This window comes from Drosophila subpulchrella, unplaced genomic scaffold (assembly GCF_014743375.2).
Source record: "Drosophila subpulchrella strain 33 F10 #4 breed RU33 unplaced genomic scaffold, RU_Dsub_v1.1 Primary Assembly Seq354, whole genome shotgun sequence".
In the NCBI taxonomy this organism is placed as follows: Eukaryota; Metazoa; Arthropoda; class Insecta; order Diptera; family Drosophilidae; genus Drosophila; species Drosophila subpulchrella.
In genome coordinates this window covers 684209-828387 of record NW_023665577.1, presented here as the reverse complement: position 1 = coordinate 828387, position 144179 = coordinate 684209, and the positions used below count along the sequence as shown (strand labels likewise).

General features: G+C 39.4%; 2 protein-coding genes across 7 annotated transcripts; both read left to right on the top strand.

The window, feature by feature from the left end:
* The first annotated feature begins 26232 nt into the window (after positions 1-26232).
* On the top strand, positions 26233-142342 carry LOC119561072 (homeotic protein antennapedia). Of its 6 annotated transcripts, none has more exons than XM_037874926.1 (7): positions 26233-27197; positions 58727-58818; positions 128832-129083; positions 129260-130045; positions 130677-130715; positions 130849-131062; positions 141458-142342. In XM_037874926.1, exons 4-7 carry the CDS (start codon positions 129416-129418, stop codon positions 141706-141708), a joined length of 1134 nt encoding a protein of 377 aa, XP_037730854.1. In that variant the 5' UTR covers positions 26233-27197; positions 58727-58818; positions 128832-129083; positions 129260-129415; the 3' UTR covers positions 141709-142342. The 6 variants fall into 6 exon arrangements, with proteins under 6 accessions (XP_037730854.1, XP_037730850.1, XP_037730853.1 ...); XM_037874922.1 differs by having other exon boundaries at positions 130849-131074; XM_037874925.1 differs by lacking the exon at positions 58727-58818 and having other exon boundaries at positions 130849-131074.
* LOC119561073 lies at positions 74189-74284 on the top strand. Its single transcript, XM_037874929.1, has one exon. The coding sequence runs from the start codon at positions 74189-74191 to the stop codon at positions 74282-74284; it is 96 nt and encodes a 31-aa protein (XP_037730857.1).
* Positions 142343-144179: the final 1837 nt, after the last annotated feature.

Sequence of the window (144179 nt, the reverse complement as noted above, 5' to 3'; positions counted from 1 at the left end):
GTTGGGCGCCAAATTAACGAATATCATTCAGGTAAATTTCAATTTAAAAGAGACACAACACGAGCTACAAGCTTGTTGCAAAAGTTAAATAATTTTAAAATCTGTCCACTTTCAACGCCACATAAATTTTAACTAATTGAATTAAACATTTAGCCATTGTACAAGACATCTGTGAAGGACAAGCCCAAGCTTAGTGGATTGTATGAAAGTGAAAGCCTGCCAAGGCGCTGGCAATGTGTGTGTGTGTGTTTGCCAGGGTGTGGGTGTGTGGTTGCGCTTTAATGATATCCTTATAGCCTTCTAAATTTATGGCAAAGCCGCATAAATTTAGGCGATTTTTTTCACGCTTTCACTACAAGGCACAAACCTTATCGCATTCTTATTTTAATGGATTTTTTATCTGCTTCTGCCTCTTTTGCGGCTTCTGCTGCTGATGATGTTGCCTCAGTTTCCTCGAGGACACAAGGATTCTAAGGAGGAGGTAAGTTGAGTGTGGGCCAACCGCACTGGCCAAATGGCTGCGAACATTTTTCATTTCATTTAACTGTAAGTTGGCGCAGGCAAATGGGATTTAATAAGCCAACATTTATTTTAGACATTATTGATGGCTTTTTAATTATCGAGCTTGGTATTGCTGGGGACAGAAGGTAGAGGTGGGTGGGAAGGCAAATCCTAGCCTGGTTAGTGACTCTATTAATGCGGACCTGACTACTGACTACCGCCTCCTTATGCGGCAAAACTCAAAAGGATTAAGTCAACAGCGACACACGAGGGGAGAAGGGTCAAGAGGCAGCCCGAAAAGATTCACAGCCGTCGCACAATGCAAAAGCTGCCTTTATATGCTATCCTCCCACTTCGCCTCTCCACGGTTCTTGCATTGTGCAACGATTATTCAAAATGCAAGTCACAAAGTCATGTGTGTGTGAGTCCTTTTGTGGCGGTGTGAGTGTGCGAAAATCCCTGCAGCCATGTTGGCGTCAAAATTGTGTACACCGAGAGAAATTCCCGTTATAAAAAAGCTTAGAAGTATCCGTTCAAAGTTTGTAAGAAATGAAAAACAATGATAAAGAAAATCGTTAAATTAATGGAAAATTATTAAATGGAAGTCTAACAACAATGTTTATTTATTTACATAATGCTAACAATTAATTGTAAACTAAATTGTATGTAAATGAGCTATAGCAGCTATATATAGTTATTAAAAGGATTTCGTTCATTTGTATTCACATACATATATGGAAAAAACTTGCGGTGCATTTAACGCGCGGCTTAATATATATCGAGATTATCAGAAATGTAGATATACAGGGGTGTCACTTCACTTCAGCGCTTACTCGTGTAAAATTTGATATTGAGAAATAATTATTCTTGAAAAATGAAATACTTGAAACTCTTTAAGAGAGATCAAAGCTAGATGGACACTTAAATTATTTCGAGTAAGTTTTTTTTAAAATATTCCAATTTGTATTTTCTTAGATTTCTTAAAATCGGAAAAAATCGTGTGACGTGAAGGGCAATGGGGATTCGTTGCTTTGTAAGGGAAAAATTTTTCAGTGCTGCCTTTGCTCTGGGTGTCATGCCTTTAGATTGGGATTTCGGTGGCGCGCTAGCGTTAGCTCCTACGTCCCCATTTCTCCTCGTCCAGCCGTTTACGCCGCTGTTGCCGCTGGCTGCAATTGCCGCATGTAAATTCTTAAAGTAGTACTTAGCGCTATTATTTATTATATTCCAACACTTTCAACACCTCTCAACAAGTAAACGAGTCGGGCGGTGCGGGAAGCGGATCTGGGGAGCTGGGAACAGCTCTCAGTTAGGGAGTTGGCTTTAGCTGCGAAGCTGCCTGAACTCTGCCCATTGTTGCATTCGGGTGTTGCGCTAGTGTAGTTGCAATGACGCTGCTGTTGGTGCAGTCCTCGATGTTGTTGTGCAGAAATGAAATTTATGAATATTGCATGGTAATAAAGCGAAGGATTCCATTACGACCGACTCATGAGATCCCCCTACACACAAGTGCACATATGAGCGTGGCGTGTGTGAATTGTTTGTGCTTTTGAGTCTATTAAAGACTTTATGGTTGACTCTTTGGTTAGGACTTGAAGGGACCCTTTTAAATTGTTAATACTAATGTAGCATTTCGGGTTGAAAAATATCGATATTCTTTTGTATGTATTAAATATACATATTTCATGTATAATCCTTAAACAATTTATGAAAAGTAGACAGATTTGTTTAAGAAATGAAAAATCTGTATCTTTTTAGACTGAATAAATTTTAAGAAATATATAATATATGTTAAATTAAAAGATAAATTACTCTGCAGTTTATATTTTTTATCCAGTGAGTATTTAAATTTAATTTAATTTCTTGAGTAAGCAGACGCTAATTTCTGAAATATAAAAAATTGTACATCTTAATTTAAAAATGTCTTTTAAATCATTGCATATCTAATAAAAAAATTTCCAATTTTATTAATAAGTATAGAAACTTGCTTAAACTTTTAAAAGCTTTATTAGAATTTGAAATGAAAATGAAATTAAAACAAAGAAGTCCAATATTGAAAAAGGTATCCTTCTAATTTCATTAGTATTATTACGAGTCTATCGCATAAAGCATACAAACAAGTTATCTTTTCCTCGACAATTATATTTTGTAAACCTTAATCAATTTAAACTTGTAATTTAATTTCAATTGAAATGGCGGCGGTAACCTCAAACCGTAATCCATTTCAGTGCACTCACAATGAAATTTATATAATTCAAAAAATTAAAACAATACGCCACATAAATGCTCACGGAGGCGAACTTCCCAGCTGCGATGCCATTGTCCTGCATCCTGCGGCTACCAATTCCCAGCCCCTCATCTCCGTCCCAGCCTCACAGACCGAACTCAGCCATTTCAGGCGTCTATTCAAATGTAAATTTTTCATGAGCAATGAAATGCGTTCAAATGTCAGTTGGATTTTTTGGCTCTGGCTTTGTTTTGGGAGGCGTTTGCACAAAACGAATTGCCTGCCATATCCTTCCGCGTATTAATTTTTTAACCGCATCACAGCGAAATACGAAAAAAAAATGTAAAATAGAGCCAGCACAAAATCTGAGGCAATCATAAAGTCAAGGCTGGATTGGGCGAAGCGGGATGGCATGAGCAGGATGTCGAGGACAAACAATTGGCGGCCTGTTGCCAGGGAAATGTCGAGCCAGAGTCGTTTGTAATTGTCGACGCGACCATCAACGCGCCTGAATCGCTTTTAATAATTATTAAAATTATTCTTGTTGAAATGATTATGGCGCTTGTAAGTGGCATGCCACACCCTCTTTTCGCTACTCTCCCAGCCTCAAACGAATTATGCCCAGCATAAATCTTATTTTTTGGGGTTTTCACAGTCCATGTGCCGCGTCTGATGTGGCTGTCCCTGATCGCGGTGTTATTTTCGAGGCCCTAGAATGTGGGTAGTCCTTAAAATAGAATCAGGCACTTTGGAAGCAGACAGGAAAATAGTCTATTTTAAGAGTGATTGGTCGTTTTTAATTCGGTGAGAAGTGGGGGAAACCGTTAATTTATTACATAAAGGGGTTTTTTCCGAATAAGCTGTGGAATGTCAAAGATTAATTTGTTCTATTAGGGTCCCGGCCCAGCAGCCTCAAAAACGGCTCGCACTTACTTATTTGTTCAATAAAAAAATTGGTAATTTTATATATTCTTTAGCTTTTTGTATTTTCAACAACACGTTAAAAATAAAACTAGCTTAAAAAAATATTTATTTTTTCAAGTTTACCGCGTCATTAAAAAATGTTCCAAAAAATTATTTTTGATATATTCGCGAAAAAAATGTTTATAAAATTTTGATAACTGGATTTTAATAATATCTCAAAATCCAGTAATTAATCCAGAAATAATATTTTGATAATTGGACTTTAAGATATTACCGTTTTAATACAGCAACATATAACAAAAACATTTTATTCGAAAATATCTCAAGAACGTTTCTTTGGAACATTTTTTGTGTAACATTTTCGTATACAGGTAGCCCAAAATGATCTAAAAAATGTGATTTTAAAGCTGGACTTTGGCTGTTTTTCTACATTTTTAATTTTTCTTGTTTTTTTGACAGTAGAATAAAATGTATGTACTGATTGCCTTTTTAAAAAATAATTTTCTTGTCGCACTTTTTATTCATTCCGAAATTGGTCTCAGGACTGCAGCTAAAATGTCCTTTAAAGACCCTAAGCAAGAGCAACTAGATTCGTTAAAACCAAATCGAATGGCCAACACGCACTTTGCCAATGCCCCGTTTTTGTGTCACGTTCCCCGGCAGCAGTGGCAGTTGGCAGTTGGCCGGAGAGGGAATAGGCGGCAGGATCTGTGGCGGTGGCTGTCACACACATATCCTGCACAGCTTGCGGTTCGCGCGTGTCCTGCTGCAACTAAGCCCCGGTTTTCCATTCCCCCACCCCTCCACTAATGGCACTCGCGCATCGGAAAACTTGCATCGAAGCGTTTTGTCTTCCAAATTAATTTGGTGTCCAGCAGTTCAGTGCAGTCCTTTTGTTGGTCGGCCGGATTGTCCTGGCCAGGACATGATTATGTTGAACATTTCAGCATACATCTCTAAGCCGGGCCTGCGGGTCCAATGTTGCTGACGTTTTTCGGTACACAGGCAAGGAAAGATTCATTATGTTGAAAGTCAGCAAGTAAATTCTAATGGTCATAATACGTACAGCTAGAAATACATAGTTATAGATGAGCAGCAAGCAACTAAGGATAATATGATAATTTCTATGATTTTTTTAAAGAGCATAAAATGCAACACGATTTTTTGCACTGTAGGTCCTGCCCTGCTGCTTCGTTTCAATTAAAAGTAGGGGAAAACTGCGCGAATTCCAGAGAAACTGCGAATGGAAATCGGAGAATGAATCGCCGACGCTGCTGGCTGCACTTAATGCATAAATTCTCTGCTGGACATTTTCCTGGCCATGATAAATTTTGATTATTTTGCATCGACTGTGGGTTTCGGTTGATGTTGTTGATGTAATTGATGTTGTTGGTGTAGTGCTATTTGTGTAGTTGTGTTTGATGGCACTTCTGTGGTTTATGTTAGTTGGGACTATGAGTAGTGTTTTCTGTTTTACTTAACAGTTTACTCGTTTTTTATTTTAGTAGCATTTGGTTCTTATGGTTTAAGTTACTACTATTAAGTTAGTTAGTTTAGTTACTAGTATTAAGTTGTGTGAAATTTAGATAAATTCTTTAAAAATGTTTTTAAAAATATTCTTAAATTAATCTTGCCAAAACCCTTATTATAAAGCAACAATATATAAAAACAGAGTTTCCATCTTAAACTCGCATACCAGACCTTGGCCATTCCGCAGCTGCTTCTGTCAAAATAAAAGCCAAATGCTGTCCGTTTTAAATTGTTTAAACATTACGATGCATTTGGGAATAGCCAATGTAAGGAAAAAACTTTTCCATTTCGAGAGCCAAAATAGAAAAGGAAAGGAAAGGCGGCACAAGAATGAGAATGAAGCAAAGGCGAAAGGCAAAAACGGGGCAAACATCCAATTATTTTTCGATTAGTTTCGCTATCATTCCTCAGCAACAACAATAACAACGAGATATATGTGTATCTGAAAATGAAAACGAACCCAAACACTCGCACAGACAGCGATGGGAAAACTCACCCCCACAAACCGAGGAATCGAGGGGATGCGAGGCACATTTGGTGGAACGGCTGGCAAAGCCGAATATAAATAAATAAAACATACAAAATGGAAATAAATCTAACTGAAAAGCCATAAAGCATTTTCAGCATTCGCAATTTAATATGTTCGAGGGTATTTTTCTCGCACGTAGCGAAGATGAACACCACCACCCACCCAGGGTCACCCAGCCACCCAGTCACCCAGCCACCACCGAAAAATAAAGGCACCACCACCAAATGCAAGATGGTGCCTGAAGGAACAACAGACAGAAGGATATTTGGACGGGTGGAAGGACGAAAACAGAACAGAACCGAACCGAACTGAAGAGCGGAGTGGGAAAACACGAAAGAAAAGGAAAATATTCTGGGGCGGGGTTTTCTGGGGGAGTTGAAGTCCCGGCTAAGTGTGATATATTTCCCAAGATTATATAAAATGTTTTATTTGTTCTTGTTGCCACTGTTTCTTCCCTCTTGCTTAACTTTTTTTCTTGTTTCTCATCTTCGGCAAGCAAATTGCGTGAGCCCGGCAAGCGAGTGAAAAGTGCGAAAAAAGGATATTAGGTGTATATAGCATGCACCCCACCAATCTAATACCTCCCCCGTCCCATTTTCAACCCACCGACTTTATCCCGCATCGAGCGAATGAATTATTTGTTTGGCCTCATCTAAATTCCACAAAGGATCCTTCTGTTTGCCTCACTGTTCTGCAAATTGCTGAAACTCGAAGTTTTTGGCACTTGAAGAATTGGTAAACGGGAAATATGTGTCACTCTACTGAAGACTATAGCAGACAAAGAAAGACAAAACAATTTTAAACCATCTTACTTAACTTTAATAATAACCAGATCACTTGAAATAGGTTTTGAATGTAGATATTTAAAAAGGAAAAACATGTTTAGGTTTTTATTTTTAAATTGCATATTTTAAAAAGTATTATTTATGCAAGCTATCTTTAAAAAAATTTATTTTTGTAATCTAAAGTCTAGAAATATTCAACTTAAGCCAATGTTATATGAGCCTGTTACAAGCCGAACAAGTACCAACAAAATATTTTTCCACATTTTTGATTTGCCTGAAACATTTTGTTAAATATATGTTTAATATATGTAAATATATTAAATAAACAAATTATTACTCAATTATGTTTCCTTCAATCATAAATTAAAGATCTATAAGTGTAAGCTAAACTAAACAAATTTTTGAGTTTTTAAAATATATTTGTAAGTTAAACAAAGAAGTTCATGTTTATTAAGTTTAGATAGTAGGGCACTTCTTTCAAATATGGTCCTCACTGTGCACCATCTGTCAGTGGAGGTCAGTCTGGATCAGGCCTAGGCCTCTCCTCGTGCCACTCACCATAGATGAGGACTAAGATAAATCGTAACTTGGAGCACCAGATGTGCCCAAGTAGAATTTTTAAGTGGCCAGGACTCATCAACCTCCCATCCATTTCTTTGCCTTTCCATCGCCCTCCCTCCTGCTTTCCAGTAAATTAGCGAGCATCTTTAATGTTACCGTTTTCACTTTGACGCCGCCATGGATTCTGGATTCATGGCTGGTGATGATGTTGCCAATGGCAGAAAATAACAACCATTTTTCCTACTTTATGCCAACTTAAGTGGGTGACAGCTGAGCGGGTGAAATGGTCGGTGGGCGGTGGGGGGTGGGCTGGTCGAGGGTCTGAAGATGAATGTGCCGCAGCTCTATAAATATGTATGGGATGCTATATATTAAAACCGACTCGACTCCGTCTCCATCTCCGACATCTCCACTCGCACAGAGCAAAAACTAATTTCGAAAAATGCCAAAAGAAAACGCAGCAAAATGAAAATAAAAGAAAAACAACAACAGGGTAGAGTTTGGGGGGACTGAAACAAGAAAAGGACATTTGTGCTGCCTGTGCGACTTTGCAGGCTGGAGGAGGTGTGAGGAGCGCCTTTTCCGGGGGGTTCGCCAGGGAAGGAATGTGGTGGAGCTCCCAGGCACCGAGGCGGACTGACAGCCCAGCCTGGCTCCGTGTCCGTGTCCGGATCCGTGTCCGTATCCGTGTCCGGGTCGCAAGCTGCTGCTCCTGCTATTGCCGCTGCCTTCGTTCTAGTCTTCCCATTCGGGCGGCACTGAGAACAATGATCCTAAATTCTTGAAGACTGTGTTGTAAATAATACAAAAATCGTATTAAAACGTGAAAAATAATATTTATATTTAAGTTTTTTATAATTTTTGGAAAACAAATATAATGAAAGCTAAATTACGAATTGTCATGTTATTTCATTGAATTAAATACCGCCGTCTAGAACAATTTAAAGACTTCATAACTTAAATTTTGCGTAAAAAATATACATTTTTTAAAAACCTTTTGCTACTTGCTCTACCTACTTATTTACTTTCAAAGGATTACCTGTCCTGTTGATACATTGTATTCATTTTCAAAAAATATTCAATTTACTTCAATCCATATAAGTAGATTTAGAAATTCCATTTTGCTTTATGTTTAAGGAGCTACAAAAAAAACGTGCTACGAAAAATGTTGGAATATACCTATAATGAAAGTTAAATTACTAATTGCCATGTTAATAAATTGATTAATAATAATTTAATTTAATTGATTTAATTGATTAATATTTAATAAAAGATTAATATTGTAATAACATACAATTTGCTACCTACTTTCTTTCTTTCAGAGGATTCACTGACCTTTTGAAAGATTGTATTTATTTTTAAAAAATATTTCGTTTACTTGAATCTTTATTAGTAGATTAATAAAATATATATTGTTTTTTAAGGTGATAAAAAATGGGAAATTAAACCTTTTTTTAGCGAAAATGTCAAATAAAAATGTTTTTTTAAAGTTTTTAGTTTTAGACCGTAGCATTCGTAGTTTTATTTTATTTCAAACTCCTTTATAATCTCTAATAGAGCCATATTTTCGCAGTGTACCACCTCATACCCACCCCCTCCTGGTCTGTGGGTACACGAGGGTAATATAACACAACAAAATGCAATAAAGCATTTTGTGGCAACTTGAAGATGCGAGCAGCAGATGCTGATTAAAGGTGTGCGGTTCGGGAAAAGTGGAGGGAAGGTGGCTGGGTGGGTGGTGGCTTGAGGGATGGGGTTTTTTGGGTTGCCTGGGCACACAGCCACAGACCCACACTCAGGATAGTAGAGAAAACTCATTTGCCGCTTCAACTTAAGTTGTGAACGGGGGGAAAATGGAAGGGATGGATATAGAGGGCTGCGGGGAAACCACCTCCCAAGGGGGCGGGGCATGGGGGCGGGTTTTTGCTCATTTAAATTGCGTGTGCATTTGCCGGGCACTTCACACTTGAATACGAAAGCAGATAAAGTAATGCCGGGAGCAACGAATGGAAGTAATTGGGTGCTGCCCATAATGAATGTACTTAGAGGGAACTCGAACTCTTCTCCGGTCCTCAATCCGTTTCAAGACTATTGCATAATTGGCTGTGAGCATAGGGATTGGGTTGCGGGTAGTTCACTACGGAACATACGGTTAATGGATATCGTCACACCGCAAAAGGAGTAAAGTGAATCGGGTATACTGTTGAAGGATAACTGATTTTTGACTTTATAAGACGAAGTAAGAACGCTATTTGTCACATCGTGTTTGACTTTTTCAGTTAAGATTAATTTTATACACTAAATATTATCTTGTTACTCAACAAATTTCTTAGAAAGAATATCTTAAAACATTTTTTTTTAGATTAATTTTGAATAAACAAGGTAGAACAATTCTTCTAAATTAGATTTCCCAGAATAATTTCAGTGTTTCTAAGTAACTCGACCGTATTCCTGATCTCTTCCTTGTCAACAATTGCAATGCTGTTTGGGGGAACTAATTTGTATGTAGGGCCTCGCCTTCAATTGGAGGTGCAATAAAAAGAATCGAATTCGTGTTTCTGCCGCCGACTGCCATATTAATACAGCCCAAAGCTGAGGGATATAGGTACATATAGCTATAGCGAAAGCGATGCAGATCGTGATTCGAATTGCCAATTGGATGGGATCACACGACGAGCGGCGACAAGTGTGCAAATTGGTGCATTTGCATTTGGCCCAAACAATGGTTGCTGTTATTATTGCACCACTGCAGTTCTTGGCTAATCAAAGTGTTGTCCTCCCAACCGTCGGCCAATTTTGGCCTGCAACCGCTTTCCATATGGGGTCTACGGCTCCTCCAGTTAATGACAGTTTCGACAGTTTCGGTTTTGATTGCACAGATGGGTAGATGGATAGGTAGATTGCCAGGGGGTGGTGACTAGGCCGGCATTGTAATGTGGTTGTTGACACTAATTATAACTGGAATTGGCCGAGTCTGAGCCAAATTGCTTGGATTGCCATATGGCACGGCTGAAGAACCAAAAAGGGTAACAGTTTTGTTAGCAAGTTGAAGAAATAATTATTAATATATATACACATTAAAAATGTATAGTATTGTATATTATTATAAACTGAATAACTTAAATGTATTAATTCGCTTTTAAATTATACTTCGATCTAAGAATAAATATTTATATAATTTCTAAGTACAATTTAAAGTTATTTTCTTAATAAACAATTTGTGTTTGTAATTGCCTTGTCTCAACTATTGTTTATTTATTCCAAAACATATTTGGTAGGCTCATCGGATTTGAAATTTTATTTTTCTCTTTATTCTTAAGGAACTTAAGACCCCTTTCATCCACACCTCTGTGGGCGATGGGTTGCCAGCATTTCCACCTGCAACTCGGTCAGTTTTTCATTATTTTCATGCTGCATTTAGCTCACGTTTTAATTAAGTCGTTGTCGTTTTCGTCGTCGCCTGAGTGGAGGCACCATCGACGACGCCGGGTTCCGTTTTAACTGCAGCGAAGACAAAAACGCAGCAGAATTGCAACTGCAACTGCAGCAGAAGCAACAGCAAAGTCGTTGCAGCACGGTGCTTGGCACTTGCATGTAAATCTGCTCATCATTGTTGATGGGATATTACTACGGCACCACCCAACCGAAATCAAGCCACCCAGTCCACCCAACGAAATGAATGCGATTTGCAGTCGGGACATCTCCGAGCTGCAGTCTTTGTTGGCTTTTTATGGATTTTCACTGGAAACATCGCCTGGTGTTTGGTCAGTGTTAACACGTTTTGGTTTGGCTTTGTTTGTGTTTTTGTTGCTGCCAAATTGCACAAATGCTTAGGAATTTTTATGGTCCCTCTAGCTGTTCTGCGCACTAAGGAAAATATAGTCAACTCAAGTCTAGAGTCTAGACCTACCGCACACAACATCTTCTGCGAGCTTTGATCTTCTAGCTGAATTATATTTTATAAATAAAGATATCATCATCAGGCGAAGAGACGTTCCGCGTTCGCCGTCCAATTACTTTGGGACGTGGCCTGCCTCACTTCAAATGCTCATTTCGGGAATTAAATTCAAAAATGTATTTTGGTATCTGGGCACGTTCTGCCTATATAATGCAAATGTGCACTCGAATATGACATAACACTTTGTAAAAATTGGTGATCATGTTAAGCATTTCGGTTTGTACGGCTATAAGTTTATTAAAAAAACATCTTTAGGGCTAATAAATTTTTTCTTCTCATAATAATTTCTTAAAACTATACATTTATCTATCTCAAGAAAAGTTATTAGTTCTTTAATTATTTTTAATTTGCATTCCAAAAATCACAAAGAGTTATTAAATTTCATTAAAATCTTTCAATAGTAAAAATAGTGAACTGTTCTTTTTATAATATTTTAAATTCTAAAAAAATATTTATATATTTTATAAGAGGCTTTAAGGAATCATAAGCCGTAAATATTTTTTACGAACAATGTTTTTGTTGCTAGAAATTTATTGAACTGCACCATTTGCGGAATGCATTTGAATTGCCTAAGTCAATGGAATACGAAGCACTCTCTGCTAATTGAGGAAACCCAAAACAGAAACTCTAGATAGGCAATTGAGTATTGGCCAAAGGGAGATTTGTTTTCCCCAGTATTTTGCCTGAGGTTTGGGTACAATCAAAGTGGCAATCAGTTACAACTGCAGATTGACATCTGCCCGATTTGCATCTAGAAAGGCAGATAGAAAAGAAAGCAGGGCAGAACCCACTTGGAGAACGATTCCCGGTTGGCTCTTCAGCTCGACGCCATAAGCGATTAGGTTTTGTTGATCCCCTGGGAAAATGGAGAAAAATTTTTCGTATATCTTGGCCACTTGTTCGAGGGTGTTTTGCTATTTTCGAAATTGAGTGAAACCGATTTCCCCCAGGAGCACCACTCCCGTCCATGTTTGTTTTGCCTTATCTTACCTCAAAACTCATCGAGTTGGATTCGGAATCAAAATCAGGCAAGCGAAAACCGAAACCGCACCAAAAACGGAGCCAAACCGGAGGACCCACCCACAATCGCTGAAACGGAGAAAATGCGGTTTCGGTTACGGTTTTTCTCTGTTCCATTCTACGCCCCACCACCCTCCAGAAAATCCACAGAAAACTTGTTTTCCTCGCTGCCTATTTCGGTTTTCTTGTTTTCGTTTTTTTTATGGAAATGGAAAGAAAACTTTTCGTAGGCATTTCGTTGATTTGAGAGTTGGGAAAATCAGGGAAGAGGGATACAAGTTCCGGGGCCTTCCGCCCGAGTTTCTTGTTGTTGTTTATTTTATCATTATCATTGGCAATTTCTTTTAAGTGGTGCCAATCTTTTTTCACTTGTCCTGCCCCCAGTTCGTTGGGGATTACCCAAGGCTCTCTTCCTTTTGGTCATTGCGAGTGTGTGTGCAAATTTATTGTAGTAATTTTATTCAATCGACAAATCGGAAGTGATTTTGAATTCATTATAGTGGTGGTTGCGCAGGGGCAGGATGGACATTCATTTGGTTTGAGTCTTCAAGTCCAATGCTTTAAATGGTTTCCTTATTTATAAAACACAGTGGTTGAGGAATCAGGGGAAGGATATGCAAGTTTCATTAGCAAGAAAGAGCTTAGGGGTAAAATATGAAATATAGCGTGGTTGAAGAAATGTACATTTAAGCAAGACCTTGGACCTAATTATTTGTTATTTATTTATATTCTAAGGCAATAAATTGACAATGCACGCTTAAATATAAGTTAATATACACGATTATCTACACGATACTATCGAGACAGTCTAAATAAAACAAAGTTCGATGTGTTTTAAATATAAGATTAACCGACGATTCATTAAAAAGTACATTAATGAATATTTAGAAAAGCTATGACTTTATATATTTCTTCCATTTCATCCCCATGTTATAATTATAATCGGAGATAAAATATATTTTGAAGGATCGACAGGTAATTATACGACTTTTCTTTAAAATTTTCAAATAATAACTTAACAGTTAGTCTTCGGAAAAGTCGCACCAACCCTTTAACATCACGTTTTAATGAAGCATGAACAATTCAATAAGCTGTTATGAATTTTTATATGCCCAACAAAAGTTCGGAACTGTTTGTTACTTGGCCCAAGCCGCTCAAAGGCTAAGTCAAGACCCCGAAATGAGCGCAGTGACCTCATAAATTACACACCCTTGCACACACATCTAGGGCCATTGCAGTTCGGTTAAGTTGCAATGGCAATTTCGATGGTGGTGGTAGTGGCATTTCCCAGACACTTGCACTTTCTCCCGCCTTAATGGACAATTAACCTTGATTCCTGCAACGACGGCGTTCCGTTCCGTTTAGTTCGCCGTGACCTTGCACCACTAAATTCGGGGCAAAACACCCAACCAAGGACAATGGCAAGTGCAAATGCATCTGCAACTGCCACAATTATTGCATTTTATTGGTGCCAACTGCAATGCTGCTCCTTATGCATTATTACGCACACACGACGGCATTCGGCGCTGCGTTAATTACTCTGCCCCTGACTTTTCCACCACCTGATGATTTCTAGCCTCTCTTATTGTTTCGAAGATTTTCCCCCGATCCATCGTTTTAATGCGGTCTTAATGGATCACTCACTTTCGCTTTTCATGGTCGTGGGTTTGTCCACTTCAAGGCCGCTGCGATCTCAAATTACCTTGTGAAATACCTGAAAACGAAAAATTCAATGAGTTAATTGTTATTATTTTATTGAAAATATTTTGGAGTCTGCATTTTCACAAGGTATTCTTAATGTCAAAATATATTTAATGTAAATTAAATTAAAGAAATGGGTTTTATTCTGTTATTCGTCAAAATATATAAAATTACGATTCAAATATAACCACTTTTTTAACAGTAATATAATTTAATCCTTTAATTTGTTATAGAATAAGTATATATTTCCCATTTAACGATTTATCATACACCGTAACACGCCAAAAAAAATTTAATCTAGCCCACTTCTAATTGGACACTTTGCCGTTGATGTTAATGGTTCCGCAAAGAATGAGCTGAAGATTGAGTGCCAGCCAAGGATGAGAACTTATCACAATGCCTGTGATAAATGGATCGCCATAATGAAAAGTGTAATGATGGGCATTTATCAAAAATCGTTTGTTCTCCGCAAGATGTTCGCATATGTATCTTGTATCTTTGAATCTGCAGCGGCACAATAAAAGTATGTATATGCGGTGTGTGCAAGTATTTGATAATTTTGTGCTGTATCTTGGCCATGAACATGAATCTTTTTCAAAGGCAAGAAACAAAAAAAAAAGATAAAAAACGAGCCAAAAAAAGTCAAGCCACGTTTGAGCCTGTTCGGCGGTTGGGGGCTTTTTGGGGTACTGGGGGATCATCTTCAAGTTGGCCATAAATCTCTTGGTATATTGGTCTTTTAGGCGATATCAATGAAATTGTATCTCTTTATCCGCATTATTATAATATACGGATACGAATGCTTGGTGCCCGTTCTTTATCTGCACCCTCCGCTCAGATACTTCACCTTGTTCTCTTCGAGTTCTATTCCGCTGGCAGATACTTCACGACATTATGAGATATTATTTATATTTTGCGGCATTCTCGCCGTCTCTTCCCTGTTTAAATTCTCGCTTATGTATATTTCATTATGACTTGGATGCGGCCTGGACAATTTTCAGTTTCTGCCCCTTTTTTTATGTTTTATTTTCACTGCTGCCTTTGGACAAAAGAATTTCACGTGCGGGTGGTGCAAGATAGATTGTCTTGACTTTCAAATTTATGTGCGAAATATCTTTGATACAAGCTTGCCTTTCGAGGGGAGTCCTTCTTGGTCTGGCATCCTCAGCAGTTCCTTGTAGGAGGATTCCATTAGGCTGTCGCTGGCGGGGGTTGGTTGCCCCGCCCACTGACCCACTCGCCCACTCATTGTCGGCTGCAACAACAACCGCAGGGGCAACAACAATTGACGACACCCAGAATCACAAATCATATAGATAAGAGCACACAAAGGAATTTATTTCTATTTTGGCATTTTTTCGGGGCTCTTATTTTGCTTAGAACTTTTTCTGCGCTTATACACTTTTAAGAGGGCTTATATCATAGCTAGTTTCAAAAATTAATGGATTATATAACAAATTTTAAAACTCTATTTCTGTTAGGAAACTTATGTAGTTATATTTTCCAATTTTCATTTTTTAAAGTAATTTTCAAATAATTGGTAGGCCCTAACTTATGGTATGCTCTTGATGTACACAGAGAAGACTCTGTCGCTCTTATCTGAGTTGAAAATGTTCTTAAAAATAGAACGACATTTTTCAAGTTGAAAATGTTTTAATTTTTCTCGAATCAAGCTGAATTGGCGGAACTTACATTGTGTATCTCAACAAATTAACTATTAGTCCAGTCAGTAGTGTATACTTATCAATAAGTTGTTTAATAAACTCATTTTAACTTTTCTCTTCTCACCATTTCGTTTTAACATCGAGAACATTGATACCAAAATGTTCTTTCACGGATCTTAAGAACGAATGTTCTCAATTCAAGAACAATGTACTTGAATAAATCCCTCTGTGTATTTAACAAAAATTCTAACATTTAGTCTAATTAATTTAAAAATTCTATAATATTAAAAGGGCTGCCAAAGTTTTGTATATTTTCAATTTACTTTAAATATTTTAAATTAAAAATAATTTAAGCCCAAAGATACAAATTATTTAATAAGGACAGCTATGGCTGTCATCCCTCCCTGTAGCTTAATTTTTATAAGTAAGCCTACAGTGTACAAATAAATAAATATTTATTAAGGTAAAGGGAGTCTACTATTCGCTTTTCTTCTAAGCAGTCCATTGTTCCCCCACTGCTTGTTGTGTCCTTCTCCATCGATATTTTCGGCTATTTTCACCCCAAAGTTATTGCGTTTTAGATTCTTATTTTCCTCGGCTACTTCTTGTTCCCCAGCTATTTGTGCCGCTCTTTCAGCTTCTTGGGTCGCCTTGGGCTCTCCAGCCACGCCTGCTGGAAATCCTCAAAGGGGGCGGGGCGGGCGTTTTTTGAGGGGTTGGGCACATGGGGACGCACGCACCGGAAGCGCCGATAGCGCCATGTGTCGAGTGCGTGCGTGCGAGGCACCAGAAAAGAACAGAAAAGAAAAAAACCAAATAAAAGTTGGGGCGAAAGTGCGGGTGTTTCGGAGTGTGCGTGCGTCTCTCTGTGTGTGCGTGCATGTTAGTGGCGCCGCTGGGTGTTGCCACATCGTATTTCACCACCCCCAACACCGCCAAGGGCACCTCCCACCCACCGCCACCCCCTTTTGCACCCAACTTGTAGGCGTTCCGCCTTCTTTCATTTTAATGGCGCACACGCATTTGCTTTCGATCCCATAGATACATAAATATATCTGCATGGCTCCCTATACTACACATGTATGTGTGTATTTTGGCCGTATTTCATCTCCCTTTCTCTTTCTCCTTTGGGTCTTTAGTATTTTTATACCCGTTACTCGTAGAGTAAAAGGGTATACTAGATTCGTCGGAAAGTATGTAACAGGCAGAAGGAAGCGTTTCCGACCCCATAAAGTATATATATTCTTGATCAGGATCACTAGCCGAGTCGATCTAGCCATGTCCGTCTGTCCGTCTGTCCGTCTGTCCGTCTGTCCGTCTGTCCGTCTGTCCGTCTGTCCGTCTGTCTGTCCGGATGAACGCTGAGATCTTGGAAACTATGAGAGCTAGGCTATTGAGACTTGGCGTGCAGATTCCTGAGCTTCTTACGCAGCGCAAGTTTTTTTCAGTAGAGTGCCACGCCCACTTTTACGCCCATAAACCGCCCAAAACTGTGGCTCCTACAGTTTTGATGCTAGAATAAAAATTTTAACTGAAATGTATTGTTCTCATCAATACCTATCGATTGACTTAAAAAAAAGTTTGCCACGCCCACTTTATCGCCCACAAACCGCCCCCAAACTTCAAAAAATCGTAAGTATGAACGTGGATATCTCGGAAACTATCAAAGATATAGAATCAGGATTTCAGATTTAGATTCCGTAGCTTTGTACGCAGCGCAATTTTGATACGCGAATATGCCACGCCCACTCTAACGCCCACAAACCGCCCAAGGCTGTGGCGCCCACAATTTTCATGCTAGATACAAAATTTTAACTGAACTGTATTGGTCTCGTCAATACCTATCGATTGACCCAAAAAAAAATTTGCCACGCCCACTCTAACGCCCATAACGCTTAAATCTGTCTACCGCCGATAGGTGGCGCATTTCAATCTCGCTTTGCTGCTTGCATATCTCCATTTCCCTTTGGTCCCTTTAGCTGAGTAACGGGTATCTAATAGTCGAGGTACTCGACTATAGCGTTCTTCCTTGTTCATAATCATATCATTAGACGAGCCCAAATGGGCCTAGTTCCTTGGGTCGGCGGATTTATTTGCTGATAACTAGCTAAATAAAAATAAATAGTGAGCATTGTAAGAATGGGCTGTAGCTGGTATAAGGCCACGAATCATAGCAAACTACTGAACTAGATTTAAATGAAATGTTTTAATTTATTTTTAAACGTACTATAGGTTTAACATTATGAATACAAATATATAAATTCGATCGTTTTTTAGTACACAGAAAAAAAATTGATATGATATGATGGTCAATTTGATGAAATCCAGTATCAATTCGGCCTTGATACGGCACATATCAATTTGATATGTTCGAAATGGTAAAAAAGATATTTCGGTAATATCATTTTTACATTAAGCTGTAGCTGGTATAAGGCCACGAATCATAGCAAACTACTGAACTAGATTTAAATGAAATGTTTTAATTTATTTTTAAACGTACTATAGGCTTAATATTATGAATACAAATATATAAATTCGATCATTTTTAGTAGGAAAATTGGGATGGTATTTTTTGCGGCCTTTTAGGGGAGACATATGTCCACCGAGGGAGCTTAATCAACATTTCCTTGACATATAAACACCACGGTGTCGAGGACCCGTAGCACCACCCCCTGCAATGACAGCAATTGATGTTAGCATTAGCTTCAGCCGAGGGACAAATTATGATAAACGACCATTAAAATGTTGTCATATGTACACATGTCCCACCTTTGTCGACTGTCTCGAGATTCACATTGTTGTCGTCTACTCCGTGACTTCTGTAGACTCCGGTGTAGCCCACTGTTCTAGGGAGGGGGAGGGGGAGGGGAAGTGGTGAACGGGCGTGGTGTAACCCGAGTTTATTTATTGACTCACCTGATCGACTTGACTGATTATCCACTTGCATGCCAACCAACGGAAAATGCCCTCAAAATGCTAATTCAACCGCATTGACTTCTGACATAACATTGAAAAAATTGCAGGGACGAAAACTTGTTTCGAACGTTTTAACATTCATCTATCAGACGGTTTATAATTCACAATTTATAGTGATTTAAAATATGTCAGTTTTATCTTAAACAGCCTGTTTAATTTGTCTTACAATTACAAGTAGCCTTAGATATTTTAATGGCTGTAATAATTAACTGATTACATTTAAATGGTTATTAAATTCGAATAATATTATTTAATTTTTTGAAGAGATAATATTTGTATCATAACTAATTTGTTCCGAATTTATAAAGAAAGTGACGTTGCAATTGAAAGTTACATTTTGCTTTATTAAATCCGATTTTAAACTCTGAAAATTTAATGCTAAGACTTGAAATGGGTGTGTATTATATTCAAAAAAAAATATTATTTTCTTGAAAATGTAATGTTACACAAAGAAATATTTTTATTTTTCCCCATCCCGCACTTAAATATTACAAACCCAGTTGCCGAGTAAGGAAGGGACACTAAAAGAAGAGCTGGTTAAAGTTTAAAAACAAAGAAATGGAAGGTGAAGGTTCGCTTTCCGTTCACGTGGTGCAGGGGCTCAATATCGGGGTAGGGAAGTGCCTTTTGGCAGATGGCAAAATCGAAGCGACATGCGAAACAATTCAAAGTTTCACGTCGTAAATTTGGCGGGCAACTTCATCGATCACTTTTGGGGGGACTGCTGCTCTTGTTGTTGCCGGCACAGGTTGACTTATTTGCTGGAATTGCTCGAGGGCGAGAGCCAGGAACCGGGAATCGGGAGGTATGGGAAGGCATCAGGAGTATCGGGAGGTATCGGGGACCTGGTTTTCGAAGTCTCCCATCCAGCTGAACGGCACGCGCGCTGTCCTCTGCCAGTTGTGGCTGCAGAGGGGTTGTACCTCTTAAATATAGGATCGAAAGGTGTTTGTGTTGTTTAGGAAACTCCAATTTTTTTTATTGACAAATAAAAATACAATAGGAACATTATTTCAAAATGTTATACAAAAAATACTATTATTTTAAGATTAAATTTAATTTATAACGAAGACTTTATTTATGATTACACTTGATATATTCTTAGATCAGTGAATCATTTTAAATTGATTTGAAATTCTCAAACGATTATTTGAGTTTAGTAAACAGTAACCGATCAACAATTTGGTTGTGAGATATTGTTGAAAAAAAATCCAAAAATTTCGAATACGTACATGTTACATATACTTTTAAACCCGAGTGGGGCGAATCTATCTCCCATTTCTTTTGAGGATCCACGCATGCTAGTAAATAAAGTATTTTTTAAAATGTTTTATTGTGGGCATTTCTTTTCACCTTGTTTTGTTGTACTAATATTTATTTTAGGCGTTGATCAATCAACTAAATGGCTATAAAACTAAAAAGGTATACACAATTTAATAAATATACAACAAAATGTGGTTTTAACAGTAAACATGTTTGAAATTTTTAGTTAACGATGGATGAAATTTTATTTATATAAATATTTCTTTGATGGAACCAATAAACTTGTATATTGACTTTGGTAATTGCTAGGATGAGTTAAAACCCATATAGATGGTATTTGTTAGTCGGTAGGCGCACTTGTTATTTCAGTTGTTGCTGCAGTTTGGTGGAGCGGAACGAAGGCTTTTGGGGCGAGTTGTCTGTGGCGGCGGCATGTGAAAATACTTTCCAAGGTGAACGCCACACACAAACACCGACTCCAGCTCACGGGGGGGACGCGGAGGGAAAAGGACCCAAACGCAAGGAGACACTCGGTTCCAGCTGAGGCCGGGTCTGGCTCTGGGTCTGATCCTGTACCCGAATTGAATGATTTAGAGTCGCACAGTTGTCAAAGAGCAGCGATGCGTACGGCAGCATCCATGGGACCTTTCTTTCTCGGGGGAGGAGGAGGGGAAATGCGGAACGGGGCTATTGCCCATCCCAATTGGAATGGGTGGTGCCGGAGTGGGGCGCCAAGTATGCTTTTAAAACCGATTCATCCGTTTTCTTAATATTTATTGCCGGCACATAATTGAGTGCAACATTTTTGGGGGTCGGCATAACTTTAAAGTACCAAAGGTATTTTCACAAAAAAAATTAACTTTTCTTAATAAGTTATTAAGTCATTATTGTTAGACACATTATTAGAGACCTTATAATATTTCACATTCATTATTTTATAATTAATTTAAACGAAATAAAAAAGAACAAAATATAACTATTTTAAGTTTGAATCTTTGCTTAATGTTTTATACTTCCGTTGCTTCGTAAGGTGCATACAATTTTTTTTATCCAATATTAAGGTTTTATTGTAGAATTCATAGCTGTATAAAATGGGAACAAACTAAGTTATTTTTTGCGGCCATTAATTAAACTGCTGAATTAAGGAAAACCAGAATCAATTAATTCGCCTTAAGGTTACGGATATTTTTGTTTCCGTTTTATTTAAGTTGTATTTAATATCGTTATCCTAATTTATTTTAATTTTATACGATAAGAAAACCACATAACACGGGTATAAAAAAAACAAGGAAGAACGCTATAGTCGAGTACCTCGACTATTAGATACCCGTTACTCAGCTAAAGGGACCAAAGGGAAATGGAGATATGCAAGCAGCAAAGCGAGATTGAAATGCGCCACCTATCGGCGGTAGACAGATTTAAGCGTTATGGGCGTTAGAGTGGGCGTGGCAAATTTTTTTTTGGGTCAATCGATAGGTATTGACGAGACCAATACAGTTCAGTTAAAATTTTGTATCTAGCATGAAAATTGTGGGCGCCACAGCCTTGGGCGGTTTGTGGGCGTTAGAGTGGGCGTGGCATATTCGCGTATCAAAATTGCGCTGCGTACAAAGCTACGGAATCTAAATCTGAAATCCTGATTCTATATCTTTGATAGTTTCCGAGATATCCACGTTCATACTTACGATTTTTTGAAGTTTGGGGGCGGTTTGTGGGCGATAAAGTGGGCGTGGCAAACTTTTTTTTAAGTCAATCGATAGGTATTGATGAGAACAATACATTTCAGTTAAAATTTTTATTCTAGCATCAAAACTGTAGGAGCCACAGTTTTGGGCGGTTTATGGGCGTAAAAGTGGGCGTGGCACTCTACTGAAAAAAACTTGCGCTGCGTAAGAAGCTCAGGAATCTGCACGCCAAGTCTCAATAGCCTAGCTCTCATAGTTTCCAAGATCTCAGCGTTCATCCGGACAGACAGACGGACAGACGGACAGACGGACAGACGGACAGACGGACAGACGGACAGACGGACAGACGGACAGACGGACATGGCTAGATCGACTCGGCTAGTGATCCTGATCAAGAATATATATACTTTATGGGGTCGGAAACGCTTCCTTCTGCCTGTTACATACTTTCCGACGAATCTAGTATACCCTTTTACTCTACGAGTAACGGGTATAAACATATATTAAAAATAAAATACTTTATGTAAAAAGTTCTATGATAGGTTTTGGGTCTACATTATATAAAATTAACACCTTTTTAGAAATAAATATAAATGTATGTATAAATATATCTGTATTAACTTTAAAATTATTTGACATAGTCGACATTAAAGTAGAAGATGCCATATGGAGCTGCAACACAAATTACATACTTTAAAAATTAATGAAAAACAAGGAAGAACGCTATAGTCGAGTACCTCGACTATTAGATACCCGTTACTCAGCTAAAGGGACCAAAGGGAAATGGAGATATGCAAGCAGCAAAGCGAGATTGAAATGCGCCACCTATCGGCGGTAGACAGATTTAAGCGTTATGGGCGTTAGAGTGGGCGTGGCAAATTTTTTTTTGGGTCAATCGATAGGTATTGACGAGACCAATACAGTTCAGTTAAAATTTTGTATCTAGCATGAAAATTGTGGGCGCCACAGCCTTGGGCGGTTTGTGGGCGTTAGAGTGGGCGTGGCATATTCGCGTATCAAAATTGCGCTGCGTACAAAGCTACGGAATCTAAATCTGAAATCCTGATTCTATATCTTTGATAGTTTCCGAGATATCCACGTTCATACTTACGATTTTTTGAAGTTTGGGGGCGGTTTGTGGGCGATAAAGTGGGCGTGGCAAACTTTTTTTTAAGTCAATCGATAGGTATTGATGAGAACAATACATTTCAGTTAAAATTTTTATTCTAGCATCAAAACTGTAGGAGCCACAGTTTTGGGCGGTTTATGGGCGTAAAAGTGGGCGTGGCACTCTACTGAAAAAAACTTGCGCTGCGTAAGAAGCTCAGGAATCTGCACGCCAAGTCTCAATAGCCTAGCTCTCATAGTTTCCAAGATCTCAGCGTTCATCCGGACAGACAGACGGACAGACGGACAGACGGACAGACGGACAGACGGACAGACGGACAGACGGACATGGCTAGATCGACTCGGCTAGTGATCCTGATCAAGAATATATATACTTTATGGGGTCGGAAACGCTTCCTTCTGCCTGTTACATACTTTCCGACGAATCTAGTATACCCTTTTACTCTACGAGTAACGGGTATAAAAATGGTGATCGAATTTTTGAATTTCCAGATCATATTAAAATATTTTTAACTGAGTCTAAGATTGATATTGATGTATTTCCAAATTTCTCCCGCATTTTAACCGATAATTATTATTATTAATTCGTTATCAAAAAATGGAAAAATTAAATGGTGTCGACAAGAATGTTATATGTACGACTTGTTGGCCTAAGGGAGCTCTGTTTGATGTTTAATTCATAATTCATAACACCATTTTAGTTTTCGAGCCGAAGACCCTTTTTCATAAATAAAACATTTAATACCTTTAAATTTTAGGTAAAAATATATAAAATATAAAATAATAAACAACAAAATAATAATTAAAAAACACACAAAAAGCAACGTTTAATATCCCGAAATGTCTTTGCCGCTGGCAAACATGCAGTTTCAACTGGGATTCTCAGCGCTGTTTCGCCAAGTGAATTCTCCGCACTCAAAGAGGCGAAAATTCTCAAGCGGAGCGCTCTGCCCTGCCTACGCTGACAGCGACGCCGGCCGCGCTGCCGGCGTCCACGCCCGACGACTGCGTAAATTTATGTGAGAAATCGCAATTGAAAAAAGAGCAGCGCGGCGCGCTCACGACACACATAAAGCAAAATAATGGCACATTCGTCACACTTAACGCGGCCGCATCTGGCCGTCTCGCTCGCACCCGCCTCGCGTTCTCTCGTTCGCACTCTAGCTCTCTTCTTGCGCCGCCATCCATCTTGTGCGTTTGCCTGTATGTGTGGGCTCTCCGACAGCTGAGAATGCTTTATGAGTGTGCGTCTGTTGCGGACTCCTCCCTGTTTACGACGCTGGCAGCGGCGCCGGCAGAGGCAGCAGCAGCGAAAAGTCGGCCAACTTGTGTTGTTGCTCCCTTGGCCGCTCGACAACAGCTGTGAGAGAGCGAGAGCCACGGAGAGGGAGAGAGAGAGAGCGAACTGATGCTGGGGTGAATTGTGTGCGTGTGAGTGATGGCCTGCATGTGTGTGGCTGTGTGCGTGCGTGTGATTTGTTGTTGCCGCGTTTCGATATAAACTCGGCCATGATTGTTTTGCCGTCGGCAAGTGGATGTTTGGATGCCATACTCCCCGGTGCCATATTCCAGATTCCGGGTTCCATATTTCACGGCGGCCATCATTCTCCCGATTATCGAAATGTTGGCCGATAATGAGCCATCAAAACGACGAAATATGACGGCAATGGGTTAATCATTTTCGGGGAACGAAACTAATTTACGTTTTACCGTAGAAAACATGTAAGAACATTTAAACAAATTTAACAAAAATATTTTCTATTACGACAGCCATAATTCGTATGAAATGATGAATCAGCATTGATATAAAATTTGTTAAAACTCCTTAGACAAAAATATATTTTCTCTCTTAAATTACCAAATCCATATAGAAATTATTTTTAACATTAATTAAAAATTAACATATAGGTACACTGATATTTTTATAACCCTACGCGTCTTAACGATTTATATTAAACCGACAAATTTGGATGAGATTTAATATACTTTGCTTTACTGTTTGATATTGTTAGCTACTGGTATATTTTAAATTGAGCTATGGTCGACAGCCTAAAATAATTAGGATGACTTCTTCCAATGCAAATTTGACGATATCCAATTTATTTTGTACATTCATTTATTTGATTTGACCAGGCCCAAAACGATGACATTTAAACAGATATTTGTAGTTCCACTTCCTTACAGGATTAAATCAAAAAAATATTTTCCATTATATATAATATCTTTAAGAACTTTAAGGCATACAAAGCAAAATCTTGATGAATAAAACTTAACGTTTTAAAAAAATTAAAAAGTTTAAGTCAATTAACAATTAAGAAGTTGTTCTGCTTATGAAAAAAATGTATTCTTGAAGGAGCTTATAAATATTACTCTATATAAGTTTGTAATTAATAAAGTGCCCCTGGTAGTCAAAAGTTGTTTATGCTATTATACCTCTTAAGACCTTCTATAAACTTGGAGGCAAATATGGAAAACAGGTATTGAGCCTTATGAAGAAATAAATCCGTTAAGAAAATATTAAAAATGGGATGTTTGAAATTTGAATTACGAATTCGGCTGATTACGTAACTATAAAACCAAGTTTACTAGTATTAACTACAAGATGTTAGCTACTATAAAAAGAAAGTCTCGTGTCCTTCGTTATGGTGAGAGTAACTATTGCATGGTCTAGTTGCCGATTCGGTGGCTTGGTCAATTTGACCAATGATTTTTGGGTAAGGTCGTCTTCTACAATCATTCCCATCGACCTCAATAGCCCTTTATAAAAATGAATAAATGTGTATAATGTATCCGAGTTGATAAATAAATTCTTAATTCGGGGTCAAAATTAATGAAACCAATTTTTTCTACAGTAGACAAAGTATTTTAAAATTTTTAAAGTGTGACTTAAAAATGGCTACAGCGAAAGAATGAATCAATTCGTAACAATAGCTAACCATTTGAACAAGTTCCCTTTACGGGTTTCTATGTTTTTTTATGCCAACTATTTTATGAAATGTACAAAAACGGTCATTAGAATTAAGACCATTAAAATTATACACATTAATTTTTTCATGCCAAGCAAGTTGCATAAGAGCGACTTCTAAAATGTACTATGCTACAAAGTGTTGTGATAATAAAGGAGGAAATAAGAAGTATTATTTAGTCTGTTAAACAGTATAAAAGTATTCAAATACAAGTTTTCCAATAAATACTACCACAAACGAAAAGGATTAAAAAAAGGGAAAACATACCGTACTTATAATAAAATAAAAAGAATTCCGTCTCCAAAGTAAGAACGTAATAGTTGGTGATGCCCATAAGATCGTCAATATAGTTTGACTATAGTATGCAAATCAATGTTTGCATCGGCCTGCGAGCTCGAAAAAGGGAACTCAAGCCGGGACCTCCGGCGAATGAATGCGAGAATGTGAGGAGAATGTGGTCAGTTCTCGACTCGCAGTTTTCACTCGCTCTCTCAGTCACTCAAATGGGAACGAGAGCAGAACGGTTCTTTTCGCAAAATACTTTATGGCCAGAGCAGAGTGGCTCTGTCGCTGCCTCTGCCTCTGCCTCGGTTGCTGTCACGTCGCAGCCGCTGCCGACGTTGCGGCACATAAATAAAACGCTCTCTTTCGCTCACGAGTTTCTTATAAGACTTTATTTATATACTGCGCTGCCGCCGCCGACGAAGCGCTGCCGACGTCGCTGGATTAATAAGGAGTTCTCGCTGGGATTTTCACATGTATATGCTTTGAATTGAATGCTTTATGGGTTTAGTTTGATAGAAGTCGTAAAGAAATCAACATCACACAACAAAGCACTCGAGGACCCGTCCGTGTACCGCTGATTTAGCCCACGTGCGACTGTGTGTGTGTGTGTGCGAGAGGGATCCCCCATAAGCATAACGGTATTCGGTATTCGGTGCTCCGTATTCGGTATAGCGGCCATATCTTGGGGCTGTCGGAATCGGAACTGAACTATTCGCTCGCTCTCCGCCGTCGCGACCGCTCTCTTATCCCAATTGACAGCCCGCTAAGATCATAAAGGCCGTAAAATAATCATAACAATAATCGTAAAAAATTAGAACCGCAATCAGTCGCACATTGGCCCTCGTACGGCGCAGATCGTCATAAACCCCCATGATATTATAATAATAAACGTAATCGTTGTCGTTATCGTTATCGCATAAACACCCAACGAAAACAAAGCCAAGCACCCAGAGAAATTGTAATTGAATTTCGCGCGCGTTTCTTTTTATGATGTTCGAGTGTCTGGCCGGTGTCTGGATTGATATTCACCCACTAATTGTGCAATACTACTACAACTAATGGATCTGGGCTGACTGTGCTGCAGAGAAGAGTTCGCGTTCCAATTGATCAAGCCAAATCCTACTACCTAAGTGTTTATCTATTCTTAAATTCGTATCGTGCACCGAAAACTCGAATCTGTAGAACAACGATTTCTAGTCCCCCGCAAATCGAGCAATATCTACACACTAACAACAAACAAAAGCTAAGGCTTCCAACTCAAACCGCAACACAAATTCAACAGAAATAAAACGTAGACAGCCAAAAACAACAAACAAAAAACAAAAAATCAGAAAACGAAAAACCATAAAACGGAAAAAGAATAAGGAGAAGAAAAAGTTTCGTTTCCACTGCGGGCAAAGTTTTTATTTTGGCGCACGTGCAAGCTACCGTTAGCTGAGAAATTTAAAAAGCCGACAGGATTGAAGGATAAGCGCACGTTATTGGATTTAAAAGGTAAGTGCCAGAGCTTGACTTTTCAATTTCCCTGCCGATGCACTGAAAGGAAAAAATGATCTGAAGAAATATGGCTGAGCAAATAGATTGGGATTTTATTATATCTTTTGCTAAATGTCATACAAGTTAAATGGTTTTTTTTTAACTTATCATAAGTCTTAAGTTTTTATAATTTAAAGGAATTTTGCTTCGGGATCAGCACTGCATTTAAAATATCATTTAATGATCCGCATTTTTCTTCTTTAAAAATTTTAATTTTTACATTGGGTTATATTTTAAATGAATACTTGTCTTAAATTATTTCAAATATGTATGTATAGAGTTTTTTTAAAACAAAGATTCAGATTTTCCCAGAAAAGTTTTTTCAGATTGAAAATGAATTAATCCTTTTATATTATAATTAACTTTTGTCATTAGCTTTTAAATTTATAAAGTAAATGGAAATAAATTAACTTACAAAATGTTAACGTTTATAATTTTATTTTATGGCTTTGCATTTAAATACATATATTCTAAAAAGGATTTTTTTTTCTATTTGTAAATTGGAAAAGTGTTCTGAAAAATATTGAAAAAAATTCATCGCGCCTAGGCGTTTGAAATATTTAAAATACATTTAAAGTTTATGTTAACCCAATTCAACTCCAAAGTAATAAGTTATATTATTGGACAACATATAAAAGATAAAGATAACAAATAAAATTGATGTTAGCCTATTTAGAGTCCAAAGCTATAAGATACATTTTTGGAAAACACAATAAAGATCAAGAAATGAGTGAAAACATTTTTACCCAATCGATGGCTTTTTATTTTTCTAATTGTCAAACACAATACTTTTTATTCAATTACTAAATCCATCTTAATTGTATAAATTATACCTAAAACGGAAGGAACAAATTCCTGAAAGTGTAACAGGCAAAGCTTAAGTTTTTTGCCCGAACTCAGATTCAACACTTCATAACTCAAAGGGCGTTTTTCGGATGCTACAGCCAGGTCATCACTCATTTGGCCTGCAAACTGCAAACTGTTGACAGGCTTATTAGCCATTTGCATAAATTTGCAAAACGGGAGAGGGCTAGTGGGAGATGGGAGATGTTCGGGATTCCCCGGGAGTTGAAGCTGGAAAGCTGAAAACGGAGCTCCGAACTCAACTGGCCACGAGTAATGGGCGCTTTGAACTTGGAATTCGTTTTTGAATTATTGCACATATCCTGGGCAACATAGTTTCACTTCCGAATGGTGGGAAAGGGCGACCATTTCTCTCGCACACACACTCTCTTAAGCCCACTCACACAGTCGCACAAACAGGACACTCTCGGGTTCTCCGCATAGAAAATTTATGCGGCCATTGTTGCAGTGCATTGTCCTTGTTGTTGCTGATTTTGTTGTTGTCCTAGTTGTCTGGCCTTTGCATATTTGTCGTCCTCTCTGTCTGCCGCTCGCTACCTCTCTCTTTCTCCATTTCCCGTCCTCTCATTGCACTTGCGCCCCATCAAAGTGCAATATTAGTACTTAATTTAATAAACATTTAAAAAATGACCCCTTATTTAGCTAGTATCTCTCTGCTGATGTGTCCAATTGGCCTTAATGAACTTGGGATGGCCCTTCCTGGCGGCCCGATTATTGTTAACACATTTCCATTTGCATTTTTGCCAGCTTCGATTTTTGCGCAATCAAATAGCCGGCATCAAATGAAATTATTTTCTCATAATTTATCGATTTAATCAGCTGGAAATGTTACACAGCTGACAAAATCATAAACTCCGTTCTTGTTTGCCCTGCAAAAACTTTTATGATTTATGGCCCAGTGTCAGACACAAAAATACATCGATGCAGTGGGCAAAATTCAAATATTTATGGAAAATCCCGTACTCCATCTGAGATATTATTTTCACCTATTTTTGAATGCTTGTTCACATATCACAGAAATCTTTCGAAATGTATTATTATAAAGTCCCTTACCAAAACCATGAGTAACCACTTCCTTTTAAACGGATTCTCAATCAAGTTCACACTCATGGCAAAGCCACAAAAAGATTTATAAGTCGGCATGCGAATGGCGACAACTCTTTTGTAAAAACATTAATCACGAACTCTGAGATTCAAACGAAAGCCAAAAAACTAAGCAACAAAAGTAAACGAAATTGTTGTTAATAAAACAAATCCCACAAAAAGCTTTAACAAAAACAGCCGGCCACAAAGCAAACTTGTTTGGTTTGTATTTGAAATTAAAATTATATTTTAAGCCCCCATTGATAGATGGCGACATGAAACGGCTAATTAATCATATGCAAGCCCAGGCAAATTTAAATAAAACAAAAAACGCATAAAATAAAAACCTTAATTTCACACACATAAAATACATTCGTTGGTCTACAAAAAGCAAAAGACCAGAAACGGCATTTCAAAATAGTTCTTTTCCCTTAAGTTCGTCAAAAGCGGTTTAGTTGCCCCGGGATGGGCCCAAAGAATTTGTAGACCCCCGAGAACCTAACATTGATAAGCCGCCGGAAACGATGGAGTTTGAGTTTGTGTTTTCCTTATCGATTTCACCAAAGGGACCAAAAATTAATTTAAAAATGTTCAATTTAAACTATATAAAGAATTATTTAGTCATCAAATTCTACTGCTTTTATATAAATTTGTTAAATGGGCCATTTATTCCAGAAATATAATTTAAAATTTTTCGGAAAAAAAGTCGTGTAAGTACTTTTAGACGCTTGAGAACTTAACGTCGATAAGCCGACGGAAATATAATGGGCTTATATTTATTTTATCGCTTTTATCAAAGTGCCCACAAATTTTAATTTTAAGAAATTAAGAATCTTAAATTAATATTTCTTGTCTTTGTACTTAAATTTGTTAAATGAAAAATTTTCTACAGAAATCGACTGAAAATTTTCAGAAAATCAATAATGTAATGAACAAAATTCTCCTCATTCTTTCAAAATAAGCTTAAATGTGGCTTGCTTTTGCTGTTTAATATGTACAAATTACATTGGATTGTATTTTTTTTAAATTTTGTTGAATAAATTAAGTATCATAAGAATCATTTTATTTAAAAGAAAAATAAACTAAATTTTCAGTATTCTTTAAATTTATGATTTATAGAACAGTTGATACTTCATTTATAAAAAGAAAAAATATTAAAATTGTTTTAAATAATTTTGTTTTGCTTCTAACGCAATGCTGTATAAGAGGCATGTGTCTTACGCAGCTGCTAAAAAGAGGACAAATCAGCAGGTCCTGCAGGTCCAACAAAACACAAACCAAAACCCATTTTGTAGGGTGGCAACTTGCAGTGACTGCAGTTCGTTTTGGCCATGGTAAAAAAGGGAAGAAAGGAGAAAGACTTGCTATATTATTTTTTAGCCCAAAAGCAGTCAGCGCCTCAAACTGTTTTATATATATAATATTTTTTGTAGGTTCGTGGTAGGAAAACGGAGTCAAAAAACGGAGTGAGGGCCAGGAAATCAGGGAGGGTCCTGGGTCGGGGGCCAGAAACCCAGCGGGAAGCGCTCGCAGTGACATTGCGCCGAAGCGGGTGACAATGATTTATGGCAATGAGATACGCGACAAGGAACGCAAAAACTCAAAACTCGAAAACTAAAAAACACCACTCGCACACCAAAATCGGGAACACTCTCCGAAAGAGGCAGGAAACAAAGTGAAAATTCACGAAACTATGGGAAATTCCTAAAAACCAAACTACCTAAGCTCGCAAACACCTTCCAGAAATTCGCAAAAGAATCTCATTTTTTAATGCCCCGAGTGTCCTTGAAAAGGCAAAAACAACAAGGAAGGACCAATGCCGAGACCGAAAGTGAAAACCTGCTGATTTTTATGATACTTTTCCTTTTTGTCACTTGTCATGGGGTCGTAAAATCGAGGGTTTTCCAGCAAAAATCATACGGCCATTAGGAAGTCGAAGTCACCTGGCTGTCGGTTATGCAATCGTCATTTTGTACGGCCATAAAAATTAATATGCGTCCTTCGCAGTGGCAATTTGGTGCGCATATCTCGGCAAACGCATCTCCATAGTCCATTATCTGACTTTGAACTCGAGACGCTAAGCCGCTGGAGTCGTAGTACATGACTTTTGGCTTCATCCACGTCTCGCTGTCTGCATCCATTGTATCTGTGCCTTGAAGGTTACCTGTTTTTACAGTTTAGACCGGGCCCGGCACGGCCTTCTTCTTTTTAGATACCCAACAACGTTCTGCTCGGCACTCTCTCAAATTATTATTTATGAGTTCGCATTGTTGTCGTCGATCTGGAATCGAACCGTCCAACGATCCCTACATACATAGGTTTATTTCGCTCCACAGCCCCGAATGCAGTTCAAGATTTTTACTTTCAACTTGAAAACGAAATTCATAATAAATCAAATCATTTTTGTGTGCCCGAGATGCAGTTTCATGTTTGTCTTCTCGTTTGTGTGGATATAAATCAAAGCCGATTCTGCTTAGATTTCGGTGCATTGTGCTAAAGGATTAAGAAAAGCGGGAATCGATGGATGGCGGGAACAGGTTCTTGCAAGTGGCAAGTTATGAATTTTAATATCAAAATGTTTGAAATGATGCACGCATTATTCTTGCTTAATATATACTTTTCTATTCGAAATATTTTTAAATTTGTGTTATTTTTGATAGTCAGTATCTTAGTTTTATATATCTAATCAAATGTTAAATATGTAAAAATGGTCTTGCTTATAACTAAATTTCAAAATAAATGAATGCGTGACCTTAAGGTTTTGTAAAACCTATTCGAAGTTGGAAATTAAATTAAATTTCTTCAACAAATGTATCCCCTATTGGAATTCAACTACCCTTGGTGACCTCCGCTATTTATCAGGTCACCCACAATTTCCCATTTCTATTTATGTTATTTATCCTCTACTTCAATTATGCCCACCGTGAGAATTGTTCCACCACGTGTGCACTTCCACCATAAATCACATTCACTTCCAATATTTTCACAAACACATCACAATGGAGAAAATTTTGTGATTTATTTGTGTGAAGAAGTCAATAAGTCATAAAAAATCGAAATAAATCTTGATTTTTTTTGTCGAGTCCCTGGGCTGAGAACTCTGCGAGAGGTTGGGATTATAATAGAAAAGTCGGGCGGAACATCCTGTGCTCTAAGGAAGTGGGAGGTAAACATACATATGTGGAAAATATTTGCATATTGCAGCTGCGGGTGGCGGCGCCGTCGGTAGTCGAAGATGTCCAAACAAATATGACAAATATGAGTTTTGGAAAACTGTATTTTTTACACAACAATTAGCAACGCTCCAGATCTTCGGGTTTTTCAAACTGTTCTTAAGAGCCCCGCTACATTTCAATCCTGCAGATAGATCTGCATCTTGAATTTCAAACGCTTTATGCCGCACATACGAACTCATTGTACAAAGCAGCACGAGCTGACGGACAAAATTCGTAAAAAATGAGTCAAGAAAAGTTCGAGAAAAAATCCGAGAATTGCGAATTGTTGTCCAAAAGCTGGGCGGCAAATCCGAGTCAAACAAAGCTGAAACACATATCTACACATATACGTAATCTATATCTATGTATCTAAACTAACTAGCCATGGGCAAAAGTCTGCCTCAGTTTCGCATACAAAAAACTCTGAAAGCACCGGGCAAAAAACCACGAGAAAAAATACATGAAATAATTCGTTTTGTTGTTTGCTGCAAGCCGCAAAGCAAACTCGACAAACAACACGAAAATGTCGCAAAAAAACGAAATATATATAGAAAAAGAGAGAGAAGCACATGTAGCAAAAGAGCTGAGGAAAAAACAATGTCACACATGTCAAAGTTGTCGCAAAATGACACAAATGCGGTCCGGATTGCTCACTGACCCAAACCGCAACCCCGATCTCTTGCCACTTGGACCCCTGAAAAATCCAAGTCCGAATCCAAATCCGACTTCAACTTCAACTTCAACTCCAACTCCACGTCGCCGGTTGGCTTTTGGCGGAATCGTGTCAGCCTCGAAAAACACGAATCAACTCACTGAAAGTCGCATCGCAAAATTTCGTGGAAATTTCACAATTAAAAGGGCACACAACAGAAAAAAAATACAAAAAAATAAACCAAATAAAAAACCTTAGGAAAGAGTTAACTGGAATATCAAGCAAAACATACAGATATAAGAAATCGTGTTAGCCCAAGATCTGTTCACAATATTTGTGCTCTCCTTTTACCAAAAATTTCAATTGACAGAAAGACGGAAAGAGAAGAATAAATCAAGTTTATTAAAATCAATGTCAGGTGTGGGGATTCTTTTTGGCACTTGCATATGACTTTTGCATCATTTAAATTTGCATTTGATTATTGTTTTAAATATAAATAAAATGTTTTTAATTGTCCAAAACTGTTTTGAAATACATAAAAATACTTACTATCTAAAATACTTATGTGTTTTTGATTCAATTTATAAATGTTGTCCTTGGAAACCATTGTCTTAAGTTAATTTAATTAAAGTTGTCCCTCGTCTGTGCAACATTATTTATCATAGAAACCTTTTTTTTTGTATAATTAAAACTACGAATTTCCTAGAAATGTTTTCCTCTTTTAAGAACCGAATAGTGTACTGGTCTCATTTCTTTATATTGAACCTAAATTACTTCTTGTCTAACAATACTCTTAAATAAAATACTATTTGCATGATAAGTCCTTTAAAAGTACAAGGATCAGTTCGTTTTGTTTCAAAAACTTTTGAAATAAATCTATCTAGACCATATATTGTGTTATTGCGAACATAATTTTATAGTTTGCCTTAAAAGTTTGGAAGCTACAGAATATACAGTGATATAGCAAAGATAGTTTTCAAAAATATCGGAGAGATACTTACGTATCTAGAGATGCATTCCGAGCCCGCACATTGACAGACGCCATCCATCCCCCTAAGCGGACCTGAGTAATCAGCATCAAAAGGTGGCGGTAGAAAGAGCAGCCATAATCCCAATCTCAATCCCATTCCCATTCCCGTTTCCAATAACCGACAGCCGGCATGGCCGTCTTTTAAGGGGTGTGAGTGAGATGGGGGCGGGGGTGCGAAAGAGACGGGGCATCCACACAGCTGGTGGGTCAGAAAGAGAGGGGAAATGGCAAAGATGGTTGGAAACAACAAAAAATGATGCATTAACCTTTCGAAACTATTTCGGATACCCGAAAACCCAACCTCAGGGCGGGGGTGAAACGGAGAGATAGAAAGGGAAAGAGACAGCGAATCCGATGCCCATACAAATGCATGTGCCAAAGAAAGGAGAAGAGAGCAGCAACAGCAACAAAAATTAAGCCCATTAATCATTTTGACTTATTCCTTTCCTTTTTTCTCGTCTAAAATTAATCTTGATGCCAAAGCGTTGCCAGGCAACGGAGACCCTCACACAGATACTCCTTAAGTGCGAGTGTGTGTGTGTGCGCAGCAGAGGGAGAGGGCAAGTGTTTGGCGTGACAAAGACAGCGAGCATTGTTCGAGGATTAAAAAGGCAGCGCACTCCACAAAAAGTGATCAAAAACCAAAAAGACACAGATGCCCAAAATTCGGAGATTCGAAAAATTTCATTCTTCTCATCAATTGCATTTTACACTGCGAAAAATAAAAATCTTAAGGAATGAACAAGTTTATTTTGAATTATTAAATTTCTATTTTGAATTTCTGTATCATCATCCTTAAAAAAAACAAATCTTCAGATTTTTAAAAGGATCTGAAATATTATTTCAGTTGAAACAATACGTTTGTGAAACTTTTGAAAAAGATTGAGGTCTTCTAAACTAAACAAATAATATTGAAAACCTTATACCAAATTCTCATTCTAAAAATTTAAGAAATATTTTATTTGTGAATAATTTTTTCTGTGCAGATCCGATTAGCGATTGTGTTTTTGCACCTCATCCTCTTCTCCCAAAATCGCCGAAAAATGTGAAAAGGGAAAATAATTTAAAACAGATTAAACCGTTACGGCTGCCACTTGCACCCCACGCAGAGGGGTAGAAAAAGGGGGCCTGAGGGGTGTTTCGGTAGCCCACACATGCCCAAATATATTTGAATTCTGACCAAATGTCTTGCGAATCCGAAATGTCCTTTGTCCTTATCATCCGTGCATATGCTGCAAATTTGCCAAAGTCCCAAGTGGTCGAAGTTGGTTGCCATTCGGGTGGTTAGGTGGGGTGTGGGTGCTTCCGAGGGGTTCTTCTGGGGTTTGGTGGTGCCCTGTGAGTGGCATACTTAAGGGCGCGTCGTGGTCGTCGACATTCAGGCAGTCAGACATCCAGACAGAAAGGGAGTCCTGAGACATGGAGTGAAAACAACAGGACGGGCCATAAAACCGTTTAAATCAAACGGCAGAACAAATTGGTTTCCTTCGAGTCGAAAGCTTTATGAGGTCCTCCAGCCAAGGGCCGATACTTGGTGGATGGGATATCCGAGCTTTAAGAAAAAGGGGAGAGAAATGTTGAACGAAATTGAAGTTGATTGGCCACGGGGTGGTGGGCGAAAAATCAGGAATCGCGCTGAGATTGAGAGATTGCGAGATATTTATTGCAGAAAGTTCAGGATGATAGAATAAATTTGTAAAGTAACATTGGCTGAACAGTTGAAATGAAATAGATTTTGTGATACTAAAAATATTAGTTGAATATTTAAATAACAATTCTTCAATCATATACTTCAAGTACTTAATATTCTTACAAATAAACAATGAATCTCAAATATAAGTAAGCTGGTAACATATTCTTCAATATGAATTCCCTTTTAACGACTTAATTACGGAACTCAGAGCCTCATTTACGCCCTTAGGCTTGGTTGCTTTCAAAAGTGAGCCAGCGATTGATTAGCATGTAAATTGTCAAAGGAAGTGATAAACGATGTGCCACAGACACACAACGACTGGCTGGCTGGCAGGTCTATAAAGTAGGGTTTCCATGAAAATCTAATAAAAATTAACCTGCACACACACATACACACCACCCATTTGTGACGTGACACAGAAGATGACAAATTGTTTGGACAAACTGACTGACAGCAGCGACAGCAACGGCAGCAGCAACAACTTCATGTGGCAAGTGCACTGCAATTAGTCAAAGTGCCACCGACAACAACAACAACGCACATAATAACAAACATCACCCCACGGCCAAGACATTTTGGCTGGAGGAAGACAACAGGGGAAAAATTGCGATAAAAAAGCTATAAAAATTATGAAGAAACGCATTAGTCGTTTGGCGCAAAAAAAGCAATAAAAGTGTGATAAAAAGGAGCCTAATGCCAACACGTACCCCACGTGCGATGTGCGTCAACTTGTGGCAATTATGAAGTCCGGCGCGAAGTTGCAACGCCGCCGGCATTCGCACCCAAACATCATCCCGAGAAAAACCAGGCCCAAACCATTTGCGGTCAGGTGTCCGCCTGGCCCGACTTTGAATCAATAAACGCGATTAGAAAGCCGCCAGCCGTCAGAACTTCAGAACTCCAGAGCCTATAATAGCAAATCTACACGCAAGAAAAATCTAGGAAATTTTTAAGAATTTTCCAATCCAACCTTAACTTGAGTATCGGCTAAAACTTTTCATTTAAGAGTGGATATAAGTATAAATAAAGCGTGCACTTCGAAATATTCTCAAAATGTTTCTTTACACTAAAACCATGTCTTATTCAAGAACAAAATGTTCTCAAAATTAGATAAATGAAATCAAACAATTTTTCCAAGTGCTTGGCCAAGAACCAGACAGGGCGCTTACCTTATCGAACTTGCTGAATCGTCTGCCGGTGCATCCGCAATAAAAAACCGCTCGCACTTGCGCATTTCAACTAGCCAATTATGCAATTGGCGGCCGCACTGCAATCGCAATTGGCCAAAAGTGTCGCGTCTACGCTTCGATGGCAAATTCTGATTTCGCCGCATGCGTGGGTCACCAGCAGACCAAGTTGGCCAAGTTGAGTCTGGGTCTGGCCATTTGGTTAGCTGGCCACCGTCCAGAGATTATCAATGTTAATAAGGCAATAACAAATGGGTCTGGTGGGGTTCTCAGTTCTGGGAAGAAATTCTGTGGGAAGTGTCTACTATCGGCAATCATTTAAATCATCTATGAAATGCCGAGATTCTTCGTGGATTTTGAAAGAGTGCCAAAGGAGTAGATTGAGGTTTGGAAGCGGTTCATTGGGTTTATATATGGTATAAAACAATGTATTTAGTTAGTTAGATGAAGACTTATTTGTGGAAATATTTTAAACCATTACCAATTGCATAATGTTTATAACCAAAAATGGTTGATTGTATTACACAAGGCATGATGATTAAAAAGAACACTTACCTTAAAAAAAAGATATTGCTTTAATAACTTGATAACTTAATTATGAAACCTTTTTTTATTAAAAAAAATATATTTCAGTCATGGGGTATAATACTAAATAAGTTCTTTGGAACTACTACGTAATTGTATTAGGTTGCTAGGTTTGTAAAATTATTTCAAAAGAAGAAAATGTTGAATATCCTCTAATTCTTTACTGAACTCAAACTGCTCCACTATCCATCAAATTGCAAAAACGATGGGCAGGCGACAGAAAGAGGCAGATAAGATACAACTGCATGTGACATCGACACAAGGAGGTCCGTGCAAAGGAGGCTTCAGGTGGGGATTGCGAGGCATTTCATTCAAATGAGATATGTTCTCTGCTCTCTCTCCGTTCGGCGGTGTCGTCTCTTTCTGGGGTCTCCGGTATCTGTATCTGAGTTGATTATTCGTGTGTTTTCGCTGGCTGGCGGCCATAAATCTTGTAATCATAATAATTTGTTTCAATGTTAATGCCTTCAAAATATCTGAAAACTCAATAAATAACAAAACTACATGTTCGTGTGTGCTGTTAATGTCATACCATGAGATACTTCATATATCATTCCGTTGCAAAAAGCCAAAAAAACCAAAAACGAAAACCTGCCGCACAGTCGCTAAATTGCAGCCAGAACGGCCAGGTAGAGTTGACTGTCGTCTTAACTTCACCATACATACGTATATACTTTTTTTTTGAGGATTTTGTTCCGTATTCCTCGGCGATTTTACCTTTTGTGACGCAATGGGCCTGCAATGCAGACGGGCGTGGGGGATTTACTTGACTGCAGAACAAATTAATCCAAAATCAGCCAGCGACAAGCAACGAAAATGGAAAAAAAGATGCGAAAAAGTATCGAAAAAAGTAAAGCAAATCTTGGCAAAATGTCTTTGGCTTCGGTTTCTTCTGGCCGATTCTCTGGCTTTTTATTTCTTTATTTTTTTTAGGTGCGGCTTCAGCCGGATCTGGGGACTCCGGCCAATAACAACCCCGACGACAAGTATCTACACACTCTTGCAGGTGTCTGATATCCGATGCTTCCAATGTTGAATAACTCAATTAATTTCTGTCACCTGATTTATCACCTTTCTGCTTTGTTGCACAACAACTTTTAATTTCAATTTTATTTATTTGCATTTTTATGAATTTCACTACACTACAAAAAAGGAGGATCGACGAATCTGTAGGTGGTGATCCCCAATCACAATCCCCAATCCCATAGCCTCAAATTGAGACGTTGCATCGAACCCGTTTCCCCGGCACTTGAGAATTAATATATCCCGGCTCCACCACCCTTTTGCGTCCCACTTCAGCTGTCTGGGGAACGTGTTATTAGCTTAGTTCTTGTAATTTGCATATAGTGTGTGTGTATGTAAGGGACGCGACGAGCCCTCAATGGCTGAGCGGCTATTAAAACATTCCGCTTAACACTTCCTGCGACACAAGACAAGAACTAAAGATTATGCCAACGGCACCATGGGACGAGTGGCCTTAAAAATGCCTTAAAAAAGGAAAAATAAATAACCAGATTGACCGATTGCAAATGAAACTTTGAACTGTAGATGCAGGAATGTGTTTTGGAATAAAACATCACAAATAGTTTATCGCCCGTATTGAAATTTTTAACTGTGATTTATTAAGACCCACGGGGAAAGTCTCGCCTTTCTAGAGCCACGGGAATACTATTTTAAAGTCAATGTATGACGATTAAATAAAGTCATATCAGCAACAAAGAAAATACATTTCGAACTACAATGAAATATGGTTACTTATGGTGAAATTATTTGTTGAAACAATAAAGATAAAATAAAGCACAACGATTTGAAAGGGTTTTTTTTATTAAAGGCAGTAGGGAACAAATGGGGTTTATCCTTAGTAGAAATGGAGAAATAACTAATATAAAGGTTGAAAATATTTTAATAAATGTTTAATCAAAACTTTTTTGTCATTGTAGAGTCAGTAATGCGTTTTTCGAAATTCTATTTTTTGAAGATTTATGTTGTTATATTCCGAATATGATATACCTTTCCGATATATTTATTTATTTGAAGTAATTCCTTAAGAATTGTCCAAAAACTATCCCATTTAGGCCACTGTCTCTCAGCTTTGGGAACAACGAGTTCTACTATTTTCGCTGGCCATGTGCAGGCCACGAAACATCTTCGGCCAAGTGAAACTAGTTTCTCAATTAACCAGGCGCACACTCGCCTGCAACTTGATTGCCAGCGATCGCCACTTGATGCAGTGCATCTCCATCTGCATCTGCATCTCTGCATCTCTTGGATCTCTGCATCTGCCGGGTACATCCGTGCAATCCGTCAAGGCGTCGACTGGCGTACGCCCAGTTCTCCGATTTTGCCCCCCTCCAACGTTCCTGCTTTCCTATTTTCGATTGGCTGCGGCCCGTTGCACCGACATCGGATGTCTTGTAGGAAAAGCGGCATATTTATGGCGCGGCCATGTTATGAATACACCCAAGAGACATTTCTCTTCTTCGCACCCGGCTTAGATGCAATTCGGAAAATGGGAAAACACACGAAGATGCTGACTGAGATGGGTGCATCGGACTGAAAGCCGAAACGAAAAGGAAATCTAAAAATAGGAGGGAGTCGGCGGGCGGAAGATGTTGGGGGGGGGGGGGGGGGGGGGGGATTCTTTGGGTTGGAAAAACGCATGCAGCGTACGGGAAATTCTTGATCAACCATAAATCTTGGCACCATAGCCATCCATCTATCTCGCTTGGCGCGTTCCGCGTGCAGCGCCAAAAAGTTGTTTTCTATGTTGAATCAGTTCTATCTCCCCATTTTCCGTGGCTTTGTCTCTTTGTTGTTTTTCTACAAAATTTAATTTTTCGAAAAATAATACATTCTTCTTCGTCGTCTGGCTCTTTTGGCTTCTCTATTTGGCCGACCAGTTGTTTTTCATTAGTCGGTGAAAATGTGAAAAAGAAAAACACGTGTGTTTTCTGTACCGATGTCTAATGGGTTTTGATTAAAAACTGTTTTGGGGACTAGCATTTATTTATTGTGCTTAAAAAATCGGTTTTTAATAGAAAGATTTGTTTTTGTTATGAGCTTATTGTTACAATAGATTGAAACCTTAATGAAAAACTGATTACCCAAATATTTTCTTATTTCAATGTGTGCTTTAATTCAACCTAAATTATATAGAAAATATTCCCATCCACCATATCTTTTGCGCAAAACCTCCGCTTTAAGGTCGAAAATTAAGAACTCAAGTTCGTTTCATGTTTCGGCTCATAATTAATAAATCATGTCAGCGTCAGGCGCAAAATAAAGGGGGAGTGGAATGGGTTTTGGCGGAGAGTGCTGGGAGGCCTGGAATTAAATGTGTCAAATGCAAACACGCAGAGTCGTCGGAGCCAAGGAAAACCAAGGCAGAGAGCTAAAGCCAAGGAACCAAAGCCGGATCCTGAGTCAGAAGTCAGGATTCAGGAGGCCCGATTCTGGCAGCAGGAAATGTCAAGAGCGAAGTTAACCCAACACGAAAACAAAACGCAGTCTCGAGGCATTTTTCCCCGTTTCGGTTTCATTTTCAGTGGCAGCTAGAATTTCCATTAGCCCGATGGATTGAGTGGGTGGAGTGTTTGGGGTGCTTGGGGGTGTGGCAAACTGAGGGCTCGCACGCACCACCCACCGGGAAAATCACCAGGAAAATCGCTGCCAGAGTCGGGTTTTCGCCTTCTTTTTTAATAAATTAAATTAAAGCCGCATGAGAATCGTCTTATTTACCTGCTGAAGTCTGGGTAAATAATGCCAAAAATGTTCCAAATATGCAAATATATATATTTGGTGGGAGAATTTGTGTGAGCGGGATAGTTGCTGGGGAAGTGTGTTTTGGCAGAGGGAAATGATAAATGGCGTGGTAATATAAAAAATGGCAAAAACAGCGGGCAGTCAAATAAAACAAAAACCAAAGACAAACAACAAAAGTTGCTCACAGAAAAACATATATATATGGCCAACGGAATGAGTCCGAACAAAGAATATATATTTATATACAGCGAGCCGGCAAAAGTTTCCTTCTTTTTCCAACTTTTTTGGTCAACGCCGCGGCAGAAAGTGGAAAAAATGGGCGCCGCAAAATAAAAACAAGGAAAATAAAAGGGAAAAGAAAACCAACAAGCAGTGCAACATTTTCCATTTGGTAACCAATTTTCGGTCTAGATATTTTGGCCTTTTCCCTATCTCTGGCTATATCCCCACACTCCCCCACTCTACCGCTATCTTTACCATCCTCTTTTGTCCGTTTGTGTTACGCAATGTTTTCCCGAAAAACCTTCTTGGAAAAAAATGAGCGACACACACCCAGTGACCCTAATTTTCAGTCCTTTGAGAACCAGCAAATACCATGGCCACGGCCATATCCATCCAAGAACCAACGAACCCACCCTGAACTTTGGGTCCACCCTGATGCCCCCACTCTTTGTTTTAATTTCATTTATGGCTTCCGTTTTGCCTACTTTTCGGTGACTTTTCGCCCGAGTCCTCCGATTCAACTTTTGTGATTTTCGTCATTATTCAAATGGTGTCAGCCTAAAGTTGGGAACTTCATTTAAATTTATTTTCCTTTGAAAATTAATTTTAGTTTACAATGCGATGAGTTTTTGGGTTAGAACTTATAGGGTTTCCGAGATGAGATCTTTGTGAGGGAAATAAATTAGTTGTCTCGAGTAAAGCGTCCCCGAAGAAGTCAGTTATTCAAATAACAATGGTTATAATATTTCTGAAATAAAAACATAAACATATATATAAAAGTAGATTACTTGAATATAAAACTAATTTTTTTTGTCTGTACAGTTATCTGAAGGGTATTATCAAAGACACAAAGCGAGTTCAACGCATGAATGGGTAAATACCAAATGTTGGTTGGAGTTAGACGTTCCTTGGCCAGTCCTTCGATATGGAACCCTCCATTCCGGGCCACGCATTTAAATTGTCTGTGATAAGATACGCTGCATTTGGGCCCGATAAGTCGGGGAATGGGAATGGTAACGAGTACGAAAATGAGGACGAGGACTCAGTCAACATGCGCTTCCTTCCTGTTGTTTTCCCGGCTTTTTTCTGCTTCCCTCGTGGGCAAACAGAAGGCTCGTGCAACTGCCACGCGTTTCGCATAGTTTGGCCAACTATTCCGGGGGTTGGAGGACATCCAGCTATATCGAAGATGTCTGCGCACCAGCTCTGCGATATCTCATTTTTATAATTAAAACACTTGGGTTCAGGACATGTGCGCTGCCCTCGGCCTGCCTTCGAGCAGCATTCCGTTTGGCATTCCTCGGAAGCGCCCTACCAAAGCCAGGAGCGCCCTCTCTTTCTGGCCCCATCTGCCCGTCTCTTTCTCAGAGGGTGATATTTATCAGCTGGCAGGCGAGTGTGTGGTCCTGCTTACCCGTATCCTGGCCAACAATCTACGGCCATCTGATTGGGGGTAGTTGAACCGAACTGCAAATGTCCCGGCGGCAGTGGAGGAATAAATTCAGACTTAATGCTGAATGCGAATTGTCGATGAAATGTATAGAGAGGAAAATATATTATGTAGGAAATAAGCATACGTTTTGTCGGTTTGCAATTTAAAATTAATATCACCATCGCTGTAATGAATTTAAAAACTGTGAAGCTTAAAAAAACCATGATACTTATTTTTAAAAAAATGATTATTATTTTTATTTGCTCTAAAATCTTTAATACACACTCGATTAATATTAATATTCGATCCATAATCGTCTTAATATTGGCCCATTCTTAATTACCCATCGATTGTATTTGAATAATTGACCAACCAGACTCATAAATTAGTTAGTTCATTATTTCAGCATAAATCAATAGTTTGTTTAAAAATTATAATTAATAAATCATTGCTTTTATCTGCCCTCGTTTCAGGTGAGTTCCGTTCACAAGTATCTGCACCTAATGATTTGTCAAGCAATTATCAAAAAATATATATTTTTATATATATTTAAAAACGAATGCAAGGTGAGAAGAAAAACTTTTTGGCGACCATAAAAAAATCGGACTGTCAGAAAACTTTGCCACCAAAACTGAATTTATGAGTGCAGTTAACGGGTAAGTTTGAGGCGCCTTTGGGCCAACAGCAAAGGCAACTGGGCAGAAGCCAAAAGCCAACGCCAAACTGAACCAAACCAACTTCCAGTAAGGCCAAAGCAAACGTCAGCCGACTGGCCGAGTTTATTAATTTAAAAAGGAAATTCTCGTTTAGTCACCTTTTGATTTAAGTTCGTACAATGGCAAAGTGCAGCTGAACCGGTAAGAGGGTGCAACCAAAGCGGGAGGGCTTAAAGGGGATGAGGAAGTGGATGTTTTTAGCTTGGTTAGTGGGTTTTCCTGCCTGAAAGGGATATATGTATGTGTGCGTAAAACAAAACAGTGGAGCCCTCTAGCCAACGGGTAAATTCAATGCCCTTGCTTTGGTCATGGACAGTAGTTTAAAGGAGTACTTTAAATACATTTTTAAAGTATGATATAAATGATATGATATGATATAAGTACATTGTTCTTGAATTGAGAACATTGGTTTTTAAAAACCGTGTAAGTACATTGAACTAATAGTTTAGTTATTGAGATATACAATGTAAATAACGCCAATCTAACTTGATTAAAGCACAATAAAAACATTTTCATCTTCTCTGTGTAAAATGCGAGTTGTATTTTGCATTAGACAAATTTGTAAAATATCTATATCTTTGGCCACATTACTTATGATTTTAAGTAAGCTTATGAATTCCACCTTTTACATTTTGTAAGCATCATTTTTATTTTCTCGAAACAGTTTTCACTGTTCTCTTACTTATTTAACACATTTTGATATACTTTAAGCCCACTGTGGCTCTCTGTTTCCTTCCATTCGGCTGCATATATTTTCTCGAATACCCCCAAACATATATCCCCCATTTGTTTCGCAATTCCCCCGGACCCCTTCGCAAAGGCCCCTTTTCGGTTGCGTTGAAATGTTCTCGATTTTGTGGCTGGTGACGATGTCCAGAGAACAGGGAAGTGAAAAACTCTGCTGCAACGTGGGGCACTGCCAAAGAGTTTGTTTTGTTTTGGTTTGTGTGGCTGGTGTTTTGGTTTGTACGTTTTTTCCTGTGCAGCGAGTTCATTCAAACTCATTCAGTCACTCGTGCAGTTTGCTGGCTGCCAGACCAGAGCCATTTAAATATGCAAAAAGTTCGCACTGAATGCAGCAGAAATGAGTCGGCAACCCCCGCAGATTTCCCCCATTTCCCCGACAATCATGCGCAAAATACAGAGAGTTTTCACCCCCCAGACGGGGTCGTTGGGTGGTAGTTGGGCAAAAGTTGTTGCACCCCCGCAGATTGCATGCAAATTGGTTAAAGTGTGAATTTATGTGAGAAATATTGTTTGCTCTTGTTTTGCGCACATTCGCACAAACACTCGAAAGACACGACAAAATGATTTAGCTGCCTATGCAAATTGAAGTCAACTGGCTGACTGACATTTGATTTAAGCAGTTTATTATTTGCCGTTGAGTTTGGCGACGCTTTTCGCCTTTTCAAAAAGTAATTATAATTTTTAAAAATAATTTAAGCCTTTGCCGGCAGTCGTAAATCTCTCACATTTAATTTGCTTTCATATTTATGCGCTTAAAAATTCCGAATCATATGCATATTTTCATCTGTGTGTGCAGTGCCATAAACACTCAATTAACGATTTTCAAAATTAATTTTTCATAAATTTCTGCATTCGGCGCTCTGCATTTCCTCATTTTCCCGCAGGCTGTTTTTTTCTTGCCATGGGCAAATTAACAGAAAATGAAACGAAAATGGAAATTTTGTGGAGTTCACTTCACGCTGCTCTGCATTTCCCGCTCCCTCAGTGTTTGTGTTTGTGTGTGGAAAATGCGTTTAATTTATTGCCTGGTCCTGGTTCGAGGACTCGAACCTGGAGACTCCTCTCTGCGAAATGCGTGTGTCCGAAAAATTGTCGTTCCCCAACCCCGAAACAATCCCGGTCCATATATTTTTTGCAACTGGCGCCAATGCAAATGCACTGGCTGCAATCACGGGATGGGGGGAGTTCTCGGCAGGGAGCAGTGACCTTTTTTGACGTTTCAGTGAATAAGATAAATTCATTTTCATGGCGAACAACATTTTCACAAACTTTTCGGATATATATCACAAGAAATACTTCAAATACTGCAGGGGTTTGTTTAATACTTTAAAACTATTAATTTCAATTTAAACTTAAAACTTGAACTTAAAAAACGATCTCATAATTTTTCAGTTAAAAAATATTTCAATAAATTTATCAAAATGCAGTCGAACTTTCATAAAAGTCCGAGGAACAAACACTATTTTCATCGATGTAATTTGATATAAATAAATCGGTATCGAATAATATAAAAGTAATCTGTTAGAAACAGTTTAAATTCCGATTAAATCTTTACTGAAAAATTAAGATGTATAAATTTTAAAATAAATACCACCTTTACGTCTCCTTAAAATTTTCCCACTCTATAAAGAGTTCTTCTTGCACTGCATAAACCTTTCAGCACAATCACAACGGCCAACTTGAACTTCATCGAGTTAAACATTTTTTTCAGACGAGTTTTGGAAGGGATTCTCCCTTGAATTAAAAATGCAACACAAATTGCATTTGGCACCTGGGCAACCCCTTCGTTTTCCCCTTTCACCCCTTAAAAAACGGAAGTGGCAGACGAGTGAGCGAGTGAAAAGTTGTTGATAAACAAAGCTATTCCATGAGTTAAATGGAAATAAGGGGAATCGAGGGGCTTGCTTGCTCGCACAATTGAATTAGTCAGTTGAGCAAAATGCTAAACACAGTGAGTGCAACAAAACGAGGCAAAGTCTACGGGCACGCTACTTCACATCAAAGACTCGGTTTGTTTCAAGGTGTTGGCGTGTGGCCGAAAAAACAACACAAAAATTGCATTTTTAATTAAGTGTGGCTCACAGGTGCTAAATAGCCATGTCCCTTTTTGGACATGCAACTCCGAGTTGCTCAAGCATTTTTCGAGGTGTTGCAGTCCATATATAAAAAGGCAAAAACCTGACTTTGGGGGTGTAAATGAATTTAATCTTAAACATTTCTAGGTACTTCACGCTATTGTTTAAGTGATTAAGTTACTCCTTAAAACACGGAAAAGTTAAGGATATATTTTAAATTTATTTTTTAGTAATAAGGCTTAAACTCTCAGATGAATACAAGTTTTCACAAATTGGTTGCTTTAAACAGTTATTATTAAATGGGTTTGCTAAATATTTTTTTATTTTGTTAACAGGTTGTTCATTTTATTTTTTACACAACGTATTCAACGCATTGTTTTTTAGTATTTTGAACGCGTTTTCATAGTTTTATATCCTGTCGCATGTTCAGCAATTTTCCACTTCAAATTGCAGACGTAAATAAAAAGATGCAACACCAAACGAGTGGTTAAAAATAAAAGCCATGCAGCATCAGAGTCACGGGCTTCCGATTCTCGGTTGTAAAGGGGATACAATGTTGTTGCCCCCTGCTCATCCCACCCCTTTTGGGGTTAAGTGGCTCAGACACAGGCACCTCCACATCCACATCGTCATCCGCAGCCACAGCGTCAACATTTCGAACCCACCCACAGCAGCTGCTGCTGCAAAACACCCACTTGGACAGAGCCGTAGGCGTGACGTTTTAAAGGGGTCTGGTTTAAAAAATTTTTTAGTTATTCACAACTTTTTACAAAATCGTTTGATTCCTTTTTGACAATAAACGTATTAAATACTTTTGACAATATAGCTTAAAATGTTAAGGTCAATAGTTATAATGTTATTAATTTGTAAAAGTTGAATCACTTTCTGATTATATAATATTATATTATATACTATATTATTATCCTACCATTACTCATTATTATCCGTACATAACTAAAAGTAGTTCATATGATTATAGGTATTATCGTTCATAAATGTTTGTGTCATATGGTAACTATCCGCTATCGGCAATTTCTTTTGCTGAACAGTACAAAATTTATTAATTCAAGAAATCATATACCCCTTTTCTACGCCCCTGCCTTTATCACCAACTTTCCCCCCGAAAATCCGGACGCTCTACCTCTCGAACTCTGGGCATAATAAATAATTGCAACGGCGGGAAACATTTCGCGTTGCACTTTCTGCAACCAAAGCGAAAAAGGCAACAACAATTGCACGGGGCAGCACCCGCTTTCCCGCCCCTCCCACATTTTCGTCTGCCGGGTCCTGCCCACTTCCCCCCGCATTTCCCACCCTCCCCTCGGCCCACCACCCCCGCACAAACGGCCGCTGGCCAGAGCAACTGTGCAACAGAATGAAGAGATTTTTATCGGCGATTCTCACTGATTTCATGGCAAATAAATCGCTCATTTTCGCTTAATTGGAAAATTATGGCTTTTTCGGCTTGTGCGGAGCTCTGGTTGGTCTATGGGGCAAGGGGGATCTTGGGGATTTGGGGGCTGCGAGCCGCGTGTGTTTGATTTGCATGCATGTGAGTGGGAATGTTGCATGCTCCGCACATGCTGAAATTAAATGCAGAAAATTATACGCTTCTTGTGGTCGCTGCAAAGAGTGAAAATATCTTAAGAACCTTGCACTGTTTGGCATTTGAAAATTATATCTAATCTTTATTTAATTTTAGAATGCTGAAACAATGTTGCGATAGGAAAATTTAATATTTCGCAATTTTTTGTATTGCCCTATAAACGGTATTTCATCTTTGAATATATCACACTTTTAATAAAATGGTGATATCAATCATTTATTTTTTTTTAAAGGCTTAAGTGATAAGCAGAAGATAGAAAAGTTTTTAAATATGTATTCTCCATAATTTGTCTTTTGAAATTATGTTGCATCAATGATTTGTATGCAATATTTTCAATATTTTAGCTTACACTTTATAGTTTCTGGTACCATTTCTACGAAACTTTATTTTCAATATGTATTTAACTACATATATTTCACATTTTCACCCAATTCCATTCAAGTATGGGAAAAGTTCCAATTTAACACGGTGTCGTCTCAGCGATGATTTATGGGCCGCAAAAAAAGACGGGCGCAGGGAAAAAAGCCAAAACACAGCGGCCCCGCCAACGCCAGCTTGCCTCCGATTCGCCCCACTCCCAGCCCTCTCCACCTCCCTCTGCCACCCCCACCCCCTGTAATCCCCCTCGCCGCCCATGGAAACGTGGCACATGTGTCGCTGGCTCGAATTTTCCACCACCGCCATTGTCTGCTCGGTATCGCTTGGGTCGCACTAAGCGACGGCAGCATCAAAATCAGGCGGTAGTATCATGGCCGCCACTGTTATCGTTATATAAGCAACCCCACAGACGACTCACATGCACACAAACACACTCACATAAAGGAGCAAAAAGGACGAGGCGAATGGCTGCTGCTGATGCTCCTGCATCGCCACATGCTGTCATGCGATGGGCCAAAGGATTTGTCGACCTCTGCGGTCTCAAATTTCAATATCGCCCACGGACACGCACACAACTCCACTTGAGACCCTTTTTGTGGAAAAGGATAAGGGAACGGCGGTTGGGGGATGGTGCAAGGAGTCTTGCGGAAGATGAAACCCAAGCCGTGCAGACTAAACGGTTTTTAAATGCGGGTTTCTCAAATCATTTGGCTCAGTGGTCCGAATAAAATCTATAAACAACAACTGCGAAATGCTCAAAATATATAAATATCTTACAAAGTGTATAGATCCAATAAAAGATTGGTTCACTTTTATAAATTTGGTTCGGTATGATCCTTATAAAAATCTTAATCTCCGTACTTTTAATAAGTTTTATATCGATGAGAAAAGTAACAGCGCCAGAAAACTATTTAAGATGGTTTCTATAATATTCCCCAGAAAGTATGCAATGATTTATATCATTTTGTTGTGGGGTAAGGGATATGATTGTTTCAGTTTAATCGATTTCATCATATATTTGAAAAGGTTTTGTTTAAGTTTGAACAGTTCAAGGACGTTTATTATATGCCTTGTATATGTCTATAACTTATCGTCTTTACCAAGAGGCAGATTGATTTATACAATTGAATTTTATTCGCTTTGGCTAACTGTGTTAGTTCCGCGAATAGCCCTATTATTTCACCCCCAATTCGCATCCCTGCCCTAAAAGGATTTCCCTCGCACCCAAATCCAAACCGAAATCCCGCCCTGTCCTGTCATAATATAATAAAAATGAAGTTAACCTTTAAACAAGTTGCACCTCAGCCAACGACCAGGATTTCCATCCACGTATTTATATAGGTATCTGTGTGTGAGAGAGAGTCCTTTCTTGGTGTGCTTGTCTGTGTAAAGTCCGCAGTGCCCGAGTGTCTTTGTGTGAGAGTGTGCGTGCATGTGCGACTATGATTAATTACTTTTGCATACATTTACATACAAATTTGTTGCCACATTGTCTGCCTCGGCCATCGCATTCCCCGCCCCTGGTCCTTCGAGCTATCCTTTTTCCACCCAGGGTGGTTCACGGGGGTTGGGGTGGCTTTCCTGCCCGCGGCGGGGTTAATTTCATATGAAATTTTTCATTTTCTGCGCAACGAGAACGGAAGGAAGTTGATTTGACAAAACTTTTTTTCCTCTTCTGGCCTGCACTCCCGTTTTGCATGTTTTTCTGTTCTGTTTTTGTGTCTGCTGAAGCCTGATAATTGCATTTAAATATTTCATAATTTTGGCGATTTATGCTTGAATTAAACCGATTCAATTTTGGTAATTAAACGGTTATTAAAGAAACCCATTTTAAAAACTTTATGGTTTGTACATTTTAAATGTTCATTATAATATTTTTTAAATAAATTAACTCAAAGTTATAACTTTTTCATTAATACTAATTTAATAATGTATCTGCTTCCTTATTAATGACTATATATCAAAAAATCTCCCCAGTTTCACAAAAAAAAGAAAACATAAAGGGGCGCGACAAACGGAAGCCAACTACTTTCTGTAATTAAAAACTCATATAAAATGGGTACACCAAAATCTCCGTCTCCACGCTGCCTTCCAAAATTAACACGATTTTTCCACTTTGCTACCCTCGAAACATACATGGATATATAGATATTTACGTACATATATGGAAAGGAACAGCAGGAGCTAAGCCAAAAAAGGGTTCAAAGCCCAAAGGGAGGACGACGCAACGATGACGCCGATGAGTCCTGCGGCTTTTTCGACTTCCTTTTGCCAAGGACTGCAATCAGGCTCAGCAGCTGCCTTGCCAGTTAACCTGTCGCCCTGGCTTTTGTCCCCTGCCACCCCCTTAACCCCCTCCCGGCACCCTTTGACTCCCTTTGGCCGTTGTGTTTTATATAATAAATGAGCTAGGTGGGTTAAAGGCGTATTTCTGTCTAGTAAATTAGCAAAATACACGCAGAGACAGAGGGCCTCACATGTGAAAATGTATCAACTGCGGCGGATGAAATAATAGATCTGAATAAAACTTTGAGAAAAATTTCTAGAATATAATTTTTTATAACAAGATTATTTTGTATAAGAAAAAATTGTAGTCCACCAAATATATATTGTATATATTTTTTAAGTTCTTAATTTCCCTTAAACAATTATTACAAAATTGTAAGTTGTTTAAGTGTTTAAGCTTCTCCTATATCCTTAGTTGAGAGTTAAAACTAATTGAACTAGTGCTTAAATGTCGTCGATCATATATCTATATATATTATTTCTATATAAATAACTTCAGTATTTTATGGTTAACTTTAAACTTTCGGTTCTATTATTTTATCCTCTGCTGTATGCGTGTGTTGGCCACACCTCCTTTTTCGGGCTGAAAATCCCAGAGGAGTGAGGAGACTAATGGGTTGCCGTGTGCTCTGATTGAGTTCGGCACAAATTGCTACTCAACCGAAACCATCAACCCTACCTACATGTATTCCTCTCCCTCCCACACGCACACACATACGATTCCCCACTGCAAGTGTGTGTATCTGTGAGAGGCTATTCCCAGTTGTCGCCTTGTTAAGTTTAAATAATGCTTTTTGCCATTTCCTCTATGCCAAGGTCATTCAAAATTCAAACCAAGTTTGCATATTTTCCAGCCTCACCCACACACCCTTGTTCAAATACATACACACACACACACCTAGGCATTTGGGGTCGCCCTTTCGGAATTGAGTTTGAAATATTTCCAACATTGTCTGCAAATTTCTGCCGCATCATAAGTTGAACTTAAATGAACTGACTTCATTGAGAAGCATTTTCAGCTTGTAGCCGCAACTCCACCTCTCCACCCACACAGTCCCAATCACACCTACAGCATTACACCCACACAGAGACACCCTCACACACACAGCTGCAGAGGAACAGTTGTCGCACATGCAATTTATGGCGAATTCCAAGTCTCAATTGGTTACCAAAATGGAAATTGACTGAGAGAAAGAGAAAAATAGAAAGAGAGGTGGACAAGTGTACTCGGTATAGAGCCCAACCTACAAGTTTAGCTTAAATCGACCAGAGAAAATATAAGCGGAAGTTTGAACTGGGATCTTTGGAAAACTTAGTTCAGGAAATTTAAAATGAATTTTTGTGTCAACACTAATATATTATAGCATTTTTCGACAAGCTTTGATATATTATCGAATGAGCTACAGAAATCAGTCAAACGTGCAACAGTATATTTTTAATTCATATTTTTATTGCATACTTTTAGACACCTGTATAAGTGATTATAAGGGTGTATAAAAGTGTGCGAAAGTATATTTGTAACTGCTTACTACATATATGTGATTATAAAGGTGTATAAAAGTGTGCAACAGAATATTTTCAATTCATATTTTTACTGCATACTTTTAGACACATTTGTAAGTGATTTAAATTGAAAATTTGTTTTCTTATATATACTTATACAACCTTATACCTCTCAAATCTTAATCTCTTTAAATATCAAACACCTTGAAATTATAAATTCAAAGGAAGCCAACTAAAATTCAATTTCCACCCCAAACAAGCCTCAAGCCTTCAATCATTTGGATAATTAATAAATCAAGATGGTTGACCTGCGATTAAATGGCAACTAGTTCAGCCACAACCACATAACGGCACTCTCTAAACTGAGTCACTAACCAGAAAAAAACCGTCGAAATTGCCGCTTTTGTCTTATGAATTTAGATTGAATCAGAAAGTGCTGACCGTGAAGACGGAGTCATGTAAAAAGTTAATCACTTACCGCTGTCAGGTCGACGGTCCTCCTTCTCCGCCGGCATTTAGTCAATATTTCGCTGGCGCAAGCTTTTCATCTGGACCGCTCCGAACTGGGAACTCGGGAGAGATTCTTATCGCCTCGACCGCCATGGACAGGGCAAATTCATGGCGTGGAGCGAACAACACGAATCATAGTCACATCATGTACGCGCTAGACAGCCAAACAAGATATAGAAACACGACGAAAAAAATATAGAAAAAATGCCAGAAACATCGTACTTGCGGTTCAGGTTCACGGTCCGCAGGGGGGACTTTATCGTTGGCGCTACGACAACAAAAGGCGACCTTACCGACACATCGTTCATTTTAATTTGCACAATAACTCACATCCAGCCAAAGCTAACTCGGTCTTTTTTCGCAAAATGAAAAAATAATTACCCAAGCTGAGGAGGCAAAAAAGTCCGAAAACCAAAAGGTTAATTTAAATTTCAAGTCACACCAGAGACCAGAAGCTCAAAAAAAAGAATAGTACATGAGCTGCTCTGGCACTTTGTCCCCCAGTCTCCCCACCGGCATTTCAGATAGTGTCACGAAAATGACTTACAGGTTACTTCAAACTCAGTTCTCCATCTTTCGCCTGCAATTCATCAAAATGCAAATCTCGTTGCCACAAGACCGACAGCAAAAAAACATGGGATAAACTCCTGGGACTCACTGGTTATTTTCGTTAAAAAAAGAAGCTATAAATATGGAAAATATAAATACGTAGTGGAGTCGAGGAGTAAGTTCCACTTGAAGATCAAGATCATCTCCCCTTGAGATGATGATTATTGTTTATTAAGTGTCGGCTCTGTCATAAAATGAAAAGGAACTTTACTTTTTATTGCCTTACGTTTTGGTCTGTTGTTTTTTATATATTTTTTATATTTCTTGCCGTCACTGAGTCTGAGTCTAGTGGTTGTGTGTGGTCTTCTTAACATGGCTCTGTTCGCCTTTTGTCTACATATTATTTACAAACTTTCGTACATCTTAAATAATTTTTTTTTGACATTTTTTATTATTCCGAAATCTGTTGACTTGCATGACGATGATGGTGAAGTGACATGCCCGAAACAACTTGTTCGCTTTGAATTTTGATTGCGCATTTTACCATTTTTTATTTATTATTATTTAATTGCTTAAATTTGCTGAGTTCAGGAGAAATGTCTGTGACAAGAGTGAGGGTGAAAAATGAAGGCTTCCGTAGAATACGCAATCGTGGTTTGATAGGAAGATTTATTTGGAAAAATACATATGTTTTCGATCTTATCATTTTTTTAAGATAGTAATTTATTGCATTTTTTAATAACAAACAAATTAAATTTCTATAATATACATTTCTTTAGGTTTGTTAGCATAAACATTGAAGTTTTTTTAAAAATAATTGTGTAAGAGAACAGGCCCTTATAATCCTTTTCAAATCATGTTCATTAAATTTATTATAGGGCTATTTTCTTAGGTAGTGGAATATCCTTGACAGAATTAAGAAAGCTGTATGGACGATATATTAGGTCCTTAACATTATTTGCAAAAAAAGCGATGGAGTGTTAAATATGCTGCGTGTTTTTATTATACAAAGAAAAATAAATCAATATTCTGGAAGATACAAAAAGTGTTAAATTTAATGTATTATACAAAACGTTCATTATTTTCATAAAATTTACTTGCGAGTTATTTTATCGCTTTCCTCTCCTATTTTTGATATTATCCATTTTCGTTTTTCTCTGTTCACACACTTTTATAAAGCTAAACAAGGAAGAACGCTATAGTCGAGTACCTCGACTATCAGATACCCGTTACTCAGCTAAAGGGACCAAAGGGAAATGGAGATATGCAAGCAGCAAAGCTAGATTTAAGTGCGCCACCTACCGGCGGAAGACAGATTTAAGCATTGTGGGCGTTAGGTTAGGCGTTTTTTTTTGGATCAATCGATAGGTATTGACGAGACCAATACATTTCAGTTAAAATTTGTTATCTAGCATAAAAATTGTGGGCGCCACAGGCTTGGGCGGTTTGTGGGCGTTAGAGTGGGCGTGGCATATTCGCATAACAAACCTGCGCTGCGTACAAGGCTACGGAATCTAAATCTGAAATCCCAATACTCTATCTTTGATAGTTTCCGAGATATCCGCGTTCATATTTACGGATTTTTGAAGTTTGTGGGCGTTAAAGTGGGCGTGGCAAACTTTTTTTTGGGTCAATCGATAGGTATTGATGAGAACAATTCATTTCAGTTTAAATTTTTACTCTAGCATCAAAACTGTAGAAGCCACAGTTTTGGGCGGTTTGTGGGCGTTAGAGTGGGCGTGGCACTCTACTGAAACAAACTTGCGCTGCGTAAGAAGCTCAGGAATCTGCTCGCCAAATCTCAATAGCCTAGCTCTCATAGTTTCCAAGATCTCAGCGTTCATCCGGACAGACAGACGGACAGACGGACAGACGGACATGGCTAGATCGACTCGGCTAGTGATCCTGATCAAGAATATATATACTTTATGTGGTCGGAAACGCTTCCTTCTGCCTGTTACATACTTTCCGACGAATCTAGTATACCCTTTTACTCTACGAGTAACGGGTATAAAAATGAAATATTTTTGAATCAAGGCGCCATGTGTTCTTCCTTTTCCAAGAAATGTTAGGATGCAACGGTTTTCTAACAGAAATGTTAAGATTTTTCTCTGCATCTTAACATTTCTGTTAGAATTTGATACATCTTAACAGTGCTGTTAGATTTTGATACATCTTAACATTTCAGTGGCAACGCTTGATTTTTTAAATTTATGAGAAAACTTAAACTTTCAAAACCCGCAAGGACCAATAGGTGGCGTTTTTATCTATCAAGGATTTCTCACTTTTCCGTTTCAAATTTTCCTAGATATCCTTTAGCCGGGACATCGCCCGTTCAGCATTCCCCATATTATCCTTTAGTCTAGACAACAACCACCAGGAAAATATCCTTCATCCTGAGCTTTCACCACAGTTCAGCCACCGACCGTCGGATGGCGCCATTACTTCCTGCGGGCATCAGATGTCAAATATTTTTACATATCGTTCCATTTCAGTTCTTTCGTTGTAATCCTTAAAGCTTTGAGTCTCTAATAGATGAGAAAATGCACTTCCTGCACTTTTTAAAAGCTCTCCTATTGACAAAATATTTGATGACTGTTTTTTCTGAGTGTAGCGACTGCAATCCTCGTTTCGCCGAATTTTTTAGTGACAAGTGCAAAATTTGGATTTGGGCATCGGCGACTGCGCATTCAAATGCCGCTTAATGTGTCCGCGTTGTCTGCATAAATCAAACGAGCGCACACCGATTTGGGGACGGGTGGCCCACCCACGAACAATTCCAGCGATCCATCGATCTATCGAGGGGTTCGACCAATTAATTAAATATTTCGATCACAATCGACGACTTATGCGGCTAAAAAACTATTTTCGCTGTTTAATTTCACGATTTTCTCGGTCCGGTGGAAGGCTTTTTACGGTTTTTTTACGACCCGGCCATAAATCGCATCGAGTGCCGCTGCCGGGGGCTAAATGACAAAAATATTTATGGATGTTTTCTGATGTTGGGCGTGAGCTGGATGTCTGATCTGTCATTCAGGTGTCAGTCCCTCGAGCCCCCCAGTAGCTTTATCCCTCGGTATGCTGGCCCTGCCTTGCCTGACTTTCAACAATTACGCAGCGAGCGCAAAAATATTTTCGCGATCACAACAAACGGCGCAAATAGCGCAAAAATTATGCATATGAATTTGGCTACAGTTACGCCTAGGTGGTCTCTTCCCCCTCTAATGCCATAAAATGTTTTTGAATTCCAAGGGCTTATTTGCTTCTTCGTTTTTTTCGCGGGTCTACGTGCGGCGGAGCGCGTCCGCAAAAATAATTTCAATCGAAATACCTTCGAGTCTTGGGTGCGAAATAATTCGGGAGGGAACGGGGACCCCACGGAAATTTCGAAGCCTTCACTTTCTTCAGCGATGATTATGTTGATTGAGAGGGGAGCAGCTATATCATTGGCTTTCTCAAGATAAATGTTGTGAACTAACCAAATGGCAGAGCTGTATAGAAAATATTTGCAAGTTCAAATGGAGAGTCTATATGTTCAGGTAAATAGTTAGAACATTTAAAAACTTCTAAGAATTTAAAAAAAATTGTCAATTTTTTATGCTGTTCGACAAACTCAATATTTAAATTAGTATTTCTTTAGACCTTAACAAAGGCTTACAAAATACAAAAAAATGAGAAATAATAATTGTATATCTAATCCCTACCATCAATGCCTAAATCTTGACTTGCAAAACAAAAACTGATATCTAAAGCTGTGGTAATTCTTTTCATACCTCGCGCAATTAACAATCAGCGGATTCAAAGCCAAATCGAAGCCTGCCCATTGTTGGAGCCGCAACCTTCTAAACCAGGTGCATACATGTGTCACTCCTTCTGTCGCTTTCATAAGGTCTCCCTAAATAAATATAAAAAGGAAAACATTTCGCACTTTGAGGGTCTTTGAATTTTGTCCACACTGCTCAAAAAATGAATTCTTTTGGGTATAAACTAAGTAGTTATTCATAAAAAATATATATAAAAAATATATATATTATATATATATATATAATTATATATTATAATTATATTTAAGTCAAAGAAAAATTAAGGTACATTTAAATAAACTATATTTTTTTCCAATGCCACTGCTTTAAACGGATTCCCACTTAATTTATTTGTTAAAAAAGGTTAAATTCTTTTTTTCTCTTTTAATAAATTCAATTATTTTTTGCGTCAAAGCTTTTATGAAATATGCAAAATTATTCCCAGTGGAACGAACTGCATTGAAATCGCATTATTAACGCCTGCAAGGAGTGAACTGCAGTGCAGACTCTGGGCCACTCCATTCAATTCACTTACCAAATTGGCAGCAGCCAGGAACCGAAGTCGGGTGTGAAAATAATCTGTTTAACGAGGGAGTTTTACAAAAGACCCGAAGATGCCACAAAAAGAGGCAGCAGCGGCCACAAAAGGGGCAACAACAAACGAGCAACAATAATGACATTTGGCGCAAATGAATGAGAAGCGGGCTCAAATATCCGCTCCTCCCCCTTTTCTCAGTCGCTTACCGCAAAAGGATATGACAGCAGCTCCGGAGTCAAGCCTGAATCTGTGAGTCTGTGAACCTGGAACCCAAACTTAAACTTTAACTGAAACTGAACCTGACAGTCTGCCACTTGGTCTTTGGCTCTTTTAGCCATGGCCAGCTTCCTTGTTGTTCTGGGTACTTTGGCACCTTGGCTGTAAGTGATCTTTTTGCTGCCGATCGTTCCTTTTTTCTGGGTTCCGTATGCGAGCCGACTTGGTGACATTAAAAGGTGGGAAAATGTCAAAAAATGGCCATGGAGCGTAAGATACTTTTGTCTTTGAGTTGCTGTTCGTAATAATTGCTGTGGGATAGATAATTCCCAAAAGTCTACAAACAAAATCTTACCAATTCATTCTTAAGTGATTATGGCCAAGTACCCGATAAAACGTTCGGTTTTTGAAAAGTTTTTATTTAAATTACTCATGCGATATGTAGCCAGTACATAGAAATACCAAACAAATTTTTATTGAACTGAAAAATAGCATAAATAACAACGAGAAATTTAATTACAAGATACCTAAATAAATATGAACTATTAATGATAAAAAACCCTTATTATTTATATTAATATTTTGTCTTGTGATGTTTTTAATCGTGGCAATGTGCTCTAAATGGTATTTTTATAAAAGTGTATACCTTTCTTACAATTTAAATTATATAAAAACGTATTTGCATTAAAAGTTCACATATTTTCCCACAACTCACAATTTTACATGAGAGCTTCAGCCACCCGCCAATGGATGGCGCCAGCCAAAACGCGAGGCGTTAATTTTCCTGGGAAACAATTTGAACAACAATTTAAATGGCTTTTTCCCTCCTTTGCAGTGCAATTTTGGATTAACCCAGCTGTAAATGGTCAACAATCGCGGACTACTTATATGGATTACGGGGATTTAGCTGCGCATTCGTCGAAAAAGGTAGGCCCCAAATTGAATCAATTTTCGCTACACAAATGTTTAACCCGCGACACTCGGGGCGCTCGCTATTAATCCTAAGTGCTTCCTGTGATTTTATGCAAATCGAACATATCGCCGGGCAACGAGGAAAAAGAAAAGAACGAGGCCGCAATTCAATGTACAAATGACAGTTGGCTGTGACACAAAACAGCGACTTAAGGAAGATGTTAAGCGTTCTGCAAGTTGCATGCCAACATCTGCGGCAACAACAATTTTCCCTGGACAAAAGACATTTTCATTTATTCATTGATAATGCTTTAAGAACTACAGAAAAAAAAGACTAACAACGACAAAGCGCAGCCAGAAGAAGAAGAGAGAAACATGCGACAAAACAACATAATTTAAATTTTGCGCATGCATCAGGTTTTTTCTCCATCCCCGAAATAAAAAACGAGGGAAAAAAACCTGGGCAACATGTTGCCGCAACACGCCAAGAAACCCAGCAACAACCTCCATCCTTTATTTTTGGCTGTTTTATTCCTTTTTTATGGCCGTAATCCGGTAGCTGTTGCTTTTCTTGCCCCTTTGTTGTTGCTGCCTTCGATTTGCTTTGAATGAAAATGAAATTATCGCATTATTAACTATGAGGAAGGATGCTCCGGCTGGCGAAAAGCGAAGCAGCGCAGAACCCGCAGACAGGGCTAACAAGATGGTCTAAAAGAGAGGCCGGGACACCCCGAACTCCCCATTTGTGGGCCCGCCATACCGCATACTTAACAATAAAATGAATTGTTAATTCCCTTGCACTTTTTCCGCCGATTTTTTCCCTTTTGCTGTTCTGCTGGACTCGGCCCAAAAAGAAATCTTGGCTTGCAGAGAATACTCTGCCTGCCCTCGCCGATGTAATGCTCAAGTGCCTTTCTTTTATCTGCGCCACAATCGCCCAGTTGGCTGAGCATCGGGATGGGTACAGTGGGCGTGGCTAGGAATTCTGTGGATATAATTTTGATTAAAATAAATACTTTGGTTCGATTTGGAATTTTTAGTAACACTATTAGGAATATAAAATCCTTAGTTCATATAACTAAAAATATATTTTCCTTATATAAAATTTATAAATGTCTGCCTTCGAATTTAGATATCAATTCAAAGGCAGATATTTATTAATTTTATATACACTTTTAATTAATTCAAAGATATTTTAAACTGTTTTAAATACTCTTTCTACATATTTATTCTTATTACAACTTGTATTACGTCAATAAGTTCTTACAATTATATGTACATGAAAAAGGTTTTCCAAAGTTACAAGTTTATAATTTACCCATCAATGAAAAACAGGGGAATAGGGATGAAACATATCGATTTAGAAAGGCAGCTTTTGAAATTAGCAGCTTGTGAAAAATATAAGTTTTTTAAGACTATACCTCTTTGTCTGTGCTTTTAAATAAATAGATTTCTTGGCATACAAATAATTAAATAAATTTTAAATTATAACGCTAGTTTTTCCAATTCAGCCCACTGTTTAGACCAACTCCACTGCCTAGCCGTTCTTCCCAGTTTAGCAGTGCTTTAAAGCAAAATACCGAACTTGTTCTTACTTTTTCGAATGTCCAACGAGCAGAGACCAAAGCAAACCAAAGAACGAACCGAACAATTGTTTGCGCGCCAATTGTCTCCGTCCCGAGGTCCCACTGTCCCATCTCACTGGTTTTGGGTTTGGGTTTGGGTTCGGGTTTGCTTTTGGTCCCACAATGGAACGGACCCGAGACTTTGGGGCCTTGGCAAATGTCTTCTTCCACAGAATTTGAAACGGAAACATCGAACACTTTGTTTTGGTTCTTGTTTCACATTTTACTTGTTTTTCCTTACCAGTCGTTTTTTGCTCGCTGTTTCTGCCAGTTTATTTTTTTCCGCTGCTGTCTTTTTTTGTGAAACTCCGTTTGGCGTTTGTAAGCGCGCGCATGCGTAAGTCTCTCAGGTTGGGTCAGTCACGCAATGGGCCGCGACTCTGGGAGCTGCGAGCTGGGATCTGGGATTTGGATTGGGAACAGAACCGAACGCAGCACGTAACTGCAGCGACTTTAGTCAAAATTAACAAGCTTCAAAACACAATTTCCAGCGCATGCAAATTCGTTGTCAAAATAAAATAAAATAAGAGCAGTGAAATCGAAACAGAAACTGATAGCACACAGGGAAAAAATATTGACTTAAATGTTTATTACTATCTATTTTATTCAAAATGTAATTACAGCTATTAGAAATTTAAAAAAAAGTGTGACCTTGCTCTTTAAAAACAGGTTAAAAATAAGTGTGAACTTGCTCTTGCTCTTATGGCGTTTATTTATGTTAGATGAGTTCTTTAAAACGGTTGGTTTGGTAAATCACTATTAAAGTTGGATTGGAGGGCCTTTTTTTCTGTGCACATCTGGGCCTGCTGAAAAGGCGTTCGGAGGGGCAACTCCAGTTAAGCGATAAATGAGTTACTGACGTCCGAGCATGTGCATGTCCAGTATCAGGCTCCGTTCGAGACTCCTTCTTGGCCAGCCGAGTGTCTTGCTTCAGGCCAAAAAGCAGGTGCTACATCCAAGGAGAAACCACCAACACCCTCCCCCGCCACTTAACCCCCTTAACCCACTGAACCCCCGCTGTAGCAACATTTCAACAGCCTTCAAAAAGCATTTCCAGACATTCTCATATGTAAATTTATGCACTAAGCGGACCACTTTTTTCCTGGGAGAGGGGGCGGCGAGGTGGGCGGCGGGTGGAAGCGGTGGGGGCGTCACCTCGGGCACAACACGTAGTCGTAGAAGAAGAAGAGGCTGTGGAGCTGCAGAGCAAAAATTGATATATGCCCGGGTTATGGTAAAAATCAACTAATTGATCTGCGGCTAACATGATTTTTATCTTTTGAGAACTTAATTATTTTCTGTTTCTGTTTCGCCAGCCGTGCGAGTTGGGACTTCCAATTGGAAATCGATACGGGACTGGGGCTATATACATATGCACATATATCGATATCTTAACCAACTGACAGGGGACAGAAACACCAACAGAAACTGAGATACTGGAGCGGATGCGTAGGAATGCGAAGGTCTTCGTTATGGATTTCGGTTTTAGAGGTTTCTCGGATTGGTTTTGACTTGGCATGGCTTGAAGGGTTTTCTGAAATTAGGATTAGTTGTGATTCTAACATTATTAGTTGAACATTTTTTGTTTGTTAAAATATTTTTGTTTTAAGTACTAAGTACTAAGTACGTCACAAAATTACTGTTTTTGATTATATTAGATTTTTGTTTTCAATTTAAGACTTATAAGAATTTAAATTAAAATCAAAAATATCCCAAATCTATAGAGAGGTGGTCTCTTTAAATGCTAAAAACCTTTTAGGATTATAATTATTTGTTGCTACGATTAAGAAAGATAAACTTTCTAAAGAATTGTTTTTTTTTATATTTTTAATTTAAAAGGACGTTGTTAAAAATAATACTTACGTAAAGCTAAATTTGGATTTTATAAACATAGATCTTATATTAAACCTGAAGATATCCAAACCATTCTTTGTTTTTCTTGAATTTTTTTCTTTAACCCATACATTTTTTACAGTGTTGCGAATATAATTGGACTGTTGGCCCAACCCCGTTACTATTGTTTGGCCAAAAGCGATTACCTTGAAGGGTGTCAAACGTGCGAATGGGCTAAAGACAAAAATAACCAAAGCCAAATCTAATTCTTGTCGGTTGCCTTAAATGATCGAAAGTTTTATGTTGCGTGCCACAAATACGGCAGCGGAGAATTTATGTTAATATCGGCTTAATAAACTCGATCAATATGCGAGTCAGCCGAGGGCAGTAATCGGTATCGTTCGATTTGGCAATGGAATTAAATTTCGATTAAAAATAAGAAAAAAAAACAAAAGCAAATGCAAAATAATATTCCGGACTGGAAGGCAAAGACATTTCCAGTCGGTGCTTTTGCCATCTCTTAGCTTCCAGTGAGAGGGGCTATAATTTTGGCGCCAAACTGCTGCAACAGCTGTGCGCTGTTCTTAAGAGAAAAACAGGATAAGAGAGGATTCTCTTCCCTATTTTAAAAGAGGGTTGCCACGCTCTTTTAGCCTCAGATTCGATTCCTCTCTGGTTCTGCCATTTGGCAACCGCCACTCGAATTCTTCACTCTTCACTTTGAACTCCGCTCCGCAATGGTTGAAATCGAGGATTTTTGGAAATTGCCGACGGCAAATCATGGCCGCCTTTCCGTTCCATTGCTCTCTATTGTTGTTGTTTGCTGGTGTGTTGTGTGCCTCTGTGTGTGTGCTTGTGTGTGTGTTCCTCCCTTTTTTTTGGGGTTTTTGCAAATTGATTCGCGCGGCCATTATTCATCTTTTCCTTTGAAAAACAATTAAAGGTCGATAAAAGCTTTCAAGTTCATCGGTGTCATTACTTATTTACTGCCTTTTAAGTTCATTTCGATTTTCTTTCGCATTTTGTATAGTTTTTGTTTGACGGAAAGGCATTTTATAAACACGCCGACGGCAAAACAAAAAAATATTCCTGCAAAATATGTTTAATTTAATGTTAATGCTTATGTTTATATTTTAAAATGAGTGAATATTGTACGATAGGCAGAAGAATCAAAAAATGTGTTCTTATGTTTAAAGCTAGCTGAAAAATAAAAATGCGTTTAATATTTAATTAATACAAATAGACCATTTTGTTCTAATAATAACAACAGCAGAAAATATAACAATTATCACAAGTTTCCTAAAAAAAAATGTATATAATCTAATCTAAAACCAAAATTTAAAATATTGCTAAATTAAAAACACGCAGTCGAAGGCCCCGCAGCTATCACTACAACTCCCTATGTTAGTTTTAGTTTTGTAAACTTTACTAACATCTTTAATAAATAAATAAATAAATAGATATTTGTTATTACATAAATTTGAAAATGGCAATTAAAAAATCATTAAATTATTATGACTTTATTAGCGAAAATATGTAATAGGACCAAAAAAATAGTTTTTTTTTTAAATGGTCCAACGTATGATTAACTTTGGAAGAAGTTTATTCCATTTGAATGTACTTCAATCAATTACAAACTAGTAATGATTACTATATGAAATGTATAATTATCGTGGTTATATTAATGTTAAAGTATAATCTTTACAAAATTTGTTTTGTAAATGGTCTATTTAAACGTTTGTTTGTTGTTGGAAAGATTTTTTCATTGCTCAATTATTTATTTAAAGCGTTTATTTGTTGTGATAGAGATTATATTATTACTCTTTTATTTATCGTAAAAACGTTATTTGATGTGTATGGAGGTTATTTCAATTTAGCTTTAAAAATATTCTGTGCCCATTGACCTTTAGAAAACGTAAAGTTTTTATTTATATTTAAATACTTCCATGTACGCCACATTCATTTTCCCCAGTCAGACTCATTAAGCAGCCTTTCATTTGGCTTTCAATCGATTCTCACATCAATTTAATGCACACCCTCGGACGCCAAGTTCCCCCAATTGCCAAATATTGTTCTTGCGCTTCTTTAATTCAACTTTAGCTGGCTTTGGTTTTCGTAGCTGTCTTCTCGGGTCTTTCTTTTCTTCTTTTTTTTTGATGGAATTGGCACTTAAGTTACTCAAGTGGAAAAAAGTTTTTGTTTTTCGTTTACTCGATATAACTATACAAAAAAGAGGACCAAAAACAAACACAGATGGGGGAGAACTCCCTCGGACCCGCTCTTCCATTGGCGCTATCTCTTTCTCTGGCCTGTCAGCTGGATTTCTTCATGGGGGTTATACTTATAGATGTGTGTTCGTGTACATCCCTCTCTGGGACTATTTTAGCCTGCAAAACTTTTGCCGTCTCTGTTGTTCAATTTTTTTTTGTATTTTCGCTTGCTTCTTATATCCAATTCAATTGAAGGCTGACAGCGGCAAAAATTTTCATTATGAAATTGGATCGTTGTCAATTTGGTTGTGAAAAAAGCGGTTCTGTAGAAGGGGTGGTTCGGAAGATAGAAAAACTCCCCGGGCCTTGGGTTATTATGGTTATTACTTTGCTAGCCTGAAAATTTGCCGCGCGGACAGTTAGCACCTGTTAGGCCTACAACTTTTTTATGGCCGTTCCCTTCCTCCTCCTTTTTGTTACCTGTTTATCGCTGCATCTTAACAAATCGCTGTTCACCTTGAAGACGGTTCGAAAGTAAAGTGAAAAGACTAGAGCGAAAAAAGAGCAGAGGAATACCAAAATTCCACTGTGCATCGCCTCCTTCTTGTGCTTCAGTTCATAAATTAGAGTTGGCTTCCCTCTTCTTTTTTTGCCTTTCTGGGGGGCTTTTAGGGGGATTTTCAGGGGGACTTTCAGGGGTCTTCAGTTAGCCAGTGATGTGATAATTGCGGCTTGGCTCAGCTTGGCTTACTTTGTTCGCCATTTAATTGTTAGTAATTTGTGCTTCGCGTTCGCCGCTTTCCTCCCCCGGTTTTCCACTTAGTTTTCCCTTTTCATTTGCCAGTCATTTATTCATTTATGCAAGCCGGGCTTTTTCTCCTTCGGTTTCTCTTGGCGAAATTGTTCAACAAATTCTCGCTGGCACGCATTGCTGGCTTCGGATGCCCTTTAATCCATTGTTATTATTATTGCCGGGTTTTCCTCTCTCTGGTCTGGTTTTTCGTTCCATTTGCCGGGTGGCAATTGCAATGAATGTTGTTATTCTGGCTTCACTTGCACCTTTACGCTTCGTAGTTTGTGTCTAAGCTTTGACGTGCACTTCCTTTTCATGTTAACAGAAGCGTGACAACCACAAAAATAACGAATGACCGGCCCAGAAGCTGTTTTACCAGAAACTCAGTTAGGTTAAGCAAAATGGTAGAAAGGTGTTCAAATTTGGTAGAAGGGAATGTGGGAAAAAATTCACTAGTTTTATAAATTATTTGGTATATTATAATAACCATTAACGAAAAGCGCACTTAAGCATTAAGCAAAATGAATAATTTTAAAGCAACTAATAAATACTTTAACAAAAAATTATATTATATAAATAAAACATAAACCAATAAATAAAATAATTGAACGAACATACGAACCGAAAATTAAATTATAAATTCAAAACGGATTTTTAGATTAATTTAAATTGACTTTTGTTTTGTTTAAGCTTCTTTGATGATAATAATTATAAAGGTGTTAAGCAAATTGTTTTCGAATAAATGCTTAGTTATGAAAATCCATAAAATATGAACTGAATAATATCTAAATGTAATGAATTCAAAGAGAATTTTTATTTTAATAGACACAATCTTGTATAACAGGATGGACTATCTAGTTTTAATCCAGGAATCTTCAAGATACAACATCTGAGAAACCACTGTACTCAAAGAAGTCCTAAAAAAGAGTAGCGTTCTTCAGTGCGAAATTCCCTTGTCGCTTGTTCCAAGAATAAAAAAACATAGCCCCCAAAAAACAGAAGTCGAAGAAACTGAACCGAAATTGTTACCAAGAACATTTAAAGAACCTCGGAGACCGCAAAAGAAGAACTTTGACATTTTTCTTTTTGTGATCAACGTCTGCGCTCTCTTTCACTCATCCCCAGTAAGCCGCCCCCTCTGGAAACCCCTTTTCCCCTCCGCCCCTGCCATTGTGTTGAACGTTTTCATGTTTTTGAGCGCAAAAACTTTTTTGGGATTATTTTTGTGCGACTTTTCGGGCATGTGAAGTTGACTTTTTGACTTTTTCGGTAGAATAACATGGACTTTTGTTTCATCCCCGCTCCTCCGATTTCTTTTGCACTTTTATTCGTGTGTGCTTGCGACTTTATTCATAGTTTTGTGGAGCTTTGGGTTGTCACCTTTTTATATTTTCTCCTTTTTTGGTCGGTTTTTGCATGTGTCACAAAACTGAAACAGCGACTGCGGAAATAGAAATTGTTTTCTAGGCGGGTAACAAGTTTGACCTTCACACTCTGATGAGATGCCACGCCCACTATTCGGAACAGACCTGAGTCACATATGCCGCCCCTTGGTATTTGTGTTTTGACGATGCCCCATAAATCAAAGTCGCAAAACTACAGAAACAGAAAAGTGTCAGGCTCTTGCAAATTACTTGGAAGTTGACATCGCATAGCCGTTGCCCCAAAAATATATCTTTTTTTTGGACCGGCCTCTGGGAATTGCTTAGCATATAAACACAGAGTACGCACTAGCGCACTTTCCATCTCTTTCCCTCATTCGCTGTCTCGCTCGCACAAAGCAGCGGCTTAGCAAAGTGGAGCAACATGTGTGGGTGTCTTTCAGTGGCGGGAAAATGAGGGATATGTAAACAGTAGGCATTCGATATAAGCAATTTATAATGAATTTCAAAATATAAAAAAATTGGTTCTCCTTTAGGTTCACAGAGAAAATTCTGACAATCTTATGTGAGCTGAAAATGTTCTTAAAAATCGTTTGACATATTTGAAATTGAAAATATTTTTATTTTTCTCGAATCAAGTTAAATTGGCATTAACAACAAATAAACTATTAGTGCAGTCAATAATAATCTCAATTTTGCTTTTGTCATCACCATTTTGTTCTAATATTGAGAACTTTGATACCAAAATGTACCTACACGGTTTTAAGAACGAATAGTCTCAATTCAAGAACAACGTACTTGAATATTTCTCTCTGCCTTTGAAAGCCCAAACGTTCTTTAAAACGTTCCCAGTAATTTCAAACGAAGGACTATCGATGTAAAACAATGTTAAAAAATATATATTTTTTGCAGCATTTCTTCGACAGCATTTAATTGTATCATGCCTGGACTTTAAAATATGGTCTTCTATATCATCTCCTTCCCACCGATCATCCCACTCCCCCTTTTCAAATCTATATGGGGAATTATATTCGGTATCAGCAAAGTTTTCAGAATAATAATGTCAACACAAAACCCCAAACTTTAGCATTAATATCGAGGGCAGCAATCCGAACGCTCAGCAGGCGGAAAATTACGCTAATCAGTCGCTCCACTGGCGATTAGCGAATACAAAACGAGAGCCAACGATAAATAAATAAATCAAATTCACAACAAACAATAGGAGGAATAGAACCAGAAGGAGGAGCAGCAGTTGAAGGGGCTCAAAGGAAGAGGGCAAAGTTTGCCAAGTGATTTGGATAAGTTCGATATTGCGTAGGCAAGTCTATAAACTTGCGGGGGGAAATCATCGGGGGAACGAGGGGTTCCGAAAGACTGGCCAACAAATATTTTGACATTTTTCCAGCAGCAACCATAAATCACTCAGCGAGCGAGCAAGCGAGAGAGGCAACGGAGAACAACTGACATGATTTCTTTGCTCTGGACTCATAATTAGAAAATTAGTTCAAGTAACTTCAGTGGTGACGGAAAATGTGGGAGGGAGGTTAAATTCTTACTTTCTGTGGGTTAAAGTTCTAGTCGGATTACCGAGCATTAGATAGCCAGTTCTAAGTTGTTAAAAATTATTGCATACTTTCTGGTGACCACTTGTGAATAAAACGGAAAATACCACTAAAATCTTTCTAATTAACAACATATTGTACCCATCGATATGAAACTTGGGATGTGTGTGGATGGGATATAATTAAATTTAATATAATCCTTATAAATGTGTTAAAACCAAAAATAAGAAATAAAATAAGATTATGAAATATTACGTTTCAGAAGAGTTTTTGGCTTCAATACATATATGATTAACCATGCAAATATGACGTATCCACCCCAATCTTTTAGGATCACAACGATCCTTGATTTATCTCTGTATATATCCTTCCATCTCCCAGGATATTTCCGTATCTCTCTTCGTTCCTTCTGCGGATTGTCAAGTGCTAAGTGCTCGAGAGTGGCGAGCTGCGCGTCACCGGAGCAACTCGAGCACTTTGACAGACTATTATGCGAGAAAGGTTTCTTTCACTTTCCATGGCCGTGGAGTAGTGCGGAGAATCGGGGAAGTCGGGAGCTCGGGAACCCGAGAACCGGAGAAACCAGACGTGAGAAGCGGAGGAGCGAAAGATGTTCGAGTCGCTGCGGAACTGTCATTTCCGTTTTACTTGTAAAATGAACATGGAAGTATTCGAGGCAGCCGACAAAGTGGCAGCAGTAGCCATAGCCATCGCTGTAGCTATAGCTATGGCCATGCTTATAGGAACCGTAGCGGGCGGAACGGAAAGGAGCAGCTGACGCTGACTTGTTATATACTAAACTGCCCGAGGGGCGGGCATTGGGAACTGGGAAGTGGGAAGTGGGGATTGGGAAGCGGATGGCGGTAAGCGGAAGGATGAACCGGGCCAGCCAGACAGACAGAAAGAGACGGGGACAGGCGGACGGACGGTCGGGTGGTCGGGCGGAGAGCGAGGGAGACAGACAGAGGGGGCGGACGGACAATTGCGTTTAACGTTTTTCGCAAAAACTTTTCGCTTCGCTTTCGTTGTATATTCTGCGCCAAAGGAAATTGCCGGCGAGTCACAGACGGAACGGAGGCAGTGTTGTTAACAATAAATAACGAAATAAAGCCAAATCAAATAAATCTATTAAAAATCATTTAAGATCAGAGATATATGATATTAAAATTTGTTTATGAAATTGAACAAAATATTTCTTCATTGGTCCTTGCGCATAAAAGTCTGCATATACAGTCTTGAAAATACTTATCTTTTCAAAATATTCAATATAATATAATATAACCTTACATTTTTTTATGAAATTGTAAACAAGTACGAGAACAAATTATTTCTACATTGGTCCTTGAGCATAAAAGTCTGCATATACAATATAACATAATCAACAACATAATCAATATAACATAATATAATCTATCATTTCCCATTACAATTCCCTTCCAAGTCTTTTCTTTTATATTTTAATCAAGATACTGTCTCTAAGTTTGTGAAATCCCCTACAGAGATTATATTAAAACTATATAACAGAGATTTAATAAAAGATAGGAAAGGAAAGATAGGATAGGTTAGGTTAATATTATGAGTCTTACACTTTCTTAAGCTTTACAAAAGCTTTAAAGCACCCGTGAAGTACTTTAATATATCCCAAAGTGGCCAGAAATTAGCCAACTTGGCAGCTCTCGAAGGTGGGGGGGCCTTGGCAACTGAGGGAGGGGCTGAGGTGGAGCGGGTGGGTGGTTCGGGGCAACAACGCAACCAAGCATTTCGCACTGTTCCCGCTCCGAAGGTAACAACGCAAGAAAATGCCAGGCAACAAGACAAGCAGAACTGACGTAAAAAGATTTTTGTGTTTCCCCCCGGACGGGCTACACCCCTCCGTTGCCCCTGACCCCCACTTGATGGGGTGGCGTCTGGCCGGATTGAAGCCTCATCATGTAGCTTTCGCCCTCAACGATAAACGCGAGTGCGATCTTTAAACGCTGTCCAAACGCCGCGAAGTCCATTACGAAAATTCGGAGGAGGGAGGGCATTTCAACGCGTGCGACTTTAGATTGGAAAAAGTTGCAAGTGAAATGGGGAAAATTTTAATTAAATGGTTTCAGGACCAACAAAATCCTCGATTTTCCATTCCCCTAAAGTTTGGACTTTGTGAATAACATAACCACTTTATTTAATATTCAAAGCATTTATTTTGCCCTTCATTTAAGTTTAATTTTGCTTTCAAAGCATCACCGCAAATTGTCCTAGTTTCAGTGACACCTTAAACAACAAAATTCCAATAAAATCTTCAGCTTTCCTACGCAAGTAGTTAAATGTAGTTACCAAAATTCAACTTTAAAGTTTTCCTGTTTCCGAAATTTGACATCCACACCCCCAACAAAAATTGTAAAATGTTAAATTTTTTCCACTTACAATGCAGAATTTCTCGGGCTAAAGGAAAACTATTAGGCGATGGAGGGAAAATTTTAATGAAAAATCTTTTGGCCGGCATGCAAAAGCCACTTGAAAGGGCAATCCCTGCCCCTTTCCCGCCCACTCGCCCCCTCACTTTCTCGGTGGGCCAGCTCTCTCTTTCGGTGACATGAATGCTGACAACGTGTCTTAGTTTGCACAAAACGAGCTCAAGAGATGCAGTCAACACACACAGACACAGGGGTTTTCCATTACCAGGACATAGACGCCTGTTGTTGACTCCTTTCTGCCAGTGTGTGTGTCTGTTTTCCCGGCCTGTCATGTTAAAGGAATTTTAATTTAATTACAAGCCATGACTGAAGGCGAAATCTGGAGGGATCCGTATTCATATTTTCAATTCACAAAATAAATATGCACGTTAATAGATTAGCCTGCCAAAGATGCAAAATTGCAAAACAAGAAAAAATTATGTGAACTTAGATTTATGTTTTCATAATCACATCTAAAATCAACATTCATTTCCCGCATGTGGATATTCACCATCAATTGATAATACTTACAGTGCATCCGAAATTTCCCCCCGCCATTTGTTGATAATCAATAATAAAAATCAAGTCCGCATAAATCATTTCCTCCTGTCTAGCTAGATGCCTATCGCACTTGTCTGGGAAATAAGGAAAACTTCGGCAAGCCCCTTCCAAAAATGAATTTTCAATTTTCATAATTTTAGGCTGAGAGAATTGCGCCGTCGGCGTTGACACGCCAAAATCAATATCTACGAAAATTCCTTGCAGGCTGTTTTGCCACAGGTATTTTTTCCACAGTTCAAATGCTTTGTCATATCAACAGACGCCTGCCCCCCGAAAATGTTACCCCCATTCGGGGACTCCACACATTTTGTGGCAAGGCCGCACGTTCGTGCGTTCGTGCCAAAAAATAATTTCCTACTCGCCAGACGCAGTGGTAAGTAAGGAAAGATCGCAGAGGAGGGAAAGCAGGACGGCAGCATCCGAGGGGCAACTTGAGCGCACTTATTGTTATCAACGGCTGAAATATGGCATTTTAATTTTATTAGCTGCCTTTACATGCAGCACACTCCCAAGCCAAATAAATGTGCAGATGATGATGGCCATGGTGACGATGACAATCTCCGAGCGCGACAATGGGATCAAATGGGTTTTTAAAGGCACTTGAGATTGCCCACAGGAAGCCATCGTTAGGAAACAGTTTTCATTTAATAGCGATTCCACTGAATATCACTATAATAATGATTAGAAAACACTTCACATATTTTTTAAGGTTTCATTCAAATATGATTGATTAAAAGTTATTTAAATGAAATATATAAAAATCAGTAAATTCTTTTTTATACCCTTGCAGAGGGTATAATTTTCACACAGGCATTTCCAACCCAAAACAAGGAAGAACGCTATAGTCGAGTACCTCGACTATCAGATACCCGTTACTCAGCTAAAGGGACCAAAGGGAAATGGAGATATGCAAGCAGCAAAGCGAGATTGAAATGCGCCACCTATCGGCGGTAGACAGATTTAAGCGTTATGGGCGTTATAGTGGGCGTGCCAAATTTTTTTTTTTGGTCAATCGATAGGTATTGACGAGACCAATACAGGTCAGTTAAAATTTTGTATCTAGCATGAAAATTGTGGGCGCCACAGGCTTGGGCGGTTTATGGGCGTTAGAGTGGGCGTGGCTTATTTGCGTAACAAACTTGCGCTGCGCACAAGGCTACGGAATCTAAATCTGAGATCCCAATTCTCTATCCTTAATAGTTTCCGAGATATCCACGTTCATATTTACGATTTTTTGAAGTTTGTGGGCGTAAAAGTGGGCGTGGCAAACTTTTTTTTATCAATCGATAGGTATTGATGAGAACAATACATTTCAGTTAAAATTTTTATTCTAGCATCAAAACTGTAGGAGCCACAGTTTTGGGCGGTTTGTGGGCGTTAGAGTGGGCGGGGCACTCTACTGAAACAAACTTGCGCTGCGTAAGAAGCTCAGGAATCTGCACGCCAAATCTCAGTAGCCTAGCTACAGACAGACGGACAGACGGACAGACGGACATGGCTAGATCGACTCGGCTAGTGATACTTTATGGGGTCGGTAACGCTTCCTTCTGCCTGTTACATACTTTCCGACAAATCTAGTATACCCTTTTACTCTACGAGTAACTGGTATAAATACATATACACACTGAGAATTATGACGTTCTAATCTGCGTTTAGAATATTCTTATAAATATAACAAAATTTTTGAAGATGAAAATGTTTTCATTGTGCTTGAATCAAGATGAATTGGCGGTACTTACATTGTATATTTCAACAACTAAACTATTAGACCAGTAGTGTAAACTTATTAAAAAGTTGTTAAACAAACTCAATTAAACTTTTCTCTTCTGAGCATTTCGATCTAGTATTAAGATAAGATTAAGATAGTATTACATTATACCAAAATTTACTTACACGGCTTTAAATAACGAATGTTCTCACACATGTACTTGAATATTTCTCTCTGTTTATTCTTGATTAGCATCTCTTGACTGTCCGTTTGTCCGTCCGTTTTTACAAGAGCTAGTCTCTCAAATATGTTTGAAGCTTGCAGTTTTTCAAATATTAAGATGATATATCATATATATAGATGAAATATTAAAAAAAATATTATATTAAATGGTATTAGTTTTTATGATAATTTCCCAAAACTTTCCCACTCGAATCCCCATTGGTTTCCATAGTACGGGTTGTTATTGTTCTGGTTTTGATTGTTTTTTGCTTTTCTCGGATCCCTCCACTTTTCGACAGCAGGGAGATTGTTGAGGATGGTGGCATTTTGTAGGGGGTGTTCGTTGCAGAGAGAAAGTGAGACAGAGAGTTTCCCCACAAACTGCGCATGCCGAGAATCTCTAAGAGAATTGGGATTGGTTTAACATGGAAGGGGGGCTATCAAAGAGCCATAAAGTTATAGTGGCCACGGCAATGAAGTCATTTACCCAAAGTTTATTGCTAGTTGAAAATTGCGTTATTATTATGTGGCCACTCCGGCTCTCTGTCTCACTCTCTTGACCCCGGGGGCCGTTCTCTTAAGTATAATAATTTATTACGCCTTGATTTGACCCCACTTCCCCGCCCTCTTGTTGTCATTTCGGGGCTTTTGTTAAGCATTTTCGAGTGCCAGCCAAAACGCTCCCAAATAGGAGGAAGAAGCCGTTGGAGGAGAGCGGAAAATGGGGAAAATACGGAAAATACTTTTGTATTTTGGCTCCTAAGGCGGCCAGCAAAACTGGAGGCATCTCTAGTTGGCAATTTCGCAGCGTCGAGTCGAGAGAGATTCGAGCGCAATAATTTTCCGGAGAAAAACGTGGCCAGAAAAAGCGATAAAGTATCTCCCCGTACAGTTTTTCCGTCGGCAAATGAGTTTTGGCCATCGCGAAAATTAGCATAAACAGAGTGTCCGATTGATTTTAGCCAAATGTGCGGCTGACACGGCCAATGGATCTGAGTCCTTTCCCGCCCTCCTCCGCGTCTTCACCCCCCTCCGGCCGTATCGAGCGAACATGTGCCCCATAACTCCCGTTGAGCTACTGTCCACGATAATCCTCGAAAAGCGAAAACTACGGCCCCCGACGAAGCGGAAAAAGTATCGCAAATAGCCGAAAACTGAACTCAGTTCCTTCTCTTTCCCCCAACTCGTCCATTTTCCGGAGGTTTCAGTTCGACGGAAAGTATCGCTCAATCCACTGCAGGTAAAAAGCCGATTTGAGTTCTTCAGTTTCGTTTCTTGTTTATTTTACTTTTTAGGTCTATTAAAAGTTCTAGAAAGTTTCGAAACAGCTGCTGGGCCAAAAGTTTTTTCCCGCTTAGCAAGTGTAGAAAATGCTTTGTATAAATAATTTCTATGACTGCATACCAGTTTGGTTTTGTTTTCCCGTTGGGGTCAGAGTGCATTATTTTGATGAGCTTCCCGGAGAAAGTGGTTTTGGGGGAACTGGCGATCGGAATTATTATCATGGGCGCTATTTCTTTTTGCTTTTTAATGGTTAAAAATACTTGGCCTTTGAGGAATTGACTATGGAATTGAATTATTATGGGCGTTATTTCTTGGAATGTAAACTTTGTTTAAAATTATATGGTACTTGAACTATTAACAATTGGTTTTTAATGGTCTAAAATATTTCGAGCACTCACTATTCCAAGAAAATATATTAAGCTAACAAATAATATATCATTTAATATATTTGCCTGGTATGCTAAATTTTCTTTTCTTATTTTCCATTCACTTTCTCGCTTTCGCCGAGCTATTTTCAGAACTATTTTCCATTGAGCGTCTTGCACAGCTGAAATCTGTTCAATTTACCACAAATATTCCTTGGGTTGGCAATATAGGAATACCTGGCCTCCGTTTTCCGCTTTCCGCTCCCCTGTCCCGATTTCCCTTGCGTTTTTTTCCGTGGCGCCCCGCATGTCACCGAAAAAAAGAAAATGTAATGCATTTCCACCGCTGCTGCCACATTGAAAATGGAATTGAGCAATGCAACAACAATGAAATGTGTGTAACGCATGAGATGAAATGAAATGCAACACGCGCTGAGGGCAAAAAAAAAGATTGGACAAAAACGAGAATTGAAAATCAGGCGAGCGAAAAGCGAAAAAAGGAAGCAAAACAGCAGACCGGGAAAAAAGAATTTTAAACATGGCGCGAACATAATGTCCTGTGTCCTTGCCCGTCTTCCCTCTCTTTCCTTGCGAATTTCCCTCCAGTTGTTGTTGGGAAAATCGAACATTGATTTATGGCGTGTGCGAATGTCGGGGAGGCAAAAAAAAAACGTATAAAATGTATGGATATATAGGGGGAAAAGGGGCTGACAACGATGATGCTGATGAGCTGGAATTGTTTTTGATATGTCCCGGGCAGGGAAAGAGGGATAGAGGGAGAGGCAAGACGAGCCAGAGGGAGACGGACATAGAGACAGATGCAGGTCGGTTACATGAGCACATATCGTACATTTACAGGAACGATTCTCGGGGTCCCTCATTGCCTCGATTATTATTATTATTTGTGACAAACGGAGAGAAGACGTCTTCCCTCTCCCTCCATCGGATGTCTCCCTCTCCCTCTCGCTCCCACCGTCCTGCTCCCTCATTTCGCATTCATCGATGTTGCATTTACAACAAGAGCAGCCGCAAAACAACAATAAGAGGGAGAAAAAATTGCAAATGCAATTCGTAACGCATAAATTTAAAAAACACAAAAATGAGACAGTGGCGGGGGAAACGGGGGCCCAGCGAACGCGTGTCACATGTCGATTTTCGATTGTTCGCAAATTAATATATAAAACACAACGATGCGGTCTGGCTTTTCTGCGGTTCCTCCGCCCTTCCACATATCCCCAGAATTTACATTTCCCCCCTCAGCGCATTTACATGTTACAATTGCGGATATTGAAAATGTATCGATTTGTTAGCTGAGTCTGAAATTGTCAGGAGCTTCATTTTTAATAACAATTTTAATTCGGAGGAGGGAAAAGAATTATATCTGAGCCAATTAAACAGAGGTTAAGCTTAACGATAAACTGATAAATCAATGTGAGATTGTAAATGTACCTAAAATAATGTAGCTAATGAAATCTAGTTGAACATAAATATTTATTATGATTCGGCTTGCAATATGGAACTTTAATTTTATTTTCCTACTCTCACAAACCTTCCTGGAAACCCCGTTCGAAAAGAATTTATCCCCGGTAATTGAGCGAATTCTCAACAAATCAACTCCATCTACCACTCTATTTCGAACTCCCCAACCCGCCTCCGTAGATCCCTGTCTCCACACTAAATCTATCTAACTAAATCTAAACTCGTTTGGGTCTGCCATTGCCGACGGCCAAACACGCGCTGGTAATTGCAGCAATTGGCGCTCATTTCTCTGTCATAAATATCTTTTTGGCCAGCTCCAGACTGGCGCAAATTATCGCATCATGCATGGCCGTCGTTCGAGAGGGGGCGGCATAAATTGTAAATCACCTTCACACCAAAGACGGGCGGAAAACCGATTTTCCAACACTGCCCCCAAGGTCAGAGAGTTTGCACTAGAAAAGCGAGTTAATAAATTACGTGTAAAACAACGTGTGAACTAACATAAATAATTTTCGTTGAGCCCACTCCGGCGCATTTCCCAGTCACTCCTAGGAACAATCGATTAAGCGTAGATAAAAATCAATTTGCGGCAATAATAAATTGCTCAACTACCAGGAGCATAAGCCGCAGCTCTCCACTCCGCCTGTTGCAGCAATTTAGCTTCATTTTGCCAGACTCTCAGCAGTCCCTCGAACAAATTGGCCCGCAAGGTGAACCCAGGGTAAAGTAAAAATAAATAAAATAAGCCAAAATCTGCGAGAAGAGCCAGGCCGAGGCAGGGAAAAAATTTACAAACATTGTAATCACGGGTTAAATATCGCCGAAGCCAGGGCCAGCTGCTCGCTGTGCAGAGCCATCTTAACCCCGAAAGTATCTTAAGTTGAGAATCTTCCACCTTCATGGAGTAGTTGCGGTCGAGGACCGCGGAGAGGGTCGTGGATTAATCACCGCGGGCAGGGCAAGCCCCAGACTCCAAGGCTCTTCGGACTCGGACTCGGACTCCCACTCCAACCTCATCCGCAACTGCAGCTGGAAGTCTTCGGGTGAAGCGCAGTCCCATCCACTTGCCCAGTGCTCGCCGAGATCACGATTCACAACTTAATCCCAACCAGCTAGCTCAGCCGGTTTCCCTTGCCCTCCTTTGGCACTCAAAAAAATCTGTTGTAAAATATTAAATGTGAAATGTATTATGTATTTGTGAAGTATTAATCGACCACCACCAATACCTAAAATCTTTTTTTGCTACTCACAAATATGATCTGAAAATTTGTCTTTTGAAAATACTTTAAATAAAATAATATTTGTACATACATTTAAAACGAAATCATCTATATGTGATGTAATCCATTTATAAGAAGTGCCCAAAATATTAGATAAGCTTGGCAATAATTTCATCATTGATAAAATAATAAGTAAGAATTAAAAAATTGTAATGAACCTTATATATTTTTTAAAAAAATAATAAAAATGAGTAAATTTTTTTTTTAGTTTTTTTTTTTCGGTGCTTATCATCTTTCAGCCACAAACTGCAGCTTCATCTAGAAAGGTGCAGCATCGTTTGTCCATTTGTTTCTGATGCTTTTGTTGCGTTTTGTATTTTGTTCATTTCACATTTTTATTTAACATCCGCAAATCGTCTGCCGCCCTCTCTTATTTTTTTCCGCTCCGACCACGCCCCCCACTTCGTGGAGGCCAGGCAATGGCAAAAAAGTTGCCAACTGATTCATCGAATCCGAAACAAAATGAATTCATTTGTGAGCGCACAGAGCCGTCGGGCAAGGAGGGGCACTGGGCTTTCTGGGGGGAGGGCTGAGCGGCCTTTTCTAATTGAAGTGTTTGTCTAGACCCCGGAGCGGTGAATGTTGCAAGTGATTAGCAAATGGAAGGCAGAGTAGATGGTCCGAACCCAGAGGTTGGCTTGTTAAACGATCCGAAACGGAAGATGAGTGCACTGTAGGGATCCCAATACCGTGGAGGCTTATGATTTTATCCACACCGATTTTTTATTTTCTGATTTAAAGGTACTGAATTTAATAAAATTTAGTTTTTTGAAGAAAATTAATGTTATAGTTCAGTAAATTCAGAGCCAACAAACATTCAATACTTTAAGGGAAAGTTATCCAAAACATGATCATTAATTAAATCTCCTTATGATAAATGTAATCAAAGGGATTTTTTTTTTAAATATATACATTTGTATATATATGTCTTAAACCAATACTTTAATGCTGTTTATAACCATTAAATTTGGTAATTTATAAAAACAGCTGCAATGCATCCCTTTTTTAGTAGACAAAGTTAAATATTTTTAACGCCGTTTCAAAACTGGCTTTTTAACGTTCGACAAACGGCAGTCAGAAGCGGAAAACCACCCAGAAAAAACATCAGCTCGTCGTGCACTTTTATCAGAGGGTAATAATTCATTACACACTTTTTCGCCTCCTTTTCCCCACCCTTTTCCTTGGACCATCAGCTGGCATCGGAAGTGCTGCATTTACCACAATCGACGGCCATTTTCCCCATGCTCCTGGGAGTGGAAAATGGAAAGGGGAAACGGGATCGGTCAGTTAGCGAGAAAACAGTCGGAAAAGCTAGCCGGCAAGAGGTAGAAGTCCAGCTGATAAGACATACGCACCTAGGAAAAAGGAAGAAAAACAAGAAAAAAGGATAAGCGCGGATAAGCCACTCAATTAACTAATTGTCCTCAAATGATATTCATTAGAGGAAAAGCCCCGGGTCAGCGGGGACTTTTGGGGGGAGGAAAACCAGCCTGATGGATAAGATTTCAGTTATCGTAGGACCAAAAAAAAGAGGTCCGAGCGGGACCATAAATCAATGTAACTGTCAACGTCAACGGCGTCAATAGTTAAGTGCGAGGGAGACAGCACGAGTGACGGAAACCACCCCCGAACAAATGCCACGCCCCCAACCCCAAAGGACGAAATCCGGAGGGCTGATGAGGGAAGTTGGCTTTTTGCATTACAACTAGATGATGTCAGCAAATATGAAATGGCTAAATTGTTTCAAAGTGTCAAAGGAGAATACGCAACACACATATATAAATATAATGTCCTTATGAGTACTTGCACATCCTTTGGCCCAGGCCAAACAGGATATTACAAGCAGCTTGTGGGGAAATTAGATCTTCACAACTGCCTTGTAGCCACAGAATCTTTCACACAATTTTCCCAAGCAGCAGAAGGGAATTGAAAAGAGGAAAGGGGGGGGGGGAGCAGGAGATTGGGTAGCCATGTATGTCAAAGGTCCCACGAGGGCATTGGTGGCGCCACTAAAATACATGTTGCACTTAATTGGAATGATTTCGTCTGTGAAATATGACTTCTCGATGGGTCCCCCGATTTTGAAAGGGGAGAATCCATATCTGGTTATGGTTAGGGCAAATTTGGAATTCCATATTTGGGGATGAAAATGTTTAGTTTCGATGTGGTTTAATAGGATAAATTAAACAAAGTCTTTGTAAGTTTCTTGTAATTATTTTTGCTCAAAGATAAATACTGAATTAAATACAAAACAAACCATTATCAACTGACCACCAAGTTCCTAACTAACTTAATACAAATAAAATTAGTTTTAAATTATAACATGTAAAGATATTACGCACCCACTTCATTGCATATTTATTGAAGTTATCGCACAATCTTCTTTTAGTCCAACCATATCATTACAATTACCTCCACTTTTAACACAAAAAAACCCACTCCATCCATCATATGCACTCTTTATCGCCCACTCTCAATATGATCTCTCAGTTATGCATCTAACAAATTGAACTAATTTCCTATGCTCACCTCTTTGTCATTGCAGGTAAACACGCAAACACTTTTCAACCCGCCAAGAGACAGGGACAGACTGTGCTGCGATGCCACCTCTGTCTGCCCCACCAAGTAAGGCATTTGTGGGAGAGGGGTCTGCGAGGGGGATTCTGCGATGGGATGGGTAGCTGAATGGGATACATTTCAAATACCTTAAATGCGCAGGCAGCATTCCAGCAGTGGCTATATCTGATTTCTGTCAACATTAAAATTGCAGACCTGACAATGCAACGGACAAAAGAACCGAGCCGAACCAAAGCGAACTGAACCGAACTAAGTAACCCACAGATAGAGTGACAGGATACAGAATAATGTGGGGAACCAATGGGTTTTCTCGGGGAGAGGACACGAAGGTTTGGCCAATTGGCCAAGTGTACTCCTAGGCGATAACACAATGGCTAAAACGCCCCAAACTGGTTGGTTGGGGATCCCAGTGAGTGGCAACAGAGATTATAAATTGAAATTGAGTTCATAAAACACGAATCAGCAAAACGTTTAACATCTTTATTTCTGCGAAATGGCAGAGACACAAACCGACAAACCGACGTCTCGAAGGCAATCGCAATCGCATTGCCAATGGTATTGGCATTGGCATTGGCTTTGGCACTGGCAGCCACAGATGGAACTGAGACCCGGACCAAGGTGCGATTTCCTCGACTGCTCCTCGAGTGCAATCAAACAAGCGCTAGTCAATTGCAGCCATGTCGATTCCTTCTCCGGGCCAGCACCCAGCGTTGAACATCCAGCATCCAGACCATCATCTCCCAGGCAGGCAGCCTGCCAACTCAGTCTGGCCAAGAGACTCGATTCTCGACTCTCGACTCTCGGCCAATACCAAGACCAGCAAATAGACAGACAGATGTACGCGAGTGCGAGCAGCCAAGCTGCCAAAGTGCTGGAGGACCATCGTGCTGAAGAGATGGCCTTACCATGGGCCAGGCAGATGCAATTTCGAATTAAAATGTATCTGAGAGATGTAGGCACTTAAACTGAGAGTCAGTTCTGAGAAAGGCACAGTTCTTAAATTGTATTTTAAAGATATTAACCTAAAAGTAATGAATAGTTTAAAGATATCAAATAAAAATAACTAATTTTTTCATTATGGATCATTGTCCATACTTGTGTGTATAACCTTAAAGGTATTCTGAGTAAGGGGAAGCTTACTAATGAACTACATGGAACATGTCCCAACTTTGTAGACTTATTAAAGCCAACTGATATTCAAAATACCTAAAAAAGGTATAACATTACTACTAAAAACCAAAACATAACTAAGGACCAACAAATTCGAAAGATATAGTTTCATGATTTCTTACTGTCTAAAAACTTTTTTACAAAATTTTGAGATATTTTTGAGACCAAAATTCCTAATGAGTCCCACTGTTGGGAGCTTTTTTTTGGATGCTGTGTGAGCATCTTGAATGCGGAATGTGCACGCGTTGAATTTCTTGTAGACGTGCGATAAAAATTTGCGACATTGCAACAGTTTGGCGAACGTGCGAGCCCGTCGAAGGTGATGCCGCCCCCTTGGCCCCCCTCTCGGCATACCCCTGCCTTATTGGCAGCTCTTAGCATAAAGCCGCTGCAGGGCCAAAAAGCAGATGACACTACCCGATACTCCTAATCTGCGTGAATAAAAATGTAAATGAATTGAAGATTGCCCCGGACCGCATTTATGAGCTATGACCACTTAAGGGGGCCGGGAGGGGGGGAGTGGAGGACAAAACGTGGACACAAGTGACAAGTGCGATTAGGTCGGGCTATGGGTGCATTTTTTTCGGTTTTAATAAGCCGCGACAGGCAGGTGATCAGCGCTAAAACAGTGCGGTACGTCACACAAATGGTGAGTGAACCTCTTGGTCTTTACCCCGAAAACCAGTCCAATCTGAAGGAGTACTCCCGGTATAACATCCCATGCCTTCCAGAGTCGGGCAAACCTAACGGAGCTGAGCCGCCGAATCGGGTTGAAGGCTCAGATCCAGACCCGGCACAAACATGTTTTCACTTCCCGGACGAAAGCTTACCAAAATGAGAAAATAAAGGGGAAAAAACACACATGGCAATCTAAATACCACCAGATGGGCTCAGAGGCGCCGACAAGTGGGGCCTATGGATTCTTTTTTTATAATAATAGATAACCTTAAATTATTATTAGAGTTCTACCAAAGATAATATAGATTATTATATCATAGTCTTTGGTTCTACTATATACTTTCGAAATGGAGAATCTGAGAAAACTCTCTTTCATACAATAGGCTCTTAAGAAGAAGGCGACATTGAATGTATTCTTCTATGCTTTTCAAGAAAATATATTATTATTGAATTATCTTTGTTCCAAAATTATAAGATTTTATTAAAAAGCAAAAGAAGTTTAATAGTCCTCGTGACTTTGAAATTTGTATGACAAATAATTACTTTTTAGAATAATTTGTAAAAAGTAATAAATGTTTGAAAAAATCTTGTTTTTTTACTATACATGATACGTCTGATAATTGGATGGTAATGTTAAAATACTTTTAATTTAATTCTGCTTAAATTCGAATAATTTTTTTCCGTCCATCCCCCTTTTGGTCCGACCCTGCACGACCATCTAAGACTGCCATTTCATGATGGCTTCGTTGCTAAAGTGTTTGTCGATAAACCAAGGCGAAGGTGACGGGGAAAAATAAGGTGAGGGAGGCGGGAGGTGTGCGATTGACCAAGGCGCATATAATAAAAATTAAATCGCACAATATAAAAACGCTCACCTTAGAGTGGAGGAAAACAGGGGCTGAGAGGAGGGTCCTTAAGCGAAGACGGGTCGAAATGAAAACGTAAGCGGAAAAATCGAGTCACGAACATTGAAATATGTGTTGTCCACGGCCCCAGAGAGCTGATGAGGATGTGGATGTGGATGTGGATGCGGAGGACATGGACATGGCATCGACTGATAAATGCGTGGAAAATGCAACAGCTGCCAGAGCTGGATAAGAACGCTCCGCACCAGCAGGCAGTCGGCAGGAGTTGTGGATGCGCCTGTGGAAGTGGCAGTGGAGTAAGAAGGAAAAGTGGCCGAGGAAGATTTTCCAGAGGAGGTTTAGTAGCTGAGGCAGCCGCGGCTCTGTTGGTAAACAAATCATTTGAAAGGATTTTCACACACAATCCATCTTCGTTGGACCGCTGACTGAGCCACACTGAGATCTGTCTCAATCGGTGCACTGTTAAAAAGTATCTGAGCTTTTGAAATAATTTTATTTATATTAAATCTTGAGATGAACAATAATAACAACATTAAACCAAATTTATCAAATCAGGATACATTTTTAAAGGAAATTAATTTAATGTAAAAACAAATACCCACTTATTTATAGAAATATTTTTTCTAGAGCGATATTTTATTACAAATCTTATTTTACATAACCTCTGACTTATTTTTAAGTACACAGATTTTCCTGGACTTAAGACGATATTTCTCAAAGTGCAGCTCAGCCATTCTCTTACACTCTCTTTCAATCCCTTTTGAGAGACAGGCAACCTGTTTGTTCGCATGCACAAAGGATCAACTCCTTTGGAGGCGAAAGTGTTTAGGACAAAAGGCCAATTCGGATTAGAGGCAGTACAAAAAAGAGAAAGTTGCCATTGTCATTTGGGATTTTCGCAAAATATCAATAGGCAAAACATTGACTCGCCAAGAGAAAAGAACTTATGCAATCGCTTCGCTGCAGTTACAGTTTCACAGCGGTGCCACAGGAACAAGGACAAATGGCAAGGACACGCCTGCAGTTTGCCTGACTTTTGTCCTTAATTTCGGGCCTAGCGTAATCTTATGCAATTTCGGAACCACGCGAAGGTCAACGGAAAGGACAAGTTATTCAGGGTTTTATGACTACCGATCCTTAATCCCCGTCTTCCAGGATGGAGTGGTGTGGGAAACAGGCGTGTGGTCAGCTAACTGTAGCAAGGTCAATGGCTGTGTCCTCATTATTTCTATGGTCATTAGCTTAATGATAATTTTTACGACCTCCTAAGTTGTAATAATTTTCGGGTCTAAATGTGTTTGGAAATTTGTCGTTCCATTTTTTGTAGAGCTGTTTTCATTTGGAGGGCATATGTCAACGAAAATTTAGAAATATTTGGAATGTTTGGAAAGTGTAAGGAAAATTTATGTGTAAAAATATGTAAATGTTATAAGAATATGTTAATGATATTTTGAAAAACATGATAAAAAACGAATCATTTCCAAACCGGAACTTTTCTCCACTACTGTTTCAATTTTCATTAAAGAAATTCTCATCACAAGCTTCAACCTAATCTGTATGTAAATTCAAGTAATTTCCCTTCTCTCGAATTAGATTAAATTCCTTTCGGCCAGCAATCCCCTGCCAATGTCCCGAAGTCCTGCGAAGTATTTTGTCAGTTTCATTCTGCTGCTGCAATTTACACAAAATTAAATTCACACTGTCCTCGAGGCGGAAAGACAACACAACTCAAGGGGCGATTGGGGGTGGGGCGTCAGGCAATAAATGAAAAAATTCCAATGCAACGTTTGAAGTTTATTGGCCATAAATAAGGGGCCAGAGACCCCCCTACGGCGCAAAGGCTCAAAGGACACTCTGACTACAAGTCGAGCGAGGACAACGAGCGACAGCGATTGACAATTTGATTAAAAACGAGTAGCGAGTGGAAAAATGCATACAGCCAGGATGCATTTACACTTTTCCCCGCCCACAGAAATTAAAGTGAAAGTTTCGTCCTGAATTTAATTTGCGCTGCTGGAAAAAGTCCTGCGAATTGGCAAACCATTCAACCGCTCTGAGTAATTGTTGCTAATGAAAAATGGGAGTGGGTGGCGAATTTAAGTGGCTAATTTCACTGGGGGCTGCCCAGGAATTTCGAGGGGGTTGAGGGGACAGGAATGACAAATGAAATTGCAGCCGCTGCACAAAATGCAAATGAAATGTGCAACTCAGGGGGGCGGAGGGCGGTGTTGTGGGGTTGTTCCAGGACAATTGGTTTTCCCATGTGCGAATGTGTGAACATGAATGCAGTTCTCCACATCCATGTGTTCGTGTTTGTGCATTGCATGAGTGAAATGTCGTTGTCCGTCCCTCTGGCTTCTGTTTTACAAATTTCTCATTTATTGGCCGTGACAAAATATGATACGAAAATTAATATTATTGATTAAATAATTGAAAATGGCAGCAATAAATTATGTCCGGCCCGGCCATTCAGCCCCTTTCGCTCCTATTCTCTGACAGTTTGTTTTGCATTTTGGAATTGGCGTTGACATTTTCCGGTTCGGGATTTGGCTGGTCATTTTGTTTGGAATTTGAATGATTCTCAATGTATATGCATTAATTTGGTGATGGCTATTGATTTGTTGGGGCTTATGGGCACGTTTGGTGATAAGGGAAATGAATTGAGAGATGGAAAATTGTCTATAGGATAGAGTATCTTTAAAGTGGATTAAGGAGAATGATTTTACATGGAATATTTTAGCTGTATTAAATTCATGTAATACTTATTTTTTAATACCTTAGGGTCACAGCTTATTAGTTATGAATTCAAAAGAAAATATTTGTCTTTAATTTCTTAAGGACGTATGTAAACCATTTTCTTAAATATTTGCTAGAAAGTTCTTGAGCATTGCATAAAGCTATATTTGTAATCAATAATTTTCAATGATTTAAAATGTTTCTTAAATCTTTAATAAATATCTTATATTTAAGCATCTTCCCAGCTTCCATCCTTCAGTTGTGCTTTCATTTAGAAACAATTACCACCGAAATTTTCCACCCTTACAAGGCCCTGTGTTCTCTCCAGACAATTTCCTATCCCCCTCTTCATTTGCCTTTCGGTTTTAATAAAATATTTCATAATTCCCTCGACGCTTTTGCTATTGACACTTGCTGATGGCATCTCTTTCCTTTGTCCGTCTCTGTCTTTGGCTCCATCTCTTTCGCTCCGTGCCTCCTGCTGTGCAGTCAAACGCGTAGGTGAAAGTTCACTCCGGCTGGTGGGAGAAGATGCACAACAGTGTCCTCCGATGTTCGTTGTCGTTGTCCACAGGACCTCAGGCTGGCATCATCAACAATGCCAGGAGCAGACGATGGTCCAGTGGGTCTGGGTGCACTACAAAAAATATTTATAGGGCCTGAAATGTAAAGATTTTGAAGAATACCCTTTTTTAAAGATGCTGCAACCGGCAATTTAGTAAAAATTTTAATAATGTGTTTTGAGCCTTATTGTTCTAAATATCTTTAATTTTTTGACAAAAGTTCATTATTTTGTTTTTAATGTTGGAAAATATTTAAAAAAAATGTATATTCCATGAATAAATATAGTCCATCTGCTTTTGCTCTCCTTAGAAAATATTTTTTCCAAAACTTGGTTGAGGCAATAGCTTCTTCATTTCATATATGTGAAATAAATTTTTTTTAAATCTAAATTGTCTTCAAAACTCCTGTTTTCTAAACACTACAAAATGTTCTTAGTGCCCTTTTGCTGGGGTTTTTGTGGGTTCGGTCCTCTGGCGACGGCGGTTGAATTGATTTCAGCGTTGATGGCGTTGACACAAAAAGCTTTTACGGCGCCCTCTGCGGTCGCTGCATACCGCTGGCCACCTACGGCGCATCCTGGAAGCCACCCATCCTCCCCTTTTCGTCCTGCATCCTGTTCTTGTTGCTCTGGGATGATTTACATACAAAGTGAACATGTCGTAAGGGTTTTTTTTTGCGATCTCTCCTGGTGGCAAGAGTTGTCGTTCTCGAAGCCATGGCGGAAATTAAAGTTGTGACACCTTTAACCAAAACCGTGGAAAAATGTGCGAAAATCCCTTACGGATTGGCCAAGAATTCGCGATGAGTTGGATTATTTTTCTTCAATTTATTCCATATTTTTTGGTATGCAAAAAAAGTTTTCATTTGGAAATTGCAACCACCATTGTTGCTGGCGTTGTTTTGCGGCTACCTTTTGGCACAAAGGATGTGTCGCTGGTGCTCGTCCTCGTTCATCCTCATCCTCATCCTCATCCTTTTCCTGTTCCTGTTACTGCTTCTGCCCTCCAGCTGCGTCAGAGAATTTTGGGTTTCCTTTTTTTGGCTGCCCTTTTCAGTTGATTTCGGCCTCGAAACCATTTACGCCCCTCGACTGCGGGGGTTGGTTGGGGGGGCAGGGGGATGTGGCAGGGGCAGGGGTAGCAAAGAGGGGGATCACACAGCATGTCTTCTCCTTGGGCAACGTCAAAAAATATCCGCCCGTGTCTGCATCGAATTCAAGCGGCGGTTTATTATTATATTTTGAGCCCCCTCTCATGCTGTCGGTCTCTTTTTTCTTCGTTCCGTTTTCTCCCTTCCTTTTTAATAATGCAGATATTTTTTTGAAGTGTAATGAATTCAATTAAAGTTCTGTTGAAATGAAGACCTTTTTAAAAAGGGAATTCTCTTGGAAGTAAGCATAATATTTCAATATATTCCTTAAGAATTTATGATACAACAATTAATTTAATAAATATTTTAGAATTTATAAGTTAAGAATTTTTTTAAAAATAGATGGATAGAAGAATTACATATTTCATGTATTTTATTTTAATCCTTTGTCTAAGAACAAAGGTTGTAATTTGACAAATATGAACAAATATTTATTTATTTTTACAATCCGTATAATTATTTTTTTTGCTTAATTCGTATATTTAATATTGGTATAACGCACTTAATAACAAACAAAAGATCCCAATTTTTATGACTCTGTTACAATGACTTGTTAGCATCTCTGCAGATTTTCTGAAAAATCACCCCCAATCAACACAGCTCATACTAAACATAACGCCATTAAAATCTCCATCGTTGATCGAATAAACAGAAAAATCCCTTACCAATCCAGGAATCCGTCAAGGTCGTAAAACTAACCACAGTGAACACTTGATAATTGCCACCCACAGACATAAAACGTAAAAAGCGTTAACTGATTTACTTAACCAGTTGGTTGGGCGAAAATCCAACAAGCATTTGGCACACATTTTATTGTAAGGCGTGTGGGAAAAAGAGGGGAAAGCGCAAGAAACGGCTGGTAGACGGAGATGGAGATACTGGGCAAAAGATAAACGTCGACAAAGCGATTTGTATCTAATTTTATGAGGTCATAAAAAGCAATCATTTCGCCATTTGCCGCACAGACCGCAGCTGGCTGTTGCCCATAAAATGTGTGGCCCAGCCCCTGCTCCACTTCAAGAAAGGTTCTTAGGCGGCAGTAAAACGGATTTTATGACCTTAGAACTCCCGTTTCGAAAGCCCGAAGTTGGTTAAGTGAATTACATGAATTGGCTGCTTATTGGATTTTAATTGTTACGGCCAAGCCGGAGGAGTGGCCAGTTCAAAAGTCGGAAGCGAAAAGGTTACCCCATCCAAACCACTTCCGACGAAAGGCCGAAAAGACAACAGACTTTTTATTTTAGAATCCAGATAAGCGTGTCACATAATTAATTAGCTACAATGAAAACTTCAACTAATTAGCGCAGAAAACAATAATACAGCTGAGGGAAAACTCTGGTTTTTTATTATTTTTTATTTTTGGGGAAGGTAAGGTCACCGAGAACGTGAACGGAATACAGAAAAATGCGCCGTATTTATTTTTATGAATTCATAAAATAATTTATATAAAAAGAGGAAAGCGAGATAAAAGTTTCAAGGTTCTCTGCACAGCAAGCGGGGGCAGTCGAGGGTTAAGCGAGCGTTTGGGGCAATTTTAATAATTATTAAAAATTAGTTCCATGTGTTTCCTGCAGCTGTCCATGAATGGAAATCAACTTGCGTTCCCGACCCCAAGTTGATACCTTTCCAATAATTCCCGCGATGGAGGGGAGGAATCTCCTCAATTTGGGGCCATAAATCAATCCCGGTCCCTTTCAAAATGTCTGTGTTTATTTTCGGGGGAGCTTTTCGAGAAATCTTTATAAATATGTATCCCGATCCGGCTGTCTCGTAAACATGTTGCAAAACACTTAAAATATTTGGTTTATTTCATGTATATTTCCCTAAAATAATAAACATCAGTTTCTTTTCCAAGCGTGACACTTGCCGAGCGCTAAAACTGTCAACCCGCTCTTGTCATAATTAAAACACACCATTTCGCCTAATTCCCTGTTGGCTCTTTTTGTTTAAACAAATTCTTGTCATGGTCGAGAAAATCCATTTGGCAGCCAGCGTTGATGGCTGATTTGGCACTTTGTATGTGGGATAATAAATTTGAAGAGGCTCTCTAGTATATTGGCTTGAAAGAGAATTGTGACAAATAATAGCGGGTGGGGTTATTTATGAAGACTTTATTAAAATATAATTAAGTGGCGTTCACAGTTGTTTCACATTAAGGGTTATTTGTGTGAAAAATAGTAAGGTACCTAATCTAAAAATATTTTTCATATTTCTTATAAAAACTGAGTGTCTCTCCGTTTTAATTTAGATTTTCTTGATATAAATCCATCTCAAAATCTGCACTCCAATTTCCCCACACGCATCACTTCGCCCACTACAATCTTAATTGCTCCACAATTATAAATACATACACATAAAAAAGACATTCCCGCACGCAATGTTAAACAGGAATCCGGTATCCGGATTATGAATGAGCGAGTCCTGTAATTAGAGCAATGAGCCCGGCGTCAGATCGTTATCCTTGTGTGCAAACATATGAGCCACAATAAAACTCAATTTGGAGCATAATATTCCTCCACTCTCTTTGTGCCGCCTGCGTTGTTTGTATTTAATTACGAATATATTTTGAAATACTAGCGTGGCATACAAAATGGGGAAATGAAAAATGTTTGCACGCACATGTCATGTCAACTGCAAACGCATAAAATTTATTCAAAACACGCAAAATTCAAAAGCCAGAACAGCAACAACACGAAGCACACGTTACCCAAAATTTTGGCCGAATGGTTTGTTTTGAACACCCAAAAGTTGTGAGGCATCCCGAAAAGGAATAGTTCCCGACACGCTTTAAGCGCCATTATATGTATGAGCAAGTCCGAAAATATGCCGCTTTTGGCATAGTTTAAAACGGTTTCTTTTCAATGAATTTTAATTTGAGATTGTTCGAAGATCGAAGCACATTTTTCATGTACCCATTTGAAGCTAGGAAATCACAACAAAGATATTTTAAAACCGGCTTCAGCCGTTGTACATTTTTTGTTGATGAATATGAATTGTTCATTTTTTTGAACAACTTAAAATTTAACTAGGTAGCTTCTAAAACGACTGTAAATTTAGCTGCAAGTTATCATTAGACTCTCAGACAGGAAGAGGGAAAATACTCAGTCTGGGAGCCCGAAAAGGGCCGAAAAACCCCCCCTCCAACTCCAGCTTGAATGAAAGGTGCAATTTTTATGATTTATCGCCATTATTATTATGAAAGCCGCCGGAGCTGGAAATGAAACCACAGCTAGGGAAACCAAAGCAAAGGCACAAAGGTAAAGGCGAAAAGGTAAACTCAAAGAATTTCTTAGAGTTAAATTATTCAAAAAAACGAAAAAAAAAACAATAAATAGAAATTTGTGTGTAGTCTCCACTGTAATTTTCTAAGACTCTGGCCAAAAGTTTTCGGTCAAAGAAACCGGCGAAAACAAAAACAAATTTAATAGGGGCGAACCAAATAGTGGAAGATGGCGGCCAGCCAGGGGAACATTAACATATGCAGCAGTTCACACGATATAGACATATATATAAGTCGGAATATATATATATCACCCACACTGGCAAGAAAAACACACAGATACTCGGCCACTTACACACTTGCACTGACAGGTGCCAAGGCATTGAACATTGACTGGCATCTGCTTGGGGGAAAAACGAAAAGATACGACCTGAACGAACACCTCCAGATGGGATCGATAAGCACTTACATAAGCGACTCGCCGCGTACTACTAGCATGGTAATTTGCCCGGGGCCTATCGCAAATCTATCGATAATTTGTAGTGAAATTTACGCCTCGTTGTTATGGTATCGCAAAAATTTAGCGATTTACTGAGCTTGGTGGCGTCATCAGGTCGATAAAGCAATTTGGTAGAGCCCACCCAGAGTGGATCAGCTTATAACTGCACCGCCGCTGCATAACAACATCAAAATTTAAAGTTGTCAGTGCCGCTAAAAACGAAAAATACAGACAAATAATATCAATAATGAAAAAAAGGTTGAATTGATCAGTTATAGACCCGAACCCTAACTCAAAAAGGCAAACACGTTTGAAATAAAAATTTTGCAATTATTATATTACTATTTGTTCTTCATTCAAATTGTTACCAATTCTACTACAGTATTCTTTTACTGACCCCACTGTGCAGTCCTGTCATTAGATGGACGCATGACGCACAGTTTGGGCCGAAGTCAGTTCCAGACACCAGTAAACAACAACCCGTGTCGATAGAAGGGGGTGAACAGGACCCCCGGCTGTATACGGTTTCAGAGGGGCTTATAGGGGGGCTTCGATATGCTAATGCCTCGGTGTGTGTGTGATTTTCTAACATTCGCCGTTCACAAAAGCTGAGGCCATTCCGGACAGGTTGAGACACACGCGTAAAAACTGCACAAAATTGAAGGGCCAGCAAAGGAAAAAAGACTGCGAAGAGTGGGTGAGCGATAAAGATAGGTATACCGAGAGGGAGAGAGAGGGATTGTGCCACTAATCGCTTCAACTCCAGGCAACCCTCGACCAGAAGACCAGACAGCCAGAACTGACCAACTGCACGAGATCATAGACGTTTGATAGGAGGCTAAAAGGGGGTTTCGGGAGGAGCCAAAGGGGGGTTCATAGGGGCCAATAGAGGGGTGCCAGGGGTGCTAATGCACATGTGTGCGCGATGAGGAGATGTTGGCCGGATTGGAGCTGGAACCTCGAGCTGGGACTTGGCCACGTTCGACCAATTCCCGGCAATTCTGCAGTCAAAGCGTTCGCATTTTGATTGATTTTAAATGATTATGGTTGACAGTGATTTATGTGCGCCGCATGCATATATTGGGCCAACAGGAGATGGCCATGTGTCCGACTGAGGACCCCCCTTTCTGGCCATAAAACGAGTTTAACTGATTCGCACGCACACAGGAAGGACAACAACATCGATTCTGATTCGGATTCTGATACGGCTTAGATGACTTAGAAGGGAGTCGGGCCTGGAGAACGGGGCCTCTATTCAAAGCACGTTCCCTGACCTAATCTAAGTAAAAACGCCCACAAAATTACCACAAGCTGCGAACTTCTCGGACCCACTGTGTGTGTTTGTATATGCCTGGGATTTGATTATGGGTTGGCGTTTGTGTCTGGTCAGCTCTTTTATTTTGGTTCGATTTCTTTTTGTGTCTCTTGGCCGCTGCCCAAAATCGATCCCTTGCCACTTTTTAATGAATCGATTTGAACTCGAAATGGGAGCGGACAGAGAGAGGTTCCAGGAAGTTCCAGGCCAAATTGGATTACCATGTTGGTCATGGCCAAGGGCCAAGGGTCGCGATTTGGGTTCGGTTTTGAGGATGCAATTGGGACGGGGATTGGGACGGATTCAAAGAAAACATTTAAGTTATGAACATATGTTTATATACTGAATAATGTAACAAATATATCATATTAAATTAAATATTTTGAAAACCCTAGAAGAATATCTCTCAGAATAGATTTTCCCATAAAAACCCTTCTAATTTAATGCCCATCGCCAAAGCTGTGCGAAACCTGAAATGCAATCCGATAAACCTTGGACCAGACCCAATCTTGATTATCTTGGATCGGGACATAAATGGGATATGTGGGGGGCAGAGGGGCATAACTCGTGCATTGCGTCATTTCATGTCACAATTGTGTGACAATCAAAAATCAACTCAAATCGAATCGAATCGGAGGGAAAAACTGTAACAACTTCATTCCGCAATGAGCGAGATAAATTTGACTTGTAGGTGCGTGGCTTACAAGAAAATGTCAAAAACCGGTCGCCAACGGCAAACCCGGCTAACAATGAGGCGCAAAAACGAGCGACAACAACGCAACAGGTTAACCAACATAGTCGCAGGCATCTTGTGCATGCGCAGATATCCCAGACCTCAGACCGTAGACTTCAGACTTCAGAAGGGGACCCAGAAAAACGTACTCCGTATATCATAAATACGCATAACTCGTGCGCAAAAACGTCAGACACAAATGGTTGAGAAAAGTCGGCAAAAACCAAGAAACAGAAACCCAGGCCGAAAGTTGCATTAAATTCATTAGCCCAGAGTCCGACTTTGGCAGCCGGAGAAGGAGCTCTTGGCCAGTTGCAATAACGAATGGGGCTCGGATCGAAAAGAGCAGCCACAATGGGTAACCAGGGGAGCAATTGCATGGAATTTGGATCAAACAATTGAGTTATAACAAGACATGCACTTGGAGTAAAGAAGTTCTGGAGTAAAAGCAAGAGGTTATAAAAAAATTTAAATTAGCTTGACATAAAATTGATAAAACTATGTTAATCTTATAGGTTTATTTTCCAAAACATAAGAGTTCATATACTGAAAGGAAAAAATATTTTTTTTAGTGCAAAATTATTTTATTAGAACAAGTTTTTTTCGAATACCGTTTAATATTGATTATGTCATTATCAGCAAGACTTTTTTTTCTAACTTATTACATTTGTAAACATAATATATTTGGAGCTTTTCCTTAATTTAATATTATTTTTCTTAGTACATTTTCTTCAAGTGTTCTCTTCGGGGACACATTCGTGCTGAATCCAGATCACCTGATGAAGATGTCGAGATCAATGATCGAGAGCGGCGAGTTCATAAATTTGTTTTATGAAGTGCCAGAGACATTTGTAACGAATGAACGATGAACGATCAGCGATTACGATTGAAGGCACTTAAAAAGGGGTTCCCTTGTATTATATGATCTTGGAAGGGAATGCCTGATTAAGTTCTCATAGCTCGCTCTTTAACAGGTTCCCTTTTTTTTAACGACGAGAAAATCATTATCCGGCAACTGTTAGCTTTGTCAGCAACAGATTTTCCATTTTCGAGGAAAATATTTTATTTTAAGAGAGAGGGAAATGAAAAGAAATTGAAAACTCTACAGAAAAATATATATATTTCCCTTACCTTTGTCGGCGGCGCCAATCGAAAATTGTTTGCAAACATTTTTGCCTGCATTTTTTTCGCTTTTGCTTGCTTGCTTCCGTGGGGAGAGTTTTCGGGAGGTCCTGTGTCCTCAGTCCTGAATCCTGCGCCCAACGGATGCTGACAACAGCTACCGGCCAAAGGCAGTCGGCAGTCGTGTCGCCTGCCGAGTGAAAATAATCGAATTACTTTCAACAGAATAATTTCTAATTGAAAAATATTGTAACTCATGTATGGCGCGGGTTCTGGTCCTGCCAATTCTCCACCTCCAAGGACGAGGGACTCCACCCACTTATTCCTCCCGAAAGTTGACCATTTTCAGCTCTGGCGGTTGTTGATTTTTCTCTATTCGGGGTTGGAGTTTCTTGAACTGATTTTAGGCAGTGCGTTGGTGTCGCTACAATGATTCATTAGGGAGAACATTGCCAAGGGGTTGCTTCGAAAGGTTTTTAAGGGGATTGCCTTCCTGTTTAATTTCCTTTGGTCACGTGTAAGCGTGTGACGAATTTTTAAGTGCATTTCACTTGTGCAAATTAAGTAACTGTAATCGCAACTTCTTATCGATGATATTTTAAGACTTCAACCGATTAAAAAATGTGTTTTCTTTATAACTTTAATGTTGGTAATTGACATTTTTAAACAAAGAACCATTTTGATCTAACTATGTCTGAGAATCACGACCCTAAAATTTAAGTTTATTTATGTTTCCGTTACAATGGATAACATTCCCGTAATTCATAAACAAATGAACTAACCACATATTTATGTTTCTTTCATTTCAGGTACCGTACATATTCTTTGACTATGGTTTGTTATGGTAAGAAACTTCGATCTTGATATTCTCCTGGCTGTAACTTTATCAGATCACCCCAAAACTCTGACCCATGAGAAGAATAACCCATTAGGCATTGTTCAACTTCAACTCATCCAAGTGTCTCTCAAGCGCAACCAATTAAATTTTTTGTTCTTCTTGTATTAAGGCCGAAAAAAACAAGCCAACCCAACCCCAGACGAAAAGAATACGCCATGAATAATATTTGGAATTTGTTGAAAATTTTTTGGTGCTTCTCAAAATGGAAAACTTTAAGGCAGACGCATTCCCATTTCCATTTTCATTTTCACAACTCCAACCATTTCGACTGCGTGCGCTTTCAACTTGAGTGCGTGGCGTACAATTAACATTTTCCATTTTCCGGTTGCCAGTTTTGCACCTTTTGTGCCTGCCGTATTTATGAATATTAATCGGGGATGCTGGGATCCGGCTTCCTTTGGCGGCCATGTTGCCGCCGGCTTATCCATTTTGAGAGCAATCAATCTGAGAAAATCCTCCCCCTATCTGGTGGCTGGTATCTGCTTTCTGGTGGATGGACAGACGCCATTCCAGATGCCACAAAATCTCTCCGACTGGCGAGGGGAGTGAGCAAGTGAGTGACAGTTCGTCAGCTCGATTTTAGACACACTTCAGCCCTCGTCGCTGCCGCCATAATGACAGCACTCATCCGTCATTGTCCGTGTCCGTGTTTCCATGTTTCAGTTTCAGTTCCTGCCTTTTCGGGGGTGTTTTTTCCCAATGCACACGCACTAGGAAGTGTCCAAAAATCCGGCAAAGACAAGTCAAGTCGCCCTCTCTTGTTTCGAATACAAAAAAAATTTCCATTTCGTGTTTTGAAGTTTGTTTTTTGTATTTTTACCCTCCGAAACACGTTTCTAAAATTGAAATTCTTTTCTATTTTTTCCCGGTTCGGTTCGGGTAATCATTTCGTGTACAGTTTTTGTGCGCCTAGATTGGAACATGTGCGTTGCCAACACCAGCAGGAAAACCAGCAACGAGAAATGGGACAGGACAAGGCAGCATGTCCAGCCCCCTCTGCCCATGTCCTTCGGCTGCTCTTTTTGTGTGTTCCCTTGCTGTCCTTAGAAAATGTCGAAATTGATATTCGTTACAATGAAAACATTTCAATTTCCACTTGATGTTTTCAGCCTTAAAGGGGGGCGTGTTCGAAGGTTTTTGTACTCATTCTTTCTCTGTCATTTGTTAAAATTTTCGGTGGAAATTATTCGGAGGGGAGTTCGTGGCCGAATCGATGACAGGTGCGGCTCGTAATTCGGTGTAATCATCTCGGTTGACTTATGCTCTCATTTGCGGCTAGGTATATCAAATTGGTTGGGAATGGTCAGGAGTTAGAAGCAGTTATTTTTGTGCTAAAAAAAAAATTACTTTTTTGTTGGGTTTAAAATTGACGTATTATTTTTAAGCAAAGAAATTTATATAATGAAGATGTAGAAATTTAAACATGAATCAACACAGGAAAGTAAAAATCCTTTTTGAGTTCATATATTATTAAATTAGCATTCCTAAATTTGGCTTTATATACGACCTTTTTTGTTAGCGATTTGATTCCGTCAATCTATGTATACATTTTATCGAAAAGAGTTTAATTCTACAAAATGAAAAATAAATCCCTGCTCCATGGTCCAGTACTTAGTCAACGTGTTCTATTGCCTAACAATTCTATTAGCGTTAATTAATATTCAGTGGGTAAAGGGCCAAGCCGCAAATGTGACCGACACAAGGCCTCTGCCCACTCCTCCCCCCTTTTCGTCCTTCGGCCAACTCCCACCCACACAGATACAAACACAGACAGAGACACCGACAGACAGGGAATGTCAGGATTGGGGCTGCCCGCTGTTCCGCTCCTGTTGCTGCTGCTTCTTCCCAGCTCTTCCTGCTGGTACCCCCCCCCTCCCCCAAATCCCCCAGCCCCTCAGCCCAACTCCCCCACTTCCAGGACCCTTAACCCTGTGCTGGTGATGATTACAATGATGGTTTCTCCCGGCTTCCTTTTTGCTTATTTGCGAGCTTTTGTTTTGCTTTCTCTGTTTGTTGCCAGCGGCCTTTCGGGTTGATAATTTTTTGTTTCAGCCGCTTCTGCTGCTTCTGTTGTTTTCGGTTTTCGGTTTGGTGTTTTGTGTTTTTTGGCTTTTGTTTCGTCATGTGTGCATTTCATTTCATTTGATTTCCTATGGCGACTGCACGGAGAGAAATTATTGTGTTGTATTTTATTTAAGAAGTATCTCCAATCGCAAAAAGGCATGTCAAAAATGGTCTTAACAGTCTTCAAATAGTTATTAATAATTTATTTAAATAATATTTGATATAAATTTGATTTTTTAAAGTCTTCCAAATGAGTTTACAACTTAAAAAACATAAATATAACATATGGGTTTAATAAATTTAAAAGTATTTTTAAATATTTTAATAAAGAGGAACTTCTATAACTTAACTTAGATTGTATGGCCACTACACAACACTCTATAAATAATTATTAGTAATTGATTTATACTATATTTGGTATAAATTACATTTTTTAAAGCATCATTAATGAGTTTTCGACTTTAAAAATAAAAATATAGTACATGGGTTACAGTAAATTAATAAATATTTATATATATTTAAATAAAGGGGACCTTCTATAACTTAACTTAACTTAGATTGTATGCCCTCAAGGTTTCCATAAGTTTCTTCAATTAACGAAAGCTTGTCTGTATATCAAGTAAAGAATTACCACTTTTTTCAGTGTAAGACAGTGACGTCGACTGAGGCAGCGGCGGCGGCAGAGGCTTGTGCGCCCATGTTTGTTCTTTTGACAGGCAGTCAACCCGTCGTCATTTCATTTGTTCAGCAGCGCGCACTCAGCCATGCCCGCACCACCCCTCCGCCGCCTGCTTCCCACCCCCTCGGTTCGCCACCCCCTTTAGCGGCCCACCCCTCTTACCACTTTGCCACCAAACCGTTAGCAGAGCAGCGGCAGCGGCAGCAAAACGGCGTTTCCTTTCCCTTTTCAGTTTCATTTCCCGTGCGCCCAAAGTTGAGCCCCCCTCCCCGGAGTTTTCCCCCTCGGCCGCCGCCCCTGGTCCCGGCAACGGAGTCCGCCTGTCAGTCTAAAACGGAGAGCGAGCGTCCTTCTCGACCGTCGACCGACGACCGACGACCCGTCGCTGGGTCCGCTGTCCGGCCATTTTGATTTATGTGCGTTTCATTTCGTCGTTCAATACTCATATGCGAATGCGAGCCGGAATGTGCGATTGTGTGTGTGTTTGGGTGTGTGTGTGCGAGTGTGCCAGTGTGTGTGCGGATCGGATATGGGAGTTTGGAATATCTTTTGCCAGTCAACTCGGTCACTCCCCGCCCCTCGCTCTGAGCCTCCTGCTAGACTGGATATGGATGCGGGATATCCACAGATTGGAACACACAAATAGAAGCCTATTCCCTGGTTTATATTGAAACTAAAAATAGAAAATAGGTCAAAATGCATAACCTAAGTAATCATATTAGAAGAGGAAAATAAATAAATAATGGTATTATTTTTATATTATCAATAAATTGCAGAAGTAGCTTAACAGAACAGTGAAGTAGAACAGGAAGATATATTAGATGCTCACATGGGTGGTTTGAATAGTCTAGGTTTTATATTTAAGCGGAAAATGACTCCTTAAAAATAATTTTTAAGTTGAATAATCTTTGAAATGCTGTCCTTATAACATAAATCATTTAACAATTTTCTATAATTTTATTGAAAAAAAGAAATGAAGATTTCTTTGAACTGCCACCAATATGATAGTCGTTTAACTGATAAATCGGAAATCGATAGTCCCTTTATTACATGGTTTATATTATATCAAAATTATATGCTATTTACTTTTCCCCGACTGTAAAAGTGGCAATGTGACCGAGTGTTTTTGTTGGAGGCTCTGTATGTGTGCTCCCATTAGCAGTTGCATGGGAGGCTCTAATTTCGAGTCCTGGAGTGGAAGCTGCCAGGACCACGTAACGTTTTTGATTTTCGTCTTTGTCAGCTTTTGGCCTGACAACAGTGGGTCGACGGAGGGTGGTCGGATTTTGAAGAGGGTGGCCGCGGGAGTGGACCCTTTTCCCTAAGTTGAAATTTCAATTCAACGGATTTTGTGGCGAGAATTGTTTTTGATACGTCGTTGGCCATTGTGAATGGCCGTTTCTTCCTGAGTGCAGGATATGGCTAATGACGTCCCGCTTCAGAGTCGCCCTGATTGAGCAGCGATTCTCTGAAAGGGGGCAGGATGCTGTGCGGCATGAGGGTGTCCCTTTCGGGGGTGGGGAAAAGTGCATTAGGGATGGCCCGTGTACAAGGATGTGAGCGCAATCAAGAAAATTGCCGCGCTTAATGGATGTTAAATGTGCTCGAAACAGATGCCGAAATAAATTAAATTAGTGCGAGTAAAACAGGAGCAAGTAAATACTGGGAAAACGGCAGACAATTTTTTGGGGTAATTTAAAATTTAAGTTAAGAACATGTTTGGAAGACATAAAACAATTTAAAATCAACCAAATTATGCAGCTATTTCAAAATTGTTTTTATGTATTTAAATAGAAAGTAAATATAATATAAATATAAATGTGTATTTCTATCTCTCTACAATGTAAGTTCTTTGAAAAATGCAATTTAAGATTACAATTCTTATATTAAACAGTATTCCTTCGTGATATCCACGTTTTTTATATTTAATTGTTCCTTATAAATCGTACTGTAAGCCAGCCTAGCCACTTTTATCTGGCATCTGCACGAACCTTTAGCCCCCAGGCAGATCTTAGATTTCTAGCCCAAAAAACGAGAAAAGACGACAACAACAACTGTTGCTAGTTGGTGCGTTGCAAATGCATTAAATGAAGTTATCAACACGATCGTGCCCTCTCTGTCTGGCCCGCTCGCCTTCGTGCCATCTCTGTCTGAGTAAGAAACAGAATTTAGATTTATGGCTTCACGCAATTAGCGCTTAAATATATGCAAAGGGATATTGAAAAATCAGATATAGCATCTGATTTGAATGCAGGAGTAAAACAGGACCTTTGGGCATAATGAAGCCATACCGGTGGGTAGGGAAAGGGAGGGGAAGGAGGTCCTTGGCCCACGGCGTTCACTGACCGACGACACTCTCGATGACTTCCCCGTTTCCACGCTTTTCACTTTCAATTGCGGCTCAACTTTTTACTATATAGTAGAAGCGGCAACAACAATTGCGCCGCCAAAAGCCATAAATCTTTTTTCTCCGCTTTTTATTTTTTTTGTGTGCGTGCTCTTTGAGGGGGGATTTCCGAGAGGGGGATATTTGTATTTCATATGCATGGCGGTAATTTTTGTGATTATGTTGTTGCTGTATGTTGTCCAAAACAGAAAGAAAAAGCAACAACGTCGAATTCAAGTTCAGCCTGTTCCCATAAACAAAAAAGCTAAAAAGGGTTCGCTGGCTACTAAACAAACAGAGCTCCTCACCCTTTGTGGATTCTGAATTATTATATATTCATGGCAGCAATTATCGGCACAAAATCAAAGCGCCAATCCAAAAGCGACAAAGAATTTCTATCTAAAATTTGAATTTCCCATGTGCAAAGCTCTCTTTTATATAGTTATCATTTATATTCAACAGCTTTTATTTATTTATTAACATTTTTCTTGATTGCTTTCAATGTGTATTTAATTTATGCCCGTTTATAAATACCCAGTCGCTGGTTGTAACTTCTGCCATTTAATGTAATTATTATTTCGATTTCGATTATTACTTCATTTGCACGCCAACAAGTTGCGCAACACTCGTCTGCAACATTCTAAGCGAGTTGCCTGGCAACAAATGTTGCCCGAGAACACAGTGCGCGGAAAAAAATGGGAACGGCAAATTATTTGTACAAATTACAAATGGTTGATCATATAAATACCCAAGAAATGTAAAATATTACTGCTTTCAGAAAAATAATTGTATGTCCTTCAGCAAACGGGACAAAACTTTGACATTTTCGTTCTTACATTTAAACTTCGAATCCTTATAAAACATTAAATAATTAACAGGCTAACGAATAATATGTTTAATGGAATGATTTAAACAAAACAAAATTTAATTTTCATAAGTTCCAATGGCAATCCTATACTATCAAGAATTTAAAATATAATTATTTTGATAAAACAATTTTAATAAATACCTAACCTAATAAAATTGTTTCAATTTGTTCATAATTATATTAATTATTTGAAGTGTTGAGCTAAGAGTACTAGAACAGTGACATAGGTTGAGTAACGCCATTTTTTATTGTTAATTTTTGTAAAAATATTACCATTCTGTTTAAAATACCCAGAGCGGGATAAAAGTTAAAGTTGGGTCAGTTTGCTGAGAGACATATGAACTTGAAAACTTTAAATGCGTTTACCTTAAAATGCTATACTCTTAGTGTATATAAAGAAAATGAGCGGTGTGTTTAAGATTATCAAAATGATTAACAAAATCTCATAATAAAGAGTATTTGCTTATTTTAATGGCTTCAAAGCGAATTGCTTCTTCTTAAATTACATTGTATTATTTATTATTACTTTGTAGATCCTGTAACAGCAACTAGTCGGCCATCCCGCACTGTGTCTCCTCCTCCAGCCGGCGTGTGTGTGGTTGCACAAAAACAATGCCGCCATTTATCATTTTCGTTGGTGGCTGTGTTGCTGTCGCTGATGTTGATGTTGCTGCTGCTGCTGGGCGGCAACATGTTGCTGGCGGGGAGCAACTAGCAACAGCACAGCAGCAGCAGCAGCAGTCGAATGTTTACGAGCCGGGCTCATTGTGATTCACTGGCGGTTCAGTTGTGAATGAATGAACGTGCCAAATAGACGTGCCGCCGCCGCTCGATTCGCACTTGGTTCTCGGTTCTGCCGTCGTTTCTCGCGTTTAGCTCCGTTCGGTTCATTCCCAAATTCCCACAAAATCGGACGTAAAAATACACTCCAGCGGTCCAGCACGGAAATAAGATAAAGAAATCTCGAATAAATACAAAAATAAATTCGAAAAGTCGACGGTTTCTCGTTTATTCGCGCTGCCTGCCCAGGACCAAAACAAATAAAAGGGGAGAAAAAGAACAGGAAGCAGATAATAGTGACATAAGCGACCTTTTCGCAAATATTTTTGGCGCAAAATGAGCGGGCGCCAAGTGCTGCGTGGTGGAGCCGCCTGAAAATGACATGGAAAATTCGCCGAAAATCGCGAGTGCTAGAGTCAGCATCAATCAGAAAACACACGAAATAGATTTTTTAATAATTTCTGGCTGCAACTCAGGCCCCACATACATAGCATATAGGGCTTATCTGATAGCCCAGCAGCAACATTGAACTTTCCGGCTGCGAAGGAGACGACACCGAGATTGCCAATTTTCGTTGGGTTTGTTTGGAACGGTTCTCCAGGCACCGGCGATAAGAAATCCATGCTGATAAGGACAGGAGGACGGTCCGCGGCAAATTGAATTCGAGTTCGATTTTGATTTTGACCTGTATGAAAGCCAGCGGAGATACGGATACCTCTGGGTTTATGGGTAGAAAACGCAGAGCGTCGCGCCAACATCGAAATTATTTGCGTTTGCATCTTCTCGTCCTTTCGTTTATCGTTCTGATTGCCATCGTGGTGGCGCGGTTTCTATTAATTTTGCTTCTGTATCGTTTGCAAAACCTCAAGAAATTCAAAAAGTTCATCATCAGCAGCCGCAGCATAAAAACAAACGCGTGTAAAAACCAAAATTCAAGCAAAAACAAAAACATTAACTCAATCTCAATCTCAAAACATTCGCATCGTTTGCACACCAATATGCTTAGTTCGCCTGAATTGTGATTGTACATATATAAATAACGGCATTAAATATTAAAATTTAAGAAGTAATCTAAGTGTAAATCTTACAAAACGTCTACGTTTTAAAAAAAGAAATTGTGATATTATATATTTAACGGGAGAGTCAAAGTATCAGCAACAATATTGTGTACATATAGTGAGCGAGGGACATCAATGAATATTTTGGCTGAGCAAAGTACACACGAATAAATATAAATATACATGAATATATATTTTGGGCACCGATTTTTACGCAACAACAATTATATATCGATAGAAAAGACACGAAAACAATCACAGAAAACTAAGGTAAATATTTGAAATCATTGAAAAAAAATAGTTTTTTAAGGGGAAGGAAAATGTATGTGTCAGACTCTACAAAGAACATGCATTAAATTTATTGTCAATACAATCTAAAATTTTAGATTTTAGAATATTATATTTGTTAAAAATAACATTTTTCGATATTTATTCGATTTTCCATTTGAATCATACTGAATTAATTAAAGTCATCGTATATTTGCATTCCTAAAAGCTCTCATTTTCAGTACTGCAAAATAAATTCAATTGTCGTCACATTCCAGTTTACTGTCTCACACAGTAAACCGCATTTAATAACATGAAATTCGGAATCCATAAAACAATTAAGTTTCAATTGGAACCGCCTAAAACAATGATATGCCAAAACGTCGGGCAGATAATAGTTGATAATCAAATTAATTAGCATAAACGCGTGTCGATAATTCAATGTAATCAGAAAGTCTGAACCTGAATCGGAATAATTCCCATAGAGGCGAGCACTTGCAGTCGGATGATTAATGGCAGAGAATAATGCCACATAGCGATAGAGGGGGATCGTCGAATGATATTCACGGCTAGTTGCGATTTAATTATATCATTAAAGCAGTTCATAAATCTTTCTCAGTCGCTCCTCGTCGTCGCTTTACAAAGCAAATTAGCACCGAGTAATCGGAATCGCGAATGGTAATCGTGGATTAAACACTCGAGTTCCACGATAATCAAACAAGTTGTTCTCTAAACACCAAAAATACAAAATGAAACCGGGAAAATTCATGGAATTGCACCTAATTTATGGGGCGAAAGGGATAGCAGGAGAGTTAGAGCGAGAGATCCCCCGAACATATGAAATAATTAGCGCACGCAGATGCAGCGATGGCAGATAAGAAAGAGAAAGAGAGGGAGAGAGGGAGCAGTCAGAGAGGGGCATACGGGGAGCGAGCGAGACGGAGTGAAGCCATTCCCCAATTTTCGACCTTATCCCCCGCAATATCTCCCCTCTCGCTCGCTCAGCTGCAATTGGCAATGCCCATAAATCATTTCTCGCTCATATTTTCGCGCATATTTTTTAGTTTTCTCTCATCTGGCATATGAATATGTTCGCCACACACACACAGCCACACAAACCGGCCTTTCTGTGTGTTGGTGCAATAATGATGTGCCGCTGAATGGCGTCAAAGTATTCAAGTAACAATTAATTTAATTGCCACTGCAAATAAAACATGAAAAATTACAAGAATTTTTCAATGTTTCCAGCGGGTAATGAGAAGCGGAAAATCCTATGGATTATCACATTCGAGATCTCTATCGGGTACTGTTTGATTAAACGATTGATGTATATTTTAAGACACTTTGCGGAATAATTATAGCTTAATAACTGTTTTAATTAGCTGTAATTCTGAATCATGACTTTAAGATAGGATTATGCTATAAGTTAAACTGAAATCATGTACATATAAGAAAAAAGATTAGGTTGTGTTGAGATTGATGCGCTATATATACTTTGATTTAAAGCAGACATATATTTAGATGTATTTTATTATTAGCAAACTGAAAATAAAATGGGCAAGTAATTATTTTTCAACGTGCTAACGCTTTTCACGTATTTTTTATAAACATACCATAACAAATTGGCCCATTTTTTGGTGCACTTCCTTTATGAAATCATCAACAAATTGCATTTTGCACCACGTTCTTTATTTGTCCGGCACTTTCATTGAGCAAACAATTCCGAGACAGATAAAAAACAATCTCTTTGTTGCCCGTGCGCATATTTATAAAGTAAATATAACATGCTGTGGCAATCATTTCAACGCCTCCCGTTGCACAAAGCTCTCACCCTATCCAAAAGCCAAGGCTGTGGGGCACGAACAGTTCTACAAAAAATCAGTGAAAAAACGAAAAGAACTGACAACTGTTTGGCGAAACTAAACCAGGCTCACAAGCCACCAACGGTGCAAAATTGGGGGCCTAGGGGGGCGGGAAGCCGACTTGTGGGACCCCGTCAGACAGCCGCTTTTTTCCCCTGTTGTTGTTGTCTATCGGTTTCATAAGTTCTATGAATAAATTTCCATAAATGTGTTTATTTTTTTCGTTATTTTTTCATTCTGCTCGTCGTCTGCCTGCCCCAGAGCTGCGACTACAGCTGGTTCTGCCCGTAAGTCTGATCAAAACTGAGGTGAACTATGACTGCACTGGGGGAAAATGGAAAGTACAAACATAAACAAAGTACCTGTGTGTAAAATAATAAAAGTATGTCCTATACAATTGTATGGAAAAATCCTTTCCTTGCTGAATATGGATAAGTTAGATTATAAAATTGATTTGCAAAGAACTTTACAACACTACCTTTACTGAATTTATGTAACAAATTCCACAACTCTATTTTTAACATATTATAATGTGGTGTTCTGATTCATTTTCTATGTATTCGTCCTTTACTATTTTAAATACTTTTTTTAAAGCTCTTACATTACAAGAATATTTCTTGCGATTTAAAATTATTTTTTTATTTCTTTCTAATTTTGTTGCTCAGATTTCCCTTATTATTTTCCCGGCTTTCTTTCACTGCAACTGTAGCAGTAAACGTCGGATGCAACTACTGCAAAATGCAATGCAGAAAACAATTTTCAATATAAGCATCAAGTGACTAAATGTTGTTGCTGCCGTGCATGTTGCTGCTGCTGCTGCGCGTGTGTTGGAAGCGACAGTTTGACTGACATTTTTCTAGCATATCGTTTACATATTCGTTAGATTTTGCAGCGTGCTCCGGAGTCGCTGCAGTTGCTTGTTGTTAGTGCTGTTCAACATGCTGTTATATTGAATAACACACGCACTCCAACAACTCGAACTGCAGACTTCAGACTGCAGATACTATATGCATATATGTACAATGTACATATATATATGCGGAGTAGGGACCCGAGAGTCTGGGGCAGACAAGTGCAGGCTGTCAGCTAAAGTTGAGCTTGAAAAGGGGGCATTACGTACGTGGGTCCCATGTGGGTGTCCTTTGTGTCCTCTCATGTGACTCCTGTCACTTGCAGTTTTCGCTGCGCGTTGTATTAAAAATTAATTTTGCCATAAACCCCACTAATTGCTTTATAATGAAGCTGTCATTGTCACCTGTCGCCCGATAATCTCTCGCTCTAACAAAAGTATCTTCCAAATGCAGGGAGATAGAAGCATGCAGTTGTCAGTTGCATTTTGTCATTGACATTAGTTTCAACTGTTAGGTACTTGAATTTAGTTTATGATGAATTTACTTCCCAGGTCTTAGCGTTGTAACTTTCTAACAGTTTATATTAGTTAATAAACAAATGTCTAACTGCATTTTAATGAAGCCAACATTGTCCCATAATCTCTATTATATGAGCGTCTGCCACACACAAATGCAGTCAGATTTTTTAGTTGTCAGCTGCTCTCTGGCATTGCAATTAGTTTACAAATTTTATGCGCTTTACTTTATTTTATGATAAAATCATTTCGAGAAGCAGCACTATTTGCATGGCCACCAATGATCAAAGGCTATGGCCAGATAATCTCCGCTGCTCTCGGTGTCCATTAATATGGAACGACAAGCGATTGTCGACCAGCGATTGCCATCAATCTGGCATTAATTTCAATTTCAATTTCTGTGTTTTTTCCCATTTTTATCTGCAGCAAGCGATTGAAATGTCACAGCGCTTAATCAAAGCGACGGCGGCAGCTTGGGAAGATCTGTTGGACATTTCGCCGATTTTACCTCGCTATTTCTCCTTGGCTGGCCCAGATTTTTAGTCGGCCAACTAGTTCCCATTGATTTCGACTCTTGGCCCACGAATGGTCATTAATTTGCCTTAATTTAGAGCTCTTGATTCGCGGATTTATCAAATGTGGGAGAGGTTTGGCCGGAGCTTTATTGCCGATCGGGTTGCTCGCTGATGAGGTGATGTGTGTTATAAAAATTAGAGCTTATTCTTGTGGTGGCATAATTATTGGACTGGGTTCGAAAAGAAATACAAGATTAGAAATTAATGAAAATGGAATTAAATACATTCGTAATTAATATGCTGAGTTGTTTGTGTGAGTAAATGTTACTGATTATTTATATTTATATATATAACTCTGCTTACAATTTAAAAAAACATCCATACTTGTAACAAATATTCTTCCCAAGTGACCTCAATCAGTTCAAAATAAATACATATTTGTTCATGACTTACGACTAGTTTTTACAAGTTTTAAATAAATTGGCTTGTGGGTTGATTTTTGTAAAGTTGCTTGAAGTAACCAATCTATCGATTTGTTTTTAATTTCTCTTAAAATTTGTAAGCCCTACCCAAATCCTAAGTCGACAGCCCCTTCCTAGTTTTATGTTCGTATCCCTATTATTTTTGGGTCAGTGGCAACTGTCGTTTCTTCTGCTCCCTGATCTCGTGGCATTTGTTGTTGCCGCGGGTGTTAGCCTTTCCATTAAGGCGACTGCCATTGTTGAGCTCTCCTTTGGCCAAGATGCGGCGGGAACAATGTGAAAGGGCAGGCAACAATGGACGGAGTGGAAAAAGAGGAGATGGCGGGGATGTTGGCCACGTTAATGATGACACGCGCCCAACTAGACGCTGCCGAGGAGATCCCAAAACAAATTAACATACAAGGCCGGGAAGGAGTGGGGAAAAGCGGAGGGAAACCGCCAACGCAGTGCGGATCCACTGGCTCATGTTGCCGCTGCAGTGGCAACAGTTGTTGCTGCTGCTGTGTTGTGTTGTCGGTACAAATAAGGCGAGTGCACAATAGTGCACCTTTGGGGCAGTTGCTGTGGCAGCTGCAGCTGCAGTCTGCAGTCTGGCGGCAACAACATCGGGCAACAGCTTACTGGGGATTAAGTCAATTGCACTCGAATGTCAACCAAATGCCGCAACAAGTTGCCAACGTGCAGCCAATAACTTAATTAGCCATGGACGTAGGCTCCATGATGTTGCCTCTGCTGTCGCTGTTGTTGTTGTCATTTATTGTTGTGGGCTGGATGGGGTTAAGTGGGAGTAGGACATGGCTTAAGGGGAATTGTGTAATCCGGTTGAGCCCAGAATATTTATGCACTTCAGAGCTCTTCGAAGTATTCAGGGTGCTGTGTGCTGTTGATTTAATGATGAAAAAGTTTTTTTTTAAAAACTGATATGGTTTTTGTAGTTCCAATAAATTGTTGTTTTGTAAGTTCTATTATTCTTAAAAATATTTGGTGAATGTTTAGGGAAGGTATAATTTGTATTCCCTATTGCAAAGTTTAATATTTCATTTCATAAATGCAAAAAAAATGAATCAAAATTAACTAAATTAATAAAGACATATTCGTCTAGGCTAATTTTAGATTTTTAGCCAAGTGAAAGTGGCCAGGAAATGTGTGACACATTGAAGGATCGAGTTTTGTATAGCTAATTTGGTTATCCCCGAATCGATTCCCCTTCCCCAAGCCGATCGCCATTTTTTTGAGCCTCTGCCCCAATTCAAGGCTTTTGTTTCAATTCACGACACAAGCCCCAAGAAGTAAGCCAAAACACAAACAAAAAACGAGACCTGAGTGCGGCGCATAATTGTCGTTTTCCTTTGAACTGCAGCGCCTGCAATTTGCTTATCGCCCGCCGATCGCGATTGCCAATAGGGAGCCCCCAGGGGGAGGTGGGGCGATCGAAGGGGGGTTCCACCGACATTGTTGTTGCTCTGGCGCTGTCTTCTTCGCCGCTGTCCGCTGTAAGTTCGAGTACATTTCAATTAATTAACATTCAACTGCACATGCGCAGCGACATCACAAAAGCGGATACCGAAAATTGCTGATTGCGCCAGATAAACTCATTTACAGCGGTTAAATGCCACCGGCGGCGCACATTGCCAACACTCACGGGCGTTTCGGGCGGTACGGGCCACAGGGCGGGAAGCCGGGCGGTACGCCCGTACAGCGATTGAGCGGTCTGCACACAGTCCACTTTGGGCTGAAGCGGCGTCTATTGTGCATTTTCAATAAAGCCAGGCACTGCGGAAAAGCTGGAGACCTAAAAGAAAACTTTGGGATTAAGTTAGGAGTAAATGAGTTAACCAGTTTTATTCGGCTGTTATGTTCATTAGGTATTTTTAAAGAAATACAATAAATAACATAATCACTTTCATTCTGCATTTAATATATGTATTTATAATGTATATTTAAATACACAGAATAATCTTTATATGCCGTTGTGGAATAAGTATTATAATACTTCAAATCAAATATGGTCGAAATGCAAAACTAGAGCTGTCTCATTTATTTTATATGTTTTTATTATTTACTATTATTCCAAAAATGTTAAAAATAACTGAAGTTTCATATTTGTACAAACCGCGATTTCGTATGATCTTAAATGAAATATACTTTATTATGCATATATCTGCTTTAAACGACATATTGGAGATAAAATGTCAAAACTTGAACTGCCCTACAACAAAATGGCACTATTTTTATTGACGATAAAGTGTGTAAATACTAGTTGTAAAAAAAAAGTAAAGAAAAAAAAAGTAGGCTTATCTTAATATATTTTTAGTACTTCTTAAAGATTGAAATCAAATAATTTAACTTTCGTTGCCTACAAAATAACAATAGAAGAATTATATCTAAAATTAGATCAAAGCCTTGATACATTTTTCTGGCATTGTAGGCCTTGGCTGAGGCCCCTGATTGACAACGATCCGAGCGATCCGCCTGATGTCTATCGCTGCACACGTTTCTGGCTGTGGCTCTGTTTTAGTTTCTGTTTCTGGCCCGGCTTCTTCCACCAGGGCCTCCTCTTCTTCGGCTGATGGCCACCTTGTCCATGTTGGCCAAGTCCATGTTGGTCTTCCATGTTCGTGTTCCAAGGCTCTGGAAATTGTCATGTTGTTTTCTGGCCCGACGAACTCCGTCGCTGAGCAAAGATGCTTATCGCCACGTCACGTTACAAATTTATGCCGCAGCGACATTAGAAAAATTATTGTAATTAGCCAGCGAGCAAACGAGAGGGGTGGAGGTGTGCGAGCGGGAGGGAGCACCACACACACACACACACACACCCACACTAGAGTTGAGCAGAAGTGGCTGAAGTTTGGTTAGCCCTGTTACCAGTTACCAGTTACCAGTCGCAGTTGTTTGCGGCCGCCTTGTAATCCTTTCCACAAACAGCCAACGGCGACAGGCGACGCCAATATCCTGCACACTCACAAACAAGAGATATACATTATACACAGGAAAACTCAGATATATATACGAATGTGTGTGTAGTATCCACATATGACAGCAGGGAGATTGTAAGGGAAACCGTGTAAAGTGTAAAATGTCTTAATGATAAACAAACAGAAAAGTTTGGTCGGCTACGGTTAGGATTTTGCAGAGGATATCCACCCACGCATATTGATAGTGGGTGAAAAAGGGGGTTCCGTTGAAATACATGCGAAGCGGGACCAAAAAAACGGTTCAACTGCCTGATATGTCTGCGTTACACGTGGCGTATACGCTATATTTGCCTTTTGTACTTGCACTGTGGGCCAAAATGAAATCACTGGACTTCAGATTTTATTAAGCATTTTAAGTACAATTTAAATATTATTACTTTTCCATCTTTTATTACGTTCTATTATTCCGATTTTTGCCACTGTTTGTCATCACATCCCGTTGCTATTTAGAAATTTATTCGCATTTCTTTATAGACGTGTTACAGCTCTGCCCCTTTCTCACCACCCTCCCCCCTGCCCCGTGCATTTTTGGTTTGTTACATTGAAATTGCATGTTAGCACGCAAAGTTAAAAGACCTACCCCTCCGCCCCGCCGCTCCTGTTTTCCTACCGTGGTTGCTGCCGCCACCGTTGTTGGTATAATGTCTTCTTATTATGCTGCGACACTGTTGCGGCTGAGACTCGAATACCGCCCCCTTGGACGTGGCTCGTGGGTCGCTGGTTATTGGCAAATAAAATGTCTAAGCGCGCAAATTTTGTATATAAAAAAGTAAACCACATCGGGAGAATAAATAAAATATGGTTTTGTTATCAGTGGAAGGGATCGTGTATGCGGCTAATAACATGCAATTTCCACCAAAAGCAACAACGACCGGCACGCATATCCATTCTACACACACACACATCTACACAATGTAGCCGAATATAAGCCCGTACACACACGTAGTTCTCCTTGCGGGGCATTTTGGCCAAAAGGAAGCAGGTGAAAAGTAAACCATTTGCATGAACACCCACGGGGCGTATGACGATATGACGACGACAACCAAGGCAACCCGCAGTGGTGGAAAAAAGAGAGAGGGCTATACCGAGAGCGAGGGAGATGGCCAGACAGGGAGAGATAGAGACGGGGACAGCAGCAGCGGCTCGTTGCAAAGGTGTTGAAAATTAGTAACGGTCGGCGGTCGAATGGTGGATGATGAATGCAATTGGGGTCTACAACTTGGAAAATTATGGCTAAATAAAAATATAAACAAAGCTATTAAACATCTTAAATACTTTTTAGCAAGTATTCATTCCAGTTCTTATAAGACTATTACTTACCATTTTTTAAAGTAGATTTTTAATTATTTTTACTGTATTTTTAATCATATTTTTTAAATTAATAATCAAATCAAAAATGGGCATTATAAATACCCACAATATGTCAGATAATTTTAAAACATAGTTTACCGTTTCAAGTAATTTATAGAATCTAGGGTTAACCTTTAACAAAATGATTTAAACGGGACAATAAACAAACAAACAAAAATTCTAAAAATTTGTTGTGCTTCGTTCTTGGAGAATAATACTTATAATTTTTCCCAACTTTATTTTTATGACCACCTTTTTTCGATGATTATGAAAATGTATTTCCGCTTAAAACTCAGCTCAACTTTTAACCAACTGCTTTAATCGCGATAAAAAACACACAAATCAGAATTCCGAAAATTGGTTTTTCTTTGTTCTCCGAGAAGAGAAACTGGTTTTTCCCAATTTTAGTTTTCGAAACCATATTTTTCTCATGATTAAGAAAATATTAATCCACTTAAAATTAAAGTAATTCTTCGCACTCAACTCAACCTTTAACCAACTGCTTTAATAGCGACAATAAAAATACAAATCAAAATTCTGAATATTTTCTCCGTGTCTCTTCCTGCGCCCCGTTTAAAAAGTAACTCGTAAACTTGTTTACTTATTTTTTAACCAACTTGGGAGGACAAAGCCAAGAAGGGCAGCCAACAAAGCGACACGCGGGACAGAATGCGGGACAGTGGGACGGACGGAGGACAAACATGAATAAAATTTGCGTAAAAGTGGACAACAAGCGAAATTTGCAGCGCAGGGGGGGCGGCGGGGGGTGTGGCAAGGGGCGGTATTTCAATTGGGATGAGATAAACAGAACGAGACGCAGAGATGCGGACCGCTCGCTTAATAAAATAATGCGACAGAAGGAACGACAGCGATGAGGATGCGGTTCATGATGATCAAAGACGATGATGATAGCTTTGGCTCACTGCGAACGATTGGTGTGTGTGTGTGCGTGCGGCTGTGCTTGTGTGCCGTCCGTGTGCGAGTGTGTTTGCATTTGTGTGGCGCGGAGTGAATTAATGGCTTAATTGAAAAATTTGTTCTCGCCATGAGAATTTACTGTGCCTGGTTGCCTCTTAACGGAGGCAAACAATGTGACAGTCGAATGGACAAATTGAGCGATTTTCCCAGTCCCGCTATAGTTGTCTATATCAGCGGCTTGATTTTACAGATTTTCAGTTTTTTTTAGAATTTGAAAGTGTATTTTTCAAGGCAATAACACTTGGATTAGTTTAGTTTTGCTTGTCCATGAAATATTTCAATATCAATTGTTCTAACCTTATTTTAAAATGTTATTGATAAATTAAATTTAGTTTAAACATCCAAATACCCAAAAACAAACAAGCAAGAATGTCTAGAACATGATTTCATCAATTTAGTTATCCAATTTAATAACTAATATTTAAATGTGGAGAGAGCCTTTAAAAAATAACCGATTCTCTCCGCCCGATCTGGCATCTTCATTAAGGCCAAACACTTGGCCACCACAAACCAGTTTCCTGAAAAGGATGGGGAACCTGTAGCACCTGTATCCACAGCATCCAGTTCGGCGTCCACGTCCAAGGGGCACTAATCAATTTCATATCAATTTGTAAATTTGCAATAATTACGATAATTAGCTGCGAGTATCTGCCAAATGCGTTGGCCTGACTGGTCCGAAACCCAAGTTAACCCCCCGGAAACCCCCCTTCGAATGCATTCAAAGAATGCAGCGAGGTGATAATGAGATTTTCAATTCAATAAAACATCAGGCCGGCATTCGCACTTGCCAATTTTGGTGGGGACCGAAAGGCAGGAGTCTGGGCCTTCGCCTTCGCATGAATATTTCATTCAATTTACACTTTTGCCGTGGACCGCTTTTTGCCTCCTTTCTGCTGCTGGCCAACTAATTAAGTAATTTTTTTCGCTCTTGTGACTTTTGCTGTTGCTGATGTGTGTTTCTCGGCTCTTTTCCCGCTTGCTTATTATTTTTATGGTCTTTTAATCAACACGTTGCGGGTTTGGAATCGAAATTGAGTTAGGTTCTTGGCGAACGTCTGCAAGTGACTTTTCTTAATTAATGCTGGTCAATGATTTAATTGGTTCGAATCGAAAGGCAATTAAGCTTGAAATTACCAAGAAATTGGTGGATAATGTTTTTAGTTTGGGGAGAATGTTTAGAAAGCTATATACCAAACACAATATGTTTATATAACACTTTTTTCTTTCTTTAATTTCAGGTAAATATTCAACGCCAGTCCGATGGGTTTTCAATAACCGTTCATGGTAGAGTAAACTCTTTTCAATCACATTTCCTAACCCCTGAACAATGTAATTAAATGCGTGTGCAATTTTCCCTGCCTATGCTTGGAAAAGCGAAGGGAAAACTTCAATGCCTGGGAGATGGGATAACTTGAACCTGGCCAAATAAAAACCACCCTACCAAATCACACACACACACATATCGCAGGACTTACCCCATTTTGGTCGGGGTTGTTTTTCCCATCGAAACGCCATGGATGAAACAAGAAAAAGTCGAGGAAAATCCACCCGGTTTTGCGGTGCCTGCGATTACGATGTTCTAATGCCATTTTCGGTTCTCCACCTCCAATTTTTTTTTTGCCTGCAGTATTTGGTACTCATCCATATGGCAGCTGGTCAGGAGCAGGACCAAGCTGAAACTGGACTAACCTTATCGGCTGAGTGCCCGGCCAGTTTTAGTTCTGGTTATGGGTCTCAAATTCTTTCGTGCACCGGAAGAAATATTATTTCAAAGCTGATCTATAGGTCACATATCATACATTTTAGGTATTAAATTGGCTATGCTATTTTGTTAGATCCCTTTCATTTTCTGACTTCTGTATCCTAGCAAACTTCTGTATATAAAATACATAAATATATTTCTAGAGCCGACTTTCGGCCTTCGAATGTGCTGAATTTTCCCATGGGGGCAACAGGAGAGAACTGAAATCTCAGCTTGTGTTATTTCCATCCGCCAATGTATCTGTGTGTGCGGGGGCTGTTTTCCAACCATATTGTATCTGCAAAGTAGTTTCAGATACTTCCACCACCCTTCCCTTCGGCTACTTATTCTTCCTGCTAAATGTTCGCACTAAGCGATAGCCAAATTGCAGTTGAAATGCTTTTATCGATTAAACAGAATCGTGTTTGGATTGTGAGTGGGAAAGGGAAAATGGGAGTGGGATGTAGTTAGTGTATGTTACGCCAAAGTTAAAATGCAGGAAAAACAGATTTCTGAGACAACGGCAAAGTTCAATGGAACCAACTGACGGTACAGTGGTTTTTAACTTTCTTCAACTGAATGAAAATTGGAAGAAGAATTTTTATTTAAGATACTATTAATTCATTTAAAGATTGATATTTTAACTTCAGTCTTTAAACCCTTATACATCTATCTTAAAATTGTATTTTGTGACTTACATGTCTGTAATTAAATGCACACCACTGTGCACAGGTTTTTGAATTTAAGTTGTAATAACTGCACAGTTGTTTTCTCGCCTCTGAATGGCCATTTAATTACTTTAATGAATTTGTGAGTGCATTTTCGTGAAAACCCTCTGTGCAATTTTCGTTTGTTTTTCGTTTTTTAGCGCCCTTCCCCTCGCCCATTTGTAATAATTAGACTAAATGGATGACAGGGCTGAAAAGAGGCGTGGGTGGTGACAAGGTGAGGGAAATTTTTAATTAGCAGGCAGGGCCGTCAGCGTTGTCGCTGTGGTGCGTTCAGTTGCGTTCTGCGGTGTTTTGTGGCGTTGCTGCAACACGTGTACAGTGCGCCACATGGATATATGAACACTCACTCACAGTTACGAGCGCAGTCCCAATGGACCGGGTTCAGTCTGGTTTTCGGTTCCCAAACAGCGAAAACTACTTTGCCCCAAGGTGTTGGTTGGTGGCTCGATGTCAGCTGCGCATTAGCCAAAAGTCACAGCCTACAGCACTGGCAGAAAATCATAGTAAAATCAATATAGTGCATATTAAGAATTGGTTTAGTTATATTGCTAAATTCTAGATATGTTTTAAGACTACCAATTATATTATACAAACAAGAATTAAAGTATTTTTAAAAATATAACAGAATTAAAGTAATCTATTAATAAAATATTTATTTTAATTTAAATAATCTGGAATATTACTAAAAAAATAATATTTTTAAAAAAACTTTTTTATATAAAACATTTTTTTAAATGAGCTACATACACATAATCTTAAATAATAAATATTCAGATTTGAAGAGCAATGCGTATAAAACAGGCCACATTTAAAATCAATTTTTCATTTGTCTAATATAGATTTCCCATTTCTTTTGTCAGTGCTGAATAAAACCACCTCCCCCTGCCACGCCCCCCGAATGGGCGTGTTCGTGGCGGATACGGCGACATTTGCCTGGCAGCTCGTCATGTTGCCAACTAATTTCATGAAAGTTGACACAGAGCCACATGTGAAATCAGGCGGTGCTGGTTCTCGGTTGAGTAGGTGGTTGGCTCAGCTAACAATGCCCAATGGAATTGTTTGGCTTCTTTTTTCCTCTTCTTGTGCCGTTGACTAAATTAACATTGACATGGCTCGCTGTTGTTGCTGCCGCTGCCACATGTGCCTCACTTTCGGGGGGAAGGGAAAATGGAGTTTGGCTGAAAGCAAATAAAATATTCACACATTTTCCATTTCATATTTTGAGTGGCCGCGTTGAAGTTTGCGGCCAGCGCTAAATGAAAATGAATTTCACATTTCCATTTCCACTCTTCCCTGGGCTCTATTTTGTGGCGCCATGTAATTATCATATCATGGCAAGTCCGAGGACGAGTTGGAGTCCCCCGAGGGCAATGAATGGGGTATGTGCTCCAAAAGGGATTAACGCTGGATGAGCATTAGGTTTTTGTGGGCAGCAAATTACTATCTACTTTTCTGCCTTGTTTGGTTAGGTTTCCAGTTGACTCTTGGTGGGAGGTAGAAAATTTCAAGGACTACTTAAAGTAGGGGTTTTGACTTTTGTTTATATAAATTAGAATTTACATAAATTTAATTGTAGAGAATCCTATTCTATTCTTTTTAAAATAATAACATATTTTATAATTTACCAAATGCAATTAAAAATCTTCTATTTTGCCTTTTAATAGGGACTCAGCTATGTCTTTTGTGGGTCAGTTCAGGCACCACTAAAAAGAAAATCAATTAAAAACTCGTTTGCCAATTAAGAAGAGCACAAAAATGTAGACACACTTGAAAGTGTACATAGAAATATGTGCCAGAGCGATCCATCTATATAATTTTCTCAACTTTCGTTTGTCGTAGCATTTTGTCGCATTTTGTGCGAAAATCTTCTTACTCCTCATTTTTCCTGGCCGCTGATTTCTCAGTCAAGTTCACTTAAACAATTTGTTGTTGCCCGGATCGCTTTTTTTGCTTTATTGTTGCTATGTGCAACTGATGCAGTTGCAGCTGCCTTGTTGTTGCTGCTTTTGCCGCTGCTCCCAAGGCATTTCACGCTCGTTGGCAGTCGGCGCCGCTGGCAAACTGAAGCTGAAGCGGTGGGAACAGTGTTGGCTAGTTGACTATTTTATTAAATTGATATAAAACAGCTATTAAAACATTGAACGTGCTTCATTGTATTTCAATAAAATTAATATAATTTTAGTAATAATCAAAATAATATCATTAAAGGTTAAACCATATATATTTAATAAAAGGGAGAACTTTTCTGCATAAATTTCTTAATAATGTCTAGAAACATTTTGATTGTAATTGCCAAACATTTGTGAAAATTCTTAAATTGTTATAAAAAAAATACAATAAAATTTTCCAGCGACAATCGTCCGTAAAAGAACCCAAGCCTAAAACAGGGAAAAATTTACTTTATTATTTCTAAACATCTTTCTAAAAATATTGGTATTTTAACTTTAAGATCTAGTTTTTCGAATCCATAGTTTTGGCATCACTGCAGATAAAAAGAGGAGCCAACGAGCCGTTGCCAGACATCCCAAAAAGAAGTGGAGCGATTGAGGGCGGGGGATGGGAATGGGTATGGAAAATGGGAAATGGAAAATGGGCAGACAAAAGCCAAGTCAACTCAAGGCAGGCAGAAGCTATGCTGCAGAAGGTGGCGGCTACTGGGGCGGTCGCGTTTTCCATTTCGTTGAAGTGGAAAATATTTTGTAAATATTTTCGTGTTCCTCGTTTTCGTTTTGCCGCGTTGTTTTTTCTTTGATTTCGTTTTGTCTGTTGTGGCACTGCCTCCGCAGTTGTTATTTTTGTAAAGCTGTGAGTTTATTTTCCCGCCCGCCCCCTCGGCAGCGGGCCCCTCTTGTTCTGCTTTGTATTTTTACAAATATTTTGTGTAATCTTTAAAGCAGACAATGATGACAGCCAGCGACGATGGCGGCATTTTGTGTCACATCCTGAAGACTTCCATGGGCGGCGGGGGTGGAGCAGAAGGGGGGAGTGACAGTGGGCGGTGGGTAATGCCAAAGTATTTAAGCACGTGCACGCACAGTGGAGCGAAAGCCGGCAGCGGGATTCAGATGGGGATTACAGGACAGGCCCTGGGGCAACATCATCATTGTCACCAGGCAGCCCTTTGAAAGTGGAACAGTTGCCACCAAATAAAAGTACTGAGTGATGCAATTTATTTTCCCAGCGATTACATTAATTAAATTAAAGAAAATGTCTAACTAAAATTAATTAAGGAAGGAGAACCGAAATACCAAATAATATAATAATATTAATAATGATATAACTATTATAATATTATTATAACTTACTTATGTCATGATCATTTTTTCACAAGATCTCAAGATATATAGTAGTATCAAGTACTTATAATATAATATTTAGTTTCCGAATCTATGGTAGCTTAACTTATTTTTAAATACCCCAAGTAAATTAAAGGAAAGCCCTTGTAGAACTCGACCTTGTGCGCGATTACCCACCGTATCCAGTACCCAGTACACTCCGCTGCGGTATCTCTTTTGCTGAAATGGACTCATATTTCGCGACAGGCTGTTAGTCAGCAATTCAGTTGGTTCCCGGGTCCCGAAGTCACTGAGCCTGTCATGACATTCGCCACGAGTTGGGGGGTGATACATCTTATACGTATAGATTTTTTCCAGCCTTTTGTTTTAGCATTTTTGCAATGTTGCCTGCTTTGCCTGGCTGTCGAGGGTTTTCTCGTCGCCGGCTTCTGTTGTGGAAAATAGAACAAAAGTTTTTGTCGCTGTCAGAAAAGTGTCAGGCGGCAAAGTTGAATGCTGTCCCACGGAGAGGGGGCAGAGTGGGGTAGGGCCTTGGGATTGGGTCAGAGGGGAAAAAGGGGCCGGGGGAAACTCTCAACGATTTGAATAAGTAAATAAAGTACGAAACGAGAGCACATGGCGGCAGATGAAGATGACACTGCTAATGCGACGGCAGATAATCGAAGGGAGGTTAAGACCAAGGGAAGATATCACAAACTTTATATTTCGATGGGAATAATATTGGTGATACATTTTTTTTTTATTTTGAACATATCATAGTAAGTGAAAATGCTTAGAACTCAAAACCAAGAGACTTGTTTAATAGACGAACGATAACTTAATCCAAATGACTCTCAATCTAATTAACTTTACGTTTTATAGATTGCTTGCTAATTGATTAAAAAAGCTTTTTGGCCGCAATTAGTGACATTTCCACGCAATTGATCGAAGGGAAGTCCCTCAGTTCCGTCGCTTCCATTTTTACTAGAAAACCAAGTCCAGATAATCTCCGACACTAACTGGCAATTAAGCAAATTACTGCGGTCCCTGCGACTAAGCCTGGTCCAAACACCGGGCACGTAGGCCAGGTTAATTGCTCTATTTTCTTGTTGTGCTCAAGGCAGGGAGTTTGGATATTCTGTGAGTTTTATGGCGATTACCTGACCGGGTCCTTGTCCGTGTGTTGCATCATCTGCGCCAATCCTTATGCAACAATTGCAACTTTCACCTTTGACACCCGCTGACTTTAGTGAACCCAAAAAGCAGCAGGGCCTCGCAGGACAGGTTCTTGCCGAAGGTTTTCCCTGAAAACATTCGAGGAGAAATCCGACAGAGAAATTGGCATTTTGCGCCTTGCTTACTACCAATTGAGGTAACCTTTCACCTCTTTCCCCTTGGTTCCAATCCAACTAATTTCACTTTCCGCGCTAAAACATTATTTATTTTCGTGGCGCAGACAATTTCCCTTCTTTTTTGTTCGGCCAGTGGTCATAAAATGAAATTTAATTACCTTCCACTTAAATGTTTCTACGCGTGGTTGATTGCGATACCGCAGCAACATAAAAAACCTTTGCAAATTGTTGACAACATTGCTGTGCTGGTTTTCTGTGTTTTTCCTTACATACTATGTACTTTTTTTTTGCTTTTTGCTGGGGTCAGCCGCTCTGGAACTGAAACTGGTCAGGAAATTATAATTTTCACACGCAACCCGGTCCGAAGGCCAGGCACTTAACAATTCAATTGTAGCACAATATATTTCAAAGCCAACTGCACTTAACGAGGGCTTTTGCGGTGACAAACGGAGATAGTGGAGTCTGCGCATTGGGTCCTAAGGATCGCGTGTTTCGGGATCTGCGTGAGGAGTCTGCATCTGAGCATCGGAGCATCCGAACATCTGAACATCCGAGCATCTGAACATCTGAACTTCCCAGCAGCCAAATGCAATGCGCATGCGTGGCCAACGTTTTACGCATTGCGCGTTGTAATGAAGGCATTTTTGCCATCGAAACATGAGCCCAATGTGTTGGCCATGTTTCATTTTGCCAATCAATTTCCCCTAGCTTTTTTCTCCGGTGTTTGCCTGCCAATCAACGGCAACAGATGAAGTCCAACATGGATGGATGTCAGTGGCAGCGAATCTTTGAGAGCTTCGAGTGGTCCGAGTGGCCCGAGTGGTTCGAGTGTGGACAGCAGCAGACAGCGGCGGTTGAGGTCCTGCGGCGTTATCACGGCAGGAGCGGTCCATCGATGGCCGTCCGCAGCGCCCGATTGATCGATGATTCGATATGATCGCAGCAATTTATGTATTTCGTGTGTGCGTGTAGATTGTCAAGTTGTTCCAGCTTTTTCCTACACAATTCACCATTGTGATGGAGAGAGAGAGCGATGGAGCTGGAGCTGGAGCTGAAGCTGCCCCGATCATTAGCAATGCAGTTGCAGTTTTAATTGCATCTCGGATCTGGGATCCAGATCCTCGCCCGATCTCTCGACGGAATTGCGGACGGGGAGTCAACCATTGCAAATGTGTCAATTAGATTTATTATCAGCTCTTGTCATTGTCCATTTCTGTGTGTGTTTACTGTCTGCCCCCTCCTGTTTTGCTCCCCTCCAGTTTCGCATTCCCCCGGGAGCCGCTGACTTGGGGCAGGTGCCTTCACACTGTGCCTCATGTCCATTAGTAAATGCTAAGTATGCGCCAATTAAATATCCAGGAAAATGCCTTATTCTGCCACTTGGCCATGATCATGGCCAAAATTTAAATGCAGCAAAAAAAGGGAAAACAAAGGCTGTCAGGAAAAGGAGTGGAGGCCACACTGTGAGAAACATGGGTTGTATAACTAAACGATTTTGAAATATAATAGAATTGTGTTTTATTTTTAGAGCATTTTTGTCCCCAACATAATTACAACATTTATATTTATCAAACTCAATTTAATATCAAGAAGCCCTCTAAAACTTCCCGCCCTTTCTTGTATAACACTACAATCTCTTTTCGGTATTTCTTTTTTTAATTGACTTTTAAATTATATTGGGATCTGTGTTGGTAAATTATAAATCAAAACACTTTAAAAATGTTTTCTGTATTTGGCTTTATAAAGTATGTATGTATGTATTCAACACCAAGCATATTGTATGTAGTTTTCTAAAAAATGTTGTTTTTCCTAGATTTCCAAGAAATTACAACCTGTAACTTTGGATATTTCGAATTTTCCAATAGCTTCGAGGAACATTGCTAGTGTTTTCTATATTTTTTAGTGCATCACTTTATTTATGAACCGACGGCCACGACGAGGAGAATCGTCAAGGCCTGACATTTTTATTATTATCTCAGGGAACCGGGAACCCAAAACTCGACCAGCTGTCCCTGTACCTCGTACCCCTCCCGCGGAATCCCTACCCCCTTCCCCGCCTCTGGTTTCGATGACTAGCCAAGCGTTGCCCGCTGCCGCGTTGACAAGCTCAATTTCCAATCGCAATAAAACGCAGCACTCGCAGTAAGATAAATGTGAGAAAAATGCAGGCCTCAGTCCCTGAAACCCCCTCATCGATTGCCGCCGCTCTTTAGGCCCCCGTTCCATTCCCATTCCCCCTTTTTCCGTATCGCCGGCTTCCTTTCCTTCCTCGACTTCTTGGTCTTGGCGTCTCTGTCCGGCCGACGTCGCCAAATCGCGTGGGTTTATCCTCCTGCAGGCTGAGCCAGAACCTGACCATGGCCTGCAAGGCAGGGGCGTCGAATAGGGGGGCTCAAGCAATTTCAAAATAAATTATTAATCTCTTTTGTAAATCGAATACCGGGGAAAATTGAGTATATTGGAAAACAGACTGAAACTGATTAATGTCCCCTCAACTACTTTTCTTAAATACACCCCTTTTAAAGTTCTCAGCTTACGCCCCTGCTACATTTTTGTAGGGTTTTTTAAGGCTTTATTTTTGCTGTTTTGCGTTTGCCTCTGTTTTTGGTGCGCCGCTTCAAGTGCCTGAAATTTATAGTGGTAATAAAATTTTATTTGCTCTTTTAGTTGATGGCACAATAAACTCTTCTGGCATTTTTTGGGACCACTCAAAGAGCACGTGCTTCGGGGTCTTGTTCTTTAGGTGATTATATTGAAATATATTCTTGGCGAGAGACGGATTGAGAATGCTTGATTTCAAGGTCATTTGTAAAATAAGGTGTTTATATAGATAGGTAAAAAGTGTTTAAAATAAAACAAGGAAGAACGCTATAGTCGAGTACCTCGACTATTAGATACCCGTTACTCAGCTAAAGGGACCAAAGGGAAATGGAGATATGCAAGCAGCAAAGCGAGATTGAAATGCGCCACCTATCGGCGGTAGACAGATTTAAGCGTTATGGGCGTTAGAGTGGGCGTGGCAAATTTTTTTTTGGGTCAATCGATAGGTATTGACGAGACCAATACAGTTCAGTTAAAATTTTGTATCTAGCATGAAAATTGTGGGCGCCACAGCCTTGGGCGGTTTGTGGGCGTTAGAGTGGGCGTGGCATATTCGCGTATCAAAATTGCGCTGCGTACAAAGCTACGGAATCTAAATCTGAAATCCTGATTCTATATCTTTGATAGTTTCCGAGATATCCACGTTCATACTTACGATTTTTTGAAGTTTGGGGGCGGTTTGTGGGCGATAAAGTGGGCGTGGCAAACTTTTTTTTAAGTCAATCGATAGGTATTGATGAGAACAATACATTTCAGTTAAAATTTTTATTCTAGCATCAAAACTGTAGGAGCCACAGTTTTGGGCGGTTTATGGGCGTAAAAGTGGGCGTGGCACTCTACTGAAAAAAACTTGCGCTGCGTAAGAAGCTCAGGAATCTGCACGCCAAGTCTCAATAGCCTAGCTCTCATAGTTTCCAAGATCTCAGCGTTCATCCGGACAGACAGACGGACAGACGGACAGACGGACAGACGGACAGACGGACAGACGGACAGACGGACAGACGGACAGACGGACATGGCTAGATCGACTCGGCTAGTGATCCTGATCAAGAATATATATACTTTATGGGGTCGGAAACGCTTCCTTCTGCCTGTTACATACTTTCCGACGAATCTAGTATACCCTTTTACTCTACGAGTAACGGGTATAAATACCATGTATGTTCCTCTTGATAATGCCTTTGATTTATTCTAGCCTCGTTTTTGAATAGCTATACTAATTAAATTTCCTCATTCTCGGAGTTTCTTGTGTGGTTTCCCCTAATTGGAGTGAATATTTTCTTACAGTTTTTTAAGGCCAATGCTATGCGTTCTACCTTCCTCTTAGTCCCACCAACCCCCCTCTTCCCATTTCCACCGCTGCGAAAACTTAGTCAGGCCAATTATTATTTAAATAAAATGCAAAGCAGCAATTTAAGCCGCCGGCAGAGGTCGGAGCAGCCGAGCAGAACGCCCCTCTCCACTGGGTTTAATTGAGAGACATCCACCCAACTCCAGCTCACCCCCTTTGCCACCTGAAGATGAGACGCACTAACTGGCTATAAGTTTACCGTTGCCGCTTCCTCTCGGCCGCCCTTCTTCAAATGATGCCGACAACAATGGCAACTCAGGCAGCGGCGGCAACAGGAACAACCAGAACGAGAACATGAACTGACAGTTGACGGGCGACGCCTTCGTCTAACGGCTGAAAATGAACAAAAAGTTGGTAGCGAAAAAATTAAAGTGGAAGATGTTGGAGTTGCCATTTTAGTTCGTTTCAAGCAGGGTTGATTTTAAAAATCTTCAAAAGACACAACAGAAATATGTTACTATTTTTTATTATCATTCTTATACTGATTTTATAATGATAGCATTTTTTATTTGCTTCAAAAATATCTCCCATATAAAAAAAGTAATACCAACCCAGTATTACTTTTGAAAAAGTATTTTAAATTTTAAATTTTAAATTTTTAATTCTTAATTTTTAATTTTTAATTTTTAATTTTTAATTTTTAATTTTTAATTTTTAATTTTTAATTTTTAATTTTTAATTTTTAATTTTTAATTTTTAATTTTTAATTTTTAATTTTTAATTTTTAATTTTTAATTTTTAATTTTTAATTTTTAATTTTTAATTTTTAATTTTTAATTTTTAATTTTTAATTTTTAATTTTTAATTTTTAATTTTTAATTTTTAATTTTTAATTTTTAATTTTTAATTTTTAATTTTTAATTTTTTATTTTAAATTTCGGTTTTTATATGTGGTAGGAAAGAGGATGATGTTAGAGCTGCCATTTTAGTTCATTTCAAACAGGGTTGATTTTAAAGATATTCAAATAATACAACAGAAATATGTTACTATTTTTTTATAATCATTCTTATACTGATTATACCCGTTACTCGTAGAGTAAAAGGGTATACTAGATTCGTCGGAAAGTATGTAACAGGCAGAAGGAAGCGTTTCCGACCCCATAAAGTATATATATTCTAGCCGAGTCGATCTAGCCATGTGCGTCTGTCCGTCTGTCTGTCCGGATGAACGCTGAGATCTCGGAAACTACGAGAGCTAGGCTATTGAGATTTGGCGTGCCGATTCCTGAGCTTCTTACGCAGCGCAAGTTTGTTTCAGTAGAGTGCCACGCCCACTCTAGCGCCCAAAAACCGTCCAAAACTGTGGCTCCTACAGTTTTGATGCTAGAATAAAAATTTTAACTGAAATGTATTGTTCTCATCAATACCTATCGATTGTTAAAAAAAAAAGTTTGGCACGCCCACTTTTACGCCCACAAACCGCCCACAAAATTCAAAAAATCGTAAATATGAACGTGGATATCTCGGAGACTATCGGGGATAGAGAATGGGGACCTCAGATTTAGATTCCGTAGCTTTGTGCGCAGCGCAAGTTTGTTACGCAAATATGCCACGCCCACTCTAACGGCCACAAACCGCCCAAAACTGTGGCGCCCACAATTTTCATGCTAGATACAATATTTTAAATAAACTGCATTGGTCTCGTCAATACCTATCGATTGACCCAAAAAATTTGTCACGTCCACTCTAACGCCCATAACGCTTAAATCTGTCTTACGCCGGTAGGTGGCGCATTTAAATCTCGCTTTGCTGCTTGCATATCTCCATTTCCCTTTCGTCCCTTAAGCTGAGTAACGGGTATCTGATAGTCGAGGTACTCGACTATAGCTTTCTCCCTTGTTTTAAAATGATATAATTTATTATTTGCTTCAAAAATCTCTCCCAAATTAAGTGGGTTGATAATACTTTTAAAAAGTATTTAGAATTTTTTTCAAAATCAATATATTACAATTTTTATATTTTCTGTGGTAACACCACCTTAAGTATTTTATAAATAAAAACAAAGTTTTGGGAATTGTTCTATATTTGTAATCCATACCTTCCATCCCCATAAGTAGCGCTATGCGACGGCATAACGCTCACAGTTTCGCTGGCAGTCGTAAATCAAAATGGCTGAAGCTGAAGTTGATGGCTGAAGAAAGAAGTCATTCATTTCATTTCATTTCATTTCGGTTCCGGACACGTTGGTTAGACAGGGACGGCGCATGCGTGGGAGTGGATGAGCGGGATGGGAAAGTGTTGATGTGGTCATTAACCGAATTCCGGGTTAAATCTGCTCAGTGAGTGATGGATAACCCGTCCAGTGGACCTCTGTTTCGCCGACGGATCCACTTTTCGCCCGATTCGGGTTGTGCAATCAGCTGTCGAGGTGTGTGGCTTAAAACTGGTAACGGGACTGCCCATATGGCATGCGCACTCTGTGCATGGGTGTGTGTGTGGGAGTGTGTCCAGTGCGAATGTGTGCGTGGCTAAGTGGGCTGGGCTTAAAACTATGGTTCTTGTCTTGACTGAACCTGAATGCACGGGCAATGCCATTACACAGTGGGGCAAATATGCATAAAGATCTCTATGAATTTTAAATATAAGAAATATGACATTTTTCAACTGGGAAAATTTATAATCCAGAACACGAATAAGTTTTGAAACTATATAGGTGGCGTTCAATAACTCTACAAGCCAGTTAGTTTGTTTTTTTTTCCAGTGACCACTAAAACAACTATATGTGTTTTCCTATGTGGGACTTCGAGAAAAATAAAAGCCTGTGTAAGGCCTAAATTTTAGGCCTTCAGTAATTCTTTTATCGAATCTTGTCAAAGAGAATTCCACTTATAATTTGAATCCTCCACAACTTTTTTAAAATATAGACCTCTGAAGAATAAGGTATTAATATAAACGAGAAAAGTGAGTTAAGAGCAATTAGCGCAATCATAAATGCGAATTATTTATGCGAGACCAGCAATAAGTTGAAAAAGATTATTTTTGATAAACTCCACTGTCAATCAGTGATGCTAAATCAGCATTATTCCCGACACTTTCAATTATATTTTATTTTTATTCTTATAAAAAATGCAGACTTGTAACAAACCTTTTCACTTTTATGTTTTTTCAAAAAATTAAAATTTATTTATTTAATAGAAAAACTGATATCAATTTGGTCAACTTGTTTTTCTTTAGTGTAGTCGAAAAGAGTTTTTCACCCCAAAAGCAGGCAACACGGCTGTCCAAACTGTCAACTTCAATTTCATAACAGACAGTTCCCTCACGTTCTGCTAGATGGCGCCGCCTGTCCTCTAATTTTCGTGGCATACTTTTTGGCGATGTGCTGTCAAATTTGACGAACATTTGACATTTGACATGCGGTGGTGATTGTTCCCGAAACTAATGTTAGATGGCGTTGGACTTAGTTTCTGTACAACATAAAAATGGATGGAGACTAAACATAAATTGATAGTAATTTGATATAATACTTACATGATTTTGTAAGCAATATAAAACACTTACACAAAAATCAATAGAAATCGCTTCCTTATTTTCAAATACGTTTGCAATTAAAGAGTGGCCAAATCAGTTATGGCAAATCAAATTTGAGCAATTTCTTCGCTTGAATAAATCACATCAGACGAACATAAATCATACAGTGAGCAGGCACTTGCCCCACTCCCCGCAACCGCAGCAGCGGCAAAAACAGGAAGAACAGACAAAACACACATCAGACATTATTATCATCTCGCTTGTGCTTGAGTGGGTTTCTTTGCCTACCCCAAGGCCCTGTCTCCGGCCTCGGCCCCTCGCCCTTCCGCCCACCCACATGTCTGATATAGGCAGGGATCGGGCCACAGTCCAGCGATTTGCCAGCATCCGTTTGGCCCTCCACACACACACAGGCACAAGCGGAGCACTCAGCACACAAACACGAACACACGCTTCCTTCCGCCGCTGCCATTGTCCTTTCGCGCCATTTTGCCCATGCCGAGTCGCCCGCTCAATCGCCATCATTGGGAAATGTGTAATTGAAAGGGAAGCTTTTGGCTTTGGCAGCGTCGGAGGCAAGAAAATTATTTCGTTAACAAAAGGGAAAATGCCAGGAAAACGGGCGTTTGGGGGGTTGGGGGGTGTGGCGAAAAGCAGGACGAACACAATGCAAAGAGAGCGAGAGACAAGACTGAAATATTTTAAAGTTTACCATTCCGTTTATTTTATGATGCCCTTTTTTTGTTTGGGGCTTCATGCTTTGTGCAAGTCGGGGAAGTTTCATTTCCGACAACAAGTTACCGTTAGTTAGTTGGGGGATTTTCGGCAGGGTTGTCACCATCACCACAGAAGCAGACACAGACCCGGCCAGAGCGGGACAGACATGTGAATATGCATGGCTTGGCAGGCAACGTGTGTCTCCGTCTCCCTCTTTTCGTCTGGATTATCCGAATGGGGTTGGAGTGGGGAATTTTGTGATTTATGAGGTCAGAGACTCGTGATAATGAGCCAGGAAATTAAATCACTTTGACCGGAAGGATGTCAGGTCAAAAGGGGATAACACAATTGATTTCATATTCATAAATTCAATGAATGTTGTCAGCTTGTCAAGCGCGGGGAAAACGGGGGCAATTGCATGCCAGCGGAAGAACCTAGGTTTGAGGATTTCAAAAGTTCCCGGGGGGACATGACAGAATGTCATCTTAACTTGACTTTGTGGAATTTCAGTCACAAGGATGATGGTAGGGTTGCCAGGGATGTTCAAAATATAGCTTTAAATGTTCTTGCTTATGTATGACACTACAATTTTACTCTCTCATATTATTAAAAATGTTATACCAAAAAAATCGGTTCTCACACTGGCAATCAATACTCCAAAAGAGTATCGGTAATCTTGAAAGAAAACTTGAGTGCCCCTCCCTCACCAAAAACCCGGCAGCCATGCATACAATAAACAATTTGTCAGTGGGCTCCACATGTTGCTCCCAACTAAGGGAACATATGAAATCATACAGCCCAAATATCACTTCAAACCTCACTTTAAACCAAAGCTTTGACAAGAGAACACCAATTATAACGAAAATTTCGTCTTCAATTACTTACAGAGTTTCAAAATCAAAATTGAGGAATACCAACTAGAGGATAAGGCTACTTAAGGATCAAAGAACACCAAGGAGAGGAGATTTTCTACCAAATCGAGAGACGAGGAGCAGGTTAATTTCGTCATTTTTGGCCAAGACAGCAAACAGAGGAACAGCAAAGCGGAAATCATTTTATACCTCACACAACAACTACACACTAACTAAGATTAGGCTACGCAACTGTACATTGTACTTAAGTGTTCAAAGGTTATTTAGGTGAGTATGCGGTATAACAGGGAGGGGTAGCAATTGATATCTAGCCATTCAAAAATATATTTTATACCTAAGCTATGTAATTAGAGTTCAAAAGACTTTAAACTGGCTATATATTTGAATGGTTTTTATGTTCTTCGATTCTCAAAGTACTAACCACCCGTTTTTCTACATTCCAGTTTACTTTGTATATAAGGAAAGTAGCTAAAAGCACGGAGACAGGGAGGCAGGAGCACCACAGTCACTAGCCACTAAGCAGAGTAACAGTCACGATCACGTTCACTCCAGGATCAGGACTCGCGGCGGGATCAGCTGACGCTGAGGAGGCTGCCACGATGACGATGAGTACAAACAACTGCGAGAGCATGACCTCGTACTTCACCAACACGTACATGGGGGCGGACATGCATCATGGGCACTATCCGGGCAACGGGGTCACCGACCTGGACGCCCAGCAGATGCACCACTACAGCCAGAACGCGAATCACCAGGGCAACATGCCCTACCCGCGTTTCCCGCCCTACGACCGCATGCCCTACTACAACGGCCAGGGGATGGACCAGCAGCAGCAGCAGCAGCACCAGGTCTACTCCCGCCCGGACAGCCCCTCCAGCCAGGTGGGCGGGGTCATGCCCCAGGCGCAGACCAACGGCCAGCTGGGGGTGCCACAGCAGCAACAGCAGCAGCAGCAACAGCCCACGCAGAACCAGCAGCAGCAGCAGGCGCAGCAGGCCCCGCAGCAGCAACTGCAGCAGCAACTGCCGCAGGTGACGCAACAGGTGACACATCCGCAGCAGCAGCAACAGCAGCCCGTCGTCTACGCCAGCTGCAAGTTGCAGGCGGCCGTCGGCGGACTGGGCATGGTCCCCGAGGGCGGGTCGCCCCCGCTGGTGGATCAGATGTCCGGCCACCACATGAACGCCCAGATGACGCTGCCCCACCACATGGGCCATCCGCAGGCGCAGGTGAGAAGGGATCTTTAACTTTCAACATTTCTAGTGTAGTGTAAATGGATTGTAGTGGGGTTTATAAATACTATCACACATAGTTATAGTGATTTAAGGAATTATTTATTTTATTTATTGAAAAAGATACTAATAACGATCCATCTATCCATTAAATATTCACAAAAGGCACATTTTAAAGTGAAAATATTTTTTCCTTCTTTTTTTTATAGTCACTATTTAACTGCAATGATAACTGGTACCACCTCTTCAAAATATTATTAACTCTTTTCCTTTCTTAAAGTTATTTTAGCTATCAACTCAATCATAAACAATTTCACTTTCAACGTCAAATTAATAGGATTATTTTTGGAAATTATATATACATAAGTTAAAAGGTCCTTTTATTCAAATCAAAATATCAGGTATCAAAAAGTGAATGTCATGTATTTTTAAGTAAACAAATTGCTTTATTAAACAAGTTGGTAAATAAGCTATGGAACTAAGGTTAATATTTAGTTTTTAAATATTTATTTGAACACTTTCCCCAATCGATAACCGTATGTAGAACTCCCTACCCACTCGCATATCTCGCAAACACTTAACGCTTTTCCCATCTTTTCACTTCCGCTTTCGCTGCCCGCACCCGCAGTTGGGCTACACGGACGTGGGAGTTCCCGACGTGACAGAGGTAAGATCAAGATCACATTCCGCTTGCCCCCTTTTCCACATCTGCTAGAACTAACCCCCTCCCAGTGGTGGACGGTTCGAAGCCCCATCTCCATCGATACTGTATCACTAATCTGAATAATTCCCCATCGCAGGTCCATCAGAACCATCACAACATGGGCATGTACCAGCAACAGGCGGGGGTTCCGCCGGTGGGTGCACCACCCCAAGGAATGATGCACCAGGGCCAGGGTCCTCCCCAGATGCACCAAGGACATCCTGGCCAGCACACGCCCCCTTCCCAAAACCCGAACTCGCAGTCCTCGGGGATGCCGTCTCCACTGTATCCCTGGATGCGAAGTCAGTTTGGTAAGTGTCAAGGAAAGTGATCGACAATTCCACGAAACGTATTAAGTGGAATTTTTCTTCTTCTTATCGTAGTGGGTTGCAGTAGTTAGTCCCCCGTATAGAATTGATCGTAGTTCCCCTTAGAAACGTAACTGTGCATACAACGGCTAGAGCTAATTATTTCAAGTTAAACTATTGGAACCTTTACAGCGAACCTGGTATTTCGAACGAAAAGCAGTCGAAAATATATATTTGCAAATTTTCATGTTTTTAAGGTCTGAAATTTTTAGGTAACAAATCGTTTTCGGGAACAGTATAAAATCATTTCTTCCTGTAAAGTTCTTTTCATGGAAGTTCTATTTTATTTTTGACAAAAAGAATCTTTAGACATTAAGATGTCATACAAAAGTTTTAGAAATTGTTGATACTATGGAATATAGTTATAGTTATAGAATATTTCTATTTTACATTTTTATATTTATATTTTAATTTTTTCTTATTTTTATTGAAATAATGGTTTCAAAGCAGTTCTTGCGCTTTTTCCTTGTGAAAGCAGTGCATATATCTGTTAATATATGTAGAGTAAATGTAAAATGTAGATAAGTGATCATGCAGTACATGTTAAAAATCTGAAATTCATCTTGATCTCTTAAATCCCGTAAACTGCCTGTAAAATGTAGCCCGCAATTTTACAATTTTCAAAACATGAAATATTTCAATAGTTCCTATATACAGTGAAGAACTAAAGGCAAAATAAAAACAACTTTCGCTAACAGTGATGTTACAAATATTAATTAATTTTAAATTCCCGTTTCTTTATATGCCCGTTACATATACTTATACTTATACTTATACTTACTTACATATAATGCTAAAGCAAACTTGTTCTGCAAATATTCTTTGCATTTTGTTTCGGTTCACAACGAATCGACTACGACCTTGACACGTCAGGGCAATTTCACTTTATTACCCTGGCCAATTGCTCGACATTAACCGTAATCCATCTGCAGAGGACCGTCCGATACCTGACATTCGTTCAAATTTGCGAATTTCCGAAATCCCAAAATCGATGAATGCAGGCAGATGAAAGAGGTGGCGGAAGAGGTGCCCCTGGGATACGCTTGTCCAGCGGATCCGAGCACAGAAGGCGGTCCTGCCAGCTAATGCAAATCGACAATAGTCCCAGATCCTGCCAGAAAAAGGTTTGCCAAAAACCCTAGGCGTAACTAATGAGAGCTGGAAAGTAGAGCACACAGACTGCATGTGGTTCGGCTCTGGATTCAAAGGATGTTGCATAAGTGGGGATAGTGTTTTTGCCCGCCTTTCGAGGGAAATTGGTGTACGGACAAGGAGGCGAGTCCTTTCCAAATATAGAATTCCGTTGGAATTTCACTTTCCCCAGAGAAAGTGAGAGCAGGCCTCAAGTGGTTGGTCCTTTTTCTGCCTCGCCGCCAGCTGACCTGCTCCTGGGTCATTACCAAATCCAAGGAGCTCCCCCATCCGCATCCCCATCCGTGGATGTTGCTGTGGTTTTTTGTTTGTTGCCGGCTGTATTTTTTCGCCAAAGCCAGATTGAGATGTAAAGCAGAATTGATGGGCGCCATTAGTTACACGTTATGTGCAATGGATGCCATCAATTTATTAATCTCCAGAACACGCCGAGGCTCCATTCATAGTGGCCACTCCGTCGTCTTAATCCCCTCCCTCTACGCCTCTGCGGCGGTGCAAAAAATAAAAGAACGCGCCTTAAAAAATAAAGAGAAGGACGGCACCACCAGGCCACGGTGACATGAAGTTTTCCCCTCTTTTCTCTTATTATATACCTTTTTTTTTCTGTTTTGGATTTCTTGCTTATTTTCTTTATTAAAAATGAAGCGGTCAGAGAGGACGAGGGGAGGAGCCGGGGAATTAAAGCTGGAGTTGGCCCAAAGCTCGGTCCGCATCTCCCGCGGCGGCAACTGCGGCATTCTCACTGTGCCACAACATGATCCCCGAGCTTAAGTTACGATGATTAAATGCATACGAGTTTATTTCTGCTTAGGTTTTTGCCTTGCCAGCACAGCTCCTCTTCAACCGAGTTGGCTGCATTTTGCATAGCCCATAAATAGTCGGCGACAGTGGGACAAATAATCGAAAATGGCCCAAAGGCCTGAGGCAAGAACATTGAGGGATTGGCCAGATCAGGTTTGGTCTGGGGATAAACTGTTCCTCTTGGTTTAAATTTCATTTATAAATATCATTTCTACCGAAACTGCTCTTGATTTATATACAAATAAAATTAGTTTGCTGCAACACAGATTATTAACACTCTGAATATTATATCCAACATCCAAAGGCTGCCACAATTTAAAGTATTACGTAGTTTACATAGAATACCGTCTATATCTCAACCCATCCACTGTAACACGATTGCAACTACTTAACGCCTGGACATTTTTCAAGCGTGCATTAGGCAACAACTAAGGCGAACAAATAAAAAGATAAAGGTGCCACAAAGGTTCCGATCGTGACTGGGCAAGGCGAGAAGACTCTCTTCTCGGGGTCTTTTTCGAAGTAAAAAAAGAGTGTAGGGAAAACGAAACTCCGTTTCAATTAAGTTGTAACTCATGGATGGCAGTCGGCACAATGGGGATTGGGGGCCCTTTTGGCTCCTCAGTCGGCTCTCCTGCCTTAATGTTGTTTTGATATTTACCAAGTTCAACTCGATTTCCTCCTTACCCCCTTTTATCTCGCTGCCATTTGATAATTTGCTGGTGAGTTGAGGGGGAAAACTTGCAGTCCAAGCCGAATCCTTTGGATGCTGCTGGCTCTTTTTGCGGTCCTCGAGTTGGGGTCATAAATTTAAGCGACAGTCAACAAATTCTTGCAACAAGTGTTTGCCTGGCCTCCTGTGTACTCATTTACACACAGAGAATAAATATGGCAAAATGTTGGGGGCTTATACAAAGAGTAAAATACCACTTGAAGAGTCCTATTGTTGGTATATGTATTTATAGATAGATAAATTAAAGTAGTGTTGTTTGTCTTTAAATTTTGGAAACATGTAACTGAAATAATTCTATTTTTACCCCTTTTTATGTCAGAAAAGCCCTTTATTGCTCACCTAAAGTGCGGTTTTTTGCCATCCTAGAAATGCATTTTTTATTGCCCCTGTCAGATTCATTGTGATTCACTCAGATTGCCTGGGAAAGCTCTCGCTTACACAAAATGGAAATATTTATGCCAGCGGAGCCAAAGCTGAGCACTTTTCAATTCTGGGCAGCCGGCAGGGCGAGTGGGAAAAGTGCACTTCATTGTGCGCATTATAAGCGACAGTTTCCACTCCGCTCCCTCGGAAGCTGTCAGTGGGGTTCAAGACAATGAAAAGAACTTCTTGCTGGCCAAAAAGTTGCACGTTGTCTGCTGGAAAAACTTTTGCCCCGGCTTTGGTAAAACGTTGATCCCGGCCATCATCCGTTTGGCAGTTGCCAGCGTTCTAGGGAGAGCAAGACGAGGCGGAAACTTTGCCATCCTTGGACTTTGTTGTCTGTTGGCGCTGCACTTAATGTCCTGGAGAGTTTTGCTTAACTTGAGGATTTGCGCGCAAACTACTTTTCGATGGCACCAGAGCGACAGGGGGCGGTGGGCGGAGGACAACTACTTAGGCGGACGATTGGCCCGGCTTAGATGTGTCCACCCAAAGTGAAATTGTGTTAACGTCTTTTCCTCAGCCATTCCGCAGGATTTTCATACCCTCTAGGTACTTGTGGAGCTTTGAGGATGTTTTGTACTTTGAAAATGACAAAAGATTTTTGGGATGGCACTATGGTTTACAAATACAATATAACTCATTAAAGTTGATATAAAAAATGATTTGGAAATCGATTTTAAAAAGACACAACATTGCTTGTAAGATGTACATTGTACAAGGTATTTATTAGTTCGTTTCGCTCTACCATCACTTTTTTTTGTATTTGTTTTGCCTCTGGCAATTTAAGCGGGAGGATCAAAAGATAATTTGCCAAATGCGTGAAGATTTTTTCTAAATATGTACCCAAACATATATACGTATAGAAAATCGCACCCCTCTGACAGGGTCTGTCAAAAATTTGAGCAACGTGGAGCACAAAAAATGACACAGGAACTTTGGGGATTTCCAGCCCACAAACACACACAAACACTCTGTGGCGTTGGGTGGAAAAGTTTAATAAAGCGCAGCAAATGCGAAGAGGAAATTTCGCTTTTATTTAGGTAGAGCCACCCCCTTTCTCCACGCCCACGCCCCCGCCCCTGGGTTTTGCGGCCAGCTGAGAAGCGCAAAATAATGGCAACAGCTCGCCAAAGGTCCTTGGGGGCCTCGGCACTCGGAGATGGGTCAGTTTTGGACATGGCAGAGGCATCCGGGGCCTTGTGGCTCAATCGCAGCTCTGTTTTCGGATTCCATTTTTTCTCCATCCTCTGTTTGGGCCGCTGCTGTTTTTGTATTTTGGGATTTGGCCAACCTTTTGACAAATTACGAATATTATTCATGCAGCAATGAAGTGAGGAAGCTCTCTCGCCGTCCCTTGCCAACCTTTTGGGCCTCCTGCGGTCCGCGTTTCGGCGCTTGGGATTCCTTAAAAAATGTATCTGGTGGCAAGATGGGAATGCAGAAACATCCGAAACTAGTTAGGAATTATTAATTTGAGGTTATGCAAAGGAGTTGGGGAAGGGGAAGACCATTTTGAAAGCTTTCTTCAATTATATCAATTAAAACTAATGGCAGTTTAAGTACTGCGGGCGAAGGCAAAGGGACCTTTGGAGCCACTTCTGCAAACACCTTCACTATTACATTATTTCTTAGAGTCAAGTGCATATGATTGAATTGACTAAACAGCTCCATTAAAATGTATATCCGCTTAGAATGCATATAAAATATTTAGTTTAATCAATAGAATGCCTTTATAACTCAGAACTAGTACACTTATAATAAATATTTAAGCAAAAGTTAAAAATGGTAAATTAATTTGAAGTTTATTACTTTATGAAATTTAATCCCATTGTCCAAGTTATTTTGTAGAAAGGAACTTTAAAATGTGAACTCAGAGATTAGATATATTATTAGAACTTTAATCTTTAAAATCAATTTGTATCATCAAATTCAAACTAGCTGTGCTTTTGAAAAGTATTCCCATAATTTGCTTTCATTATAGTTGTCACTACCCAAGCCCTAGGCTTTTCCCTCTCTAGTTTCCTCACCAGCATCCCTTGCTCTCTCCCCTTTCTCCCTCTGCCGCAGTCGACGTCGACGTCGTCAATGTCAGCCACATGTTTCAATGGCTGCCAGCTAACGGCCATTGGAAAAAGCGAGATGGCTAGAAAGAAAAAGAGAGAGAGAGAGAGACATTTCGGCTGCTCAGGGATACTTGATATGAGCCTGACTTGACTGAATGCCTGCTCTCTCGCGCGTCCCTCGCATAGCGTGTTTTAGTCAGCTGTCAAATATTTTGACATGGGTAGCCATGGCCACAGTGAGCATCCAAAATGGGGGAATGGAGGTCATGCACTGGGGAAAATAGTCTAAGCCAATGTTGGCATACCATAATTAAATATAAAATCCCTTTCGGAAAAAGTTTTTAGTTTCTAAGTGTTACTTCTGAATCAAACTCAATTGGTAAATCAAGAAGTTTAAAGGAAAATACATAAAAAAAATATACAATTTAAGCGGAGTAGTATTGCTAAATTCTAAAAATGTTCTGTTTGATTTATTATTGTAGTTTAACTTGTTTCCAGTGTAGAACACCAAAACGGTGGTAAGAACGCGAAGCGACCGAAAGAAAGAAGAGCCCGCAACAACAATCAGATGGCGCGTATAGTTTTCTTCGTTTTCCCCTCCGGTTCGCGTTTTGCTTTTGTTTAAGCGATAACTAAATAAAGTTTAAAACCCCCTCCGCTTCTCCTTTAAATGAATGCATTTATAAGCCCCAAGTCAACTCCTTGGCCATCCTTTCTGCTCTTCTTTTCCCTGAATTTTGGGCTCCATTTTTTTTTTGTCAACTTTTGTCGATTCTTAACCCTCTTAAGTGCTTAACAAGTCCCAAATTAAAAACGCTGTCGAGTCTCCCGAGATTATAACCAGATGGAAAAGGGCAGCCAGATGAAAATTAAAAAAAGACTGCTAGCAAACGATCAAATGGTCAATGGCAATATTTAATTGTTACTCTTCCTCGGAAATTCTTGGACTTAATTAAAAAAAGAAAGGGGTAAATGGAAAATTGCTGGCAGTGCAGTCAAAGACATCAAACCTCAAAAAGGATTTCGGGTTATATTTATTCCTGCTCCTTTGCGTTTCCTTTTTGGCCAACTCCCCAAAGGTTGTGAAAACACCAAACGGAAAGTTTGCGACGGCAAAAATACGTCAAATATGCAAAACAATCAAATGGGAGGAAACTTTTTGGCTAGAATGGAGCACCCACTTCCATTTCCCCCCCGTCGCCCCCCTTAACCCTCTGTTTATTTAGCACAAAGTCATCGAATGAGTTGGCAGATTCGCACCAGAACAGCGCAGAGAATATGGTGACATCAACCAGCGGAATTTGTCTCCTCTTTTTCTACAAAATGCCACACACGAACACTCTTCAGCTGGATGAAAAATTTATCAACTTACGATCATAAATAATAATAATTTTCCAGCTTTTGTTGCGGCGGCCTGCGTTTGTCTGTAATTTCCGCAATTAAAAAAACATTTACTCGCATTTGATGTGAGCTTTTTTTTGCTCGCTGGCTTGTACTTGTTTACGTTTCGTTTTGTTTGCTGCTAAATGCACTTTTGTATTTGTTGCATGACGAGCGGCTTTTTGGCCAAGATAACTGCGACTGCTGCGGCGACCACCCAACTGCAGTTGGGAATGGATATAGCCTTAACCTGGGGCCAAGTCATCTGTTTTGGAGGTTGTCCGCAGTGGTGGCATTCAATTTTGCCTGGAAAGAGAAACATAATGAATGGAGATTGGCGGGAAAATGCGTTACCATTTGAAAAACATTTATTTTGAAATGTAGCCATTAAAGATAAATTACTTATTTTATTAAAGCAAACGTGGATGTGCCACCACCAGGCACAGAAATTCATTTCGCATTTTCCCCAGCCTCCTCGCACTATGCTGGCCATTGTTTTAGTTCCGCTCGACGTGCCTCGTGCTTGATGAAAAAGCAATCTCTGCCAATATTATAATTCATTATGGGCATTATAAAATAGAATCTTTTTCGAGCTATTAAATAATGCTTTTTAATTTTTTCCTGCCTCAACGAATGCCATAAAATGTTGTTAGCAATTATTTTAATGATTTCCTTTAAACGTTAACCGACACACATACGGCCAATAGCACTAATGTAATTGTGTGTGCGGGGAGGGGGGCTGATAGGGGAAGAAAATGAAATAAAATCCATTATGGAGCCGGAGCAGTGTAATAAACGAGTAAAATGGTTAAAATGGTGGCCTAATCGCAATTTAATTACAATACGCTTTCATATCAAAAAGCATTAATGCCCCCGGTCCACTCGGTACGTCAGTCAACCACTCAGCCACTTTAGACGTATGGCCTGCCGAGGAGCGGGGGGAGTGGCAGCAGGGCGGGGGCGTGGCAGGGGAGCGGAGAACCTCAGAGGTTTGCCTTTGGTACTTCACATGTATCGCTACTCTTTTTCATATTAATTGTTTCACCTTTATTATATTTCTGTTGCTGATACCTGGGCTCCACTTTCCCCCTGCTCCTCTCCTTTTCCTTCAAAGCGCCATTAATGCGTTTATAATAATTTCCCAGCGCTCAATTCGAAGCTCCTGTCCAGAAAAGGGCGCCCCAACTGATCAACGCACGCCTTGAAAGTGTCTAAGAAAAACAAGTATTTCATCTTGGCTTTTTCTCCTTCTCTGTATGATTTTTTTGCCTTTTGAGTGATGGCAACATGAAATGTGCAAAGGCATCATTAAAAACAAATTTCAGAGAGCGCCCGCTCTTAAATTGCCGATGCACGCCCCTCTAGCCATTCACTGAGGCCCTCCCCAAACTATGTTTATTTTCAAGACCCAGTCCAGATGCCAGTCTTGTATGCGAAACTTGTAGGTGTTTTCATCAATTAAAATAATCATTTATTTGCAATGCATGAGGGCAGGCATACAGCTTTGCGTTGCTAATTATCAGCAAAAGCTTCTGTTACGTCAAAGGGGAGTTGAAATGCAAATGGAAATGGAAATGCGCTGAATGTGTGCCGGAAAAAGAATAGGTAGTAATCAGATGGGAACTACGGCAATGGCTATGGACAGACGGAACAAATGCAGTATTTGATTTGAAAAATGAGTGCTAATGACTGGACTTTTTTGAGTTTCAATTAGTTTGATATCAACTTTATCAAATTAGTTAGAAACGATTTCTGCAGAATTTAAACGGGAGTTATTGGATATACAAATTGTGACTACAGGCACGCACCTCCCTATAACTATTTTTGGAAAAATTCGAACTCCCCCGTACCTCTCCCTTTTTTGTTATCCATCATCTCGGGTGAAAGTCCAGCCCATTTATTCCGCTCTTAATCCGCTCCTAATACTCAACTCTTTGGCCTTCCCCCCATGGGTTCTTCGCAGACTGCTGAAGGATGGGCGCGGATGCCGGGGGGATGACCACGCACGCTTTTTGCCACAAATCTTTCAAGATTTTTTGCCGGCACAGCGACTCGTCTAACTGATGATGATTAAATGCGAACGCCTCGGGTTATAGACATGGCATCAGCCGTGTCATTTAAAAGAAGGTAGCTGCTCTGACCACCGCTGTGCGGCTCCCCTTCTATATAGCCACCCCCTCCCCTGGTTCTATACGATTTGGATTCGCGCGCCTTAATGGATGCCGCAAAAAATACAAAAAAAAACTTCGAGAAAAAATACATAAAAGAGCTTATGATGTAATGACCTCGAGCCAGAGATGGAAGACACAAAAATACGTGAAATATTAAAAAAGAAAAAAATGGAAGAGCGAGTTGAGCAAGACAAATGCTGAAGATGTTATTAAAAAATAGTTAAGACTGCCCACCTCGGGGGTTGGGGTTTTGGGGTGGGGGGACTTCCACTGATTGCCGCTTGGCGTGGTTGGTCAAAAGCCACCGCAATGCCAATGCTGCTGTGGCCGCCTTCCAATTTCCGGCCGGACATTTTCCAAACCCTAAAAAAACACAGAAATACACTCAAGAAGAGGCCGGGAAAACTCCACCCGAAAATGGCTTCTCACGCTACCAACCCATTTCAATTACCTGCCTTCGCCATTGACAATTATAATATTTGCTGCTGCGTATTATATTTGACATATTTTTTCCCGACGTTTTCACTGTGCTCTTTTTTTGTCATTACCGAAATTATAATTATAGTAAGTGTCATTAGGCGCCGAACTCATTTGGTTGGTTGCTTTCGAAATGGAGCGGTTTCGAGTGGGGAGGGGGCAGCCCTCGTAATTATGCCGAATTATTTTACAGTTATGCCCTGCTACCGTCCAAGGGGGAGGAATTCAAGGGGACTGAACCAGGCTCGAAGGTAAACTGCACTTGCCTGAATCACAGGCATGATACCTCTCCGCTTAACGGACAAAGATACGGACGGACGGACGGATGAACGGACAGACCGCATTGGGGCATAATTAGTTACCTTGTCTGCTCGCCGCTTGATGTCCATGAAATCTCCGCCGAGTTTAATCCACAAGTGAAACCCAACATTGGGTGCATAAACAAAGGCTGGATGCCCTTACCTAAAAATAAAAAACAAACAAATTAAATCTAATAAAGTAAATTCTAAAAATGAAACGAAAAGCATTTATATGTTTTTTATTTCAAAGAAGATTGTTTTTTGTTTAAATTAAAATGTTTGTTAATTTTTTTAAGGCGAAGTTATTCATCCGTTATTAAAAACGAATTTAATAAATTTAAAAATTGTTATAATATTTCAAATTCCCTTTCTTTCTCTAAGTCTTCCTACCCATGAAAAGGGTATGACTTGAAAATTAAACCCAGAGTTCCTATCGGGATGGCCGACAGAGAGGAGGCCCCTCGTCACAGACCTGTTGTGGGCCCTGCTTTTTTCTCTTTTTTTTTGACAAGTACAAATATCCGAATTCGGTAAGGTTGTCTTTTAATCAGCCTCAGTTTCAGAACTTCAGCGCCTTGCTTCATGTGGTTTTGAGTTCCCCCAATACCGAACCCTCAGTCTCAGTCCTCATCCGATTATCCGGGAGAAAGAGAACAAAAAGATTCAAAACATCAAATATACATATATATTTATATATATCCTTCATTCAGCTCTTGTTGTTGTATGCATTGTAGTCGACCTGTAGATATAGTAGAATTTGTTGTTGATTTGGTGGTCGGTCAAGCGTTGCATTGATTTTAATTGTGAAAATTGTTTTATTTACTTGGAACCAACAGAACGCAAGCGCGGAAGGCAGACGTACACCCGGTACCAGACCCTGGAGCTGGAGAAGGAGTTCCACTTCAATCGCTACTTGACCCGCCGGCGGAGGATCGAGATCGCCCACGCCCTGTGCCTCACGGAGCGCCAGATAAAGATTTGGTTCCAGAACCGGCGCATGAAGTGGAAGAAGGAGAACAAGACGAAGGGCGAGCCGGGATCCGGAGGCGAGGGCGACGAGATTACGCCACCCAACAGTCCGCAGTAGACCGAGTCCGGCGGAGTCTCACCAGTTAAATGAAATTTCTATCTAAATACAATTTACGTTAGTTCGGAGAGCGCAAATGAATTTACTTCGATCCCAGAGGACTATCTATTACCTATCCAATCCGTTGAACTTCGCGTGAACTAAACTAAACAAAGAGCAGAGCTGAGAACTCTACCTACAACTTAGTTAATTGTTATTATTTTCTACTTATTATTTAATTGTACACAAATGGCAAGTGGAGAAAGCGAAATAAGATAAACGTAAAGATAACGATTACGATAAAGATACAAGTAAAGCGTAAAACTCAAACAAAACCAACTCATGTGACCTCAGATCTAAATAAGCTATATTTAACTATAATGCATATATATACACATAAATATATGGATAACTATACATGATACCAAGTAAAGCTAAAGGCAAGGAGTTATATATAAATAAATATATATATGAAGCATATATACTATATACACGATAACATTAGTTCTTACGCGTCATAAGTACTGTACGATTAACTTATATATACACCCCTGCATAAACCCTAAACCTAAAACATAAACATTAAACTAAATCAATGTTTGTAGCAATCCTAGCGCAAAAGTATAAAATAAAAACAAATTAAAATCTAAAAAAACCAAATGGCGTCAAAATCCATTGCATGTTGGTTCAAGAAACCCATAAATATTTCATAACACTGAACATGATAATAGAAAACTTTGCCCTAAGTGAATGTCGCAAATTTAGACAAAGAAATACCAAAACCGCGGAGAAACGTTGCTTAAAGTAAACAAAACGTTTTACACATACAATACAAAATAAAACCTATTAACTGGCAGAAGCTTAACTTTAAATAGAAAGGAATCGCAAACGATTGGCAACACTTCAAAATAATGTATGTAAAAATTCGGCAGTTAAACTTTTTAAAACTCGCAAGTGAAAATTTAACCTTAAACATTTTGAGAGTTCCTCAACTTTCGGTTAGATTAACCTTTTTTTCTGTATTTTCTTATATTTTTAATTTCTTGTGCAATTTTTAGTTCTTGCAAACATAAAATTCGAATTAGGTCGAAAAGGATATAAAGTATAACGAAATGCATAAAAATATGAATTGGCAAGTGGAGAGGAAAAATATAAATTGTTAACTGAGGAACACAAAGAATATGTATAAATAATGAATTCAAACAAAAACCCTGTAAAGTAGTGAATTGAAATGCATTATTATACGAGGATGTAGAGAATCCCTTTTGAAAGCAGAACCGAACGATTTCTATATGAATATTCGCCTAACAACTATATAAATGTATGTACGTAACTCAAACTCAATTTCCACGCCATCTGTGGAAATTCATATACCAAAGTCAAAGGAACGAAGGAGAAAGAGATAGAAGGACGGGAATGAAAACTATAAAGCATCATATGTTTATATGTAGATATATATAATTAAACAAGCCTAATATAAATCATGTATCTTTGTAGAGCGTTTCGTTTGTAAATTCCCCAGAAAACCCCCTTCCCCTCCCAACCCGATTCCCAATCCAAGGTGAAAGGATGTGTGATTTGCAATAGAAGAAAATAGTCAACAGATCTAAAAAAAATTTCAATGTATTGGCTTAAAGAACCTTGAGAGCGAAATTCAACTCAATCCAGATACGTAACTTTCGGCCTCATTCTGTAAGAAACTAATAACTTAAGTTTCAAGTCAGAAAACTAAAAAAAATTGGAAAAACCATAAATATAGAATGTAGAAATTCACAAGAAACAAAATTCGAATGCGTTGATAAAAATATATATATTTGAAAAAAAAAACAAAAACATTAAATACACCCAAACATTTGTGCGAAATTGAAACGAAATGTGGAAGCTAAACAATTTGTTGTAAATAAAATTTAAACTTTAGTGTAAACAAGATGGACGGAGATGCAGTGGAAGGGCTGCAGGCAAAGCAAAAAGCATAACGAAAATTATAATTAAATTACAAATGAGATTTTGTTTTTATTTGTAATATTTATAATAAAAATATAGTATTTAAAAATTTAACATGAAGGAGGTTTTACTGGGATGGGGTTTCCTTTTATTGGGCCATAGATATGTTAATCTTGTGAGTGGTAAGGTAAGCGATTCAACAGTTAAATATTTAATATTTCAGTTGATAATTCCATGTAATTTCAGTAACTTCCACTGTGCAATGACGGCATGAATGGAAATCAGAAGGTAAGCACTGAATTGATATAACAATTTCACGTGGAATCGTTCATTAAACATTCGCCTTTTTTCGCAGGCCTCGAACACGGACCATTTCTGAAAACGATCTTATTAATCTGACATCATAATAAGCGATTAATCAAGTGGCATTAACAAACCACTGGCCAATGGCCAGCCCAGACACCTGAGCCCCGCACCCGAAGACCACGATCAGCAGCTGCTCCACCCGCATAAACTGGCCTCAACTTGACTCAGCCCGAGTCAGGAGC

What these genes read in the sequence shown, in the direction of transcription:
- LOC119561073 (XM_037874929.1), top strand. Translation starts at nt 74,189, where the DNA reads ATGTGCCCCATAACTCCCGTTGAGCTACTGTCCACGATAATCCTCGAA.
- LOC119561072 (XM_037874925.1), top strand. Translation starts at nt 129,416, where the DNA reads ATGACGATGAGTACAAACAACTGCGAGAGCATGACCTCGTACTTCACC. An exon ending in GAGTTCCCGACGTGACAGAG is followed by an intron (nt 130,716 to 130,848) that starts GTAAGATCAAGA and finishes TCCCCATCGCAG; the next exon opens with GTCCATCAGAACCATCACAA. An exon ending in TCAGTTTGGTAAGTGTCAAG is followed by an intron (nt 131,075 to 141,457) that starts GAAAGTGATCGA and finishes TGGAACCAACAG; the next exon opens with AACGCAAGCGCGGAAGGCAG.